Source organism: Dryas octopetala, chromosome 7 (genome assembly GCF_963921425.1).
Source record: "Dryas octopetala chromosome 7, drDryOcto1.1, whole genome shotgun sequence".
Lineage (NCBI taxonomy): Eukaryota > Viridiplantae > Streptophyta > Magnoliopsida > Rosales > Rosaceae > Dryas > Dryas octopetala.
Genome location: NC_141372.1, coordinates 756780 through 893911, shown reverse-complemented (window position 1 = coordinate 893911; position 137132 = coordinate 756780). Strand labels below are relative to the sequence as shown.

The following is a 137132-nucleotide window of genomic DNA, read 5'->3' as shown; positions in this document are numbered from 1 at the left end:
GGTGCTTAAAAGTACATTCCATTTGCACCATGTACTTATGATTGGCATTTTGCTTCTTCACGAATGGTATGGGCAGGTCATATAATAATAAGAAATACCAAGACAGATATATTTACAGGTGGAATCATAATCACAATCGTATTCGTATTCGTATCGTCATCATAATCAGGTATGGCCCTTTGGGGATTCCATCAAAAACACCCCATACTAGTTTTAGGCTATCTTAAACATTCATAAAAATGAAAGAGAGTTTTTCAGTAAATTATTAGAATAACAAGTAGTAGTGAATAAATGAGGTATGAGATGAGAGAGACAAGTAAAAAGGGGTAGGAGAAGATGGGGTTTTCAGGTTGGTGAATGATTCTCACTCCCATGTGCGCCGTTGTTTTCTAAATAAGAAAAATACAGAAAGGGTCGTGACAAATTCTCCCACATAATCCGGCATTGGAACATGCTCTCCCTATTATCATACTCTATTTTCTTTCTTTTCCATGAGCTTTGGCTGCTTGTTAGCCTCCTTTATACTTGTACTTTTACACCATGTGTAAGCAACAAGCACCTAGATAATTAAGTAAACTCAGAATCTATGTTTTTCTCGACCTTTTATTTTATTATGTGATCCACAACTGGCACTTCCTGCCCCTTTTGTCTTCTTCCATGTTTTTATTTATCCAAAGGTAGTGGATTTGAACTTTGGACATTTCTAGTATTTGGGAGAAAAATATTACTAGATCAATAATTTGTTGGTGCATACTTTACATTCAATGGCAAAAATTACATTGGGGGTGGGGTGGGGGTACTCTACCTAATATGCAAATCCATAGTAGGCATTGAGGCACTCTACCTAGATAGATTAAGAACCTAAAATCAATATTAATTTCATATTTAAAGTTATCTTGTAGGTTGATTGGATCATAATTTATAGATAATAACTAACGCTGGTAAACCTCTAACAACCAAATCTTATTGCAAAACCATGCTAATCATTTTCAATCATTCGTTGTAATTAAAAAATAAGTACATAATAAAAGGCTGAGAATTGATTAGCGCTTTGAGTAATTATGCCCAACATCTCACTCACCAGGCCACCACTATTTGTCCGTCACTACACACTACATCCTATAATGGGAATGAGCCCCTAATCTCGTCAACGGATCGCTTAGTGTGTACTCAATTCAATATGTAAGTCTATGACCATCCTTCGAGAGAGGGAATATATATGTTAAGGTGGTTAGAAAAATCAAGGTTCTAAGACAGCTAGCAATCCATAATTTCTAGTGTAATCTCTTAGAATATTGGTCTATTAGATTGTTATGTTTAGAAAAGTTTTGGACCTCTTTTAAATATATATAATGTAACTGATATTATTGTATCTGTATGACTGTATCACACAGTCTAACACTCTAACATATTAAGTTATTGGACTCTCAATGTATTAAACTATCAAACATGTTAACATCAATGTATCTGTATAATATCAGCTATATATGAAATTACATGATAATAATTTGATGCATGAGAGGTTGGCAGGCATGCTTGGCCTGGGTGTCATGGCCTCTCTCTCTCTCTGTGAGTGTGAGTAGGGATTTCTTGGGAATGACCATCATCATAATTTGATAAATGGCTGCTGCCGTACGTCTTACAAATTACAGTCTAGCAGATAAGGTATATGGGCTGGCCAATATTGCCTATTTGGCTATTTGATTGACAAATACATCGGCATGTGGCAATTGGCATGGCATGTGAGAGAGAGAGAGAGAGAGAGAGAGAGAGAGAGAGAGAGAGAGAGAGAGAGAGAGAGAGAGATAGATGGGATTGAGGATTGTAATCTGATACATTTCTTCTCTTTCAGGTATATGAGAAGAAAGAATCTATGGGAAATAGTTAGTTGGTTGTAGTGTACCAAATTAATGATAATTGGGAGGATTAGGAATGAGGATAGAGTGAAATTCAGAAGTTAGATTCTTATTTTTGTGCTGTGTGTTCACCGTCCAAAATCCAAAATCCAAATGATGGTGTGGTTTGAAAAGCTGGCACAAGAACCCTTTTGTTTTCGTTTGGAGTGTTTGGACTATGGTGCGTGCGATTCCATGATTATATATTTGTAGCTTTTTGTTACGTAAAGACTGAGTAGGTTGTGTGTTGTACTATCAATCAGTAATCACTAATCAGTAATCAGTATGTTCCATAACTATTGCACGTACGTGCTGCTGAGTTAGTGCAATTCTATCTGTCTATCTGTACTGTCTTCTCCTTTCGGTTGCACGGAATTGACCAACTCACTCATCCTCTGCGTCAGATTTGCAAAAAAACTTTCACACTTGTATCCGCACTATACTCTTTAGTCTATATATACATACATGATTACATGTGCAAATTTTTTACTATTTTATTTTATATTTTCCCCTACTTTTAATGCCAAAGTTCCAACTCCCAACCCTCTCTATCTTTGTCCCTCCAACAGTCCAACCATTATGTATACATGGACTATATGCCACAGTCAAATGGGTCGACCCATAATGGGATGTCCTTTTTTTTAACGGGTTGAATCGAAAAATGTTATATGAAATACAGTGATAATTTCATTTCAAATTATTAAACAATTTTAATTCTAAAGAATAGTGAAGGCCACTGAGAAATGTTAAATGCCAGCGAGACTTATATATTGATTGCCGCATACTACGCCGTGCAGGCATCCATCATGTTATGTTGAGGAGAAAAAGTGTGAAATTTAATGTTATTCGAACACAAACACAAACACACGCGTCAATAAAAACAAAACTTTGAATATAACATGAAGGTTTGAGATGAAGACCTAAAGTACTTGTTTGTATCATATTAATACACACAGCTTAGACGGCGGTGTACAACTGTACATTCGGTGTACCCCTCAAGTCTCAACCCTCCAGATGCCACATTGTTTTCAATATTAGCTAAGTTAGCAACTGTTTTTCTTTTTTTCTTTTTTATATATCCATTCCACTTGCATGTTTGCAACGTTTCTGCGCGTGAACATATATATAACTATATATTGGTCAATCAAATTTCGAACCAATTTGGTGATGTTGACTTATTTCCCTTATATTTTTTTCCTGTTTTCTTTTTTATAAATATAGGGTGAGCTGGTTATGAATTTCATACCTGGAATTTCTATATTTAGACTGAAGAGAGAGCCATACAAAGGGCAGGGGGCTCTTTCTCTTCTTTTTATCCCCCTCAATTTTTGGGTGGTCCTGAATATTTATAAAAATATAGAGAGTGTGAACACAGAACGTACTCATTTAGCAATGTCTCTGACTGGTATTGCTGAATTAGTTAGAGCTTCTGCGTTGGGGTTGAGAAGGAGTTGTTAAATTGAATATTAATTATTCCATTTTAGTTATTATATATAGAATTAAGGTATTTGCAAACTAGCTAGGAAACGCTGTTTTGACAATGACATATGGATGCAACATATAAGGACACCCTTATTAAAAACTTGTTTTTTTAAGTTTAAAGATCACTTCAATTTGCAATAAACGAATCACTTAATTAAGCTGTTAGAATTAATGTTGATTGGTATCTAATTAATCACAAATTAAGTCAGTAGATTTACCAAATGTAGTCTAAAGTTGTAAGAACTAAGAAAGGCACGATAGGTTTTCATGACAACATTATTTATTGAATAACTTCAACATTTGTATACAGTACATATACAAAAGTGTTCACCGAAGAAACATGATTTAAAGGACAAGTGAGAAACAATAAATCTAATTTTTAAATTTAAAACGATAATTGAAATCAATAAATATTAAAATAAATTCAACACTTGAATATATTTTTTCCACGAGCATTCTGAGTACATAACTTTATTTGGACCCAAAAAAACATTTTTAACTTTGTCATATCCCAATCTAATAAATTAAGAAGTAAAACATGATGGCGCATAGTGCAGTGCTCTGACATTGGACGGTAAAGCATGTCTCTAACAAATGAAGCTAATTAATCGGTGACAAAAGAAATCATATATATTTAGTATTAATCCACTATCTGATTGCATGCACGAGTATTCTAAAGATGATCACTCTGAACAATGCAAGAAGTTACTTGTAGCTCGTTTCCAGTACGAGGCACACTTTGTTGCGACCCTCCCTGATCATGTTTGTATTAAAATTATTAATCTTAATTAATTTCCTTAATTAAAGGAAGGACAATAACAACAAATTAAGCAAAACAATCTAACATCTGCAACGTGGCGGCCTCTGGAGAACTGTACTGCGCTGTAGTGTTGTACCCAAACAGAAACAAAACCAAAAAAAAAAATTTACTATGTAAACCGAAAGTGGGTATAACCGTATAATATAAAATCTAAGGCATATGTCCTCGGATTAAAGAGTGTTAGTTAAGAATTAAGGTGTTACTTGTTAGTACGTACTACGTACGTCACCAAACTAGCTTTGGCATTTGGCATGTGCCAGCTACGGAATCATACTAGTTTAATTACGCAGCAACAACCTTGTCGCCCTTCACCCAACTCGATTAATTGCCATGCCAGAAGCTTAATTAGTGCTGTGGATTCTATGTAAACCATAAAGGACATTCCCCAAACAAATATTAATAATTACTACAAAAGTTGTAGGTTTTCTGTTAAACAAGCTTAGTTTATAATCTAAACATTGTGCCTACGTCCTCATTCCACCATCCAAAGCTAAAAGCGACTTACGCATATGCTTTGTTGTTTTGTCTAAGTGCTTTTTAACATTTAATTTCTTCACCCCTCTTAACTTATAATCAGAACTTGAATAAGTTTTTATAAGGAACACATTGTAGGGTCACTTTGTGTTGTAATTCAAAGATCCGAACATGTTTATTGGATATAGTGTTCATCTATTAATATGATGATAATTAGTAAAAATGAAAAATACGTAGTTCATATCATTACATTACAATACATAGTGACACCACAATGTATACCCCTCAAATAAACTCATTTAAATAATAGCTTTGTCCTCCAGTTGCAAACAAAATACAAAAACCAATCTCATATTTTGTATTAGAAGTAATTTTTTGATGTGACTGTAATATGTCCATGTATTAATTAACCTATGTGATAATGTGTATATTATAAATACTAAACACTGAAATTTGGCCAAAAAAAAAAAAAAAAATACTAAACACTGAAAGTATAACTTGTTATCCGAGTCCACTCTTAATAAAGTATATCCAATTTGTTATCTGCCTATACTATAATACATAAATTAATAACGACAAACAAACGGTGTTCACATCAACCAAATTTGTTCCTCAATTAAAATAAGAGCACTACTGTCCATTGGATGTATTCTATTATTATATATTATCAACGATGTGGATGGGACTCGTGTCATGGTTCACATAAAGTGGTGTACGTGTGTGAGTGTAAGGATTTACAATTTCACTTTTGATTTAAAAATTACAAGTAAAGAAAAGCCCGTACGAGAAGGAGAGGGTTGGCCCTGGCCCTAGTCCCGTGGGTCCGTGCAGCCCGTGACAGAGTTCAGTACAACTAAGCCAGCTTCCGAACCTAGACGCCTTTTGATAAAGTCACCCACTTCTCTCTTTCTTTCTCTGCCACCACATAAAATATAACCCACCTCCCTATTGGCCCATTTGACAGGCACTGGGTCCCACCCAATACTATACCCCCCTGACCCCTCTCCTATTTGCGGATTGGACCCCATCCCAAGCACAGTGGCGGTGCCATGTCAGCTCCTGACACTGACGTGGGATAACGGTATTCATAGAGAACCGTGCACTCGGTATTACCGTATTAGTGAGACCCGACCCCCCTTGATACTCGAGATTTTTACCCGGTTCCAGTCCAGTAGATAAACGACCCGGCCCCATCAGTTTTATATATCAAAATGAATTAAATAAAAATAATAATGTTTGAAAATACCCATGCCTGCTGCGTTTAATTTCCATGTTACCCTTCCTGTAGTTTAAATCCTACATATATTCCCCAAATCTTTCTGAAATGTTGTCTTAATACAAACAAAGAGAAGGGGAAATTAAAAAGAGGAAGAAAACAAAGTAAGGGAAATTATGAAATGTGGGTGCAAATATTATTTATGGTGAAGAAGATATTATACCTCTATGTTTCCCCGGATTTGATTGAAGATGTGTTTGTGTTTGTGAATTAAAAACATTGAACAATGAAACAATGAATTATGAATTATGAATGAATGCCATGCATGATCCTTAAATCCTAACAAGTGAGTAAGGAGGGGGTACGAGTACCTAAGTAGTCTAACCAAACCATGCAAATCAATGTGACGTTTGGGGGGGGTGCACCCTACCTCCCATAACATGCACGTGGACCCATGCATCTCATTGGCTTACATTGATCCCTTATTTTTCTTAGTGCTTATTTATTTAATCACTTTAATTAGGCCCTTTTATAAATGTTTTTAGGGGTGAGCTGAGGTAATGTAAATGATTGATCTTGATGGTCACTTAAGCGCCAGATGTCGCGATTGGGTGCTTGTATTAGGGAAAAAAAAACTAGAATCTGATTGGGTAGGGATGCTCAACTATGGGGAAAGGATGGATCGATTAGGAAGAGACATTTTGGCTGTTTGTTTTGGGGGTTTATAAAGAAAGGGAAAGATGGGGCATCCTTGCACATGGGGTATGGTCAGATTTGGAGAATACAAAATCGTTGCCTTTAGGAGAAGAAGGGTTAAAATAATTTTAAATTCATTTTCAAGCAGCCAAAAAGCAATCTTCCATTGCTCATAAGTTCAACTACTTGTAGCTAGAGAAAACTTTTTTTCTCACAAGGCTACAAGTATGCATGTGGTGGGTTCTCAGTTTCATTACTTCAAGTATTCAACTCGTGTGCAAAAAGCATACTGTTAAACACTTTCTATTTTCATTTTCTTCACTGACCTCGGCGGCTCTCCTATTAACTAATTAACAAAGATATCCTTCTGTTATTTAATTTTAATTGTTCATTTATTTGTAAAATACTACTTTATTGAACCACTTCTAAGGTTCTTAATTCACTTGGACATTCATTTTCAAGATGCATCCATGGTTCAAGATGTCTATGTAAGAAATTAATGGACTTACGCATTGTTCTTAATACCTTACCATTGCTTAATTGACAAGCAACAGAATTATTAATCAATACCAAGACTGTAAGCACAATCCAGCAAGGATTCCTAATCCTAATAGGATAAAGAAGACTCGGTTGACTACAGGCCTTTATGCATAAGCAAAGTTATATTCAGAATAGGATTTATATATGAGTTACATTAAGATAGAATTGCTAGAATCCCTTAATGGAAGGGACTAGGATTTCTCTGATTTCTCTATATAAGTAATAGTCCCCAGTCACACAGTTATCAAGTCATATTTCTAAGTTCCATTGTGAGAGAGGCTTTCAGTTTCCTGGCTGTGCTGACTGGAAGATTATTGCTGCACAACATCGTATTCAGACCCCCTGCATCATGTCGACATCTGGTTAGCTATTTCATATATGATGTGTTTGCTTATTGATATAACAATGATACAATGCTTGAATCTGTTCATTACTGGTGTATGCTTACAGATGTTGGAAATACTAACATGTGGTATCAGAGCAATCATACACCAATTCAAGTTTACAGTATAATCATTGTTTTCAGTTTTAGTTTAATCAAACATAACTGTATTATTAATTTTTCTTTATGTATTTAAGTTTTGCCTGCTACATTTATTTCTTGTGCTGTAGTTGGTTTCGATTCTGGATGAATTTTTCCATTGCTCAAATTTTATATTGTTACTCAATTTCATATGTTATTTTGTGTGCATATACTAACACCTGATTTTTCCTGGTTCTGAGTATAAAATCAATTGTATGTACACTGTATTATATTACAATAGCAATTATATCCGCTGCAGAATTGTCAAAGTTCTAACAATTCTATTTAAGCATGTGATCTGGTGCTTACTCATTATTCTCATAATATCAGGAAACACAAATACTCCTATATTATGAGCACTATGATTAACACGAAAGCATCACCAGATTACTAAACAGTAGTTCTGCAATTTTAGGTGTTCTAATTTTTTTTTGGATACTTAAGATTGCAAAACTAACATGCTTCAGTCTTCTTATGGGATCAAATTTCTTTTGGTTTTGTTTCTGTTAAACAAATTGCAGACACAAAGTCAAAATAAATGATCTTATAAAAGGGTGGAAGCATGATTCATGATACGAATTCTTGGCTGCATGCTCAACACAAATATGATCATGTAGCCAAAGAACACTTGCAGTACAGGGCATATATTTTCACACGAAATATATTATGATCAATTTATAGTAATTTTTGATTTATGCAGCATCCATGAGTTTCTCCAACATTGAGCCACTGAATGGACATAATTACAAAAAGTGGAAGCAAGACATAGAGATTGTCCTGGGGCTCAATGATTTGGACATGGCACTTAGGGAGAAACAACCAGCTGCACTTACAGCAACTAGCACTGCAGAAGAAAAACTTGAGTTTAAGAAATGGGAGAAAGCAAACAGGATGGCACTACTAATTATCAAAAGGAACATGGCTGATATTGTCAAGGGAGGAATTGATGAGAACGACAGTGCAAAGGCTTATTTTGATTCCATTGGGGAGAAGTACAAGGAATCAGAAAAGGCTGAGACAAGTAACCTGATGGCTGCATTAACAGGAAAGACCTTTGATGGCACTGGCAGTGTAAGGGAATATATTATGTCATTGATTGACATTGCAGCAAAGCTAAAAGCTTTGAAAATCCCTATTGCTGATGAATTTATTGTGCATCAAGTGTTAATGACCTTACCAGATCAGTATGAACACTTGATCTCCATTTATAGTGCACAGAAGGAAAAGTGGACTTTGAATGAACTCATTGGCATGTGTGTTCAAGAGGAAGAAAGGAGCAAGAAAGGAAAGGCAGTGGCAGATGTGAACTTTGTGCAGAGGACCAACAATGGTAAGAAATTTTTCAAAACCAACAAAAGGGACTTCACGAAACCTAAAGGTGCACCAGACAATGCAAGCAACTCAAAATCCACTCCTGATGGCCTCAAGACAGTGAAAACCTCTAAGTCTAAATGTTTTCACTGTCATAAGGCTGGCCATTTTAAGAAAAATTGTGAGAAGTGGAAAGCATGGATGATTAAGAAAGGTAATCCACATTGTTTTTACTTGGAAATTAATCTTGTTGATTCTCCTATTAATTCTTGGTGGTTAGATACAGGCTCACCCATTCATATTGCAAATTCTTTGCAGGGTATCACAAGAAGGAGGACACCAAGGAAGGATGAAGTCAACATCCGAGTAGGCAATGGAATGCAAGTAGCTGTCAAGGCTATAGGAGTTGCCAGCATTAGATTAGGATCTGGTCTTGACTTAGAATTAGATGAAGTTTTTGTTATACCTTCATTAAGAAGGAATTTGGTTTCGGTTGTTAAGTTGGTTAGGAAAAATTATGAATTTATCATTAATAAAGCTGGTTTGCAATTTTCTCTTAATTCTTCCATTGTTGGTACTGCTGCACTTGTTAATGATCACTGGAAATTAGTTTGTGCTGAACACAATGAAGTAAATGATATTAATATTTCATCTGCTGTTAAGAGAACAAGAAGCAATGAAAATTCATCAGTGTTATGGCACAAACGACTTGCTCATATATCCAAGGAAAGGATGCAGATTTTGATTAAAGAAAAACACATTCCAAACCTTGATTTTTCTGATTTTGGAGACTGTATTGAGTGCATCAAAGGAAAAACAACAAACTCCAGAAAAATAGGTGCTAACAGAAGCCATGAATTACTTGAAATAATCCACACTGACATTTGTGGACCATTTTCTTGTAAAACAATATGCAAGAACTCCTATTTTATCTTGTTTATTGATGATTTCTCAAGGTATTGCACTTTGTACCTTATCTCCGAAAAGTCACAGGCACTTGATTTCTTCAAGATTTTTAAATTAGAAGCAGAAAAACAACTTGGCAAGCAAATAAAAATTGTAAGGTCAGATCGAGGAGGAGAATTCTATGGCAAGTACAGTGAAACAGGGCAAAGTATGGGACCTTTTGCTAAGTATTTACAGGAAAATGGTATTCAGGCACAATATACAACACCAGGCACTCCACAGCAAAATGGAGTTGCTGAAAGGAGGAATAGAACCCTCATGGAGATGGTAAGATGTATGATGTGCACTACTAAACTTCCAAAATTCCTATGGGGAGAGGCCTTAAAGACTGCTAATTATGTGACCAACAGAACCCCAAGTAAGGTACTAGACAAAACCCCTTTTGAGCTTTGGACAGGAAGAAAACCAGGCTTGCTACATCTACACGTATGGGGATGCAAAGCAGAAGCAAGATTGTACAATCCAGATCAGAAAAAGCTAGATGCCAGGACAACAAGTGGTTTCTTCATTGGTTACCCCGAAAAATCTAAGGGATACAGATTCTTTTGCCCATCCAATTCTACTAGAATAGTAGAGACAAACATTGCAAAGTTTATAGAAGAAGCAACCTCGACAAATGAATCTGCAGTGAGAGATTTTGAACTAGAAGAGGTTAAAAGTGATCAACAACCACTGAATGCTTGCTTACCACTTTCAGATCAAAATTTTTTGGTACCTACAATTCAGACCACCTTGGAACCACAAGCTGCAGTGACGACTGAAGCAGCCCAGACTGAACCACAAACACAAGTGAATACACAACAAAATGACAATGACATTGAGCAACATACTGAGGACATTCCTAGAAGGCAATCTACCAGGCAAAGGAAATCAGCCTTGTCAGAGGATTATGTGCTTTATTTACAAGAAATCGATTTTGATGTAGGAGAAGAAACTGATCCTAGAAACTTCACACAAGCAATAAGCAGTACAAACTCACTGAAGTGGCAGGAAGCAATGAAAGCTGAGTTAGACTCGATGCAGGTAAATCAAGTATGGGAATTAACTGAAGTACCAAAAGGATTTAAACCAATTGGCTGCAAATGGATTTTTAAAACAAAGAAAAATCCTGATGGTAGCATAGAGAGGCATAAAGCAAGGTTGGTAGCAAAGGGGTTCACTCAAAAGGAAGGGATAGATTACACTGAGACATTTTCTCCAGTCTCAAGTAAGGATGCTTTTAGAGTCATTATGGCTTTAGTGGCACATTTTGACATGGAGCTGCACCAGATGGATGTTAAAACTGCGTTTCTGAATGGGGAATTGGAAGAAGAAATATACATGACTCAACCTGAAGGTTTTATAAAGGATGGACAGAATCATCTTGCTTGCAAATTAAGGAAGTCAATTTATGGACTCAAACAAGCATCAAGACAGTGGTATGTCAAGTTTGACTCAGTAATCACAACTTTTGGTTTTCAGGAAAATTCTGCAGATGAATGTATATATCTCAAATTTAGTGGGAGTGATTTCATCTTCCTAATTCTCTATGTAGACGATATTCTACTAGCCAGCAGCAATAAGAAACTCTTACATGAAACCAAGGACTTCTTATCAAATAATTTTGAAATGAAGGACCTTGGTGAGGCATCTTATGTTCTTGGGATAGAGATCAAGAGAGATAGAAAGAATTTTCTGTTGGGATTGTCACAACAAGCTTATATTAAACGAGTTCTTAAAAGATTTGACATGGTGAATTGTAAGTCAGGAGATTCACCAATGTCGAAAGGGGACAAATTTAGCAAGAAACAATGTCCCACAAATGAACAAGAAATTTTGTTCATGAAAGATAAACCTTATGCATCATTGGTTGGGTCCATAATGTATGCTCAGCTTTGTACCAGACCCGACTTGGCTTTTGCAGTAGGTATGTTGGGAAGGTATCAGATAAACCCAGGACAAGCTCACTGGGTTGCAGGGAAAAAGGTGCTCAGATATTTGAAAAGGACAATGGATCACATGCTGGTGTTCAGAAGGGTAAAAGACTTAGAGTTAATTGGATATTCTGATTCAGATTTTGCAGGATGTGTGGACAGTTTAAAGTCCACAACTGGATATGTATTCATGCTTGGAGGAGCAGCTGTCTCGTGGAAAAGTGTAAAACAAACATTAACCACAACATCCACTATGCAGGCTGAGTATGTAGCAGTGTATGAAGCAGCAACACATGCCATTTGGTTGAAGAGTTTTATGCAGGAAACAAAAATTATCCAGTCAGCATCTAATCCTATAAGGATTTTCTGTGATAATAGTGGGGCAGTCAATTTCTCTAAGAACAGTAAAAGGACATCCAAGTCTAAGCACATTGGAACAAAGTTTTTGATGGTAAGAGAGAATGTCAGAGCAGGAGAGTTGCAGATCGAGTATGTAAACACTAAAGAGCAGCTGGCAGATCCATTTACTAAAGCCTTAGCAGTAGGAATCTTCAAACAACATGTGATCAACATGGGAGTATTGGAGGATTTAAAGGCAGCAATTCAGTGGGAGTTTTAGTTATAGTGGGAGCATCCAAAAGTTGTATAATTTCCAAGTTTAAATCAGCGTGATAGTTGATTTCCTGCAGTATCAGTAGTAAATGCAGAACAATAAATGCCATTGGTTCAATTTTGAACATTTAAGTCAATTATGTTGTGTTAAGGTTGAACTGGTATAATCATGATTTCAGTTTTTGCTAGTTCAATTTTAATGCTTACATATAATTTTCATTTTCTGTTAAAAGTTCTAACAGTATTCATGTTTGTTGGTGTAATTTTCTATAGACTACAGACAATAACATTGTTATTCAGGTTATACCATATATAATAAAAGCATAATGTTTTTCACATATGCATATAGTTATCTTGCTTTTGAGTTTCAGAGATATTGTATTAAGGATAACAATATCATATAGGAGGACCAAGTTTACAAGTTAAGATACGACTAAGGCACTGGTATCTTGTAAACTAAATATTATACTTTGCTGATGACTTTGTCAAGTACAGTTGCGAATGTCAGTGATTATAAGGAGTTTGAGCATTTTTTCATAGCTCTGTTACACCTTGTAGTCTGATGTTTGACGATGTACTTAGACATAGTTGAATTGAGTCTAGTTTTGTAAATATTCTGAGCGCTATTGCAGATTGCTTGAAGTGATGAGTAAGCATATTGGTTAAGAACAATGCTTGTCCAAGTGGGAGAATGTAAGAAATTAATGGACTTACGCATTGTTCTTAATACCTTACCATTGCTTAATTGACAAGCAACAGAATTATTAATCAATACCAAGACTGTAAGCACAATCCAGCAAGGATTCCTAATCCTAATAGGATAAAGAAGACTCGGTTGACTACAGGCCTTTATGCATAAGCAAAGTTATATTCAGAATAGGATTTATATATGAGTTACATTAAGATAGAATTGCTAGAATCCCTTAATGGAAGGGACTAGGATTTCTCTGATTTCTCTATATAAGTAATAGTCCCCAGTCACACAGTTATCAAGTCATATTTCTAAGTTCCATTGTGAGAGAGGCTTTCAGTTTCCTGGCTGTGCTGACTGGAAGATTATTGCTGCACAACATCGTATTCAGACCCCCTGCATCATGTCGACATCTGGTTAGCTATTTCATATATGATGTGTTTGCTTATTGATATAACAATGATACAATGCTTGAATCTGTTCATTACTGGTGTATGCTTACAGATGTTGGAAATACTAACAGTCTATGCGACTTGTAGTCTGCTGCATTGACCTATACTTTGATTCTTTTTCAAAACTAGCCTCGAAAAACAAAAAAAAGAAAGAAAAAATATCACTTTGTGAATAAAAGCAATCTAATTGACCTCCAATTTAGGAAGTCGGAGTCACCTCCCAATTCCCATAGAATAAAAAAACTTGACCTTTAAATTTTCTAAGATTCAAGTCCAGTACTTATAAGTTGATTTGCTGGATATATTGACCTCTACTTTGCTTATCCATTTTTAATTAAAAACAAGAACAAAATATTACCAAACATGCCAAAGGTACCGAATAAATCTCTATCACATGCAAATTGGAAATTTGGCACGATATCAAAGAATTTTTGTGTTTCGATTTGTTGGTTCTCAATTCATCTGCATGGGATACAGCAAGTCTCACTAACAGTCTAACACATATATACATTATTAGAGAAAGAAATGTAATTACCATATTATTATACACGCATGGATATACATGATTCAAGAAACAAATTTAATTATCATATATTTATTCGGGTATAATAACACATAATTAGAGAACAAATTTAATTACAATGTGAATGTTGGATATGATACTAATTTAAGTTCACAGTCTTCGTTGAAAGATCACATTATATCATGGAAATCTTGTTAAGAATATAATCAGAATTCCACGTCAACTTTTGAACATTGCTATGGTACACCATCTGTGTCTATCACCCAACAACGACGTAAATATACTTACAATCAGCAAATCAGTGCCCTTCAAAAATGGTGCAAAAATAGCAGACAGTAGCACGTAATTATCTCGAAAAGCAAGGGCATATACCAACCCTCATCTCTATAAAAGTCCCCTCCCTCCCAAGAGCTCGAACCCCCAAAATATTCACTAAAATTTGAGTCTTAACAAAAAACAAAGAAGAAGCCCGAAAACCCAAAACCCAAACAGAGCGAAGCGTGCATTTTCCGTCACTTTCCCAGGAAAATGTCAGCCGGACTCGGAAAATGCAGCAAGATCCGCCACATTGTAAGGCTTCGCCAAATGCTGCGGCGCTGGCGCAACAAGGCCCGCATGTCGACCAACCGCATACCGTCCGATGTTCCAGCGGGACACGTGGCCGTCTGCGTCGGCACCAGCTGCACCAGATTTGTGGTGCGCGCGTCGTACCTGAACCACCCCGTCTTCAAGAAGCTGCTTGTGCAAGCGGAAGAGGAGTACGGCTTCACCAACAGCTCAGGCCCACTGGCGATCCCGTGCGACGAGTCTCTCTTTGAAGAGGTGCTCCGGTTTATCTCCCGCTCCGAGTCGGGTGGGTCGGCCCGGTTCGTCAGTCTGGACGACTTCCAGAGATACTGCCACGTGGGCATCAGAAGTAACCTCGATTTCTGGGCCGATTCTCGACCGCTGCTTCGTGGGTTCTCCGAGAAAACCATTTGGTAATCGAAAAGATAACCAGCTGATCGATCATCGATTTGGTTGGTGTTTTTTTGGTTTCTGAAAATAAACAAGATTATACAAAAGCGCTTCGGTTCTGACCCGGGTGTGACTCAGTCCGAGTTATCTCGCACGAGGGAAGCCCTCATAGGAAATTGAACAGAGTAGATACAGAGTGATCGAGTGCAAGTCCAAAATTGGATCGGCTGAGTTAACCCAGTTGGACTCGGTCAGGGGTGTGTTCTAAATTAATGGGGGTTTGTACTTTTCCCTTCTTTTTATTTTTTTTCCCTTTGAAAATTATGTGATTATTGGGCAATGGGTAGTGAGTTACTGAGGCGAGTGACCACTGAGTATGAATATATGAAACTCCGAAGAATGCTATGGAGATGGCAAATGGTGGGGGAGTGATCCACCGAGTCGTCCCGGGTTCGAATCGGAGTGGAGGCAATGTTCGAGACATTTGTTTTGAAGCTGAAGCTGAAATTGAGCAGCTGAGGGAAAAATATCGATGAACAAAAAAATTAGTGGGTCTCTTTTTTTTCATTTTCCTGTAAATTCTGTGATTTATTGATTAATTAATGAAAAATTGTAGAGGAATTCCAGCAGGATTGTTCATAATTATGGTTATAATACCGTCTTTGACAACTAATAGGTACAATATTTTTAGTAGTACAGTAGTACCTTGTGATGCTTTAGTTTTATAATATGATTTCAATCATGGTGGCCGTTGTGGGAGTTATAATGGCACCAAACCACGTGAAGGCAGAGCCAGAGTCTCCCCATTTTCTTTGTTTCTCCTGTTCGATTTTGTCTTTTTAACCCTACAAAAAATTGACTTTGATCTATATTTCTGCGGGTAAAATTTTTATGTCACTGTCGTATCACATTCCAGCACCAATGATATGATCAACGGTGAGGATGATCTGACATTCTGACGGATTATTCAATTTATGTCACCAAAAAACTTGATGCACAAAAGCTGATGCAAGTCATCAATGGTCAATAAATGTGGGCAGCCCTCACTTGAAAATTGAACGGCCATGATTAAGAATTGAACATGATTGAAAGAGCATGTCATGTCTAAGATCAAGTTTTTTTTTTTTTTTTTTTCGGTAGCTAAATAGGATCAAATCTAAATTTAAATGGAATTGTATGCTTGGATTGAAATGGTAGAATCACCGTAAACTACTACTTTACATGCAATCATAATTATGATTCATGTTTGCTTATTATAGTAAGCATTATCATCATCATCATTATCATAAATAAATGACACACATGATGATAAGATACAATCCATTCATGATGATGATAATTCTGACCATCAATCAACTATTTTGTGGTGGACGAAAATAAACTCGTCATAATCCTGAACATAGTTTTGTAGTAATGTACGTTCCAAGACATTCATAATTCAGCTGGTAGGAAAGGCAACAACTTTTTGATGGGCCAAGGCAGAGTGAGAGGGGAAGTCATAAATGATCAATCAATCATAGAATATTATCCTTATTATGAACCTGTGACATAATTAAGTTATGTACCTTCCGTTCCTTCCTTTACTGTACAAGCTCTTATACTCAAAAATTAATGGGCCCATCATTCTTATTATCTTCAGGCTATTTGGCTGTTTAGAATTATAAACATATAATACCTAATTATATTGCAATTGTTGGGGTGAAGGGCTGTAAAACTATCGCTGCACCCTATTTGATCCCTCTCCCTAATTTTAAAAAAAACCCCAACTCCATTATAAACCAATGGCCAAGATTCCAAGAACCCAACATTCATGAGTGGCTTGGATGGTTTTCTAGTTATTTTCTTTTGGGTCAAAGCTCTAATAATTATCTTTTAGTTCTTACAAGTCCCAAACTTGGTCAGAGTGCTCTCCAGTTTGGAAGAGGATATTCCAATTTCCAATTATACATGGAGTCAATGGTGGACATGCATGTTTGAGAATAGACTAATTATTTGAGGGATTATGGAAGCTGCATAATGTGCTATGCATATGAGCAACATCACATAAATTCTGAGTGCGTCCACGTTGAATTTACACATGTACAGTACCGTGCCACCGAGTACAATCTATGTTGGAAAATGACATGATCGATACTACAAAAAGAATTGAAACACTTTGAACACAACCCACGTGAAACTTGATCTTCAATAGTTCAATATATTGTTGATGGGAAAATGCTTGGGAAAATGGGTGTCCAAATCAATAACCAGTACATGCTTTTTATGCAATATGCATGCCTCTATGAGTCTCTCAATTGGGCCTCAAGCCAAGCTTTTTCAGTCCAAGTATATCTAAACGTACCACAGAAAGGGATGGTTCAGGAGGAATCATATATACTGAACTCAAAGCAATAGAGAAAGTGGTAGTTGCCAACATCGCTTTCTCCACAACCTTTTGAGTCTTAAAAACAAAAATACAAAACAAAATCTCATCATGTAAATGTTGAGGCTTGATTTTTCATTGGTGGATGAATCAAAGTCCAGGATTCCGAGTATAGGGAAAGAGGGTCCAAATCTAATCAGTACTGGGATTGTGATGAGATTAGGCAGGGTGGCCTCGCTTTCTTTCAATTCTAAAATATTTGGACGGTTTGATGATAAGGCTCAGGGACCAATCTCTGACTCTTTGGAGTATTCCACTCGTATAAAAAGAGGTTCCACTATTTTTGGGGTTTGTGCTGGGGATCACTGAAAGGTATTTTTATTGCCTAAGCCTAGGGACATGCTCATATATGTAAATGACCACCTGGACCGACCAGAAATTATTGTTTTTTTTTTTTTTTTTTTTTCTATTTTTCCAATTTTGTCTTTGTAAATGGGCTACTCGTATAGTTAATCCAAGATTTTACATTGGGCTTGCGTTTACCTATTAAATAACAGCTCGGCTCAGTATTATAAAGGCCCAGTATCTTGGAGGTCAACAGCTGGACCCAAAACGAATTTGCATGTTGTTATAACACCATGTTTCACTTTACAATGTTGGGCTTCAAACTAGGCTACATATTTCCAGTTGGAGTGACTGGGCTATGTCCTCAACATACAGGCCTTCTTTTGTGGGCCGGATAGGACAGACCAAATCAATTAAAAGGGACCACTGTCCCTTGGCATGTATTTGGTGTACTTAAATTAGGGTTGGGTCGGTTTTGGTAATTGAACCGCCACCCCACGACCGACAACCAAACCGCACCCCACGAAATGGCAAACTTGGCAACTGCAGCTGCTACCAACAAGGTCGGTTACCAACGGCTTCAGATGCGGTATTTTCAGGTCGGTGTGATCGGTTTTGGTGGCTGAGACTTCACCCTCTCTCTCTCTGAAACTCCAACTTCAACCAATCACTTAGCTACTGCAACTCCAACTCCAACGGCCACTGTAACTCCAACCAGTCACCCTCTCTCTCTCTCTGCAAGGCGCTGGTCCGACCACTCAGCCCAGGAGTTTCGCTTGGGAGACACCAACACGCGTAGCTCCCAAGTGCCATCGTCGCACACTAGCACCCACTCCCGGAGCTTCTTCGCTGCCAATCCAGAGTTCCCCGTCCACCTTCTGGATGCTCACGAGGAGAAGATCATAAGAAGAAGAAGAAGAAAAGAAGAAACGAATAAGAAGAAGAAGAAGAGGAGGAGAAGAAGAAGTGTCGGTCGGTTCGGTTACATCGACGGGTTCAGTATCCTCAGACCGTTGCCGCCACCTTTGGTTCAGTAGGCATACCGATACCGTCGAAATGGTCCATTGTCGGAGCAGTCCATTGTTGAAGTGGTTGCTGCAATTTTCAGTTGTAAAACGGTTTTAGCGGTGGGCCGACCGAGCCCAGCTTAAATGAATTAAGGACTAGACTCGCGCATAGGATAGAAATCCAGAATAGTTGAGAATTGCTGACCCAAAGCTGATAAGTGGGTGTCTCGACTCTCGACGGGACAAGAGCAGACTGCTTTCCAATTGCTGGTCAAATCTCTTTGTTTGATATGTTTAGCTGATTTTGATTGGAGGCAAATAAATGACAAAAGGAAAACTACTTTTATATGTTGCTTTTTACATGGACCATCAAGAGATAGGCTCATCATGATCGTTCAAATTGGACCACATTTTTTTATTTTAATTTCTGAGTGGTTGTAGTTAATACATTATTTTGGATTATAAATATATAAATATTTGAAAAAATTTAAATTTTAATATTGCATAGTATAAAAATTAAAATATATTTTAAATAAAATAATAAAATTTTACTTATAGTCCATTCCAATTCAATCTTGTGTTGCACCAAACATGAAACAAGACTATTTTATAGTCATGTCTTATCATGACCTATCTTGTCCATATTTTATAATACACAATCTTATCATATGCAGTCGTGTCACAAGTTTCAAAGAAGGCCACATACTCTTCTTTTGTGCCTCCAACTTGTAATTTGGGCCTTGAATTGCACTTCCAATCTTTCTTTTTTTTCTTTTTGCAACCGAAACGAGCCTTTTCTTGTATTATTTATTTATTTTTGTTGAATTTGGAAGGCTTGGAATGGAGACATAAACAATGAGGCATGATAGGGAACCAAGGGAAGACAGATTGAGGAGAGTATTAATCCCATTGCTGGTTGTTGGAGGCCTAAAATATCTTAAAGTTGATCGATCCCCAAGTAGTACATACCACGGCAACCAAACAATGTAGTTCTCTGCTTAATGGGAACTTTGCATTGAATTTATGGGTATTACATATGATATTCACATTAGCTGTCAGGCTAGCTAGCTTTAGTACAAACTTAATCATATTATAGATCGGCCAAAATGTCTAATTAGCTGAAGAAATTAAATTAATTAGAACCCAATACTCACTGCTCTTGAGTCTTGGACTCTTGGCCTCTCCCATATACGGTTGTAAAGCTGTACGTGCATGTGAGACACTTGCAAATATTGGGGTGCATGTGAACCACAAACGTGCATTAATTACAGTATCCAAGATATATATCGCAAGCTGGTCAGGGGCTGAGGCCCTCACAGAGACGTTGCAGTGCAGGTCATGATGGATCCATAAACAAAACAACAAGAGAGAAGGTGACAATTTATGAGGCAGAGCCAGGCATGCCTCTTTAGGACAATATTGTGAATCTGACGACCTTCCTTCTTTACATCTAATGGACCACTTTGTTTCTCATGGCTTTACTGGTTACTGGTTAAGCATTTAATTACTTTTTTTTTTGTCAGACCAAAAAATGACTATGCATGTTGCTGTAATTAATTAGGAGAAACATTTTAAATATTAGAGGATGGCTTAAATTTTGGATACCAATTACCAAATTGATGTAAGAATGTTTTATTTCATGGTGTTGTGTGTGAGAGACACATGCATATGTTGACAGTTATACGGGCCACATGGCATGTGTGACAACTGTTGAAGTAAAAGCTATTGAAAGGATGAATAGGTGAGGTGGAACATGAATGTCAGTTTAACTTTTGTATGCGTAACAGGAAATTTAACGAACCAACTGTAAGAATTCCTCATGGGTGACGTGGCGTTTGTCTTGTCCAAAATCCACACTAGCCAAAAGAAGAAAGTTACAACTTCATTCTCAGTACTCCGTCGACAACCATATTTCCCCATAAACTAAAGCATGAAACTGATGTTATAATTTACTTAATTATTGTTTTCCGCATTTTCATGATCATGTTGACATGTTGTTCTCTTTTTTGGTTTGTCGTTTCTTACTTGTAGCATTGTATATATGGACTTCGTAGAGGTAAGATTAGCTAGTTTATGATGGATTACCGAAAGTAAAAATAGTTAAACTGGTGATGATTTGTCATTATGACAAAGATCTATTATTGAAAATAACAAAATTCACTTGGCACTTTTTCACCAAAAGCAGCTTATTAATTACAATTGCAATAATTAATTGTAATTACAATAAAGACTCCAGCAGGAAAATCCAAACTCACCCATGAAATCAATTATATTGCCTTTCAAAGATTCAATGAATGGTTGAATTATGTACCCAAAAAATGAATTGAACAACACAAGTTCATTCTTTCCTTGTCATAAACATTATGAATTATGATTTGCATTGCTTCATGCGTTTGGATCAATTAACTGAAAAGAAAGATGAAGGAGAGAGAGAGAGAGAGTCACTTGTGAATTGCATGACATATGCACTATAGAATGACAAGATGTACTGTGGGAGTTATGAAGCGGCCTGAGGAACAGGATAGGAGCAAGCAATGTCATGATGGGCCCAAAGTTTATCTTCCGTAACCCAACCCAGGGCCCAGCTTTCATCAAGTTCGTTTCTTGTCAAATCGAAGCCCTAGATCACCCTCACGTAGAAATCCCAACAAATAATATTAATTATATTATGCTCTCTTTTTTATCAAACAAAAAATAAATAAATATTGAAAAAAATAAAACACCAAGAGCAACAGAAACAACCTACACCCTACCCACCTTCTCCTACCTTTAATCTGCTAAATAAAAGGTTGTGATCGAGCTAATATATTATACACTTTGAAATAGACTGTACACTTAATTAGGCTTCGGAAATGCTCTATATTCTTTAATCCCATTGTTTCGAACTTAGAATGTATGATCAGGTCCTACAATAGTGTTATTTATCTATTTTTTTCTAAAGGCAAATTAATCGAATGAGACTGCTCTTGGCATTACTCTTCTATTCACGCTACCTAGATGCAAATCAAGGCAGAAAAACAACAAAGCAATGTCATGATACCCCATTAATCTTTTTTTCTTTAAAAAAAAAATGATATGATGATGATGATGATCACTATGGGGGAAAGCAAAAAAGAAAAGTGGTGCAGATGGATGACTTGGAGAAGTAGTAGTAGCAAAGGCAAATCGAATCCAAGGAAAGAAAAACTCAATTACTTTGGCATAGAAATTAAAAAGTATGGGTATTGGCAATTGGCAATTGGGGGGGGTGGACTAAAGCTGTCTTGTGTAAGGATGTGTGGGTCCTAATTATGAAACGCTCCATATATAATTTGGTTCTACTTCTATATGCACCCAATTCCCAATTGGTTAGTCCCCATTACAAAATTCTTTCGTATCAACAAAGCAAAGGTTGCAAATTCCCATTCCCCATTTCCCACAAAAGATGAAATCTATCTACATGTAAATTATTGATCACCACCCATGTTAGCAATCATCACCTCAAACACCTTACATCCACTATGACCTATAGGGCCTATACTATACCCCAGAAAAAAGAAGAGAGATAGAAAAGTAGCCCTTTCTATTTTGAAGGCCATAAATGCCACAACATAGACTACGTAGTCAATATGTAGAGTCAGGGCCTGTCCTAATTTTTGGAAGGCCTAGGGGCAAAAATTTAAATTAGACCCTTAATTTTAGTTGTAGAAAAAAACAAAAGAATTTTTATAAAACAATTGATAATTTACAATTTGGAATGAATGCATTATAATACTTTTATTAACAAAAAGTCTTCTTCTAACATTTCTAGAAACAAAATTATCAATAATAGTTTCAAATTAGTTATGACAAATTGAGAAAAGAAAAATAGCAAAAACATCACACTTTTTCCATTAGCCACATCACACTAGCTTCAATAAAATCCAACTATCCAATTTAGTTAACACAACAATTTTTTAATTCATTGTCATCTAATTCAGTTAACTTCTTTAAATTAAACAAGAACTCAAAAATACCTTCATATATTTTCAATTATTCAAATTTATTATTTAATGAAGCAAGAGCATTATCGCGCGTAAAGACTATATCGCTGTAAAGCTTCCTCTTTCTTTGAGTAAAGAGAATGATGAAGGGCCAGGCGTAAGTTTAAAGTTTCTAGACTTTTGTTTTTTGAAATCTGAATCACATTAATTGAATGAATTGATCATTAATATTGAGTCTCCGTGTAGTTTTTTCTACAAACATTTAATTTGGCCATTTGGGCCTCTGTAGATAAATAGGCTTATAGCTTTGCTTTTCTTTTTTTTTTTTACAGCAAAAATTTGTTTTTAAATATATATATATATTAACATATATATAATATATAAAAAATTTATGGACCCCCTTGAAGATGGGCCCTAGGTGGTCGCACTCGGTTCCCCCCACCCCCCCCTCCCTTTCAGGGCCGGCACTGTGTAGAGTGCCTAAAAGTACACACAATTTTAATAAGGTGCTTATATAGGTGCTTATATAGTTATATATGAATGAATTATTAGAAACGTTGTGTATAATGAATGGTTAATTACGTGTGGTCGATCGCAGTGCATGTGCGTTGCAACTTAAAGAATAGTAATGACGATGTTCCCCATATTGCCATGTCTGCCTGCGTCAGTAGTCAGTACTCGTCTTTTTACAATTAATATATGCAGGCATGCAGCATTGCTTCTTAGTTCTTATATATACATTCATGCGTGTGTTTGTGCCATGTAAAGAATAAATATCACCATTTCTCATGACTTCGAACCATCAAGTAGCATTCTAGCAATGAGCAATTTAGTGGGCACCTTTTTTTTTTTTTTTCCCTCTTTTTCCGTTCGTGCCCTGGAAAATTGGGATGCAAAGCTCTTTTAAAATGACCCAATTTGGAAAACACTTCCGACTGTTTCAGAAAAAAACAAAAAGGATAAAAAATTACTAATTTTTACAAATATCAAATTAAGTATTAATTAATGTGGCAGGTCATATGACAATATGATCTTTGGTGAATTGGTCATGCAAAATCGCCAGCGCACCAGTTGCCAATCTAAAGCGAGTATTTTATTTAGAGGGATGCCATCGTTGTAGCTGGCAATGGAATTTCACAATTCAATACTCAATCAGTCAATCCTACGTTGGCCGGCACTTGACATAGAGGAAGTAATAGTGTATCTCTTTTTCTACTTTATCCTACTCTTGCCTTCACGAGAAATGTTTTTATAATATGCCAATGGCCCAATACCCATTTACCAAAACAAGCATTGCTAATACATACTTAATATTTAATCGAGTTGTTAAACTGTCACCCAAACCATTACTCACATAAACTATTCACTTGCGTAAACAGACTAAACTTTTCTATTTAGGTGAGAGGATGATTTCGAGGATTAGTTTATCTAGCTAGTCAAGACAATTGCCCAACACCACTCTCATTATCTACTTTTATAAATATTATACACCCTAAGTTGATTAAGCACAAGAGTTAAGTCATTTTTTGGTGCTAGAAGTAAGAACTGCATGTGTCTTTTTTGTTTTCAATACCATTAACTGAGCTCATCTTCAGTACAATGGCCCAACTATAGTGATAAAGGAACTCGTCGATATTCAAATATACAAAAGAATTATATGTCCTTTAATTAGAGTGAATTATATTTGAAATTAACACCCATGTAATTCAATTGTCAATGACTTAGGGACAAACCAAAGGGCATGCAAGAAATGTGGGTCAGATTGTTGACAAATGCATGCAGGAGGTATGACGAGACTTGGGGTTGTTCCAGTTCAAGCAAAACCGTGGTTGTTGGATTGAATTCATGAAGTCTTGGTATATATAATGACAAGTCTCTGACTAATGACCATCAATCAAACTAGCTATTTTGTTGATTTTTTTTTTTTTAAGCTATTTTGTTGATTAGTTGTGAATATTTATAAATTGATTTAAACACGGTTGTTAACTTGTTGGTTTCAAATTTTCAATACACTGACTAATTAAGGCTAGTAATGCATGCGTGTTATCTAATCTAATCTTCAAAATCTAGTACTTCATTAATTGTTCGTATATGTATGTATGATGTATGAACTATCACTTACAAGGAATAAAACTATCACTTACAAGGAATGAAAGATATCTAACGTCAAAGATTCAAAGTCGAATCCTTAACCAATTTTGTTAATTATTAACTTCAGTTTGGTAATATATATACAACTTTGAATAAATATCGATTCTCAATGCTTGATGATTGAACATCTTATTTCATAAACCCATAACATGAAAACTATGACTGGCCAGTTTATGAATCACATTCACAGCTTGTCAGGTTCAGTTGAATTGATTAAACGGACTTTCAAGACAAAAATTTTTTGTTCTGAGCTTAACTTTCAACATTTTACCTATAACTTCATGATGACAAGTGTATATATGAAAGGTACGTGGGTAGCAAAGAACGCCAAAAACATAAGTGTATATATGAAAGATACTTTCTCACTTATATACTCAATTCATAGGGATTTTTTTAATTCAACACTCTAACGCTTTCATTAATCATGATGCTCTATTTTTTTCCTTTTTTTTTTTAAGTCAGAATCCATTTTGTTTATTCTTATTAGGTGTTCATCATGGTAATTTTTTAATTAAAAATAGCATGCATGTATCTTCGTATCATTGAAAAAGTTTTACGAAAGGCCACCAATTTCTTTAATTGTTCATACTTCATACTTAGTAAAACCTCTATGACTCAGCATTTTCCTATTGGTTCATATAGTTGATCGGACAAAAAATAAATAAATAAATAAATAAAGTGAAGTACATGAAAGGCATTTTAAGAATTGTGGTGTCCAAAAGAGGATAATCGATCCCCATTTTTATTGTTGGTTTTGTGACTTTTGTCGTTTTAATAATTTGTGATGTTGGGTTGTTTTGTTTTGTATTGTAGGGGATTGGGAGGAGCGGGGTTAAATTTTTGTATTATAGTTTGTCGTCACTGGCAGCTATATATATAATAATAAATTAATATGGGGCTGCCGACGCTGTCAATTTCATTTTTCGGTAATTGAGGGCTAAGCACTCGGATTACATGAATCGTAGTCGCTATCTTTCGACACGTGTGATCATGAGCTATCAGATGTGGGAGGAAGAAGAGTTGGGAGCCTGTGGTCCCCACCTGATAAAGGCCTAAAGCCTAGCGTATTGACAACTGAAAGACTGAAAACTGAAACGTGCGGTGCGTAGGGACCACGTGTCTTTTTCCACCTCATTCTTATTGGATGCGGGCCATGTGGCTCTACTCTCCTCTCCTCTGCTCCACCATACACTTATAGAGGAGAGCCTCTGCCTCTTTTACGGTCCTTATCTCCTACGCGCTTTAGTGTGCGTGTGCACCCACTCGCATTATTTTGTGTCTCATATACCACTTTGTATCTCTACCAATCTTTCTCTATAAGGTATGATAATACCTTATAGTTTATGCTTTCTATCTTCTCACGTGTATTTTTGGTAACCGAGGTTATTTTGGATCAACTTTTGAGCACAAAACTAATCTTTTGGACCGATCAAAAACAGGCAATTTACGTCGGACTTAGGGGATTCACAAGAGATTTTACCTCCCTTACTGCTTGGCTTTAAGGATCAAACTGAAAACTCAAACTTGGATGCCTAGATTTACAGTTACATCTCCGAACCAACTCATTCAACACCTTAGGATCGTTTATTTTCTCAATTACTCTTTAAATGTTGTTTTTATAAAAATTAATTAAACTGAAAATTATTTAGTTATCTAACTTGTATTATATAAATAGACAATAAATCTAAATTTTATCAAAATCTCTCTATTTATTTGATAATAGTGAGATAACTAAACGATTTATAATTTGATTAATTTTGTATATGAATGATCTTTAAAATATAATTAAAAAAATAAACGACTTCAATTATGAGACTACACTATGAAATAAACATAAAAAAAAAAGCACAAAAGTTTAGACAAATATTATTTTTCTTTCTCTATTAAGTGATTGAGAATAATTTGAGACACATTATGCTTTGGGGTCCAAATGAACTACTAGCCATCAACCCATGATTATTATTAATATGCAATCTCAGATGTAGAGTATGATTGTGCCATTGGCCCGTTTATTGTTTTTTTCTTGCTTAGGAATCATTTTTAGTCTTTTTTTTTTCTTTGCTTATGGATCATTTTGAGTTATAATTCAGATTTATACAAATAATTTGCCAAAGATACTAAGCTTTTTAGCAAGATATCCACATGAACTTTGACTCGATTTGCATGTTACCACCTAAATTAAAAACTGAAGCAAGTTGCCTTCTGAATTAAATTTTGTTTGCAAGTTACCACCTTCATCCAAATCCTCAAGGGTTTTTAGGTCTTTGAACTTGGGTGGGGAAGCTTTTGCCACCTCAGCATGCTGAGTGGCAAGGCCCAACCAGTTACAAGTGGCCACATGTACAATTATTTTTCTTTTTCTATTTTTCTATTTTTACAAACTTTGAAAATTAATTAAAAATAGCTTCAGACTCAGAAAAATACACAAAAAATTCTTACAAACTCATCTTGACTAATACTAATTTACTATAGAGTCAAATTATCAATTTACTCTTTGAGAGTTTCTAGAAAATTTGGGAAGTCCAAATTTATTTTTTAAAAAATTAAAATACTCTAAACTCTTTAAAAATTCATAAGATAATTTTCCGAATTCCAAAAAATACAAGGTCTGCACCATTGGTATTCTAAAAACTAACACTACCTTTCTCGTGAACACTTGCTACCCAAAAGACCTCTCGGTCTTAGAGGAAAATAAATTCTAGAAAAATTCTAGAATTTTCGTAAAATCTCGAAAGAATTCTCTAAAACAGGTTTTTGGTAATTTCCAAAATATTTTTTAGAATTCTTCTGAGACTTTACGAAAATTCTATAATTTTTATAGAATTTATTTTATGGCAGGAAATTTATTTTAATTTATTTTAAAAGAAATTTGGACTTCCCAAATTTTTTGGAAACTCTCAAAAGGTAAATTGGTAATTTGACTCTATAGTAAATTAGTATTAGTCAAGACGAGTCCGTAAGAATTTTCTTTGTATTTTTCTGAGTCCGAAGCTTTTTAAAATTAATTTATAAAGTTTATAAAAATAGGAAAATAAAAATTAAAAAATGGTGGTACATGTGGCCACTTGTAACTGGTTGGGCCTTGCCACTTAGCATGCTGTGGTGGCAAAAGCTTCCCCACCCAAGTTCAAAAACCAAAAAACCCCAGATGATTTGGATGGAAATGGTAACTTGTAAACAAAATTTAATTCAGGAGGCAGCTTGTTTCAATTTTTAATTTAGGTGGTAACGTGCAAATCGAGTCAAAATTCAGATAAGTATCTTGCTAAAAAGCCAATATACTATTCATTATGTTCATACAACATACCATACTATCATCAAGACACGTAGGAATAGGAACATAACTACATAAGGCACTATTAAATATACAAATCAAATGACCCAAGTCAGTATACAAATGAAGTTCACAACCCACCATGTAGGGCAAACAATAAATTACTCAAATAAACAATTAAACTTTATACTAATAAATTACTCAAATACATATGATGTTTTTAAATTAAAATTGTACCAAAAATTAAGGAAAATTTACATTTTAATAAGTTTCTCCCGGAATATAATTATACAACATGTATATTTTTTTGGAATATTAATATAGCTTAGTCTACTATCAAGTTATCGATCCCCATCCTTATATTCCTAAACCCACAAAACTTTAAATTTAAAAAGTTAAAAAATAAAACGCATCTTCGTTTTATTTGACCACATGAATAGTAATGACAATATCATATGATTGGTCAGGAACAAATATTGTCCTTGATACATAATTTGTTTGAAGAAGTTGTTCAAGTTAATTTTGTTGTTTGTTAGTTAATATATTCAATATCATGGTCAAGACTATATCCCTGTTCATTGTATTACGCATATCGCATTGTTATTTGTGAGTGCGCGAGTCACAAGTTCACAACTAATCGGGAAGAGTTGGAAATTTATAAAATCTATAAAAAAAAAAAATCTCCGATTATTTAAAAGAAAAACGTTTGCCAATTTATTTTTCTATGCTTTCTCAATTTGTGACTCATCCCATTAATTAGAGACAATTAGAAAAAAATAAATATATAAATTGGACTTATAATTGGATTGTGCAATGACTTCCTAATAAAATATCTAGTATGAAATTGTGTTAGGTATAATTGTAACACCGCGAGGTATATTGACGCAGTGTTGTCAATCAACTCAAATTATAATATGCATATCACTTTTAAAGATATTGTTTACGGTTAAGTATTTTAGATGTTATAAATATATACATGTTATAAATTGAATTGAGTAAAATACCACACACTAACATGTCACATAGCCTTATAATCATACAGAAAAATTAGTAAAGAGTAAATTTTATTCAAATAAAATTTATTTAAAAGCTAAAATTAAACTTAAAATTTTGTAAAAAAATTGTGATTGGGAGACTTGGAGTTGCAAAAACAATTTGTTGAATGTTCAACTTCAGCATGCTTACTAATTATTAGTAATTTTACTATTCATGGGTCATTTTCTTAATTTTTGAAACGACAAGGAACGCGAATTAAAACCATGAAAAACAGGAAAAGTAACAAGGCGCGTCCGACAGCCGCTGTTTCATTTTTTCTTTTGTTTCTAAAAACAGTTGTTGTTTATGGTTTGAATTGAACTGTCTGACAACCCATATCAACAAAAATAGGTTTTGACTTTTTACGGACCAAGGTGCTGGTAGGCTTTTATGGTACGAACTAAATACACCACATCTCATCAAACAGTGTTTGTAAACCATTCATGCTTTTATAGCTTATTCGCCAGTACCATGCAGTTTTTGTATACTGACATGCCCAAATCAAATCCTTCAAATAAAAGTAATAAATAAATAAATCAAGTGCATTTTTGTCAATTTGTTGACTAAACTTATATTAAATCGTTGTTGTGCATTGTCATGATTTACGATTGCAACGGTCGTCGCCACCAAAAAAAAAAAAAAAGACCAAAACAAACCTTCTTCGTTCAATGGTTATTATTACTAATAAGTTGCATTAAATAATTAGAAATCCATATTCATTGCTTAGCTTCCTATTAAATGGTGTTCTTGTTTGTCTGTGTCTATAAAGTTTTTATTTAATGAATTTAATGAAATTTCCCTATATGTCTCACTCTCTTAATTTAATGCAAACTGTAACCAAAGCTGTGACTAGCTAGTAATTTTTGTATCTTCTTTCCAATCTCCCATCACCTGGTCAAATTTTTACCCAAAGAGATTTAACCATTTTTTGGAGTTTTTAGAAGTGTAATATTCAAGTAGTGCTCGAATTTTTCTTAAGAATTATTCAATAGAATTTGAGCGCTACTCAACAACGAATTCAAATACTATTTAATGAGAGTTTGAGTAATACACGAACGTTTTTAAAATATAAATTTAAAAGTATTCAATGAAGACAAAAGAATAACTAGTTCTCAAAATTTCTAAATTCATCTGCAATTTAAGTGAGAAAAGAGAAATCAGATTTCCCTTTATTATGATGAGTGGGAAATTGTGGTGTATGAGTTAGTAAAGCAAGTGAGTGGTATATGCTTATTTGGTTGGTGAAGGAAACGCAGTGGTCTAAATAAGTCTAAACATTTGTAGTAAAAAGAGACCCATGGCCTGCAGAAAACGACAGAGATCTATGTTTTCCCCTCGGATGCTCGCAATCTAACGTCAAAGTTCACCTGCCCAAAACATAACAACACTCCAAAACTTACTTTTGTTTTTCGTTTATTTTTTTTAGTTATATGTTGCTTTGGTTCAAAGCATTGTACGTACTCAATTTTTAGGAGGTCCAGTATTGAATGATTGTGCTATGAACCATGAAGTATACATCTAAATCATCAATACGGGAAATTAACAGCTTGTCTTTATGTTTAGCATCTACATCTAATCATTATGAGAAATAGTAAGATTTGAGCTATTACCCATCTTTATATTGCAGATTATTTGTTAAAAAAACATTACCTATTATTACATCACTAGAACAAATTTAGTGTCACATTATTCCGAACCAAATTTAAGATTCCTAACAATATTCATTGTACGTTTAAATTTCAAAGCAATTTATGTTTAGGATTGTTGTAGAGAACCCAAAAGCTGCTGTGGATGACAATTCTCAGGCCCCGTTTGGGATTGCGGTGGAAGACCCAAAAGCTGCTGTGGATGACAATTCTCAATCACCGACAGCAGTTTTGGTGTTTAGTAAAAAAATTAAAAATTGCTTTTTCCCACAATTCTCAACTCCCCACAACAAAAACAGAAAGCAGGTTTCTAGGTGCTTTTGAAAGCTGCAGTAAATCACAGCAACAATGAATATTTTATTTTACCCATAATATTCTCATTAATTTCTATATTTTAAATTTAAAAATATGTCCATTGTTAGTTATATTTATATTGTGATACTTAATTATGATATTTTATTTGCACGATTAAAATTATAATATACCTAAAAAAATAATAGACATACTTATTTAATAATGTTGTTCTTAGAAAAATTAATGCTAATAAAAATTTGTAGCCAAAAATTTAAAAAACAAGTAAAACACATGTTATTTTTACCAAACAAATAAGTGAAAGACACTTTTAGCATCATGTCTATTTTAGTAATTATTCACAGTCACATTACTTTTACATTAATATTTACCAAACACTTTGATACTGTTTTTTGCACTCACAACACTTTTGAAAATATACTTTACCAAACACTCAGCTGCTTTACTTTACAGCTGACTTTACTTCACAGCTATTTTACCTCACTGCTATTTTTTCACACAGCAAATTTGAAATTTTAATTTTAATCAGCGGTAGATCCCTTTAAGATTTTGTTTCCTTAATTAGGGGCAAACCGTTGATATACCGCAATAAATCTCGGTAAAATTTAGATCCACAACAAAATATTCGTAAAGCATGGCCTAAAACATTACTATTTTGATGCTTAAATATGGGATAGAAAGCAAAATCCTCAATTAAAAGGTGGGGCCAATAGACGGCCCTGATGTGCCAATTTATGAAAATACGACGGTGCTTTGGCGGTCCACGTAGTACTACTGCTACTACTAGTCTACTAGTACGTAGCTGCAGCACATTGACCACACTGGAGTGATGAGCTGGAGTGAGTAGTCTAGTGACGGTGGTCCCAACCCCGTAATGCAAACACAACACACTCCATCACTCCACCACCACTTTCTAAATATCGGTTACAGCTCACCTCTTGCTTCCCGCACAAGCGTCGAGTGGAGGAGGAGGACTCCGCCGCCATTCTCCTTTTTATCCAGGGGCACTTGCGTCAAACCGCTAACCAACTTGCCTCCTTTAATAAATATCGCAGATTCGAATTAACCTCAGAAGAACGAAAAAATGCTTAATTAATTTGTTTTGGTTGTTTTCTAACTTTTCTCTTTCGTTTTCCTATTTTTTTAAAAAATAAAAAATAAAAAATAAAAAATAAACTGGAGGGCGTGGTTTTTGGAGCTTTTTCCAACGTCTTGCCTTTTAAGTGACACCTAAGTCCGAATATTTCACTCTCTTCTCTCACGGTTCACACTTCACACCCACCTCCACCACCACCATTTTCTCATTCTTCTTCTTCTCTCTCGCTCTCTCTCCTTCCACAACCTCCACCTCCGTCACTCTCTCTTTCTCTTTCTATCTCTAAAACCGAAACTTTCCGAATAAGTAAATCGTAATTTCGGATCTCCATTTCGGACTGTCGGACAACTCGGTGGTCTCCTTCTCGGAGTCTCATACCCTCTATATCGGTATATCCGACTGTTTCTGAACCTGCATTTGTTCCGGTAAGCCGATTTCTCAGGCATTTGGTCTTCCATGGACTTCCTTCTATCTCTGTTCATCAGCGGCATCTACCAGAAGATTCTGAACAAACAGAAAAAAAAAAATAACAAAAAATAACAAAAACAAGAAATACGCTTTCCTTTTTTTTATTTCTTCTTCAAATTCGTTTGGTTTCTGTTTTCTGAAAACAAGCTCTAGTTTTATTCGAGTTTTTTACTTTATCAAACTGGACTTGTATTTTTATCTCTCTCTGTCGGTGAGGCTTCTGCGGATTTCCTGTTCATCTTTTTTTGTTTTTTGTTTTTGTGTTGAATATGTTGGTGTTTTAATTCTCAAATTTGGCCATTTATGCGAGAAAAGAAAATAGTGCAGGTTTCCATTTTGTTTCAGATTTTGAGCTTTCTCAGTGTCAGTCTTTCACTGTTGCTCAGCATATTAATTTTGGGTTAAATTACAAAGAGCGCTTGTCTTACACATTGAACAGTCAAACATATAATTTCTTTGATTAAATTGGATCGAATATGGGTTATCTTCAAATCTATAGGATCTCCACTCTTCAGCTAATAATAGCTGTGTGTTGAGATCTCAGCGTATTCTATTCTGCATTAGTTGACATATTTTTTTTATAATTTGTATCTGAATTTCTGTCTTTACAATGCTCTTTGGGTCCCTAAAAGTGTAGGGAAAGAAATGGGGTATCACATTTTCTTATCATCATTTAACTTAGTTGACATGAGTTATTTTGTTTTTCAAAGAGATAATCATGAATATCATTGAAATGTAGATTCATGTTATTGCAATTTCAGTGTTAAAATTTCGTTGTAATTTCCTTTCCTAATCAGTCATTTGTATTAATTAACTGACAATTGTTATTGTAAATCATAATTTGTTCAGACCTTACAGTCTAATATGGACCGACGGAGTTGGCCGTGGAAGAAAAAATCATCTGACAAAGCTGCAACTGAGAAAGCCTTAGCTACAGCAGGGTCTGTTGCAACCCAGGGAGAGAAAGTATGTTCATTGACATAGTAGAATAATTGTATCCTGATCTCTTAGTCCTCTTCACACTCTATTAATCAGTAATCTGTGGTGTCTCATATAGCCTTTTCCAGTTATTCTTGATTTCCTCAACGATTATCATTATATTCATCAGCCTTTCAAACATTTTGCGTGTTAACTACATTGACCCTGCAAGTGGGCACTTCTCATGAGTTTTTGTTACGCAGTTTTTAATAAATTTGCATCATTTTCTGCCTTAATTTGATGGAATTATCTACCTCTGTAGTATACTTGTTAGTTAAATGTTGTGGGAGGAAACCGACATTGGTCACTTGATAGAGTCATTTCTGTCACTTGTAAGAGTCCTTTCTGATGCATGGATGCATACCCAGAAAGAGACACAGACATGCTGGGCTCTGTGTTTGTTATTACCTTTTTCTTTGATAAATACTGTCGTCGCCAGCTTATCTTCTTAGTTGCTTTGGTATTTTCATGCAATATATTTAGTAATCTCCTTTCTGGTTTGGTTCTTATGCAATCAGGATAACTACAAAAAACCAAATTATGTTCAAATATCTGTGGAGCAATATTCACATCTGACCGGTTTGGAGGATCAAGTGAAGACATATGAGGAGCAAGTTCAGACATATGAGGATCAAGTTCAGACATATGAGGACCAAGTTCAGACATTGGAGGATCAAATTAAGGATTTGAATGAAAAGCTCTCTACAGCCAATTCAGAGATGACTAACAAGGAAACCCTGGTTAAACAACATGCTAAAGTTGCAGAAGAAGCTGTCTCAGGTATGATATTGATATAATCTGACTACATGATAGAATAAGGTTCTTAATCAAATGCTGATCACGGATTTCTTGACTAGACAAAACCTTATAAGTTTAAGACACCCTTTTGCTGCAGGTTGGGAAAAGGCTGAAGCAGAAGCTCTTGCATTGAAAAATCATCTAGAATCTGTGACGCTTTTGAAGCTCACTGCCGAAGATCGAGCATCACATTTGGACGGTGCTCTTAAAGAGTGCATGCGGCAGATACGAAATCTGAAGGAAGAACACGAACATAAATTGCAAGAAGTTGTTTTCACCAAAACCAAGCAATGTGACAAAATCAAGCTTGAGCTTGAAGCAAAGATAGCTAATTTAGACCAAGAACTCCTGAGGTCTGCTGCTGAAAATGCTGCTATTTCCAGGTCCTTACAAGAGCGTTCAAACATGTTAATCAAGATAAATGAAGAGAAGACACAAGCTGAGGCAGAAATTGAGCGTTTTAAAAGCAACCTTGAGTCCTGCGAAAGGGAAATAAATTCTCTGAAATATGAACTCCATCTAGCTTCCAAGGAGCTAGAAATTCGCAATGAGGAAAAGAACATGAGTGTGAGGTCTGCAGAAGCAGCAAACAAGCAGCAAATGGAGGGAGTTAAAAAAATAGCTAAGCTAGAAGCAGAGTGCCAAAGATTACGTGGTCTTGTGCGGAAGAAGTTACCTGGTCCTGCTGCACTTGCTCAAATGAAGCTAGAGGTTGAGAGTTTAGGCCGAGATTATGGAGAAACTCGACTAAGGAGGTCTCCTGTTAAGCCTTCTAGTCCACACATGTCCCCAGTGACTGAGTTTTCTCTTGACAATATACAGAAATTCCAGAAGGAGAATGAATTCCTCACAGAAAGGTTATTAGCAATGGAAGAAGAAACAAAGATGCTGAAAGAAGCATTGGCAAAGCGTAACAGCGAATTGCAGGCTTCAAGGAGTATGTGTGCTCAGACAATCAGCAAGCTTCAAATATTAGAAGCACAACTTCAAAACAGCAATCAACAGAAAGGTTCCCCAAAATCTGTTGTTCAGATCACAACTGAAGGTTCTTCGAGTCAGAATGCAAGCAATCCACCAAGCTTCACCTCCATGTCCGAAGATGGAAATGATGATGATAGAAGCTGCGCAGAGTCTTGGGCTACAACATTGATCTCTGATCTCTCTCACATCAAGAAGGAAAAGAACAATGAAAAGTCAAACAAAGCGAAAAATCAAAACCATTTGAATCTTATGGATGACTTTTTGGAGATGGAGAAGTTGGCTTGTTTGTCAAATGACTCAAATGGAGCCATTTCCGTTTCAGATGGTCCAAAAAATAAGACATCTGAAATAGAGAACCATGATGCTTCTGGAGAAGTCACTGCCGCCAAAGGTATACAATCTGAGCAGCAGCATGATTTAAGTCCATTGGAACTATCAGGTTTGAGTCCTGGATCCGATGAAAACCAGCTGCCCTTGGTGAAGCTCCGATCAAAAATCTCTATTCTATTGGAGTTGTTATCTAAGGACACTGATTTTGGGAAGGTTATTGAGGATATCAAACATGTGGTCCAGGAAGCACAAGATACTCTGCATCCGCACACTGTGAACTGTGTTTCTGAGGATGTTCACAGCCCTGATGCCATATGTGACAGGCAGGCAAATCCTGAGGATTCTGGCTTAACTACAGAGAAGGAAATCACTTTGTCCCAGCTAGCCAGAGAGACCATTAATATAATCAGTGAAGATCTGGCATCTGCCATTTCTTTGATCCATGAGTTTGTGCTGTTCTTGGGCAAAGAAATGATGGGAGTGCATGACACGTTTCCTGATGGAAATGGATTAAGCCAAAAGATCGAAGAATTTTCTGGCACATTTAATAAAGTTATTCATGGAAACTTAAGTTTGGTCGATTTTGTTCTGGGTCTTTCTCAAGTTTTAGGAAACACCAGTGAACTCAAATTTAATGTTCTTGGCTTCAAGGGTATTGAAGCAGGATCTAATAGTCCTGATTGTATTGACAAGGTTGCATTACCAGAGAATAAGGTAGTTGAGAAGGATTCATCGGAAAGATACCAAAATGTTAGTGTCCACATTTCTAATCATTCTAACCCTGAAGTTCCTGATGATGGAAATCTAGTCTCCGGCTATGAATCAAATGCCACGCCATGCAAAATCTCATCGGAGGAGTTTGAACAAATGAAATCAGAGAAAGATAACCTTGCAATGGATTTAGCAAGATGCACTGAGAATCTGGAGATGATGAAATCTCAGTTACAGGAAACTGATCAGCTTCTTGCAGAAGCTAAATCACAGTTAGCTTCTGCTCAAAATTCAAATAGCTTAGCAGAGACGCAGCTGAAATGTATGGCAGAATCATACAGGTCACTGGAATCTCGGACCCAGGAGTTAGAAACTGAACTGAAGCTTCTGCGAGTCAGAACCGAAACTCTGGAAAGTGAGCTTCATGAAGAAAAGAGGAATCACCAAGATTCTTTGGCCAGATGCACGGAACTTGAAGAGCTGTTGAAAAGGTTAGTGGCAATCTTTGTTCCATTGGGTGGCATCTGCCATATGTCTCTCATAACTGATGCATCAGCCCAATATGCTTAATTGCATTATCTCTTACATATTAAAAGTAGCTATTTATATGTAGCTTTTGAAAATAAGTTAGTTTTAGTCCTTGGACTTGCATGACATTGTTGGTTGAAACTGAATTAAAAACAATTATAACTATTTAAGTATTCCATGTATTTTGTCTAGGTTTTGTGATTGTCTCTAACTTCTGTCTCTTAATTTTTGTTAGGAATGAGCAATTAGCAGCTGACACTGAATTCAAGACAAAACAGGTGAGGCTACATTCACTGTTGTGTTTCCAAATTGAAGTTGGAAAGACTGGAATCTCATATTGTCGATAACAAAAAAAAAAATCTGATATTTTCAATCGTATCAAAAGCACTTTTGATCTGCCACCCAAGAATTTGTTTCGCAAGTTTTCTTTTCTGTAATTTAGCCAATGTCCATGGTTACTTGTTTGTGTATTTTCAAATTGATATATCCTGACCTACCAAAACAAGTAGATGCTAATAGTTTGAACATTCTTTTCTTGTGTCATCACAGGACAGGGAGTTGGCAGATGCGGCAGAGAAGCTTGCTGAGTGCCAAGAAACCATTTTTCTTCTTGGCAAGCAGTTGAAATCATTGCATCCTCAACCAGAGCACATGGGATCTCCATTCAGTGAGAGGAATCAAAAAGGTGAAGGGTTCACCGAGGATGAACCCACAACCAGTGCCATGAATTTGCAAGACTCGGATCAAGCTGAGGTGGATGGTGCTGCTTCTGCCAATGTAAACAGAGCGGGTGGCGATTCACCCGTCTCTCTGTATAACTCCCAATGTAGCCCATCCGATACAGAAGCAAACACCCTCTTGAAATCACCAAGCAATTCCAAATATCCAAAACACAGGCCTACCAAGTCAAGCTCCTCATCTTCCTCTTCTGCTCCAACCCCAGAGAAACATCAACGTGGGTTCAGCAGATTCTTTTCGTCGAAAGGAAAGAATGGTTATTAGGCTTGCAGCTCGAGAGCCTGAATAATACACTTTCTGGGTGGAAAGAGCGTTGAAAGCAATAATTAGAAGCACCAAAGATGGAGACCTCCATTCGTGTTATTAAAATCATTCCGAGGTTTGAATCGTTTGTGAAGGTCGGGTGATTTTGTAACTAATGGCTGTATATGATATCCATAATATCTGTTCATTTGTTTTTCTCTTTTTCTACTCCTGGCATTTGGTTAATTGAAACATGACATAGTTTTATGAACTGTTTCAAAATATTTTGAATATAATGTATGTCACAGTTTTTATACGGTTTGGTTCTTCTAGGCAGAAGACGACCTGCTTGGTCGGATTTGACAACTCTTTTAGCTTGGCAAGACCAATGAATTCTTGTCCAGTCAATTGGCGCTAATTTATGAGGCCAGACCAAAAGGTAAAAACATGTATGATGGTCTTTGTACCCAGTCTACTGGGTTAGAATTTCAATTGGATATGGGTTCTTCATTAAACACACTGGGCTTCTGGGGCTTTTAAAAGAATTGTGAGACGGGCTCCAGGACCTCCAATTCTCACAAAATATGATCCACGAGTTGAGTATGTAACAAAATTTTTGGGTTGACAAAATGAAAATAAAATTTTATGTAAATACAAAAAAACCTCTATAAATGAATATTCGATAAATTAATAACTTTGGTTAAATAATAAAATTTTTCGGTACCAACTCGGGCTAGTGTACTAAAATAATAATCTCGCTAAATGCATAAGATAATAATTTTTCTTAAAATTATTTGGGCCCAACGAATATATAAATTAATAATTAATGAAATACATAAACGAAATAACACATAACAATTCATAATATATATTAAAAAACTTTTTACTTAACAATTTCTATTTTCTCAATTCAGCTCTTTATCAAAATATATTTCTAAAGTCGTTTGCCTTTTCTTTATACCTAAACCGAATTGAACCTCATCCTTAATTTTTTGCAATGCATACACCACATTTGGTATATTTTTTCATTTTGAAAACATTTGATCTTCTAATTCTTAACTTATCTCGAAAATGTATATATATGTACTTATCCTGAATACACTTGGTCTTCTAGTTCGTAATTCATGTATGTATGTACTTATCTTGAAATCACTTAAACTTCTAATTTTTAACGTTCATTTAAAAGTTTGAAGTCATATATGTATGTTTATTTATTTTTTTATAAGATACATGTATCTTTGTCAAAAAAATAATAATTCATGAACAAAAAAAACATAAAACTCTTTTTAAATTAATAAATATTCATTTATCAATAAATTAATAAATTATTAATTTATCGATATATAAATAATCCCTTTAAAATAATAATTTTTCTTAGTCCCCAATAGTATTAATTTATAGAAATTTTACTGTAACCCACCTTTTTTTTTCCTTTCTTAAGAACCTTCTACTTGTTAATACTGCAGGTTTTGTATCTTATTCTCAATCAAGTTTTACAATATAATATCCCGATCTGATATTTTCATGATGCTCGATCCTTTCCTTTTCGTATTAGGCTCTTAATTATTCTGTGGATTGAACAATTTGTTAGGCCTAAGCTAGGAAAAGAAATGTGGTAGCCCACGGTTTGCCAAGAACGCCTACATAATGCACAACGAATATTGAGTTGAAAATTATCCAACATGCCTGCCCTACAATCATGCCCACCTTCCAACATAAATGGTTCTCCTTTGTTAATTTGTTCAACACCCAACTCTCAACTCTGACTCTTCCAGACCCAAAACAATCATATTAAGTAGATTCATCGACCATACAAGTATATATTATCGTCAAGGGTACATGAGATTGATCATATCAAAGAAACCACTTCATCATTCATCACACAGAGTGGTAGCTAGCTAGAGATGAATAATATCATCCATGCACGACTAAATATCATATTGACTTGTTCATTTTCTGCTTTTTCATGTTGGGATTTTTAAATGTCAACTCAAGATTCATTTTCTGCTTTTTCATATTGACTTGTTCATGTTTGAAAAAAAAAATATGACGAAAGAAAAAGGAAAAAGATTCATTATCATCCATACAGATCTAGAATTAAAATCAATGCATCGCATTGACTTGTTCATTTTCTGCTTTTTAATGTTGGGTTTTTTAAATTAATGTCAACTCGAGATTACAAGATTGAGTTTGAAAAACGAAAAAGGTTTCATTTCACTGCAGGTAGAGACTAGGAGCACCATACCATCCCCTTTTTCCTTTTTGAGGTGAATAACAGTATAATACTAATTAAATTTCGAATAAATTTTGAGGGTTTAAAAATATGAAAAGTTTGAAAGAATTTCAATTTCGTTAAAAAATTTAAACCAAAACAATTGAAACTTTTAATAAAATTTCGACAATTCCGATTCAGTAATATTTTGAAACCTCAAAAGGATAGATTTTTTAAGGAAATTTTTGAAATTTAATTCCATGATAACAACACCTTAAGGAAAAGGAGGGTTGCTAAATCTTTTCTCTTTAATAGTTTCATGCGAAATTAATTAAAAATTGAGTTTTAATAATCCCACAAAAAGAGGAAGTCCTCTACTCCTCTCCCAAACAAGGATTTGGAGAGAAATATAATAAATTTTTTCCTAGCTATAATTATGCCATATATGCCTGCTGGCTGCTGCTGATTATCCATATAATAATGTGACTTAAGAGCTACTTGATTTGATACGCACAGCAGATATTGAGGAATATTGAAGGCTCCGATCTTGATGATAATCTGGCTATCCCCTTCTATTATTAGCATGCACTTTTGCATTATTCTTCAAATTTTGCATTTTATTATAATTTAATAATTATTTCTTTTAGTGGATCAGCTTAGTATAAATGTATAATATTAGACAACAGTATATATATATATGGTTGGTTCTTAATGCAGATAAGGACTGGTCCACAACTCCACATTGATTTGGGCACAGTGAACCTAGTAATACTACTAAGAAACGTCCTGAACTTACATATTAACTGATAATTAAGTATTTTACTATTTATATTTAATTCCAAACTCCTTCCCTGATCATGCCTACTATTGCACATGTGAACTTTGTCTCTTTTTCAACAGAGTGGTCCCTTGTTCCAACTTCCAACTTCGATACTTTGGCTTTATTACAAAAATTAATTATTAAACCCCTAATTCACGCTTTATTGTATCGTAATCAGCTGGTTACCCATTAAAATTTAGGAAAATAGCTTGCATTATTTATAAGTTCAAGATGTTTAGAATTACATATATAATCGTAAAAAGCATCTAATGCATGGAACTAAGAATATATGAATGAGGAATATATTATTAATAGAGGAGGGAAGATTTTAGATTCATGGGTTGTTTTTCTATCGAGTAATCAAGGTATTAAATTTTGAAATTTTTGGCAAAATTTTGCCGAAAATTTTGTTTTTTTAGGGATCTAAAATCGAAACACATGTTTGATAATTTTTCGTGAAGATTTCGCCGAAAGTTCGGCGAAATTTACCAAAATTTATCGAAATTTTTCTATTTTCTATTTTCTCCAACTTCAGAAATTCACAAAAAATAACTCAAGATTCCAAATAATTTATTAAAAAATTTTACAGACTCGTATTGATGAGTAGTAATTTCCTATAACCTCAAAATAGGCAAATTACTTTTAAAAAAATTATGAAAAATCATACTCTTATAATTTAATTCTAAAAATAATAATAATCGCCAAATTCTTGAATTTTCAATTTCTAAAATTAATTTCCACACAACTAAGCTCTAAAACCACAATCAAAGGTCTAAGTTATTTAAAATAAACTTAAAGAAATTTCTAATTCCTTTAAACAAACCTTAAAACAAGTTTGAAAAATTTAAGTAACAAAATTACCATAAGCCAAAATTTGAGTTGCTATACTCAGTAAAGACAAAGCTTGGCTGGGTGAGAGGCACGGGAAAAAAGCAAGGAAAGATAAAAAAAAAGACTGAAGAGAGAGGCAAGGGAAAAAAAAGTAAAGAAAGAAAAAAAATTATAAAAAAAAAAGAGAAAAAATGAGGGGGGGTTTGGGGCCTTTGGGCAATTGGAAAGAAAAAAAAAAAGGTTTGAGATTTCGTTTAGTTATTTTAAACCTTAAACTCTAATACATTTCTATATAAAAAAATAATTAAAAGTATCCTAAAGAGCTTAAAACCTAATATCCTAAAGAATATAGAGTATATAAGGTTTAATGTATAAATTATAGAATATAAAGAGTATTAGGGTATATAGAGTATATAGAGTATTAGGGTTTAGATTTTAGTGTATAATTAAATTATACAGTATAAGGAATATACTAATTTTATTTAACAGTATTTACTCCAGCGCGTATGATATTCACCTTATATCACATAAAACCTACTATATAATTTGATTTTTTCAATATTTTTTATCAATTTAGTAGATAATATATTAAATAAACATGCATATAGTAAAATTTCATTAAAAATTTCTGTATTTTGATCGCAATTTTCATCGTTTCCGTCTAATTTTTGTCGAAATTTAAAAATCTTCAAAATTTTCATCAAAATTTTCTCGAAATCCGAAATTTAATTCCTTGTGAGTAATTAGAGTATATTCTCATCCTTAATTTCTGCTTAGAAAAAATATTCAAAAAAAATAAAGGGATTTGGTACATGAACATGCAGCTACACTGTTATGTCAAGATATATGAATTGAATTAATGGGTCCCGGTGAAATACAACTTTCCAAGTGAGTGATAGCTTCTAAACTAATAAAAAGACTTAATATTTAATTAATTTGGGTGTGATTGAAGACATGAGAAAGTTAGCTTGCCTGATTCAGTGAACAAGTCATTTGTTAATTATGTTATGTATATTCTTGATCTTATATTCTTGTTCATGCGTTCCTAATAACTAGCTAGTTACTTCTCAAAAGACTCCACTCAACTAGGCAAGTAGCCATGTTCTTCACTGTTTAGCGTTGAAACTTCTGCTCGTTCGATTAGAACACCCTGCAGGTCAAAAATTTCCACCACATCTTGGAGCCTGGGCCTGCGTTATACATCATCAACAATTAAGTTAAATCAAATCAAGTCTTTCCTTCTGGGCCTTTTTTTCTTGGGGTTGCTTGCATTTTTGGTAACTAAGACTCTACTAACAATGGTGCGAGCCATCCAAGTCAATGAAAATGATGTTCTTAGTTTCTTACCCCAAAGAAAATAGGTTTTAAGATGAAAATATATATAGTAGAGCTGTAGAGAATGGGAGGTCAATGCTGGATAGTCTTGTCATCGTCTTTCTTTGATCGATTTTATGTGTAGGTGGGATCTTATCAACAGTATATCCCATCCTTTCTTTGATCCAACAATCTTATAATATATTCTAGCTTCTTAAAAAAAATAAAAAAATAAAAAAAGGCATCAAGGAAACTTCACATTATTTTAAATTTTACAAGAACATGGAAAACTTTTTAGTTTTTAGTTGGTTCCAAGGGCACCAAAAGTCCATACATCGACGATTGTGTCCAGATGCTGAGATGCTCTCGCATGTACGGTATTTGAGTACAATGAACCCTGTTGAAATTACCATCCTCTCCTTCAATCGCTCTTGTGATTTGTGAATTGCAATGTAAGATGGTGATGAAAATAATATCATAGCTATCTTTTAATTACTGGTCCAAGCAATGAAGCAATCGCCAACACCAAGAGACTATAAAATCAAAAATTGAATTTAGAATTGCAAGTGGGTCTGAAATCTGAATCATCCAATTGGTGGGTCAGCAATTAAAGGTGTGATAATACCGCAATTCTAACAGAATTCAAGGTGTGATATGATAATACAACTTTTTGACCAAATAGAGCAGAATCTTCTTTGCGAAGAAAAAAGAAAATAAAAAAACATACAACAGAATATACTAGATTTTCTTGGTGAGGCATGAGGAGATACATGTCACTATGTCAGTAAGTAGTATGCTCTTGGGTAAGGGTAGTGTTGTAAAATCAAGATCTATTTGACTCTGAATTGCCCATAGAGTTTTATTTGTTTTTTAATTTGTAATTCAATATCTAAAAGTGGCTTTACAGTTTACACTAGGCACGGGTGGATGTATTTGTTGCAACAGTACTGCAAGGATTCGTGTGTGGATTTTGACTTAGTTTCTCACAGGAGTTCCTTTCCATTCAAGGAAATTTATCATCCATGTTACTTGTATAGTTGTATCACATTGTGCAATACTTGAACTCCACAATTCTATCTTCTTCAACTACAAAATCGATGTTATTTTATCATAACTTATTTGATCAGAGGACTAAAAAGTATTTCCCTTTTGCTATAACCTGTGTTTGGTACGAAGCTTGGCCAGGTGCTTGTCAAGTAAACTATATATTTCTCAACACAAACATCCCATGTAGCTGTTGTCCGTTAAGAATCTCTGTTGTTTTTTTAACAGTTTTAACTGCTAAACTGTTCCTGGCCAAAAAAAAAAACTGCTAAAGTGTTGAGTTAACATGAGACACACCAGTATAAAAAAAATAGGTATACACGCACGCACATCAGACAAAACCCAGAAAACAAGAGCAAGTGAGTTCAAGACAAGAGAGAGAGAGAGATAAAGCAATAAGAAAATGGGTGACAAACTGACAACCCCAAATATATAAATATTAATTATATTAGTTCACTTCTCCCACAGGGTACAAATTGGTGCAACCCCACACCACCGTGAGGAAAATTTCCAAACTTTATAAGATTTACAAATCCAAACCCATGATCCCAATATTAATATTCATGGGATTTTCCTCAATTTTTTCGGGTCAGAGATTCGGAGTCATTGTAATTTTGTAAGAGATCAACAACCCTCAAAAAAGGAAAAGAAAAAAAAAATTGGGAGAAGATTAAAAATAGAGAAGCAGTAAAGCAGCTTCATCTTGATGAGGTAGCCATTTTCTCCCCCAAAAAAGCAAACCGTGACTTGAACATGTGAGACACTTTCTGATCGATCGACCAGCTATCTGAGCATGGATGTTAATGACTGAAAAACAACTTCTTCACAAGGAATTGTGAGACCCATGTCGTGGTCGAAGCCAAATTCCTCTTCTGCTTGATGAAGAAGGCTTTGGAACTCAGGGCGAGTCAAGAATGAGATGGGGACAATGTATCTGCTTCTGTTTTCGCCAACATAGACCACAAAATGGCCCTTTGGGACGTCCAAAGGGAGGCCTTGTTCATCATAGTGTTGCTGCTGCTTCTTTCCCAAGCTCGAGCACCTCTTCAGAATCTGCTTCAGCACTGCTGTTTGTGGAAGCCTGTTTGATTTTCTGATGCCCATTTCTTCAGAGCTTTGTGGGGAGGAGGGTAAGCAGTTTTGTTGAGACTGGAAAGTGAAGGAGTTTGAGTTTGAGGTTGAGGTGGTTAAGGTTGAGGACCTGAGGTGGTGTGAATTGTGAAAGGGCTGAGGGGTGTGTGGGGGTATTTATGGTGAGACACTTAGAGCTAAGTAGAGAGAGAAAGAAATTGGAGAACTAGGTAGAGAGAGAAACAGAGTCATGTGGGGTTGTGGGGACATAGGACAAAGAGAGGGTGTGTTTTGGGGTCTGCGTGAGCTCAAGGACATACAGGGAGCCAACCCATTGGGTTTACATACCCTTGTTGCCCCTCCAAAGGACAACTTGGTCCCTCTCTCTCATATAGTCACATTTCATCAATTCTCAACTCTTTAATAAAATTTTGTCTCCATTGTATTTGTTAATTTGTACATTCGCTTTTAGAAACATCCCACCAATTTCCTACTATGTTAAGATTAATCATAAATTTAAAATTATTTTATTATTACTAGTCTTCCATTTCAAATTTTACCTAAAGGATAGAAAGGAAATAATGAAATTACCCGGAAATTTTGGTACCCCTCCTAGCTATGATCTAATGCAGTGCAGCTTTTTTTCACTTTTCAAGGGTCTTTGTTTTACTCATCAACTGCTGTGTTTATATACTATAAATTTATAGTTTCAAATGGGAGCAGATTTTTCTCTGTCTCCTCTTTTTGGGATGTTTGGCACATTCTTCCATTTTATTGTTTCAGCTTTTGAATCTCCCGCAGGCCATCCTAGTAACTTTTCCTGCATACATTGCACTCCCTCGAACCAATAGTCTAATTGATAACTTCATCCTCATCAAATATAGTTTAATTATCCCAGCTGGTTAATGCTATTGTCCTTCCCTAACTCTAACGTTACTATCCCCAAGATCAAGAACCTTGTTTAATTTCACCATTCACATTCTTTTTTATTTTTCTTTTGCCCATTTCCATATTAATCAGTAAATTCATACAACTGCATGTACTGAAGAGTACGACCACTTTGTTGGTGTGAGTGTGACCAGTTGGCCTTGGTCATCTTAAATGCTGGTTTTGTGTTTCTTCTTTATGTAAAATCATTGACAGATGAGGTGCAGTTTTTCACATGCATACACAGATCGATCACTGTTGCTGCTTACAGGATTTTATTAGAGGGCTAAGCCGGAGACCCACCCATGACATTACCCCATCAATCAATGAATCAACAATGAATCTCATTCATATATTTTTAGGCCCTTTTCAGTTGAAAGGTTTATTCTTCAACTTTTTAGCTAGGCAACTAGGCATTGCATTCCCCTTCCCAATCTTTTCTTGTTTCGATTTAGCATTAAGCACATACCCCACGCCTACCCACTTTTTAATATGCTTTTAATATTGAGTTAAGTTGGCTATATGTGCCATATGTTGTACTTTGTACCTAGTTCGATAGGATAATGCATAATTAGTATGTAAAAGCTTTATTTCCCAAAAAATAATTAAACAGCGAGATTCCAGCTATATTACTCAGTTTTAAGTTTTAACACTCAAAACTCAACCAGGAAACAATACTTTTTCCAATTAGGCAAACAAAGAAGTACATAACCAAAACGCATGCGTGGAATGATATATCGTTGTTGGAGAGAAGATTGACAGAGTACCTACCACCAATTAATTATTGGGTTAGCTTCTTAAGTGAATCTATTAATTAGCTACATGCGCAATTATATTAAAGCTAAACTAATATTATTATAAGTAAAACTCGATCTGCAAGACTGCAATACCATACATTGTTATTTAGTAGTTGGTTAATGTGGTTCTAGTCAACGTAATTAACTGGAAATGGTGATATCTTTTTCTTTAAGATCTCCTAGCTATTTCCTCTATCTACACACATTAATTACTATACAATAAATTTATAATGAATTAGCTACCTATCTAGCTTAGCTTCAAAAATATAAATTGACAATTAAAGAATATATCGGGCATGTCTTGTGGTCCTCCTGCTAGTACTAGCAGCAGTACATCCAATTATCATCAATAGGAGCATAGTCATAATCAGAGAAATAAATTGAAAATTAAATGAGAGGTACACCGCTCTGCTCTTATTATAGCTAGCCTGGCTAGATGTATACATTATAGTTTGATGTACGTGGATCCAAATTCCAATCGATGCCATTGCCCCCCAGGCCATGTTCTGAGGCTAGAAAAGGCTGTGTTTCTCAACTAAATCAAATAGTACACTAACCATTTCGATGCTTACATACGGCTATGTCCGGCATGTCCTCTTCTTTATCTTCACTTTAATTTCTCGCTTTCCCATTCATCATTGATATCATTGATGTCATTGATAATCATACAACTAATACATAGACAATTAGACATGCACATGCATATGAGTAAAGCTGTTAACCATAATAATTGCATTTCCTTTGAGTCCTTGAGTCCTTGTGTTCAGATTCGTAGAACAAACCTCTTTGAGTTGACCTATAACTTGACTCTTGATCACTTGATTCTTGATCACTTGATTGGACATTTGGACTAATGGACTAATGGACTCGAACCCATTAATTGCAAGCCGTGTTCGTACTTGCATGCCAAAATTAGGACCAAGTTTGACGTTCCTAAACCCAAATTGAAGAAGACCAGCCTAATTTTATTTGGAATTAGTTTCAAGTTAATTGTCAACTCAATCCAAGTTGGCATATAAGATTATGAATGTACATCACATGGTGTGAACCCCCCAATTTTCAAAGTTTAGGTAAACCGTGAACGTAAGAAACTTAGCTAAAAATATTAAGTTGATATATTATGAAATTGAAGGCTAGCTAGCTATAAAAATGAAATTGATTAAGTGAGTCAAGTCTTTTTGACTGGGCCATAGGTTACAGTAGTACTCTTTAAAAGAAGCTACCCCATGTTCTACGATTTAGATTGGCTTGTAAATGGAGGATAAAAACAGAGAAACTAAGGATATGGACCCGGCATTGCGTATCTCACAGTCACTGACTGTCCTAGGCTGCTAGCTAGCTACCACCTAATCAATTACCAAGCCCTCTCTCTCTCTTCTTTTTTTTCTAGGGTGAAAATGACCCAACTGAATGGCACATGCCTTTGCCCCCAACACCTCCTGTGTAAAGAGTAAAGACAAGCTATGACTAGTACATCAACCACTTTCAGTCTTTGAGTGCAAAGCCCAACTACCTAGCAAACTCACCCAAACATAACCCATACACATATAGATCAAGTTCGCCTAAATATGACTATATGAGCTAGCTTTTTGCTACATAAATCATAGTGGGTTCTAGGCTTCTAGCTTGAGCTTTTTGCTTAGGGTGGCCATCCTTAACTGCATTGCAAGTTTGCAACTATAATTGAAGCCCACCATCACCATATATGTATATGGTTTTGATGATGCAGATTGAATAGAAAACGATCGATCATGGAACTCGAATCAGACATAAAATAAACATGTTTCAGACTTAGACTAAGAAAAGTTTGACTCCTACGTACTACACGAAACTCAAAACTGGGTTCGAGGACCAAAACGTTAATTACCAAATGGCATAAAGCTATATGTTTATTTTTCCATGGTACAACGATTGGTACCGAAACTTGGTGGGGATATTTATATATGGCTCTAGCTACACCGACGTCTATGTACCATAATGTTAATAAATTCAAACCCATTAAGCACACATACATGCAAACACGAATGTGAAAATGTTTTAGATCGAATTCAAAAAAGGATTGAAAATGAGGATTATTGTATGGAATGGCCCCATTACAGCTCACCTTGAAAGCCGGAGAACCAAAGGACTTCGAGGGTTGTACCTCAACCATATGTATGTGCACATGTACTGTATTACAGATGGGGGAAACCTGTTCAATTTTTATGTCAAGTTCAAGACTTGAGTTCGTCTAATACACAACTGACCCACAATTGGGACAATATTCTTTTTAGGGGGTCCGAGCCAGGTTGGATTATTTGTTGCATTGTCACCATAACCCCAACTACAAGGTTTGGAGGCGTAAATGGACCAATCAAACTATACACATCTAATTAAGAATCTTCCAAGTCAGATGCTTCAACCACCTTTTCAATCAATAAAAGAAGAAAGAAAGATTCAAGTTTTCAACCCTTTAACTGTGGAATAATAGTCCTTTAACTATTACGGGTACACCAATAATGTATCAAAGTAATATGTACATTAAACTTTTATATGAATTTTATGCATGGATTCTATATATAAATTGCGTAAGGATCGTTATTAGCTGTGATTGGATAGCATGCACACAAACTGTTGGAATAATTCAAGTAAACTTGCATCGCCAAACAACAAGTTCGATGGCTGGAAGCCTCTGTTCCGTTGGACCACACTGAGCTTAAGATAATAACAACATAACACTTCGTGGTGGAATACAAGCCCAGCCCAATCTCGGCACAACTTGGGCCGATTGGCGGCCCAGAGAGTAGTACCGCATTAGCTAGATTTACGGTTTGATTCGGAAATTTCACATCCTATAAATTTGGCATTGCCAAAAAGATGGGATTAAAGCAAAAAAATAGTGCATGAATGTCAATGCATTTCAGAAAATAATGTTTTTTACCCATCAATATATATTTTGGCACCATGTAACGCATTTTTGCCCTTGTTATAACCTCATAAAAAAAATGGATGACAAAAAGAAAATTCAATATTTTACAAGCATTAGCAAAGACAATGTGGTTACCGGTTTGAAAATGAAGATACCCTTTTGTGGTGGGTCGGTTATCTGGATAGACTAAGCTGACTAGCTAGTGGCTACGCTCTTGTCCTGCTAAGACTGGAATTAACTTACCTGAATACTCTGGTATTAATTTATTGTTATGGATATCTAAGTAGATAAAACAGCTTGCTGCTGTGATGCCTCTTCTGTTTGCAAGCTCTCATAATAGTTGACCAGAACCTTCCATCCCCCAGGACACATAAAACCATCAGGAGGGTTCTCTCCGCTCCTTGCATAAGCTCGCATCTGAAACCAGCAAAGTTCACCATATTATACAGACCATATTCAAGAGATATGATTCTGCTAATTGATAAAACTAAAATCTAATTCAACAGTCATCAACACAGTGCTGTAATGATTTATGCAGCAACATTTGAGAATTTCATCATGGGTTGCCATTCAGCACCCTTTGCACTGAACATTAAGGCCTTATGCACCAAAAAGGCTATGCGGTGCAGCTTTGCCATTCCGCACCATTTTCTTTTGTTTATAGCATCTTAAATATATCTATTCTCATCACAATTTTTTTTTTTTGTTTCTCCTTATTTACATAACTGATACAACTGAGGTGTGAAACAATACTAACAGAAATGCATAGCCAATTCGGTGGTACTCTCAAAACTATAGCATTTTCCATGAAGAGAGATACACTACTGACAACAAAGAAATGAAATTCTGTTCCTACCTTGGTTCCAGAGATGAAGAGGAAATCTTTAGCTCGTGAAGGTTCAAAAAATGCCATCTTCTTTCCCACAGTGTCATAAGCAGCCACCTGCCATTTACAATTAAAGAAGAGGATTAATTGGCTCACACAATGAAGCAAAATATCATTTCTCATATCAAGTGTTGAATCCAGCAACCATTACTAAGTTTTTGATAAAGCTACAGTCTCAAGGGCCAAGTTTAATAAACATGTACTCTTGCAGGAGATATAACTAAGTAGGAATTCTTCAAATCTGAATTAGTAGGACTCTGATGACTGATATAACTAACACATGCATAAAATTGCAGATAATAAATATCTATCAAACAAAATAAGCACATCAACGAGCACTCCAGCAATCAAGGCTAAAGCAGTGTATGATTTCACCTACCCTGAATGGCAAGATATTGAGCTTCTCGAGGCCAGGAGCCATGCTTAGCACCTTTTTCCCATGATCAGGGTCATATAAATCCCTCTTCTCTGTTGGATGTCCCATACCGGCAGGATCACGGCCCACAATGTAGAAATTTGCACCTGCATTTATCCTTGCTTTGGCATGCCATTGTACCTCAGTTGGACCTGCATAGTGCATAGGTGATGGGAATATGCCCACAATAGTAGTTTCAGGGTCAAGAACTCCATCTTCTAGGACCTGAGCAGAAACAAAACATTTATTAAAAACTACCCATTTTGGACATCTAAAATAGCAATGATTCCAATGCATCTACCTACTTAATGTGGAAGTGCAAAAGATGGCTCATCACCCAAATGAAAATGAAACTATTACAAATGGGACCAGAATGTTGGCAGGATATAGGAAACAGAATGTTATCACTACGGATGGAGGTCAAATCATTTTGTTATTATAGCTTGGTCACTCTAGATAAAACTTGTAAACTATTGACTGATATATAGGAACTGCATGGCAGTGACCTTGCTGTGTTGCTCCATCCGAACATCCAAGGGCACATCATCAGGCTTTGTGAAACCTCCTAAAGGATGAAGCAACAGAATTGGATTCTTATAGCCCATATCCAAGAGTCTCCTGCGTGTATCATTCATCAACAAAGCATGGCCATTATGTACAGGATTTCTCAACTGAAAAGCAAAAACTGCATCAGCCTGACGCCTATCAAATTCTTTCCGGAGTTGTTGAGGAGAGAGTCTGTATTGATCAAGCCCATCATTATATTTGATAGGCTCTAATACTTCCAAATCTCCGCCTACAAGCCAATTTCCGGCTGGAGTGATAACCTCCTCAACATATGGCAATCCCGGAGCAGTTGACCCCCAAGTTCTAGCAATCCTTTCTTCTTTGTTATGCTTGTATATCTCAATGCTGCAACAGAAATAAAATATTAACAATAGCTAAGATATCACACTTACTAGACTGATAAGGGTATGCATTTATAATTCCAGCTTATCATATTATGAAGTGTAACATGATCAATCTTGGAAATCATAACCAGGAATGTGAAAACTAGACAAGTATAAAAATAAGTCAAACACAACGTGGACCATATCACACAGACTACATATGATTTGTGACACAGAGTCTCAATAAGTCAATAATCCAGAAGCTTGTGTAGTTCTGTTGCATAAAAATAATAATATTCAGTGAATTTCCACTAAAAGATATTGGATGTCGTATCAGATATCATTACAATAAAAAAAATTAAGACAATCGGCTTTTTAAAATCAGAAACAAGTCCCTATCTTTCACCTGGAATTTGACCTTTATTTACTTTATTACTTGTATGACAATACATAAACAAATAAATGATAAGAAGTTAAGAACATCAATTTGGGTGATTATAAAATAATATTATATATACAATTAAAATATAAACAGAAACCTAGACGGTATAAATTCCCATGTGCAGCAATTTACGACGATCCAGAAGATGAACTAGATTTCATAACTGCGATTGTAAAATAAAAAATACCGAATTAAACACTAAACAGCGATTAAAATACATTATCGTGGTTTGACAAGGACTGACCTGCTTAATATACCAACCAAATCTCCATTAGGTCCAAGCAGCCCCACATTCGGTGATGACCCAATTCTCTCTTTAGTCTCGTCGTCAATGGCCAACACAATGGGAAGCGACATATTGACCAGAGACCCATCCTTGATTCTCAAGCTATTGAAGTGCAAGCTCTGCAAGTACTGGTCCTCCCTCATGAACCCTTTCAATGGGCTAGCCCACCCCTCGCTGATGACGTGGACCCACTCGAGATCAATCTTGGTCAGCCTCACCTGGGGAAGAGACTCGGCCTCTAAGGCCTTGGAGGCGCGCTTGCTCTCCGGCACCACAAGATCAACCAGAGCCCCGCCGTCCGGTTCAATTAAAGAGCTCTTGATCGTGGATTGAACCGGCTGAGCTGAACCGTGATGCATTGTGGAATTGTAGGCAGTAGAGATGAATGGGTCGGAATGGTAAATGGGTTTGGTTCGAATCTTTGAGAAGTTGGTTTTCTTAATCGGGTTGAGGTTGAGATTGAGGAGGTGGTGGTGGGATGCAACAAGGTGTAGTTTAATGGTCAGAGACATGTTGTTTGTTGGGATTTGGGAGAATGGTGTTGGTGGAGTTGTACACTTGTACAATAGAGATCCGCTTAATCTGGGAAATTGTAATATGGCCTCTAAATTTGGCCAACATTTTGGTGGGGAAGAATAGCTGGGATTATACATACAAAATTGGACCGAAAGAGACCACACGTTAACGCTAGCCTTTCAGCTTGTGATGCGAGTTCGCCACTGCCTCTACTTGGTCCCGAGTACGTTGGGGACCAGACCCTCCCTTTTCTGTCAATTGTGTGGGTTTAATATGGGCCTCTGCTTCAAAGCAACGGGAATGTGATGGTAAAGTAAAGCTCACTCCTCCACCCAATTAATTTTTTTAAAAAATGCACAGTTTATTGTTTCAATACTAATGGCACTCAGTGGTGCCTTTTATTTTTTTCTTCTTTTTTTGTATTTTTATTATGGTGCGGTTGGTGCGAATAGTGGGCATCACTGTCTGTCATTTATTATAAGGTTTTGACTTGGGTTACATTGGTCAAAGTTCTATTATTGTACTTTTATTTTTTTGTTTTTTCCCTCCTTCCACTTAACAACTTAATGAAAGAGAAAGTGAGAATGCAAACGTATTGAACCCACATTTTTGAGTACATACATTCCTTTCCTTTTCTAATGAGTTTGTATCTTCGCTTCTTTTTTCCTCACTCTCACTATGCTGAATGACATCAACTGAAAATGTGTTGGATGATACATATGGAGTTGAATGGTGCGTAGTGACTGATGTGATGATAGTGAGCCATGCAAAACGAGGATGAACAATAAGAAGTAAAATTAAGAGATGAATGGCTTTTTTGGAAATTCTTTTGTATGAAGCTTTTTTACTCCATGACGCTTCTTAAGTGTTTTATAATCCAAAAACATTTTTAAACATTTTAAAAACATTTTCAAATAGGCCTAAACTCAAGGTGATATAATATCATTGTGACGCTTTTTTGAGAAATCTTTATTGATAAGTCAATAGCAATAAATATAAAAAGTTGAATAAGTTAGGATATTAGGCTCTATTTTTTTAGGAGGGGATTCAAACTTGATACATTTTCTAATATTAGAAAGAGAATACCACTTTACTAATAACTAGTTAGTTGGGCAATATGTTCCCATACTGGAGATAATCCTATAAGGTTTGAAATCATTTGAAAGAGAGAAATTATTGTTGTGAGAACTTTCAACTTTGTAGGACAAACCTAACTCACCAATGATATTGTATTACTTAAGGGATTTAGGGTGTGTTCCCAAAATACCAACTATTGAGGTGGCTCTCTTAAAACAACCAATATGACTCGATTAATAATTCTAAAGTTTGTATCACCACTAATAAGTTTTTTTTGTCTTATACTGCCACTAAGTAGTTATTAGTCTATTGTTATTTGTTTCTACTTGAAGAATCTTATATTCATATCCCCTCTCCAAATTCATAAAAAATAAAAATAAAAATAAAAATTTGTGACTTTGTGTTACTAACACCAAGGGAATATCTCCTCCTTATTTACCATTGGCTGGGTGGGCTTAGTCCTTTAGGGACGCCTTTAGGGACGTCATAAGGGAGCTGATATCTCGTGTGATGGGCCTTCTTCGTAGAACTTGGGCTTTGTTGATGAGGACATTGGACTTTTCCCCTTACCCTTATGTAAGCTTTCGTCTAGGAAAGCAGGGTTAGGCCCAAGACTCTTCATGACCCCAAAAAAAAAAAAATTTATAAAAAAAAAAAGAACTGCTATTTGCACTTTTTTTTTTTGGCTTATTTCACACTATTTTTTTTTTTCTTATACACACTCCATACACTCACCTCATATTCAAAATCTCTCAACACACACCCACACACCTCCCCAAGCTTCTTCTATCTCTCACCCCATCTTTCTCTTTCCCCACTCTCTCTCCTTTCCTATGTCCCTTGATTTGTCAACACACACCTACACACCGTGACACCCTCAACCTTCTCCCTCTCTCTCTCTCCTCTTTTATGCATGAAGCGCAACACCACCACGTAGCACCACTTTCTCCTCTTCTTTGAATGGCCTATAGCCACCACCACCACCACCACCACTTTCTTCTTCCCCTACCCGAGCCAAAACAACCAAAAAATATTGGGCGCATGTGGTTCGGTAGACCAATGTTGAACTCGTCAGTTTTGTTCGGCAAGTACCTGTCGGTTTCATTAGTTTTTCTTGGGCGAGATGAGAGAGGAAAAAGAGAGATAGAGAGAGATAGGAAAGAAGAAGGTGGTGGTGGTGGTAGCTGTTTTGGTGGTGCATGCGGAGAGAAGGAAGAAGGTAGGGTGGCTCAGGTAGGAGAAGAAGAAGAAGAAGAAAAAAAAAGGGGGAAGAGATGGAACAAGAGAAAAAAGAGAGGGAAAGAGAGAGAGAGAGAGAAAAAGAGGAGAGGGCTGTGTGGTTTTTTTTTTCTAAGATTTATTTATTTATTTTAGTAGGGGTACAAAAAAAAAAAGTGCTTAAATAGCAGTTCTTAATAATAAAAAAAACCACCATAGGTAGCTGTTAGATTGGATATAGTTTTAGAATGATGCTATATGTATCACATTTTTATACTATATTTTTATACCATCTTACGTGTCATTATTTTACTAGACAAAATATATATTTTTTTTGTTTTGAATTTTTATTTTTATTTTTTAGTGCATTGACATTATCAGCCGTCTAAGGTAGGAGTTACGTAGGACCAACACAACACCAATACACCTAACCGACCTAGAAGGCTAGAACCTATTAAGGCCACAGGCGAAGACATAAAACCCCCCATCTTTTTACCAAAATATCTTGAAGCACCGTATTCTTTTGTCCAATTGGTAGGGGCATAACTGTCCCATCACTTAGTTTCGTACCCTAATTCACACTCCCGAAGCAATTTGATATCAATAGACTCGGCGCGCGATTCTCTTCCTTCTTTCGCCATATTCACATTCTCTCTCTCCGAGAGTTTCACTCAGCGTTAGGGTTAGGGTTGGGGTTCCGATTTTATTTCATTTTCTCGCCCTTTCTCTGTTTCAATTTGCGAGAGAGATCCGGTAAGCTGCGAGCTTCGAGCTACGAGTGGTTGATAATGGGAGTTCCGGCGTTCTATAGATGGTTAGCGGAGAAGTATCCACTCGTAGTGGTCGATGTGGTTGAAGAAGAACCAGTTGAAATTGACGGTATTTCGATTCCAGTTGACACCAGTAAGCCAAACCCTAATGGTCTCGAATACGACAATCTCTACCTCGACATGAATGGGATTATTCACCCTTGTTTTCACCCCGAAGATAGGGTACGCTTCGATTGATTGCCTGTTCATTTTTATTTCTCTACAATTTCCCCTCTTTTATTTCAAAGAAAAAGGCCTCAATTTTGCTTGTAGCTGTAGATTGTATACTCATATCTATAACATTCTTTAATGTAGTTTCTGTTAGAGTTATGCCTAACCATGACATTTTACTTATGCAGCCTTCTCCAACAACTTTTGATGAGGTATTTCAATGCATGTTTGATTACATAGATAGACTTTTTGTGATGGTGCGACCTCGAAAGCTATTATACATGGCCATCGGTGAGTTTTGGGGTTGGAACTGAAATTTTCTTTTTACAGCCAAGTACAATTAAATGTGATATCTTATGAACTTTGTGTAATACTAACTATTGGAACTAATTGTTGGAAATAATCGATAGATGGCGTTGCACCCAGGGCTAAAATGAATCAACAGCGGTCTCGGCGGTTTAGAGCTGCTAAAGATGCAGCAGAAGCGGTACGTCCTTTTCTGGATGCTAGGTGGGTCCTCCATGTGTTTGCACGTGAAGGGCTTTGTATTTGCTTGTCAAGTATAATAACTCTGAACTTCTCATTATTCTATGAAATGAACTTTATTCGTCACAAGCAAATAGTAGAATAAATCTGTTTATTTAATTTACTTTTACAAGCAACTGAACAAACAAAAGCAGTTTGCTTCCCTTGGCACTACCAAATTTTACTCTAGCTAATACAGCATTTGAGACCATCCGTTTGTGCCTTTGTGGTGTATATTTATAGGAGTTAAAAAATTGTGTATAATGTTAATTATAGCAAATACTCTTTTACTATTATGGTCATGATTATTACTTTATCATCATATCTAGTGTTATTATTATTATTATCATCATCATAATTTTTGTTTATGTACATTGTTCTCTGTCTTAGTGATGGTTGTTTGAGTTATTTAAGTGATGCAGCTTGTGTGAATGATAAAATGAATCTTGATGATCAAACAACCTGTTTCTTCTTTGATTGTTACTCTATGGTGCCTGTATGAGGTTATTGCTTAAGTGGTCCATGGAAGTTTCAATTGCGTGGCAGATATTGATTTTCTGGTTTCTCTTTTATAGGCAGCTGAAGAAGAAAGGCTGCGTGAGGAGTTTGAAATGGAGGGGAGAAAGCTTCCAGCCAAAAAGGAGTCGCAAGTTTTTGATTCCAATGTCATCACTCCTGGAACTCCATTTATGGCTGTTTTATCTGTTGCATTGCAGTACTATATTCATCTTAGATTAAACAACGACCCTGGGTGGAAAAATGTTAAGGTATTTACTCTGTCATGTTCTTTTGTCTTCCTATAATTGTATCAAAGGTTTTTTGCAATTAGGATTATGGATGTACTCCTTGATCAACATATTAATGCCGATGAATGTTCTAGTGTCACCAAATCTTTTTAATTTTTGAAGGTTATCCTTTCTGATGCAAATGTTCCGGGTGAAGGGGAACACAAAATTATGTCTTACATTCGCCTTCAAAGAAATCTTCCTGGTTATGATCCAAATACACGCCATTGCCTGTATGGTCTGGTATATTTCTTCCTTTGTTTATATATGCATTTACTTATACCCCTTATTCTTTTATGCTTTGCTTTATAAATCACACTGGTTATTCTGGTCCAAATTTCTGTACTCTATTAATGGGTGTTCTATGACAGGATGCTGATTTAATTATGTTGGCTTTGGCTACCCATGAAGTTCATTTTTCAATTCTTCGAGAGGTTTGTAATTATGATTTTGCAATTTTCTTTTTAAGAATAAAATCAACTTTGAAGAACTATGTGGATATCATGCCCCTTCCCTCATCCACTTATTTACAATATCTACAATGTGTTTCATGGTTTCCTTCTTGATTCCAACTAATAGTTGTGGCATTTGGAAATTGGCAATGCAACATTTCAGGTCGTTTTCACCCCTGGACAGCAAGACAAATGCTTCCTGTGTGGTCAGATTGGTCATTTAGCAGCAAATTGTGAAGGAAAGGCGAAACGGAAGGCTGGAGAGTTTGATGAGAAAGGTGATGCTGAGATTGTGGCCAAGAAGCCGTACCAGGTTAGACTTTTCCAATTAATTTTTTGGAGAATTACTGATAAACCCTAAAATAATTGCTTAAATCTCATTTGTCATGATATAGAAAGAGGGGAGGGGATATCTTTGTTTATTAGTCTCAGTTATACCTTGGATATTGGGGGTGATTGTGGTATTTGGATTGAAAAATTTCATTTGACAGCCCTTGTAAATTGTAGATTTCTTTGTATATATCTTGTAGCATATATATTTGCATATATATTTGCATATTATGAAATAATACATGAAATTTTCTATATTTAAGTTCACATTGCTTTGCATTTCTTTTGGCAGTTTCTCAACATTTGGACTCTTAGAGAATATTTGGAATATGAGTTTCAAATTCCTAATACCCCATTCGAGGTTGATTTTGAGTGCATTGTGGATGATTTCATATTCATTTGTTTTTTCGTTGGCAATGATTTCTTACCACACATGCCCACGCTGGAGATTCGTGAGGTATGTCATTTTTGATCATATTGCCAGAAATGATATAAATTTTTTTTATCTTGCAATGCACAAAAGAAATTTGTCCATATAGCTACATAGTAGGTGGCAATTAGATAGGATACCTCTTGTGGTTTCTTCTTGCTGATGAATTGAACAATTATACTTAGAAAGGCAAATACCTTCCTGTGCTAAGACTCATTGTTTATTTTTCAGGGCGCAATCAACTTGCTTTTTGCTGTATACAAAAAGGAATTTAAGGCAATGGGTGGATATTTGACTAATGGAAGCAAGGTATTTAAGTAACTGCGTTGTAGGGTAGTCAATAAATTGCATTTGGACCATTTGGTTTAGATATTTCTTCTAGAATGTTTTTACTTGTTTTTTTTTTTTTTCTCAGCCGAATTTGAGGCGGGTAGAGCATTTCATTCAGGCAGTGGGATCTTATGAAGATAACATATTCCAGAAAAGAGCCCGGTTGCACCAGGTTTGTTCTGTTTTTGGATAGACATTATAAAATTGTATGTCCTCTTCATTTACAAGTCATAGAGATGGTTTATTTCTTCATTAATAAATCAACGCTCGAATTTCTTAGTCTCGGTAAATGGGTAAATTAGAATATATTTTTATTGTGTTGCAATACATAGAGGATTTGTGCTATGTTGTGGGACATGTTCTTTCACATAGAGGTCCCCTTCCAAGTCTCTGGATGTTTATTTGTCATCTTTCTTCTGTGATTGGCCTTAAGGGTAGATTAACAAATATAACATTGGTGATGAGACTGCTTTCTGTGCATGCTATAATTTTCTGAGGTCACCACAGTTTTCCTAAATAATATTAGATTCAATGTGAAGCCCTGACTTTTGTTTTACAATACCCTCCCCCCCTCTCCAGCGGCAGGCAGAAAGAATAAAGCGTGAAAAGGGGCAAGCGAGAAGAAGAGGAGATGATGTTGGGCCACAAGTGCAACCAGATTCTTTGGTTGCAGTTTCCCGATTTCATGGTTCTCGTCTTGCTTCAGGTCCTTCGCATTCACCCTATCAACAATCTGGATCTGGTAATAGTTCTGAGAGCTCTATGCCTGTTAGAAGAGGAGACCAGCTCGGACAAGCCACAACTAGTTTGTCAAAGCTTGATATGAAGAGCAAAGAATCTTACAAATCTAATGGTCAAGGAAACGCTCGAAAAGTTGCACGTTTGTCTTCAGAGGCATCAACTGTCGGTGCTGCTATTGTTGAAGCAGAGAACAGTCTTGAAGAAGTAAGTTTTTAGCTTAATTTGAGGCACTTTAATGTAAATCATGTATAGTGTGTTGTTCATATCTACTCTTCTACTGTCTGATTTATGATGCTGGCAAGGATGTGAATGTGAAACTTTATTTTACTATCTTTTAATAATTGTTTCACAAATATTATTTAATGAATTACGTTGGGTGTAGTTTCTTAACTATGTGTTCATTAAGCTGTCATCTTTGTCTCTTGCTTGTCAGGTACATGAAAACAAAGAAGAATTGAAAGCAAAGCTCAAAGAGGTTCTTCGTGAGAGGTCTGATGCTTTTAACTCTGACAATCCCGAAGAAGACAAGGTCTGATTACTTGTGTATTGCTGACTTTTATTATGTGTAGGTGATATCTTGTATTTGGTATTCCTATAAATGTTGATGCTATGAAAGAGTTTTTAGATATTATGAAGCATTTTTATGGTGCTCTTCTATCTTGCAACCACATTAAGTTATGTAGATGCAAGTATCACTTGTGGATAAGGTTTTTTATGCATATCGCAAGTGATGCTTTTATTTCAAATGTTCAAAAGTAAATGATGAAAGGGACACCCATGGAATGTTCAGTCTCAATGTTTATGTCTTGTCTTAGGTAAATTTGAATAATAAAATTTTAAAACAGTTGTTCATTTTTTGCCTTTTGGTCTTGCTGCATGGCCTTGCTTATCTATATAATATATGCTCACTGAAAGCAAATGATATTGTTTTATGATAGTAATAATTCCAACCTTATTACGGCAATTTCAAAAACTATTCATTTGCATCATACCGGTTAAGTTGATGATAGGATATGTATGGCTTGTACTATAGCTGTTTGTCCACCTTGTATCCCTTTGTCTATTTATTACTTCATGATGTTATATTTCATTTTCTTTTGAATCCTAAAAGGTTGGAGTTTTGTCAAAATATAGAATGTATTGATATTTGCTTATTTACTGGTTGTTTTTATATCTTATATTATTAGGTTAAATTGGGAGTACCTGGATGGAAAGATAGATACTATGAAGAAAAGTTTTCTGCCAAAACTCCTGAAGAACGTGAAGCAATTCGAAAAGATGTTGTATGTAAATGAGTTCTAGTACTGTCATTGTCAAATGTTAATTGTATAACCATTTTTAGTTTGTCTTATATTTTGTGCTTATTGGGTAGGTTTTGCGATACACAGAAGGTCTGTGTTGGGTAATGCACTATTATTATGAAGGGGTTTGTTCATGGCAGTGGTGGGTATTTTGCTTCACCCTCTTCTATCGTTTTGCATGTATTTATAATAGCTCAAGTTTCCAATTTCCACTATAATGTTAATTTTTTTTAGGATTGGGATTTATTACTTAATGATATTGAGGATGTAATTGATCTCACGATGTTGTAATTGATCTCCACCTCATTGGGGCTATGAAGTATCCTTTACTATTGTAGCATTTTGTTGTGACTGTAATGGTGAATTGGGTGAGGTTGTTAGTGCTGTATAAGGATTGGTATAGGGACAAGCAGGGTTGCATTATGTACAATTATTAAAAAAAGACGAAATTTAAGCATATTGAGATAATGGATACATAAAAGGGATTTTGCTCTATCAATTAAAGCAGTGGTCAGAAACGAAGTTCTATTGTATGATAAGCCAATGGATTGAGTTTGATAATTTCTATCTTAAGAGTTAAGTCACTTTAAATGTAAGCTATTGTGGCTTTGTATAACGTACAGGAATGCATTAGGACCTAGGTGTGGTTAGAATCATCATATTACTTAGAGTTGGATTCTGAGGAGAAGTTATCTAGTTTTGCATTGGATGATTGATTTAGATAAAAGGAAATTCATTCTCTTCCCCATGCATCATCAATGCCGTTTGTCCAATATGTTTACCGTGCTGCTGAATATCTTTTTCGTATTTTTCTCTAGGTTCTACCCCTATCATTATGCACCCTTTGCTTCTGATCTCAAGGACCTCAGTCAGCTAAATATAAGTTTTGATTTGGGCACTCCTTTTAAACCATTCAATCAGCTGTTGGGGGTTTTTCCTGCTGCAAGGTATGCTGTTGATATTTCTTCTATGTTGGAAATTTTTCAACTAGCAAGGTACTAATGATTATACATGTGCAGTTCCCATGCCCTTCCTGAGCAATATAGGAAGTTGATGACTGATCCCAACTCACCTATTATTGATTTTTACCCTACTGGTATACTTTCTGGCTAAGATTGGTGTTCTAGATCTTAATTCTCTTTTACTTGCTTAGTAAGATGCTATTCTGAACCTTTGTTTTGTATCAGACTTTGAAGTGGATATGAATGGGAAACGTTATGCATGGCAGGTGTGTTCTCTTTGAATCCATATTGTACATGTATTTTTTTTTCCTGGTCATTTTTTTGGGATGACTCTCTAGTGGAGTTCTTGACATCTTTTTGCTGTTCTTAAGGGTATTGCAAAACTGCCTTTTATTGATGAAGTCCGTCTTCTTGCTGAGGTTGAGAAACTCGAACATACATTGACGGTATGGAATCTTTTTTGAGTTTGCACTACCGGCATACTTCTCTAATTTCGTATTTTTATTCTCAGAATGGTTTTTATTTTAATTCCACCTTCATTTCCGGGGTGCAGGAAGAGGAGACCCGGAGAAACAGTGAGATGTTTGAGATGCTTTTTGTTACATCATCTCATCCTCTCTCTGTATGTATATATTCCCTTGATAATCGCTGCAAACAGTTGACAGACAAAGAGCGGGTTGAAGTTAAGGAACAAATTGATCCCAAGTACAGGTTTGTGCAGTAAAGTTATATTTACTATTTTCCAGTGAAGCAGTCGTTATATGGTATGTTCCATCCAAAAATGTTACTATAGTTTGCTATTTAGGAACTAGAGCTCTTAAAGTTTGACATGGGTAGTAAATGCTACTGCTATTTACTTTGCATCTTGGTGCAGCTATGTTCAACACCTGAGCTCTACTCCTAGCAGCTATCTAGTATTGACTGCTTGGTCCTCTTGATTGGGCAAAGATCATGATATTAGATAATATGGCCACTGTTACAAATAGGTGGTTTGGCAGATGCAAATTGATTTACTGATTTTACTGTTGAGAACAGGATCATGCTCTATTTAGGAACACTTGGTTTAAATATTAATATTTCTGAAATTTTCCTGATAAATCTAGTGGTCTAGCCAAAAGTTTGTTATATTTATAAGGAGATCATTTTCTCTGGCAGATGTTTTGTACCATCTGCTACATGAACAGAAAGTTTAATTTCCGTTCTTTTTTTTTTTTTTTTTTTTTCTTATTAACTATATATTTAAGAACTGTTTGGACTATTTTCTGATTTTATTTAGGGATAAATGCAGTGAAGGGATGAACGGTTATTTATCTCCTTGTGCTGGAGAGCCTTGTCCTCCTGTCTTCCGATCTCCTGTTGAAATCATGGAGGATATTATGGACAACCAAGTCATGTATGTTTTTTAACTGAAATCTTCTGTTATTATATATATTGTATGTATGCGCGTGTAATGTATAATGAGATAACTAGGTAAGATGGCTAAGCTACAGTAGACCCTGCTATTTTATATACTGAAGTGATCTTGCATCGCTGATCTGTAATTTCCCTCCCTTGATGTTCAGATGTGCGATATATAGACTACCGGATGAACATAAGCATATAACCCGACCACCTGCAGGTGTTATATTCCCTAAGAAGGTAATGTTGCGCCGAGTGATCTTTACAAGAGTTATGTTATATAATATTTGTAATCACTCTTCAGCATTTAGTAAGTCTCTGAAGTAAAGTGATTAGCAAAGAAAAGAACTGGAAAAAGAACCGTGTCCTCTTTTTCATGGGTATTCTAGTTGTTGTCTTCCTTATCTTTTTGTAAATGTAAAACCTACTATAAATGGTTACTTACCTTAGCGCATTATTTTGGCAAAGTCTATGTAGCTCCCACTAGTTTGATGGTTCTCATCATACCATATCAATTCACATCAAGTTGTTATTTGCAGACTGTGACAGTGGGAGACCTGAAGCCTGCACCTGCTTTATGGCATGAAGATTCTGGGCGGAGGCCATATGAAAATGCCAGGAGGCCATATGAAAATGCCAGGAAGCCATATGAAAATGCCAGGTAGACCCTGCTCTATTTTCCCTTTTTATTTAGATGCATGCACATTTCCCGTGGGAATTCTTTTTCTTCATTCATATATTGCTGTGCTCTTTTGCTTTTTTGTTTTTGTTTTATTTGGCGTGGTCCTGTTTCATTTAATTTGTGTCTTATACAATTATGGATTATGCTTTTGTTTTCAGGCAGAACCCTCCTGGAACCATTTCTGGAAGACAGCTTGGGGAAGCAGCACATCGACTTGTTGTTAATAGTTTACAGGGTAAGGTAGATGGCAATGGGTATGCCAATCAGGTGCATGGCCTTCGGCCATCCTACACTGGGCCTCAATATAATCCCCCACACTCTTCCTACACAAGTAATGGAAGCTATGATCAGGAACACCATAGAATGCCATCACCTAGAACAGTTCACCGTCCTCAAGCTCAACAGAGACCTTCAAATTATACTGCCATCCCGAGTCTTGCTGATCGTGGGTATAATGAACGGCATTCTTCATCAGCTCCTCACCATCCTCAGAATAGGTCTCATTCTCAACATTATCCAATGAATTCTGGGCACGTATACTACCAATCAGGAAATCATCAGAATGGTGGACCTATTTACATTCAGGGACCGATTCTACAAACTCCCCCAGGGGTCCATCCTGTTCTTTATCAAGGTGGTTATAATAGCTATCAGAATTACCAACCATCTGGAGCGCCTAGTTATCAAGGTTTTGATGGCTGGGTACCACAGGCTACCCAGAACATGGGCAGAGGATATGGTCGTCCTCAACAATCGGGAAACCAATACTCTGGATTGGACCGAAGAGGGAATAGGAGACCACCTCCTCCCCAGTCTGGGTATGGCCGTAAGTAGAATGAGCTTCTGCTTGCAATCAAATTGTTGTACTATACTTAGGTCCTGGTAGCATAAATTATTTTTAGCTTTGATTTGTCATTTAAGTTATTTTTTGTTTTGATTTGTATTTTCGTTATTTCTTTTTTTGCTACACCATATACACACTGCGGCATAGTACTTATTGATAGGTCAAGAGCGGATATTGTAAGTGGAGCCCTCAACTTGTGTAATAAGAGGAGAGGCACATTCCATTAACGACAGTTTATTCTTGTCCATTGTATTTGTTTATTGGAATTTTGTTTTAATAAGACTAAGATGCAATTTTTCTTCAGTGTTTATTCTTGTTTATCACTGTAGTGGATATTTTGGAATTTTGTTGGAAGAACTTTGATATAATTTTTCTTCAGTGGTACACAGGATTGGAACTTGGTAGTAGACAATTTTGACCCAAGTTTGTAAATAAGCGGTCTGATCTTTTAACAGTTCTTCCCAAAAATTGTTGGGCCTGTGGTAACTTCAAGCCCGCCATTTAAATATTGCCCATTATTTCCGGTGGGAAACAATTTGGGCACATAAACTTGGATGGCCATGGCACACTACTGTCTCTTTCCATATGAGCTGTAACAATCATAGCCTTGCAGATGCAATGTTCTGGGGCTAATGGAATGGTCCATGGCCCATCTAACCCAAAAAAGGTCGAAGGCCCTAAGTCTACAGCTCACTAAGAAAGAATCTTCCCCATTGAATTTCTATTACCAATCCTAGTTGGGTTCGAACTCAATTTCGTTTGTTCAGATCTTAATTAAAAAACTTACATTTTTGATGCTCTGTTATAACGCGATTATTCCCACATGCAATTAGAGATCAAATGGAATCAAATATACAGTAACTAACATACATTTGTACCTATTCTTCTTCACAACTAAATCTATGACAAATTTGGTTGTTTGGTCATATATCTGCAACTAGATTGTTTGCGTACAGCCATTGTTATTACCCACACACTGATTCAAAGCTAGCTATAATATTAAGTTGTGTAAGTAGCCATTTCAAAACCAAAAGGCTACTAACCAAAAAGTCGTGCACGTTTCAAGTCGTATGCGTCCTGCAAGATCAATATGTGAGATGAATGAGAACCAACCAAGCGCACGAGTGCAGCGCAGTCACAGCTTGTAATGGTCGGGTGGTGGGAAATTTGGGGTCCCATTCTCTCTCTCTGCCTTTCTCTTTTTAAATAAATCAATATAGTAGAACAACCAAAATGTGGGTTTCAATAATTGAAGGGATTAATGCTTGCTGACTCTTGTTTGCCTCATTCCAATTAATTCAAATGTTGATCCATGCATTAATTGAGTTGCGTTCATACCATTTCATATACAAGAGTATCACGTTTGTTCTCTCTCAAAATTTCAAATAATCTATCCACAAGAGCTATATATGATCATTATTGCTCAATAATATTTAACAATCTATTATTTATCTGGTATACAAGCTAGAAGAGCTAGCTGTGAATGAATTGCCATATTAGTTAGTCAGTAGCTGGTCTTTCAAAAAGTGATCAAACGATTCAAACCTGACTTTCACTATGACACTGTGCTACACATTATGCATGGAAACCATAAACAGAGCCAGAAGAGTTCGGGTTAGACTAGGTAATCTGCAATACATATATTCTGTGAATCACATTTGCAATATTAATTTTGTGAGCCAAGCCAATTAAAAGAAAGAGTTACAATTCTGAATTAGGAGATGATTCTATTCCTGCATGATCAGCATAATTACCTAATCATATATAGAAGATTGGGCTGATGGGGCCATTGCACTAATTATTCATTTGCCATTAATTCACGTGAACATTGTTTACAAGCATTAAATTAATCAACAAAAAGAGTTTCGAAACACCCCAAGAATTTTTATGAAGGATACATAAATATTGGGGGTGGGTGTGTGAAGGAATTTGAGGAGCAAACTCCTGGAAATTGATCATATGGGTCATCATGAAGTCATCTATGACGATTAATTATATAATTGTATTATGGGATAAACTATCTAATTAATAATCTATTATATATGCATTTATGCTGGTGGCTAAAAAGTTCTTCATCACCATGTTCCGGCCCACCAGCTCACTTCCTAGCTAATTTCCTATGTACCTTTTCAGATTACAGAATGACAACTTGACAAGGCCATGTATGATGTATCACATTCACAGATTTGAAATTAAACAGTTTAGTTACCTGTCATATATATACTATTTAGCTTTGGATTTTCATTGCCATGCCACGTGGCATCGTTTACTGAGTCATACAATTCGGCGATGGACAACTCATATATGATGTATATCCTTCAGTACCTTTAGAGAGATCTGACTTACCAACTAAAAGAGGGTAGCTAGCCATGAAACAGATTAGACCCCAAAAGGTCATACAAATCCAAAAAAGCTTTGTCATTGCCTCCCATAACCTCATACAAATATATTCCAAATGCATGAATCAATTGAATAACCCCTTTCTTTATACAAGGGAGAGAAGGTAGGTTGTTTCTTCTTACACCTTCCAAGATCAAACCCCCCTTAATTTGGAGATGTGTTCTTTTCTAATCCACATTATCAAATTTAAAAAACATATCGATCTCTTTCCGACCATCAACAATAGTATTATAACTCTAATTATCTATTTGTTAGTCAAAAGACCAATGGCCAAAACCCCCCTTTTATGGAAAGGACAGAGAAATATAAAATTCAAACTTGACTTGTATGGTCAACATATTTCTAATTTTTCAATTTAAGATAATGAAGTGTGCATAGACAAGTATATATATATATAGATATATACATAGATGTTTATTGGGTCTCTCAGCCTAATAGTTTTTAAGTTTTTATGATTAATATTCAATATATAATATATATAAATTGTTAGATAGGTGGAGACCCAATATGAACGAGTTAGTGCTGATCAAGAATTATGGCTATATATGTTCAAATTTTGTGCTTGAGAAGGCTATGTGCCATCTTTTTCAAAAGAAAGCTAGTAAATGAAGGGAATGAATAAAGTTAAAGGGTTTGATTGGAGAAACAGGGACCCTCTTAGAATTAAATTAGAATGGAATTTAGTTGTACTTTAGACCTGCAACAAAACACGAGGCTACGACCCACAATCCCACATTACATGAGCTCGTGGGAACCCTCTTGATTGGATTAGAACTTTGAATATATATATTTGTGTGGAAAATTCGTAGTTGTACGTCTTTTTCCTTCCTTTTTTTTTTCATTATTAATTAAATGAAACATATTTTTATGTCTAGAAAGCAAAGGGTTTTAATGGATCACATATATATGCTCACGAGAGATCGCCAATACCATACGGCATACGCACCCTTTTGGGTGGAATTCATTGGCAAAACTTGACTCCACTTTAATTTATCATGATCTACATGGCATATATAATCCTCTTAGAAATCTGAAATGAATATAATAATATCTTATGCTAGGAGTTGTTTGTTCTTTGACCAACATTAGACAGTAGCTACATTCATTTTAGACCCTCACAACTCATAAGTTACATAGTAGAGACAAATTTATCAATTATGGGTGTATATACCTTATATATCTATCTCTCTCATCATATGTTAAGTCACATAATAAAAAAAATATAGACAACAAACACATACATGCAGATGCAGTACATATAAATTTTATTAATAAAACATCATTGTAATTAATTTTACTCATTTTTATTTAGAGTACACACAAAAAACTGAATTTAATGATTAGGCACTCTTAAAGCTAAAGGGGATCGATCAAATTCAATAAAGAGGAAGGGAACATGGGAGCCATTCACGACCCAAAATTGTAGGAAACCACAAGACTTGAACACCAAGCATGCAACATGCCATGGAAATTAAATCATTGATCGATTATTGATGATGCCAACATCTGAATGAGAAAGTCACTAAAAACTTGAAAAATTAGAAAAACAATAAAGAAAAAGAAAAGTTAATTAGTTTGGAACATTCTAAAAGAAGTTAGAAACCAAAAGGGTACGGCCCTCAATGTAGCTTTTGAAACTTTGACTTAGATGGAAATTAACATGGGAAGTGAATATTCACGATCGAAATATTGCATTCAGTGGAAAACAAGTTCCATGGTTCATGGTATTCGTTTGAATTTATTCTATGGGAAAATGGCAGAGAGTTTGGGTAAAGACGTCGGTTACTTGATCATCATTCTAAACCTTTTTCGTCTGCTTTCAACCATAGCTTTATATAACAACGTATTTTCTTTTCTTTGGTCATGACTACAACAATGTTACTGTCTGAATTTCCAACTATAACTACTTGAAGCTTGAAGCTTTCAGCCTACTAGGGATATATTTAATTATATACGTGCCTCTGTGAGACTTACATATGTTTTTAAAAAACAAATTAAAGCATTTCCAACTATAACTACTTGAAGCTTGAAGCCTACAAGGGATATATTTAATTATGTGTCTGTGTGAGACTTACATATGTTTTTAAAAAACAAAAATAATATAAAAAATTTTAATGTACAGAAGTAGTGTCACGTGGTTGAACAATAATACATAGATAAGACACATATAAGAGATAGTAGAAGGTTGAACATAATTGTACTTATCAAGTTAAATATTATCTATTTTTAATACTGTAATATAATTAAAATGCTATCACTATTCATTACCATTGAAGGGTAGGAAATAGCTTGGAAAGTTGGAAGGTACTATAGTTTTAAATTTAATAGGCCTTGATGTTAATAAGTAGCAATATATGTATAGATCTATGATTTAATTAATTAATATATTGGAATAGTTGATAGCTAGCTAGCTAGCTAGGCTTACGTATATTCTACCACCCTAGCTTACCCTATTTAATTTGCAAGTAGAAGAATATGAGAGAACAACATTGCACGATAAACCATCTGGCAACTAATAACTATACCATGCATGTTGTATTTTAAATTAATTACATGATTAACAAATGGATATATCATAATAAGTAATCAGTCACTTCCATTGTACTTTTAGAATCTTCCAAGCATATTGCATGTCCTCGTGACTGTATTCTTTAACATTATTCATAGAGTTGCTGTATCGTTGATGTGTCCTGGGAAACAGAGTTGCTGTATATATCGTTGATGTGTCCCATATTGTCTTTTATTATCAGCTAAATCAAAATAATTTATATACACTATTTTTTGAAGATGGCATAAGAGTTCATAAATTAAAATGGGAACCATGCAAAATGATCAGATTCGTCCAGGAAATAATTAGATAAGGTTAAGGTTAGCTAAGTGATGCATATGGAGAGCTGGAGAGCATATATATCAGGCAAAGGCAACTAGGCAAGGAAAGGTCTATATATATATACATCATTATTAGGCCTACCTTCCATCACAAAATGATCAAGCAGAAATTGCAAATTGTGTTACCCCTATGGTTTTTGGCCTTAATTTATAGTTGAAAATCAATATGGTGGCCATTGATAACCACGTGAATTGATATTGATATAATAATTTATACATCAATTATATTACAGTCAATAAATTGAAAGAATGACGTCAATGATAGTTTGGTCTAGAAATAACATTTAATTTCTTTTTATAAGAGGTGGTGTGGTTAAATTTCATGTCAACAAAAAATTCTTGAAAAAAAAGACTTTTTGTAAAAAATTTAATTTTCTGATTCTTTTTAATTATGTATTTCCCTTTTTTTCCTTTCAAAGTTTCAATAGCTAAATAAATTAGCAATGAAAGCAAATCTGGAAAAAAATCCCATACCGTCATTTTGTTCCAAAAATGAAGGAGCAAGCAATAACTCAGCGTCAATTTCAACGTGAAATCCGTTGGCAAAATAATATCACGAGACGAGAAATTGAGAGATGGTGATGTGTGAAGCCCCATTCATTTTTTCTTTTCTATATAAAAAATGGACCAATAGGACCTATTTCATTCCCTCAACTTTTGGCAATGGCTTTCTTAGCGATGGCCGACTGCTGAACACAACAAACACATTCACGTTAAGCAGCGACTCTCTCTCTCTCTCTCTCAACAATCCCGATTCAAGCAAAGCAAAGCCCATATTATTTTCATCCCTTTCCTCTCTAATGGAGAATCAGCCACAACAACAGGCCACTCCAATGAAATCAAGATTCAAGCGTATCTGTGTTTACTGTGGTAGCAGTCCTGGCAAGAACCCAAGCTACAAGCTTGCTGCTATTCAACTTGGCAAACAACTGGTATGGCATCGTCCCTTCTTTCTCTTAATTTGTGATTCTTATGTAGGGCTTTTTTTAGTCCCCTTTCATTTGAATAAAGGCCTAAACTTTATGCGTCATTCTTGAAGTTCTTCCAAGATTTTGAGCTACCCAGTTGCTTGTTACTTTGAGAATTCACATTTTCAGTGACACCCAAAAGCATTTTCATTTTTCACTTCACTATGATGTTGTTGCTATGTTTTTGAGGGATTAATGAAATTTGAAGGCATTTTTGTGTTTGAATTCTCTATCATTCTAATCCAAATTCAAGGTAGTACCTTTTGGATCAGGGAAAATTAGAAAATGGGAGAGGGGTCAGAGACCTGTGTATTGTGTTTCTCTTTAATTTTATTCTGCTGGAAACTTGGAACAATCGATGATAATTAATTGAGAAAAATGGTGAATGATTGAATAGACCAGCATAATTATAGTGTTTATGTTGGCGTGAATGTTGGGTTTATGTAATTATATATACATGTTTGAATGAAGCACGTCAGTTATTAATATAAAAAGTTGCAGGTTGAAAGAAACATCGACTTAGTTTATGGAGGAGGGAGCATTGGGTTGATGGGTCTGGTCTCCCAAGCTGTCTATGATGGTGGTCGACACGTGTTGGGGTAACTTTTACCACTTGCTCTCTCTTTCTCTATTTCTCTGTGGCTCTCAAGCTCTCAGCTTCGTATAAGATTTTTTATTAATCTCTTTTTGTTTCCTTGTGCAGAATAATTCCCAAGACTCTTATGCCAAGAGAGGTATTTCAATTTCTTACTTCTGTAACTCATAAATCATGGCATGTTCCTCTAACTGGTTGAGTAGAGATCAATTTGAAGCAAAGAAGAGAAAAATCATTCGGGATAAGTTTATAATTCAAATAAAATCCTCAAACTTACAGAAAAATATGCTTGTCTTTTTTTTTATTAGTGATATGGAACAAGAAGTGTTGCTTATATATATATGTATAATATACAATCTCAGATCACAGGAGAGCCTGTGGGAGAAGTAAAAGCTGTATCAGGCATGCACCAACGCAAAGCAGAAATGGCTCGCCAAGCTGACGCATTCATTGCCTTGCCAGGTATATTATATATCACAGTAATTAGCACTTGCTGCACTTCCCAAGAGAAACAATATCTTTATCTATTATCTATATATATGCATATATAACAGTCAACCATATGTAATAATATCAAATGTTGATGTTGTTTGCAGGGGGCTATGGTACCTTAGAAGAACTCTTGGAAATTATCACTTGGGCTCAGTTGGGAATCCATGATAAGCCGGTAGAATATTTACAAGAAATTGAACTTTGTTTATGGAACATGGATATATATGTTGAATTTACTGAGAAATTTTTTGATGCAGGTGGGGTTGTTGAACGTAGATGGCTACTATGATTCACTCCTGTCATTCATAGACAAGGCTGTGGATGAAAATTTCATAGAGCCTGCAGCCCGTCACATTATTGTGTCTGCCCAAACTGCCCAGGAACTTATGTGCAAGCTAGAGGTACATTAATTTTATCATCCCCTAGGGCCCTACTCATCACCATATATGTTATCTCTTTACACCTGACGTGGCTCACCAGCCAACATCACATCACTATAACTATTGTTTTTGGTTAATGCAAAATGATGAGATCTCAGCCCTCCATTAATCTCTTGTGATGTGTTTGACCAGGAATATGCTCCCAAGCATTCTGGACTAAATTGGGAGATGGAGCAACAACTGGGGTACACTGCAAAGTCAGACATTGCTCGTTGACATGTCCATCAACTTCAATTATATATACATTTCCAATTGCCATGAGTATGCCGTGGAGGGTTTATGACCGTAGATTACAACAGATTTCTCTAAAATATACAGGACCATTCAGCCATGTAGATGTGAACTGCATTAGAAAAAAGTGCCAGCAACACAGTTCTTTTAATTAGCTGTGGATCATGCTTTGAATTTCTTTTATCTTTTTCCTGTGGAGTTTTGGTTTAATTTTGTCAATTAGAATCTGACCTGGATCACAATGGATTTGATTATTACTTCCCTCATGTCGGTGATTCATGATTTTTGTATTTTTTTTGTATTTAATTCATATAACCTCAAGAATTGATGGTTTGTTGCATGTTGCTTTCACGAAAAAGAAAGACTGATAGTGACGGAGAAAAATACATAAAGATGAACAAGGAAAAGGGAACCTCACATTACAAAGAAATTCATTTGTCTACTGAGTGAAGAAGAACATGTCGATTTTTGTGGACTAATTAGTATTAGGGAGATTTATAATTCAGTTTATTTTATGAGTCTTTCTTAGACTAAGATCGATAGTAATTTAAAATTTTTAATTAAATTTTTTTTTTTTTTTTTTTGACGGATTTATGTTAGGTTTTAACTAGTCAAAAATTTCAGAGTTAAAACCTAACATGCAGCTTCTACAAAACTCATTCTACACCTTAGGAGGGAAAATACTCTTTAAATAAGAGAAAATACCCTTCAAATCGGGGAAAAACTTTATTATGAATTAAAATGATTTTTTTATAAATTATTATAAATTAAAAGAATTTTCTTATAAATTTTAAAATATTTTCTGTTTCTATCTAAAAATTATTTTTTTAAAGAATTTAAGCCTAATTATTATTATAGTAATATTATCTGTAGAGTATTAAAAGTCTTAATTCAAATTTAATTGGTTCTCCATATAAAAAAAATGAAAAAAATAAGCATTGATCCTTTTCATTTTGATCTTTATCTTTGTTTGCGTGGTTTGGGAGATTATTTTGGGTGGTGGCTTGGTTGGTGATTAGGCTACGTTGATTCATTGTATAAGATAGTGGAAAGGACACCTGTCCTCGACCGTACCATTCACAAGCTGCCTAGTGTACAAAGGGAATGAGCAAATTTATGGTGGAAACCAAGTGGACCTCTCTTTTGATGGTGTTATTGGGCCATGGCATCGTTGCTGATGAGAGCCTAGGGACAATGTACTTGTTAGAGCCCACGTGGGTATTGCATTTTGCCAAAGGCTAAGCATTTGATTGACACCCAGAAGTGGGGAACCTCTTTTTAGTTTCCCTGGTTGTTGGTGTTTGCTTGACCCTTTGTGTGGTTAATTCCAAATATAGATAAACATCAACTTGCTAGTGTCATGTGACTCTGTAAAAACATGCATGTCATTATGCTATTCCTTGTCTTCTGCGATAATGTACGACTGCCCTAGTCACTCTCAACTTAACCTTTTCTTTAGGCAAAAACTAGGAATCCAAATTAAGTGTATCACTTAAGCTTAGCTTAGAGATTTTAAGATTCATGCCTCTTAATATAAAGAAGACCTATGCAGTCATTTTGAACCATACCCATATAATTTTAATATAAAAGTTTATGGAATTCACATAACATAATCGATATGGGAAAAAAGTAATTTTGGTCCCTATATATTATCCAGAAAACATATTTGGTCTATGTGATTTCAAAATTTCGTATTTGATCGTGTGTTTTATATTGTTTGTAATATGAGGACATTTTGTATCCAATATGAAATTTTTCTCAAATTAAAACTAATAACTTGTTGAAATTAGTTTTAAAAAACCCATAAGATAGTCTTTCAATCCCCCAACAAAATTTATTTTGAAAACAAATGAATAATTTATCCCTAAATTGAATTGAAAATTTGAGTTTGTTAAAATTGTTTCAAGATTGCAAATAACATTAAACACAGGGACCAACGTGAAGTTTTGAAACTCACAAAAACCAAATCAGTTTTTGGGATAAAGCACAACAACAAAAAAAAGTTTTTTTCCCAAACGATACTGATCTCATTATGAATTTATGAGAACTATGTACCATGTAATTTGTATCCTCTATTCCTCTTCCAGCATGAGTATCGCAATTTTCTTCACCTCCATTAATTAATTCACTCAAAATCAAAACTTATTGTTGCATGGATGAAGAGAATTCCACCTATATATACATAGAATCAAGTTTATGGTTCAGAAATAAATTCTTAATTCTACAAGGAATTAGAGTTTGCGATAGGTGACCAACAAAGTGCAGCCAGAGTGGCAAGTGAATGTTACATCTGAACTTCACACAAAACACGCAACCCAAAAGGCTCAGATCTTGAGCGAAGAACCCAAAATCACAAATCAGACTCCCCTTTGTAAAGCAAACTCTACTACAGCTCTACATTTTGTAAAGAATCAGGTCATGCATACAACAATATATAATACAAACACGTGTACTTAGGACTCTAGGTGAAGGATTTAACTGCTGAAGAGGTGGTGACTAAACTTGATAGAAGGCCAACTATGACGGCACTGTTATATGTGCTTGGCTCGCCTTGCATGGAGTTGTTCCGGGAATCCACATATGTTTCGTTCAGAAATGGACCACCCACAAGTGCTCCAACAGCTACATTAGGATTGCGCTCAGTTGAGTCAAGGTACTCAAAGCCTTCACTGCAGTTAGGACTCTTATCAGCTGGGATAGAAGCTCCTCTATGGTGAACGTATTGTGGATATTTATCCCCATACCCAACAAGATAGCTCATTTTCATTGGATTGTCGCCCAAGACATAATCAGCCTATAAAATTAGGGAGGAATAGCAATTTCTGAAGGGTTATTGGCTGTTCGTGTCTAAAACATCTATTACATCTATGCAACATCGACTTAAGATAAATCAGAGAGCATACCTGATTTAAAGCAAATCTCCGAATATCTGATGGCTTAAACGAATCTCCATCACAGGTTAATTTTGCTGTCCGAGATGTAAGCATGTAGTCACTGTAAAGAGCAGCCAGGAAAGCGGAAGCAACAGGATGCTGCAGAGCGTTCCATTCACTGACCCATATAAGACCATCTGCATTGTGGCGGCGGATGGTAAACAAAGGAGAACAAGAAATGCCAGAAATAGAACTCAATAATTCAACTCAACCTGATCCAGAGAGAGCATATGCAAACCATCCTAGGAGATTTGGGTATGGTGCATATAGGCTAATAAGACTGAAAGGAAAACTATGTTTTCAACTCTGGACATGCACTTGATAGCTTGGAAATGTTTATAATCGTAATGCTAACACATCTTTGTTGTTTAGAGCATCATGCTACTCAACTAGTCTAAGCAAAATATCAGTATCTTTTGCATAATATAATAGGCAGCAATTGTGTTTATCTCTCCCTATTCACTTTATAGCTGCAAGTCAGGTATTATATAAAACGTAGTGGAATTTGTCTAGAAGGGAGGCTACTGAATTGGCAAGTTATAAGGACTTTAATAGTTATCAATAACATCTTAGATTAAATGATGTATTAGAATTTAGAGTTGACATAGTTCTGGGAAGACATCAAATGGGAATTTTGACTTTCTTTAGTACTGATAACTAATCTTGAGGCAGGAAAAACTCGCATGCTTTAAAAACCAACAAAGGAGAGATATGCATGGTTATCCATGTAATATGACAGTTAAGAAGAATAATACTCTTTGTTCTGCTGGTTGTGGCTGTTGGAGATTTTGGCAGGAGACCACATATAACAGCCTCAGCTGTTTTCCTGTACTTTTGAAGGCCAGAATTGTCTGACATGTCTTTCCCACCAAAGAAGGTCAACCTGGATAGCAAAACCTGCATGAAAATTGTAGAATTATTCACACAACCGAGAGAAGAATTTTACTTATGGTAGATTGGCAACGTATCTTGCAAATGTAAGTCCTACAAATATTGTTATTATAATAATCTAGAAGAACAACACATTGTCAAATCATACGTTTAGCTTGCTAGAGGAGGCAAAGCCAAGTCAGTACACAGTATTTCATTAGAATGGCAGGTTTCTCAGGAAATTTGCAGTTTACTTTGGCATAAACAACAGTTTAAACACAGCATAAGGTCTCTTTACCATGATCCTCGGTCATAAGAGAACAATACAAAAGAAAAAAGAAATGATAGTTCTCAACATATTGCTTGCAACTTCACGAATGTCAAGATCTCTTTACTGTCTCTATCAATAATAACTTTTAGCTGCTCTAGTATGCAACTGAAGAACCTGAGTCCTCCCTATCATGGTTGGCCTAGAAAGAAGTACATACCTGGGTTCCTGCAAGCTTGTTATCCCAACTGAACCACGTTGGCTTATCCCATTGAGCGAAATCTTCTCCATTCTCCCCTGTCACATATTCAAGGTATGATTTATCCCCTGTTGCATGATAAAGCCAGCCAGCTGCCCATAAAAGCTCATCTCCATATCCTGTTGAATTGTAAAAGGTCTGGACCTCGGGGATGCTTTCACTGTACGAGCCTCTGTGTTTGTCGGCAAACGTGAATAATTGTTTGGCATGCTTAAGAAGTGTGCCTGAATATGTGGAATCACTTTTCTTAAACACCAGAGATGCAGAAGCCATAGCAGCTGCCGTTTCAGCTGCAACCTCTGTTCCAGGAGAAGATGTGTTGACCTGTGTGAGTGGCCTCTTCTCAGTCATGTCTTCAGGCCTAGTCCAACAGCTATGGTCCTTTTTAGGGTCACCCACCTGCCCCATAAATCAAATTTGGTAAACAAAACACATTTCAAAAAAATTTCTTGTAATGAAAATGGTTCCACATTCAGAATCATTCCACAATTGTAGGTTGAAAAGGAACATTTCGAAATTGAATTCCATCATAAACACTAAAATATTCTTGACAAAGCATCAGGCAGAAAGATGAGCATTGATAAGGTATATGAACCTGAATGTAGAGCACATTCTCTGAAGGATGAGCATTGATGAGGTAGTCAGTGATCCACTTGAGGGAGTCTTGAGCAGGTTCTAACTGATTCACCACATCCATCTGATCACCGTATTCAAGAATGGCCCAAGACAACACCGTGGCAGTGAACGCCATGGGAAGACCAAACTTCATGTGATCCCCAGCATCATACATTCCTTTCGACAAATCCAACTTCGCTTCGCTTCCATCTTTCAGACCCGAATCCCCTCTCCACGATATCTGATTGTTTTCCAACTTACCAGCTACCCCAACAATTTAATTACAGAAAACAATTTAGCAATTGGGTAATTAATCCAACTAATAATGTGAATCAAACAAAACAGTTACTAATTATAATACATTGCAAATTCAAAAGGTGAGAGAGAAAAGAGAGCGGAGAGTGAGTACATTTTTGAACGTCGAAGAATTGCACAGCGAGTTTGAGAGCGTCGGAGTATTTCTGGGCAATGGAGCCAGGAGGCCCTGGAACCGGAGCCGCATCGTCGTCGTGGGAGCTTTTGGTTTTTTGTCTGATTAGGAGTACAATGCCGGTAACCACCAAAGCCAAGACGACCAAAGCCACGAGCCATCCGCACCAACCCTTCGACCCAGATTTAGCTGTCATTTTTGAGCTCAAACCAACCAACCAAGTAGAAGAGATCTATCTACCACATTGTGACAATGATCATCTGGGTTTTGGAGAACAATTTTAATTAGTGGATCAAAATGTGGTTCATATTGGAACAGGCTCTTCTAATTGGGAATTTGGGAAAAGATTGGCGCTCGTCGGATCGGAACTCAGATTTTTGTTTTCTTTCTTTTTTTTTTTTAGGTCTAAATTTTCTTTCTTTCTTTATTGTTTTGTTTGGTGGACAAATGGATAGGACATTGCACCGACAATGCTACAAGGTTAATTTTTGCCGTCTTTTTCTGTTTTTTTCGTTTTCGTTTTTTGTTTTTTTCGTGTGGCTGGGGTGCTCTGCTGTTCAATGACGGAAATGCCCCTCGTTACTAGCTAGCTGGCGAGAAAGTCTTGTATGAGGCATGGCTCACATGAGGTGGATCCCACCTCATGAGAGATGCCGCACTGAACAGGCATGTCCTATACAAGATTTAGTTGCTAGGTGGCTGGAAAATTGAGTTGGGGTTGACACTTGGCAGTTTGTGGCTAGCTAGATGCTTAGATCTGTGGTAGACGAAGTCAAAAGTGACCAAGACTCGTGTCCGCCGTTGATTTCATGAAGGACTGGATGATTTTGACCGTTAAACTCGCCACCGACAGAAGGGTGAAACAAATTGACTGTGGATTTTAAACCCCAGTTTGTTGGGTTTTTGTGAGGCTTTTAAGCTTTTTCGTTTTTCGGTTAATGGGTTGTTGTCAGAGATCGGATGGGTTGATGGACCAGTCCTTTCATTTTGTATGGACAAATATTTCTAGAATTAATTAAAATGATGCTTGAGAGATTCAATAAAATTAATTGGACCACATTCATGAATTACATTGTTTATCACAACACAGGCTAGGGGTGAAACTCTGTATTTGTATGGTTGGACCTCCTCACTCACTTGTATGAGTTATTCTTATACTATATTGTGCAGCACTTCAATAATACAAAAGAAATTCACTTATATAGCTGAGTTATGCTTTTATTAGTGGCATGATATAAAAGGATGTACAAGAATGTGATCGAAATGGTTAGCTTAATTTTAACATAATTAAGTTTCCCAATCATGAAACAGATTGGATGTTTAGATCTTTAAGTTTTCCAACAATAATGCAGCTTGAAGTTGGTAATATGATTTATATAACCATTAATTCATGAACCATATATCCATCGATCACTCATGAAAAATAAAGTCCAAGCCAACAAACACACGATGCTCCCATTGAAAACAAATGCATTGGAAAACACTCAACTCCTCAATTTCAACTTGATTTTCTAAACAAGGCCATGAAAAGGGCACAAAAAACAAAAAGAAGTGTACAACTAATAGAGGGCCAAAATTACCAGAGCAAAGATCTGATAAAACACAAAAAAATGGCTGAGCCAAATATTATATGCACCTGTGCAGGCTGCAGCTAGACAAATCCAACAGGAAAGGAGATCACTTTGAGATACAGCAGAGCAACAAAGCAGTACTAGCTTCTCCATATATATTAAGAAAATAAATAATAAAAAGAAACAATTAAGTCGGCAGCAAATAAAAGTGCACTGGTCATCGAACATATATCAAATATAATATTAATCCAACTATATGCATGTATGCTGTGATAGTCTTGGAATTGGTGTTGGCCACCATGGGAGTGCAAATGGAAACAAGTGATGATCAAAATTATTTCCTTTAGCTATCTTTGACCATTTTCTTTTATGAATATTGCACTTGACTATATCTCCACCGATATTTAGATACAAGATATCCTCGTCATTCGGGCCAAAAGCTAACAGCTCAATTACCACCATTTTATCTTGGTCCGGAAGCATATTCGAGTCCAGTGGATAAATCCTGCTGTGTTTCAAATGAAATTTGCCAGTTCCATTGAGGACCGTACGATCATGATCTTGTTCTTCTTTCAAATCCCAAACATGCAGAGTAAATGGTCCGCTTAAGCGGTTGAAGGAGCACACACGCAGACACTCTCCGCAGAAACCAATGTACCGAATTAGGCCATCAACAAAACCACATTTATAATAATCAGTGATATCATCACCATTACTAGTACTACTAGTACTTATGCTGTCCATGTTGTAGATCACGAACGGATCCAACCCAATAAGACGGCCACTTGGATCACCCTGCCAATACAACATTCCATTGTAAGCAACGCAAATGTGAGAATTGGTGCAATTAAGACTTAGCGGGATGATAGAATTGAGTTTCTCCATTCACCAGTCTCAAAAGAGAAGACCAGGAATCATATTTCTCATCAAAATTATAAGGTGAAACAATTCTCACAACCTTACACCTATACCCAGCATTAACGTGGACCATATGTCCATTCAGATCATCGATTTCTTTATAGTTGTAATAGGGAATATCGCAGATGATTCCCACTGCTACTTTGCAATTCCATTGAGGGGTGGTAGGGGTGGGAGGAAGAGCAACCCATTGGCAGGTATATGGATTGCAGATGTAATAATCACGTTGATATAACTTACTTGCACAACACAAAACTAAGTCATTATACGTCCCAACCACAACCGGCTCTTCCTTCAAACTGTATACAGTCATCAGTCTTTTGAACACCGGAGACCACATTCCAGTAAGGATTTCCTCCCCTTTGGGGTTTATCAGAGTGCTTGTTCTTGGCGTTCGCTTATCAATTTGGAAACGCAGACAGCGGCCAATGAAATAAGGATCAGAGATGAGAGTGGAGATGAGTGTGCACCAACGCTTTGACACACACCTACATTGAACAACCAATTTATTGGAAGGAAGTCGACAGAGGATTTAAGCCAATACAACATCAGGGAGATCATCAATATTGATAATATTCATCAATTTTGTTGATGATGATTTCTTTGATCTTTTTAAGTCATGAATATGATCACAGGCCGCAAGGGACGACTGGAATCTACTCCATCCTTTGGTAGCAGTATCACCTCTCACGGCGGCAGAAACTTGGACGGAATTAACTGATATCTAGCCTAGGTTCTTACTCCAACATTGAAAAGAAATAGGAAGGACATATATATAGTAGATTAATTTCTAGAAATACGATAGTAATCAACTAAGAATCCCAATACAACTAAAAGAATGTAAATCATGAAACAATTAGGAAACTACTTGAAATACGAAACTACTTACTAGGCTAGAATCAGAAATTAATGGGATGTTTTTCGTACCTGGAATCCGAATAAGAACCCAGATAGAAAAGGGAGCAACTTTGGCCAAATTCTCATACAGAAACAAAGTTAGCAGAAATTCCCAATTTTCAACAAATTTAGCAGAAAGTAGGAAGCACTCAATCCGATCCAAGCAACCTAAGAAGAGTGGATTTACCGAAACCCAGATAGAAACGGGAGCGACATTAGCCAAATTCAAACACAGAAAGTCCCAAATTTTCAACAAATAAGCAGAAAAAGGAAGCATTCAATCGGTCCCAACTCGTGCATAAATACACAAAGACTGTCACAGTGTCACCAAATTAAACACAGCAAATTACTCGCAATTTCGTTTTGTTCCCACAAATACTAGATGAAGACGAAGACTGCAGGAAGAATGGATTTGGCTCCAACTATCACATTCGAAGCGGCCTCAATCTTCTCTTCACTTCTTTGTTTGAACAAAAATTAGATCTTGGTCTTCTTCTCGGGATTTTCTTGAATTTCTTCCATCAAAACTAAATTGCGAGTAATTTCTTGTGTTTAATTTGGTGAGACTGTGACAGTCTTTGTGTTTTGACAGTCCTTATAAAAACGCCCTATTCTGCATTTAAAAAGCGGGGTTTAGTCGGTATTTTTTAATATTTTTAACCGTCCAAATAATGGATGGCTAAGATTAAGACACGTCAGCTAGCATAATTATTATTATATTTAAAGCTTACAGTCACTTATCAAACAGATCGACCATTTGACCCAATCTGTCAACAAAGTTTTGACAAAAAAAATAAAAATCTGTCAACAAGGTTAGCAGTAAAGTCCCAATTTTTCAACAAATTTAGAAGAAAATTGGAACCATTCAGTCCGATCCCAACTCATAGATAACAAAAAGAGACTGGAAAACAGAGTGAGAAACCCACCAAGAGGAAGACGACGACGGCGGGAAGAATGGATTTGGCGACTACGATCTGTGTTGGGGCTGTATGATCAAGGTGCAGAGAATATGGTTTTGTTTTGCTTTTGGTGAAGAAGGGTCTTTACTCTTTAGAACAAGGACAATCAGCTTGAGTCAAGGTTGAGCACGAAAGGAAAATGAAATAAGAAATGCGGAGAATCTAGCAGAAATTCAAGTAAGTTGCTTTTTACTGGATTTAAGTTTATATTATGATGTTTAATATTCTATTATGCATGTTAGGATTTAGAAAAGTACATACTTTCATTATCTAAATTATTAAGCATGCCATATGTCTTGTATGTTTGATTTAATTGGTGGTGATGCATATTCTCTTCTGTCCTGAAGCTGAATCTGTATTTGAATTTGACATTAGAGAGCGGTGTTTACCAAATGAAATGACATTAGAGAGGGATCAGGATCAATCGAGGGCCAAATGGACAACATCTTCAACTAAAATATTTGCAGACTTGCTGGTTCAGCAGGTAAGAAAAGGAAATAGGAATAGCGATGGTTTTTCAAAGTTAGCATGGAAGAGTATACGAGATGAATTCAATAGGCAGACTGGTCTCAAATTTGATAAGCAACAATTGAAGAACCACCTTGATGTTCTCAGGAAGAGATACAATTCTGTGAAGGTAATTCTCCACCACACTGGCTTTACTTGGGAAGCTGCTCAGTATATGGTCCTAGCTGACGATAATGTATGGCAAAAGTACATTGACGTTGGTTTATTTCCTTAATAATTTTCTAGGATGATGTGTGGCAAAAGTATGTATATGGTCCTAGTTGGTACTTCCTTAATTCTACAAGGCTTTCTAATTGGCATCATATATGCAGGCACATCCTGAGGCTGACACCATCAGGAAAAAGGGTTGTGATATATATGAACAGCTATGCATTATCTTCTCATCAGATTCTGACACCATTGGAAAACATGCCTTTTCCATTTCAGGAGCAGCCATGGATCAGGTACCTGTGTTTGTTTTCATGGGTTTTAGATGTCATCCATCATTTCCTTCACCCTGCCTCAGTAGAAGTAATACTTCCCATATTTTAGACTGATGCACAGCAATCCAGGGCCAAGTGGACTTTGTCTCTTGAGAAGATATTTGCAGATTTGATGCTTGAGCAGGTTCTGCAAGGGAATAGGTTGAACAATTCTTTTAGTAACAAAGCGTGGAAGTTTATACACCATGAATTTAATAGGCAAACAAGGTTAAATTATGATAAGCAGCAATTAAAGAATCATCATGGTGTTTTGAGAAGGTCGTACCATAGTGTAAAGTCACTTCTTGATCAGAAAGGCTTTAGTTGGGACAAGTCTCGATGCATGGTAATTGCTGAGAATGATGTGTGGGCAAATTATATCGAGGTTAGATTCTACAGTTGCATGAATTGTTTCTTCCATTTCCATAGTATGTTTCTCATAAAGTTGCGTTAACAGAAGCATCCTGAAATTGAGGCAGTAAGAGTTAAAGGATGTCCACTTTATGAACTGTTGGACAGAATATTTTCAGAGCCAGGCAATGCTGGAAATAATGCCTTCCCTGAACCACAGACAGCTGCTTCCCAGGTACTTTTTCTGTTCATTTGTTGATTATGGGTGTGATGCATTTATTCACTAGATCTTTAAATTATACAAAGTTTGTTTCTTGGAATATATTCTAGATGGGTAGTCTGCCTAGTGAAGATCAACCAAGAGCAAAGTGGTCTGTGTCACTGGATAAGATACTTGTAGACTTGTTGATTGAGCAAACTCTACAGAATAAGATATCTAACAAGAAAGCATGGAAACATATACGAGAGGAATTCAATTACAGAACTGGTTTGAAGTTTGATGGTGAACAGTTGAGGAATCACCAAAATGTTCTTAGAAGGTTGTATAATAGTATAAAGTCCCTTCTTGATCAAAGCGGTTTTAGTTGGGATGATTCTCGGCTTATGGTAGTGGCTGATGATGAATCGTGGGAGAAGTACATCATGGTACATCTTCTTCATATCTCAAGTTTGTACTAAATTATCATTGCAGTGTTAATAAGCTTATGGTATTCTAATTGCAGGCACATCCTGAGGCAGAAACAACGAGGGACAAGGAGTGCCCTATTTTCAAACAGTTGTGCCTATTATTTTCAGGGTCAGGAGCTGAAGGGAGATACATTCAATCAAGTCATGATGCGAAGTTGGATGAACAAATAATCAAAGTGGATGCTCCTGAGATTGCTAGTGTTTCTGCTGAACCTGCAGTGGACAAGGCATCATCACGACTATCTGAGGAGGTGAATATGTCTAGTGGAAGAAATAAGCGCCGGATCAAGATGCAACCACTTAGTTCAAGTCATGAGAGGAGAGTCTGTAGGGAAACTAGTCACACTGGGGTCCATGCGGTTTCTCAACGTGACGAGGTTCCCTCAACAAACAAGAGAGCAGCACCTGCGCCAACACACAATGGTGACCGATTCTCAATATCCAGTTGCATTGAAGTATTGAACGAGATGGCAGGGGTTGATGAAGAGCTTTATCTGGCTGCTTTGGATTTGTTCCAGGACCCTGACCGGAGGGAAACATTTGTGTGCATCAAAAGCGATATCAAATTGCCATGGCTCAAGGCCAAGTGTAAATTTCTTTTGTAGAATGTGTAAACCCCTACTGGACTCCATTTTAGTTCTCTTTCAATCATAATCAATCATATATGTACGTTGGATTATGGTCAATCTTGATACTGAGGATTTGGGTTTGCAATTCAAATACACCTATTTCAATGTCAATGTGAAAAAGCTAGCAAGTTTAGGTTTATCGTCAAGAGTCTCAAGCTGAAGCTGCCTTTGACATCAGAGGGGTGTTTATCAAATCAAATGGTTTGAGTGTGAGTCGGATCAGGATCAGGATCAATCAAGGGCCAAATGAACAACTAACATCTTCTACTAAAATATCTGCAGATAGGCTTTCTAATGTTAGCAAGTATCCGAGATTAATTCAATAGGCAGAGTGGTGTCAAGTTTGATAAGCAACAATTGAAAACCCACCTCCATGTTCTCAAAAAAAGGTACAATTCTGTGAAGGCAATTCTCCACCACACTGCCTTTACTTGGGATGTTGCCCAGTATATGAAGAAAGACAAATAAAATAAAAATAAATAAATAAAAGTGTACAACTTGCTAGCAGAGGACCAAAACCAGAGCAATGAATATTACAAAACACTAGAAAATGGCACCCGTCCGAATCAAAGCCAAATGTATATGCAGCTGCAGCTAGACAAACTCAAGAGGAAAGGAGATCACTTTGGGCGTGCTGCATAGATCCAAGCTCTAATCGAAACTAACCAGACAAGGGAAATGCCAACCGCGACAAACAATTAACAAAGCCAAAACAGAATACCAAGTACTGCACCAGCAAAACTAAAACCTAACACTATGCGAGTCCAATCCAACTTATTAAAAGTTTCACTTGTTCAAGCCTCTCAAGGTATATATTGAAGATTTCTGCTTTATATGATAAACAGTGCATAGATATAAAATACAGAATGATCTAAATTCATAGTGCTCTTGATCCTTATAAGATAAGAATAAACAGTTTACCAAAATAAATAATCGAAGCAAAGTACAAACAACGAAGTCAGCGCACTGCTGTCAAATATTTATAATCCAACTCTAATCAATAAAAGTTTAGTACTGTATATCTTCCTACATAGTAGCTAGCAGCTAGTTCCTCCACCACGGGCTAGCTGATCATGGGCGGGGATGCATGCGGTGGTAGTCTTGGAACTGGTGTCGGCCACCAAGGGAGCAGAAGTGGGAGGAAGTCATCTTGAACATCAACCTTACTCTTTCCTGCAGCTAACTTTGACCACTTTCTTGTACGAAAGTTGCACCTGACAATATCTTCATCGATATTTAGATACATGATATCCCCATTATTCGGGTCAAAAGCTATTAGCTCAACCGCCGCTGTATCATCATCCGGAAGCATATTTTCGTCCAGTGAATAGACCGTCATGTCTTTCAAACAAAATTTTCCAGTTCCATGGGGGACCATATGATCACCATGATCTTGTTCTTCTTTCAACTCCCAAACACAAAGACCAAACGGTCTCATGCGTCTGTTGTTGAAGTCGCTCATCCGCAGCCACCCTCCGTGCATACCATGGAACTGAATTACAACAGAGGCTGCATCAACAGTTAGCGCTAGGTCATCAACTAGACGACATCTATAATAATCAATGATATCATCATCACCATTACTACAACTAGTATTAGTACTAGTAATGTCGTTGATCACAAACGGATCCAACCCAACAAGACGGCCAGCCAAATCACCCCGCCAATACAACATTCCATTGTAAGCATATATAATTTTTTCAGTAATATATCTAGCACCTAGTGGGGATGATACAACTGACTCCCTCCATTCACCAGTCTCAGAAGAAAACAACTCCAGTTGTAATTTGAAGGAACGATATTTCTTGTAGTATTTTTGAGGAGGAATAATTCTCACAACCATGCACCTATACTCAGCATTAACCTGGACGATATTAAATGATCCTTTTCGATCATCGTCTTCCTTGTAGTTATAATAGGGAATATCGCAGATGAATCCCACTGATACTGTTTCTTCCCATTCAGTAGGGGTGGGAGGAAGAGCAACCCATTGCCTGGTGTACGGATTGCAGATGTAGTAATGACGTTGATGGTACTGGCTTGCACAGCACAAAACTAAGTCATTATACGTTCCTGCCACAAATGGCTCTTCTTTCAAACCATGGAAAGTCATGAGTTCTTTGAACACCGGAGATGACATTGTAGTAAGGATGTCCTCGCCTTTGTGGTTTATCAGAGTGCCTACTATTGGCGTTTGCTTATCAATTTGGAGACGCAGAAAGCGGCCAATGAAATAAGGATCGGAGGTGAGAGTGGAGATGAGAGTGCACCAACGCTTTGACACACAACTACATTGAAAAACCAATTTACTGGAAGGAAGTCGACAGAGGATTTCAGCCAATACAACATCAGAGAGATCATCAATATTGATAATATTCATCAATTTTGTTGATGATGATTTTTTTGATCTTTTTAAGTCATGAAAATGATCACAGGCCGGTGCTCCAAGGGACGACGGGGATCTACTCCTTCGTTTGGTAGCAGTATCACCTCTCATGGCGGCAGAAACTTGGACAGCAGAGAACTATCTGATAACGAGAAATATATTTGGGCCTATCGTTCGTACCCCAAACAAAGATACATACATACATATATATATATATATATATATACATATACGAGAAATAGAAAAGCAATCAACTAAGAATCCCTATACAACTAGGAGAACGTAAATCATGAAACTATATATCACACTTAATAGGAAATTGATTAATGCTTACTAGGCTAGAATCAGAGATTTCGCCCATAAATCTAATGGTTTAGAGAAAGCCTCGTCAGCTAGCCTAAGTACGTGTTGGAAATTGATTAAAAATAAAAGGAGGTTTGGTGCCGCAGTTTTTTGGAAGGAGAAGAACCATATATGTGTCGAAAAATTGGGATTTTCTTCTACGATTGTCGAAAAATTGGGACTTTCTGGTAAGTTCTTTGATAAATTGGGGCTTTCTGCTATGTTTGTTGAAAGATTGAAAATTTCTGCGTGGGAATTTGGCCAATGTTATTATTTCAGTATGATCGTTTGATGGTTTACTCTCTTTAGTTGTATTCGGATACTTAGTTGACTTCTTTCCTATTTCCAGATATTAATACAGGGATTCTACTATTTATTTGTATCTACTGCTGTTTAGTTACTTGTCTCCAAGTTTCTGCCGTCATGAGAAGGAGTAGATCCCAGTTTTTCATTGAAGCACCTTCATCTGGTCATGTTCATCCCTTAAAACAATCAAAAAGATCATCGTCACCAAGAAGACGATCATTGAATAATAATATTGATGATCTCCCCGACCATCTATTGGCTGAAATCCTTTGTCGACTTCCTTGCAATAAAATGGTTTTTCAATGTAGGTGTGTGTCCAAGAGTTGGTGCACTCTTATTTCCAATCCAAATTTTATTTGCCGCTTTCTGCGTCTCCAAATCAATAAACAAGCGCCAATGAAAGGCAATTTGATAAATATCAACGGTTACGAAATCCATACTGGAATGTTGCCAGTGCTCAAAAGGCTCATGACCGTCCACGGTTTGAAAGAAGATCCACTTGTGGTAGGGGCGTATAATGACTTTGTTTTGTGTTGTGCAAGCAAGTACCATCAACGTGATTACTACATCTGCAATCCATACACCTCGCAATGGGTTGCTCTTCCTCCGGCCCCTTCTCAATGTGAATGGACAGTACCAGCGGGACTCATCTGTGATACTCCCTATTATAACTATAAGCAAGACGATGCTCGGAAAGGATCATTTATCGTCCAGGTTAATCCTGAGTATAGGTGCAAGGTTGTGAGACTTCTTCCTCGTGATCATTTTCCATATGATGCTGAAGAATATGATTCCTACAATTTAAAAGTGGAGATCTTCTCTTTTGAGACTGGTGAATGGAGAGAGTCAGTTGTATCATCTCCAATTCCATTTTCTTCGATCGATGCCAAGAGTAATTTTGTTTACAATGGAATGTTATATTGGTCTAATGGTGTGATAGACAGTTTTATTGGGTTGGATCCGTTCATGATCAACAACATTAAGAGTTCTGGTACTACTTGTAGTAACGGTTATGATGTTATTGATTATTATAAATGTCGTCTCATTACATTTAATGACCCAGCTAAAGCTGAAGACAACACTGTGATCAGTTTAGTTAAGTGCCTTGGTGTGTACGGTGGGTGTTTGCGGATGTGTGATCTCAGTTTCTTAACCAATACTGTATTTGTTTACGACTTGAAAGAAGAAGAAGAAGAAAAAGAAGAAGATGGTCATGATCGGATTGTCATCGATGAAGCTGGGAAGTTTTGTTTGAAGCACAGGGCGGCTTATTCGCTGGATCGAAATATGTTTCCTCCTGGTCGTTATCATGCTGAACCGATAGCTTTTGACCTCACTAATGCGGATATCTTGTATCTATGTGTCGACGATGATGTTGTCATGTACAACATTCGTACAGGAGAGTGGTCAAAGATAGATGTGAAAAAGAACAAAGTTGAAATTGATGGTTACGTCTACTCATTTGTTCTCCCATGCTGGCCGACACCGGTTCCTAGACTACCACAGCATGCCCGACCATGATCAGCTAGCCCATGATGGAGGAAATAGCAGCTAGCTACTATAGAGAAGAATTCAAGTACTAAACTTCTATTGATTAGAGTTGGATTATATAAATATTTGATTTGTGTTCAGCAATGTACTTGATTTATTTCGACTTGATGTTTGTTTTTATTATTTATTTTGGTAAACTGTTTCTTCTTATATATGAGCACTATGAATTTAAATCATTCTGTTTTATATATGCACTGTTGATTATTAGAGGAGACATTTTCTATATATGCCTTGAGAGGCTTGAGCCAAGTCTAACTGTTATAAAGCTGGATTGGACTTGCAGCAGTTTTGGATTTCATTTTGCTGGTGCAGTTGGTATTCTATTTTGGCTTTGCTAATTAGTTGTTTCAGATTGCTGGGTGTAGCTGGCACTTGGCGTAATTCCTTGCTGTGGTTAATTTCCTTTAGGGTTCGGAGCTATGCAGCATGCTCGAAGTGATCCTTTCCTTTTGGATTTGTCTAGCTGCAGGTACCTTTGGCTTCTGAGCCTTTTTTTATTTTTTATGTTTGTGTGTGTGTGTGTGTTTAATCAGATCACTATTTCTCTGGTTTTGGCCCTCTGTGAGTTCTAGACTTCTAGTTGTTTTGTTTTTGTTTCCTTCTTCATGCCCCTGTTTTGAAAATCAAGTTGAAGTTGGGGAGATATGGTTGTACTTACGTGTTTAATTCCAATGCAGTTGCTTTCAATGAGAGATATGGTTCATGGAATTGTTAAACGATTCACATTACCGACTTCAAGCTACACTGTTGGAGATGAAGTCTCTTGTCAAAAGTCGTTTGGAATTGTTAAACGATTCACTTCTGTAAAAAGTCATTTGTTTTGTGGCAAGGACTATGTTCAAGGTTATGACAGGAAATTCTGTCCAATTTCCAAATGATTTTAGCTGCATTAAGAAAAACAAAAAGAAAGTCAAATGATGATAATAAATTTTAATCTAATGCGATTGACAAACTTAAAAGATCTGGTCATTGAATAATTCTTATGGTTGGGGAACCCCTAATTATGTTGAATTAGGTATAAAGATTTGTGTGTGTTGGGCTCTTTGTTCTTGGTAAATGCTCAGACTCTTCTTGGTGAATGCTTAATCCTGAGTCTGGATGTAGATTGCTAGTCCAATTCTCTGAGTTATTGTTACGTATTGTCATACCACATTCTCTTAACTCTTAAATTGAGGAGCCTGACTTGGTAGGCCTGTGTTTCGGATATTTGGAATTGCCTGCTGATTTGAAGAGGATGTTTACATCTGTATTGGATGGGCTACATGGGGTATATACACAGAGACGGGTGACTCGCCACCCGCTCTGTTTACATTGGCAGAAGCAGCGTCCACCTCAGCTTGGTCGAGTCTTGCAAATTCATAGCACTGGTTGTGGTGAACCCCTCACCTTTTTGACTCCTCTCACTGAATGGAGATCCCATGTACTCTGGTTGAGGATGTAATTCTTTCAACTGCTTGCCAAGAAGAAATATGGTTTCCTGGCACTCAGGGCAAGCTCCTCTGCTGCATCTGCCAACTCAATGAAGCTACATATAAATAGCTACTTTTAATATGTAAGAGATAGTGCAATTAAGAATATTGGACTGATGCATCAGTTTTGAGAGACATACGGCAGATGCCACCCAATGGAACAAAGATTGCCACTAACCTTTTCAAGTACTGCTCTTCAAATAAGTCTGGCCAAAGAATATTGGTGATTCCTCTTTTCTTCATGAAGCTCACTTTCCAGAGTTTCGATTCTGACTCTCAGAAGCTTCATTTCAGTTTCTAACTCCTGGTCCCGACATTCCAGTGACCTGTATGATTCTGCCATACATTTCTGCTCCATATCTGCTAAGCTATTTTAATTTTGAGCAGAAGCTAACGGTGATTTAGCTTCTGCAAGAACCTGATCAGTTTCCTGTAACTGAGACTTCATCATCTCCAGATTTTCAGTGCATCTTGTTAAATCCATTGCAAGGTTATCTTTCTCTGATTTCATTTGTACAAACTCCTCCAATGAGATTTTGCATGGAGTGGCATTATAACAATGGCGGTCCATACTCTACATTACAGCCCAACTAATCATACTTGGCAATTATAGTTGACACTGATAGAGAATCGTATATTAGTAGTATGCATTGACCCAAGAGGGGGTTTTGGATAATATTCATGACCCAGAACCCCCAACTTTATGGTTTGAACTTAATTTGATCGCATGCATCACATTTGATTCACATTCACACACAAAACATTATACCTAACTCAACATAATTAAGAGTCCCCCAACCATAAGGCAGATTCAATGACCAGATCTTTTAAGTTTGTCAATCATATTAGATTACAAATTATCATCATCGTTGACTTTCTTTTTGTTTTTCTTAATGCAGCTAAAATCATTTGGAATTTGGACAGAAGTTCCTGTCATAACCTTGAACAGACTCCCTACCACAAAACAAATGACATTACTAGAAAGACTTCATCTCCAACAATGTAGCTTGAAGTTAGTAATGGGAATCGTTTAACAATTCCATGAACCATATCTATCAATAAATTATCAAAAAATAAAATCCAAGCCAACAAAGACCATATAATGCTCTCATTGAAAGAACCTGCATTGGAATTAAACAACTCCCCAACTTCAAATTGATTTTCAAAACAGGGGCATGAAGAAGGAAACAAAAACAAAAAGTATACAACTAGAAGTCTAGAACTAACAGAGGGCCAATACCAGAGCAATACTGATCTGATTAAACACACACACACCCAAAAAAAAGGCTCAGAAGCCAAATGTACCTGTATCATTCTAGCATCAAACATATAGATAATGTATATTCTAAAATATCATACTCAGCAAAACTAAAACTAAAATCAGAACGCCATGTACCAGCAAAACTAAAACCCTACTGCACCAGCAAAACTAAAACCCAAATAAATTCTAGCAGCAGACATATAGATAGCTTATATTCTAAAATATCATACTAAAGTATCTAAAATTGAAATTACTGTCAAGTAAATGTGTTACCTACTCACACGATTTAGAAGAAAGTACTTTCACCAGGTTTGCATCCATGCTTGCAAGCTGACGAGAGATCCCAATCAGAAGACGTTCATGGTCTTTCTTCATCCCCTCCATTGTGGCATTCATCTTTCCCATGACTGTCAAAAATGACAAAGATGAATGCCACAATGGAGGGGATGAAGAAAGACCATGAACGTCTTCTGCTTGTGATCTCTCGTCAGCTTGCAAGCATGGATGCAAAAGTACTTTCTTCTAAGTCGTCTGAGTAGGTCCGAAGAGATGCTCATCGCCGCCGAAGGTCTGGGAATGGGAATGAACGTAATAACGGTAACCCCAGATCGGGAGGTCTATGGGGTCGCGCCGGCCACCCATGGTGGTCCGGTGAGGGAGGGAGGAAGAGAAAGAGATGGAGAGAAGAGAGAGGGAGGGAGGCAGAGAAAGAAATCGAGGGCTGGGTTGAAGTGAAAGAGATGGAGCCCATGGTGGTCCGGTGGCTGGGTTGGGTGGGGGTGGGGTCGCGCCGGCCACCCATGTGGTCCGGTGAGGGAGGGAGGAAGAAAAAGAGATAGTTTTTTTTTTTTTTCCTTTAATGCAGGGGTAAAATAGAAAAAAATTATAGGATGATCAACTATTTTAGGGTGGTCGGAGTACCCACCAAAGTGTTATTGGGGATCAAACCAACATCAGTGGGCCGGAATCTTGATACCCAGAACGGCCTGATCCCCATTTCTAAACCCAAATTTGGTGTAGCGGCGTTTTTCCCACATATCTTTTCTGAAACCCACTTCGTCTCTCAGGGAGAGGAAGAACCACTGCTTGGTAGGATGGATTTGTTTTTCTCCCTCTCTTGAATCTTCAATTTTATGAATTTAATGTATAATTAAAGTAAGGAATAATGATATTAAACACCACTGCTTTACTATATCTAACTCCATATGAGGCTGATCGATTGGTAGATACATCATACATTAAATTATTTTATAATAAAACAGCTATAGCTTATAAAGGTGAACCAGCAACTTAGGAAGTGAATGATGTTGTGTCAATTACATGTGCCAATAAGTACACTAAATTGTGCAATATTTGTTAACACTTTAAATGTAATTTTTTAAAGAAAAAGTGATTGTCAATCACTTTTAAATGATATGTTGGTCATGATAAATTTATTTTTCTAACATATGATAACTAAATATAAATTTGTATTTAATGAGCTAGCATAAAAACTACTAATGTAAGTACTTTAAAAAAACATTATCAATAAAAAGAAAAACTTAAGTTAATATGAAATTATTTATTATATATATATCTATCTATTTAAGGTATTGGAAGAAATTAAATAAAATTGAGAGCCAATTGAGGACAATTGAGGATAATGTGAATTCTGGTTTCACAACACCCTCCCTTCCTTTGTCGATAACTTCCTTGATTTCCATAAGAAAAAGAAAATATTGGGTTTCCTTTTCCTTTGAGATTTGATATGGACCATGACATTTGAATTGTCCATGACATGTACTCCATCGCTATGAGCTTTAAACCACGAATTTCCTCCAATATTGTTAATGTGAATTATGGTGTCAATGAGACTATCGTGGCATTGAATACTGAGGAAATTCTTGAGTTTTCGGAGAATATTGACGCTACGATTTCTGATATGCAAATATTGGAGGAAGGAGATAAAGGTCGATGCGCAATCCATGGAGAAAGCTAATCAGAAAAAAGACTTTGTGAAAGAGCTTCTTGAGATGGTTGACAATGTGATCAGGTGGGGAATACCAGAGATTACATCGAGTTGGTATATCATTATATGCTACTAATTTTTCGAACCTTGTTCCTACAACTTTGATGGGTTTTATCATTTTTTTTTATTAATTAGTGGTCTGATTAGAGCATGTACAATAGGAAATAACTAAAACCTATGTTAAATGCTATATTTTTAGTTTTTTGTTATAACTTTTGTAGTTTTTGCTCTAATAGTACAAAAACTATAATCTTGTGTTCAACTAATGAGGGCAAGTCATGTATATAGAATATTGACTCCAATAATTTCATGAAGTTTAATTATCTCTGTTAGGGGACTCACATCTCCAACAACCTCTTTTTTCTCTTTATTTTCAACTAATCAACTCACACCAAACAACACCAATTTTCTCTTTCCTTACATGCTTTTTCTGATGTAGGGCCACAAATCTCTTAGCATCCATAATAGCATTTACTAGTAGAAAATATAGCTTTAGCATAACCAATACTAAATATAGTCATGTCATTGTAGTGTATTTTTTTATAAATTCCACTATATATAACTTTTAGCATAACTTATAGTCATGCCATTGTTCATGCTCTTAGACTCGCCCAGGTACTTATTAAAGTACTCAGCAATATGTACACGTGTAACCAATTGGAGGGTTCTCTACTCTTATTTGTGAGTACCGTTTTAGTCAATAATTTACGTAACTTGCTTTTTAATGAATTTTAAAATATATTATAATATTTAATATTCTATCATGATTGTAGGTGAGGGGGGTTGGGATTTAGTGTGGCTGGATTTGGGGCATATTGTCCTTTATGGTTGTTTGGATTTGAATTAAAATTTTAATTTAATGAAAGGAAAAGAAGAGTGCGTAATAAGAGAAAAAGTTGTGTACATATAGCAGTCATTTAATAAAAATATAACTTTAAATTATATTTAAATGTAAATTAACTTTTAAGCACATAATATTAATTTTTACTAAAAAAAAAAAATCAATTCACTTAAACTTATTCTTTTTTTTTTTGGTAAGGACTTAAACTTATTCTTAATGCAATTGTTGAGTAAGTAAATTAGAATGGCAGTAAAATTACGACAAAATTTGATTCTCCTTTACCAACTACAAAAAGAAAAAAAAAAAAAATCCTAAACATTTCTCTTAATAACCGACGCAATCTTGGTAAGGAGAAGCGCGAACGGAACCAATCATGTCCTGCCATGTTTCTCAATCTCATTCCAATTTGATCGTTGACCAAAAGCATAAACCCCTCCCAGTCCCACAATGTTTTTTAACAAAAAAGAAATTAAAATTTCTTGTTAAATTCCTGTAGAGTTTTAGACTGGGAAGCAGAGGCTACTCTGTCCGGCAATTTCTCGGCAAAATATCGCACGCAGGTAAACCTCTTTTCTTCCATTTTTGCCTCTTATCGTCATTGTTTATTATATAATCTTCCTATACACCGATTCCGCGTTCTCATTTTATCTCGAATACGGGATTATATCACTGAACTCTCCAATCTGTTAGGTTTATATATATGTGTGTGATGTATAATCAGATTGTCTGGGAAGAACCTTTTTTGTTCGTTATTTTTTATACTAGTAATTTGGATATTTTGGTCTTGGGGTTCGTAATTGCTGCTTTTAGGGTTTTAATTTTTGGGCATTTTGATTGAAACTAGAGAAGTTTACAACATTAAAAGTGAAGAGAAAGAACAGGTTTAAATTTTCTGGTTTTATCCTAAATCGCAGTGAGTGGCAAGTGGTTAAAAGGTTTGCCTTTTTTCTTATGGCTCATTTGTTTTCTCTAGAAATAATGTGGCAGAAGATGAACCCTCCCCCATTTTTCCTCAGAGACAAAAAGGGTTTGTGTATAATCATGCTGTGAATGTTTGATTGCATTTCCGGTGTCTGCCCACTTGGGCATGATTTTAATGTCTACTTCAATTTAAAAAATACTTGTCTAATTAGTTTTCTGCTTTATTGCAACTCTTTGTTTATTCTTTAGTAACCTTCAAGGTATGTAAAATCACTCATTTTGATGCTGATTGTGAAATCTCTGTTTTACGGTGATTAATTAGGTTTAGGGTTTAGTATTATCATCTAAAGTTGACTGTTACTGATTTCAGATGCAATTTCTGCAGATGGACAATGAAGTCAGTCATCAACCTAAGCAGGAACGTTCAAGGACTAGGTGGACAGCATCCCTTGATAAGACATTCGCAGACTTGGTTGTTAAGCAGATTCAATTGGGAAGCAGACCAAACAATGTTTTCGACAAGAAAACATGGAATATTATTCGTGATGAATTCAATAAGCAAACAGATCTCAACTTCAACAACAATCAATTGAGGAAGCACCTGGATGTTTTAAGGACGCGCTTCTACAATCTCAAGTCAGCTTATGATCAAAGTAATGACTTCAATCTTGATGATTCTTGTTGTATCCAATTCGATCACTTGTGGGAAGACCTAGGGGTATACTTCATTTTATCAGGAGGTTTCTTTTATTTTCTTTCTTTCTGTCTTTTTTGTTGTATCAAGTTTTGATTCGTTTTGTAGCTTGAGTTCTTGATATATTCTTCTTATAGGTACAGTCTAAGCCTGAGACAATCAAAGTGAAGGACTGTCCCATATATGATCAGCTGTGCACAATATTCACAGACTCAGCAGCGGATGGGAAGTATGCCCAATCTAGTCACTATGAAGGGTTGGACAAGTCTGCCGGAATAGATAATGCAGGTTTGAGTTCCTGTCCTGACAGTGAAACTCCTCGTTTTGATTATCCGCCCTTATCAAAACCTCTGCAAGGAAATGCATTATCCGCAGAAAAGGTGATCAAGGTTACTGCAGAGAGAAAAAGGAAACGTCCATCTGAGCCACAATCATCTGGAGGCCAAAGCAGAAGGGATCAAGAAGTATGTGATTCCATGGCAGAAGCCTTGTTAGAGATGATTGCTGCCTCAAAGTTGAGGACAGTCAGAACAATGGTCAGTGATGACAGATTTACCATAACTAATTGTATTAGAGCACTGGATGAGATAGAAGGCATTGATCAACAACTATACTTTGCCGCATTGGACCTTTTCGAGGATCCCAATTTAAGGGAGACATTCATCTCTTTAAAAGGTGATCAGATACGGTTGACTTGGTTGCAAGGGAAGTGCAGTAAAACTACCTATGGTTAAGGGATGACCTTTTTGAATATTTTGCGAGTACAGAAGTAGCTTAATTCTCAATGCCACAGTTTTGTTTTGGTTAACTAGCTTGTCCATAGTATGGCCTGCTTTGTTTATAACCTTTGCACCTCATCTTCACTGACATGGTTAGGTTTTTACTATAATACGGTTTCAGTTTTGTTGGAAGTGTGTTCAACCCCATATATATCAGAAAATTGCAAGCCGCAGAATTGGTTATGTGGATGTTCTAACAATGTAATGGTATTTGTCTTCAGTAAGACTTTGGGACCGCAAATTTTGGGGGGACTATAACTATTTGACTGCGGTGGCCTTTAAGTGAAAATCCCATACCTTTCACATCTGATGGGTCTCATTCTTATTTCTTAACAAGTAGTGAAATAATTTGAGGACTAATATCACAGGCAAATATCTTTGGCTCGAAGCCTCAAAGTACAAGCAAAGTCTACCAATAATTAAAAAAGGAAATTAATACGCTCAGATGACCTCTCACTCAAAATGAGAAAAACAAAAGTTAAAAAAGCCAAAAAGAGAAAAGAGGAGTAAAATTGAATATAGAACATTACAGCAACTTGCCCAACTTTCATTCACAAACTTAACCGATTGTACAGCATGACTAGTGAGAAGGTAACGGAGAATTACAGTAATTTAGAAACCACATCAACTGTGGAGATGATGCAAGAACTGGGTATAAAGCATTGTGTTGTCGGTGCTGCCTCTGTCATTGAGAAACAGGGTACCATTGCCTTCCCCATCCAAAAGAGCCTCTGAACTCTCTTCCACGCCAATTAAGTATAACCTTCTCCTGTCTCAGATACAAATAGGGAAGCAGTTGACTCTAGAAAAGGAAGATCAGGCATAAGTCTGTAGTTCTTGAATAACCTTTTTACAACCAGGAAAAGGCACAATAATGGATTAAACATAAATCCAAACACTAACCTGCACATAATGCAAGTACAGCTACTCCTTTAAAAGATATAATCATACGGTGCTATGACCGTTCTGTTCCAAATTCTCTGAGTCTGTAAAAATCCAGCATTTCTTCTTCCACTGGATGGGTTTTGCCTACTATGACAAGGCAATGGAGAGGTTCTCCAAAATCAACCGACTGCAGTTGCCTCATTGTACCAGCAACTATCTTCTGATCCTCACTTCCCAGCCGAGCAAACCCAACACAATCTGTGTCTTCATTGTATGCTACAAGGTAATTTGAGAATAAAAAATATAGTAACTGGAAGTTGTCTTAAGCTTATAAGCCAGACAGAAGACAGCATCTATGTTTGAAAGTGAAGTCCTAAAGATCCCAAAAAACTTGGGATTCTTACCAGATTCTCCTCGCTTGTGCTCAACCTCCAAAAGCTGCTCAATTGCAGTGTTTACTGACATATATCTAGGAGGTTCATACTGCTTCCTTCCTCTGAAAGATTCAAGGGAGGCAGAAAAACAATAATTAGTCTATGCAAGCAATAACAGAAGCACAGAATTTTAAATCATCCTTCCTTACTGTTAATCATTTGAATACATACCTGCACAAAGATTCCAGAGATGGTTCCTTCACACGTATATCTTCAGTGAAAAATAACTTGTGATGAGAGTTTGTAGTAAGATAAGCATCATCGAGGTCACACTTGAAATCAGAAAGTACTTAGAGCCTCACCTAACAAGCAGAGAGTGTGAAGTCCAAGCCCACGATTACTTTGAATCTTCTCATAAAAGCTATCAGGTCTCCATGTTTCAGTAAAGAATGGTAATGAAACTGTCTCTCCATAGTGGTAGAGTTGTAAGCCGCAGATTCCAACTGCATTCATCACTGAAGCATTATGCACCACTTTGACATCAATCCCCAACTTCTTAGCTCGGACAACAAGATCAGTGTGAGTTGTAGCTCTGTGTTCCAAAACAAATTTTGGAAGAAAAATGCAGGAATTAGCATACAATTACACATATACATGGAGCAACCAATTGAAAACTAGGATTCTATTTTGCTTTTGGATCTATTATTTGGACTTATATATATAACATATTCCCAAAAACTCTACTGATCAAAATAAGTTGCCATTATTTCAATCATAACTCATACATTCTACTTCAAACTGCACTAAAAGAAAAAGTTCTTGTGAGCTAAACTTAATTATTTCCCATCTCAAGAAATTGTTTGGAAACAAAGATATAAAATGCATCATGATATTCCTAAGAAAGCCCAAATGAAAAGCTAAGACAGGGCAATGCTTCACTTCAAAATAGGACATACCCAAAAGGATCCCCAACTACAAGGAAAGCCACATCAGAAGCAGCAGCCGCACTTAGAATTTCATCGGCCTTTTCCTCCACCGTTTCTCTATCTGCAAGTGTGACCGGTTTTCCATACAAGTTTTCCTGCCCAATTGCAAACAAAAATGGCATATCTGAAGCATTCATATTTCAGAAGATAATCACAGAAAACTAAATTAACAAGACAAAAGAAAAAACATGGCAATCTCCCATAGTAATGAAAAAAAAAATTTTATGCTTCCAAAGAATAACTGGATATTAGAAACAAAATCTTTAATTCATTATTCACTCAAGTCCTCAATGCAATCAATCGATTTACTAAGAGTAACCCATATAACTTATTATTTGAGTCTCAGAGAATTTTGCATCCTTTCCTAGAGAGTAATATAAGAACTTCAGTGGAAGTATATCAATTGCAAATAGCTGCATGTTATATGGTATACCACAATTCCTAACAGAGCGTCATGCTTGTACTGCTACAACATTGGTTTTTGTTATGGCTATCCATGAATCACAACTCGTAGTAGCAAATTAGACCAATAAAAAGTATTTCTCTTTTGTTATGTTCTACTGTCATTCAACCTTTGGCATGTATTACAAGTATGTCTTGTCAAGAATGCTACAGTACAACACTCGACCCAGTACTCTACTAGAATACTAGTACAACAGAAGGGACATGATAAACAACAGTCCATCTTTCTCGTTTGTTCTGTTTATGTTCATAAGTTATGTATCCATATCAAAATTGGTATTCCAAATGATCATATTAAAACCCTTCTCCTGATGAAAAGGTTTACCAGAAGGGACATGATAAACAACTGTCCAGACAAGCCACTTAAACATATGAAGACCATGTAGCATGTTTTCTATGTTGGTCTATGGACATGAAAAAAGAATTAGAAATTGAACAAGTTTTGCAGATAAATAGAGAAAAGAGAGGGTGTGGATGTGGATGTGATACCAACGTGGAAAGGCCGTCGGAGGAGATACCAAAAGAGAGGAGAGAAGTGTAGGCTTCTATGAAAATCTTGTCACATTTCTTCACTGCTTCTAAGCCCCTCAAAGTGATGTCTTTCTCGTTCCCCAATCCCAGTCCTACTATGTATAACATCTCTTTGTCTTTGTCTCTCTTCCTAAACTCTGTCTCTGCTAAAACCCTAGTTGTAACCCAGGTGCCACAAACTCACTTCGAACTCTCTCACACGGTCAAACGCAGAGGCCGAGGAGCCATGGGGGTTTCAACTTTTAACTCCAAGTTTGGGCCTTGCCCACAAAATTTATCAATAGCTGATGTGTTGGTTGAAGCCCAGCCCAGTTCTTCCTACAATTGTTGACTTAAATCTTTGACCACAAAAATATTAATTTCTAAACCCACCCCAAATAAAATATAATTTTTCACCTTGGTCTTTTTATTTTGGCCTTTCAGTCTTTATTATTTGCACAACGAGCTTTATCATTTCATAAACCCTTATTCATATAAATCATATTCATTCTCTCTAAAATCTGGTCTTTGATGTTTGATCATTTAAATGTAGGTTTTTGGTCATCTTTGTAGTACGAAGACCCCTATAGATTCATTGATTGAGGCTTTTCATCCACAAAAGGGAATGGGACCAAAGTGACAATTGGATCCTCTTCAATTAGGTTGTAATTTTGTAACTGCACACTTGCTCAAAATCTCTTAAAACCCAATTTCTTCTTTGTCTCAAACATCATCCCACTTATCACCAATTGGCAATTGCACCCATCACTAAACACACAGAGACTTGCATGACAAGAAATTGTGAGCATGCATACGTATTCACTCAACAACAACCAAAACATCCATACATTTTTGCTGGTAGTGGTGGATGGTTTCATCCCTTTAAGCCAATATTTCCAACTCATTACATTGTGATTACACAATACAGGCAACGAGTGTTATATAATGCTTCTCTCTGCCATTCCTGTAAATTCGTTGACTGATATAAATAAACTACAACACAACAAAACCAATCATTCTTCTATCTTTCATGAAAAACAATAAACACAATAGAAGAAGAGCAAAACAAGTTGGACTGCTAATTCATATGTAGATTGGCTCAAGGAAAGAATGTAGAAAAGTGTGTACAAAAAGAACCAAAAAAGTGACAAATTCTTCTCATCGATTCCTCTTTGTTAAGTAGCCTTTGACTCGAAGAGAATCCAACATCCCAGCTACTAATTCTTCTTGGCAGACTTCAGTCATCATCTTTGAATTCTCTGTTCAAAACAAAATGCACACATCATGTCAATACCTCCCTCCCACTCCCTCTTCCCTTCCTCTTTAATCAGTTAGTCTAGTAGATAATTCGTAATAAACTGAATGCACATAGTTGTCATAGTGTAAGAATCCTATAAATAAAATTAACCTCTACAATTATATTTTTCCATATGATCCCAATACATTTTCAGTTGCTCTGCAAGAAAAATATACAATCATGCATATATAATCTCATACCTGCGATCAAGGTATCGAGGTTGAATCCCAGAACCTTGGCATGTGGTGCATGTAAATGAACCAACACCTTCACAGTTAATGCATTTAGACACTTCTTTCTCATCCCCACCAAGTTCTACTGTGACTTTGCCTGTTCCCGTGCAGAATCTGCATCTTTCTGGGACAGAGTCATCCATTTTCAGCATATTAAGAAAAAATTGAACAGCATAAATGGTCCAAAATGATCAATTTCAATAAGCCATCATACAAAGATAACCATACAGATGCTTCTACTATCATGTTTCATGTCATTTTGAATATAAATTTGTAGTTGCATAGCTGCCTTCTTTTGAAAACCATACAAGATAACTAGATTATGAGTTATCATAGAAGATGCCCCTTCAGTCCTTCACTGTGAGCATATTTCAAGCCAGAATTTAGGATCAAAGAGTACCATGTAGCAAGAGAAAATGTGGAACTGAAGATTATAATATAATTTGAAACTCTAAAGCCATAAGTTGTTTACAGATTCATGACTTATTTGATCACCTATCTGAACACCCAGATTCACAAGAATTCCAAGCCTGGCACATATAAGAGATGCTTTTAATCAAATTCAACAAGTTTCCCCTTCCGAATTCTGCGTAACATTAAAGGGAATAAAAACAAAAAAACAAAGCTACAAGGCAAAATAGTTTATTACTAAAAAAAACAAAACAATATTAGCCACAACCTGTGGTAGCATTGCTTATTAATTAATTACTTACGTGCGCCAGTTCCATTGCAAGGGAAGCATGGCTGAGTGTTGTCTCGCTTTGCCTGCAAATGACATTATCGACCCTCAACCTTAGAAGCTGCTATTAACAGACATGACCATTTTACTTGTTACAACTACAAACGTACTGTACAAAATTAAACAGATTATAGATAGAGGGGAATTTGAAATAACTCACAGCATTGTCAATTTGGGATTCATAGAACACCGGAACGCCTATCCCAACTGCAACACTGACCAACCCAACTGAGATTGCCACTACCTGAAAATGCCAAATACTTGAGCAAGATTAAGTTGAATATTAGAAAATTAAGAGTGATAGGAAGAAATTACGAACCGTGTTTTGATCAAGATCCAGAGCTCTAATGCATGGATAAGACTTTGGTGAGCGTTGATTTCTTGCAAGTTTGTGGGAGAGACAGAGGGAAGGCTTGAGCGGGCAACACAGGAAGGGAGAGTGAAGGCGGGGAAGTGAGGGTGCTAGTGACATTTCCTGGTCAATTTTCTGCTATGCAAACTACAAATTAAGACTTGGACTGCAACCACAATTGTAGCATTTTACTGACCAAGACACACAAGCAGGCAACTCAACGCAATGCTAGAAACGAAGAACCAATCAATTAGCGCTTGTGGATTTGGATATGTGGGGTTGCCACAGTTGCCCCCAATATCATCCACCAGACACTTGAGAGCTTGTCTATCACAAACTCAATGTTCCTCTAAGCCTACGTGGCTTCGTCTCTATGAATTTTGGATTGTGTGGAACTTGGATAAGTTAAATGGAGCCCAATACTATTCAACTTATTCTAAATCTTGGGCATAAAAGTTGGAAACTTATAGTGGGCTTTTGAGCAGCAAATGTAAGTTTGAATGGGCTCACAAACCCATTGCCCAACTCCTCCTCCTAAAGTAAGCCATCTAAATTTCTACATCAAAATATGATTTGATTCCTCCTGAAGTATTCCAGTTGGACTTATTATCAAAATGAGTAATTGATTTGGTTGTATCCCATAGATGCCATGCCACCATTAGCCACCAATAAATGGTCAACCAAAATGCGCGCATATATATATGCTGGTTTCTACTTTTTATATGCACGTAGATAATGGTAATAACACGTGATGTTGAAGTTTCAAATAACCAATTCTCTTTCCAAAAGTAAAAAGTAAACAATAATACTATACGAATATTAATCGACACTCAAAGGCTAGCTAGCTAGGAACTTTTCGGAAAGTATATATATGGTGGATGATCATTTCATTGCCATCTACAGTATTCTGCAAGAGATTTGCTATCGTAATAGTAATACTACTTGTAGTAAATTAATTAATGGATCGAATAATTGCTCATATACCATCGTATGAGTCATTATAACCAATGCATTACGGATCCAAACACCACAATTAATTAATTAATGGGAAATTTCATTTATTACTTCAGTCCAAGACCAAGAATATTGCAGAATCTATAAATGTTAGCTGAGACTAGACTCTTGAGAGTTGAGAGGAGAGACCAATATTAATCTCTACAATCCAAAAACTAATATTAACTTGTGTAAAATGCAAATGAAAGTGTGCATATGTAAATTAAAACTTGGGATCCTTAACGAGGTAAAAATCGGGTAAGAGAGTGATAGTGAGTGAGTGAAATAGGGTACGTAATAAAATGAAAGGGGTTTGAAAATGACAGGCCACCAAACTGATATGATTAGGAGCACATGAGAGGAAGACCATGGTGTTGGAGACTTGGAGTAGGGGACGCTTGTCCCATGATCCATGACATGCACTACTTTGAAATGTACGTGATGAGAAACGTAGAATCCAAGGCTTCAATTAATTGGAACCTCCATCGATGCTCACTTCATGGCATACCATATTGGCATGAATGTGGGTCATGGACTTATATATATTCCCTTTTCTGTACCATCCTATATATGCCATGCTCGGGTCCCTTCCCTTGTGGCTTGCTTGCAGATGCAGCTACCTTAGCTACCTTACTCGATCATCATTATTACTAGCTTTTCTCATTTTTCCTTCCTCTCTCTCTCTCTTTTTTCTTTTGGGTTCTCTTTTATTTGGTTGTTTTGGCTTCCTTGTTGTTGACAAAAACACACAGCAAAGGCCCATGTCCTGTGAAACAGGTCTTATTACTTTAACATGTAGGAACTTGATCCAATATATATAATAGGAGCTAGTATGCTTCTCAATTATATATGCACCATTCAGCATATACATAATACTATAATTCTACATTCATCTGTTAGCTAGAATTGTAAGTAAGAATATGTAAGTTAGTTACCTTTTAACTGCATTGAACAGACAAGTATAGTATTTTTTTTACCAATGAGCACAAGTCATGCAGCTAGTTAAAAAAAATGGGGTTTAATTAATTATCAATCTTGGAGTTAAAACCTAGGATCCACGTACTAGAAAGTAGAAATTCAAGCTGGATTGTTGGAATAAATATATTTGTTGAAGTCAATAGAAAGTGAAATTTGATTGCATGCAGGCCTAATGAATAATAATGTTTCGGTGGGGATATATTGTCATTATACGTACTGTTTGTTAATTGTTTATGTAATCATATTTGTCTCCAAAATGTTGACTTAGCTATCAGCAAGAGAATTTCTCAAATACACTCCAAAGTCTACTTGGGAGGGAGAATCTCATTTATCTTACTCTTTTCACCTTTTTAACTTTAATTATCGGTCGGAATGTCGGATTGCATCTTCGTTCTTGGAGTAGGAACAGCCAAATGGAGCATGACCTTTCTCTCATCATTCATATCATATAGGCCCAACATCTCCATCAGTGAGCCCACCTTGGACCACTTTCTGGCCTCTAGCTACCTAATCAAGCCCACTTTATATGGCCCAAAGTCCCACCAGTTGCTTAATTAATTAACTAATCCATATGTAACAAAATGATTCCCTTTGTATGTTTTACAGTGCGCTGGTTAGCTGTTTTTGTTTTTAACCACTTTAATATTACCCTATTTCATAGTTGAAAAGCAAGAGATTTGAGATGGAAAATGGGACTCCGGCCAAAATTAAAGGAAAGAAGCCAAATAAATAAAAGATTAGAGCTGGACAGGTGTCCAACATTATTTTCGAAAACCTCAGGGGAGCTTACCGTTATTACGGTAGACCCCACCCCACATTATATAAATCTAATTTGACCTTTTGTTTGCTGTTTAATCCTTATCCACATTATCCATTACTATCAGAAACTTTATACTGAATAAGGAATCATCAACACCCACTTTATGGCTTGTTTGGAAATGCTTATGTAAGAAGTTAATAGCGTTTTTACTAAAAGTGTTTTTGTTAAAAATTCATAAATTTGTTTTTTGAAAATTCAAATGCTTCTTGTTAATATACTTGAAAGTGCTTTTTGTTAATATACTTCAAATGTTTCTTAGTAGGGACTTCACTCAAAAACGCTTCTAAATGTTTTTAAAACTCAAAACCATTTTTTATTCTTTTGCCAAACATAAACAAAAACGTTTTGACCATTTAAAAATGTTTTTAAGCCTTTTAAAAACATTACCAAATTATTCATGCAAAACCTTCAAACCCCATTGTGAAATTGCTTTGTCACGGATCATGTCAGTTTACAAAATTGCCCCTGCAGATTACGGAAAGTAATGTCCTATAACACGGTGGTGAAAGGGTAAAGCCGTAAAGGGCGTAAAGGCTTAAAAGTGTCAAGATTTGTAGGGAAAGGAAAACGTGGGCCGTGGGATTGAACTTTAACGGTGATTAAGGCGTGATGCGCATGACGTGGTCTTCACCTTATCATACATAATACATATACACACACGCAGCTCACTCTCCACGATACGGAACCCAAAAGCAAGCTTAGAGAGAGAAAGAGAGCGTGTTTATTAAAACTCACCGAATCAAATCAAATCCGACGCCAAACGAGCAAAAAAAAGAAATGGAAATTTAAACGGCACAAACACTGCTCTCTCTCTCTCTCTCTCTGAGTCTTCGGAGTCTCTATCGCCGCCGACATCGTAACGGTACCTCGTGGCGTTTCGGCGGCGCTGTTTTCTTACGACGTCGATCTCCGAACTATTCGGCGATTCGTGTTCTCTGAAATCCGTCAATAGCTCTCATTATTCGGTTTTTTCGTTTTTAATCAAAACAAATTTCAAAATAGTCATCAAGAGGTACTCATCGATTTCTCACTCTCTATACTACTACTTTTTAATTTTTTAAAAATATTATTTATTGTATTAAGAATGAGATATGGGTAGCATGCCAACTCTTTCCTGCATAAGATTATTGCCTTCTTGATACTGCTTGTAGAAATTAAAATGATGAGTTTTATTTTTTCATTTTCATTTTTTTTGGGAATGAATGAGGATAATGCCTATCTTGGCCCTAATTTCGAGATTTAATCTCCGTCCGTTGTGGTCATTCACTTTACTGTTTGTTTTTGAATTTTGACAAATCTGGTATTGCACTTGCGTGGTACATTGACCTATGTTTGGCTGCTTATAATTTATAAAGGGAGGTAAAGTAAGGAATTAAATTTTATTTTCAAGGGTTTGTTGAAGCTACGTAGTTGCAGTAAGCTCACTTAATGGGGATGTTGTTTATCGTATCGAGAGTAACAAATAATGAAATATATTCAGTTCAAACACTTGTAAAAGCTCTCTTCTAGTTCCGAGAAATTCTAGGAAACCAAAAGAAAATGCTGTACTGGGTCCATTTTTTATGGGAATTTAATTATAATTTCATCAATCTTATGTACTGTGATTTTAATCTGCTCTTACTTTTTAGTAATTGCTTCATAGATTTATTCAAACCAATATTTCTTCATCTCCGCTGCTAAAGTTCATTAAGTATGTTATAAAATTTGCAGTGTATTGTGAGCTATTCTGTGTTTCTCTGGTTTCACACTTTGTTATTGTTATTTTTTCCAGATTTGTCTGTATACAAGATGCTAGGATCCTTTCTTACCAGAGGACTTGTGTATGTCATCAACTGACCCCCACTATCTGGTTGCTTTTGAAGGGACATATTATGATTACTGTCATTTTTTTTTTCCCTGGTTTTTATACATTGGCAGGATGGTTTTTGGCTATGCTTATCCAGCTTATGAGTGCTACAAAACTGTCGAAAAGAACAAGCCAGAGATCGAACAACTTCGCTTTTGGTGCCAATATTGGTATATAAATATATAAAATCATCTTTCATGTCTGAAACAGTCTTCTACTGTTCCTAATAGTTCTTAGTGGCAATCAACTTTTCCCCTTGAGTTGCAGGATTTTGGTGGCTTTTTTGACAGTATGTGAGAGAATTGGTGATGCTTTTATTTCATGGTAGGGAATTTGTGTTTGAATTTTGAGATATTTTAAATATGCTTTCTTGTGCCACTTCTTTGTCTCATTCTGGTTTTTCTTATTTCTTGAAGGGTTCCAATGTATAGTGAAGCTAAGTTGCTCTTCATCATATATCTGTGGTTTCCTAAAACAAAGGTATAGGATTACTTACGGGTTTCTGGACTGAGATTGTCAGTTTGTTTAATTGTTTGTTTGGCATATTATTATCATTATTCCTTTCCTGTTCTCACAACTGTCTGTGTCTCAGGGAACAACATATGTGTACGATTCCTTCTTTAGACCATATGTTGCAAAGCATGAGAATGAAATTGATAGGAACTTGTTGGAACTAAGAACTAGGGCCGGTGATTTTGCAATTCTGTATTGGCAAAGAGCCGCAAGCTATGGTCAGACAAGAATATTTGATATTTTGCAGTATGTTGCTGCACAATCAACACCAAGGCCTCAACCTGTTCAGGTATGATCACATGAGTCATACTTAATATTTTTTATTTTTATCAATATCTCCCATCACCATTCGATGGAACATGACTGTTCTGGTCATCCAAACAATTGGAGCAAGGTATACATAAATTACTGTCTTTTTATCTTCCAGGCTCTTGATTTTTCGTACACCTTGAATCATTATATGTTGGTGGTGAAGGACATTTATTTAGTTGTGTGTTTACCCAAATGTTATACAGTACCCTTTCAAGTAGTTATTTTATGAACTAGTCTTTTTAACTTTCAAGTGTCTTTATCATGTATATAGTCCTTACTGCATTATACATTATGGAACTACTCATTTAAAAAATAATAATAAATTTTTTGCCTCTGCTGAAAATGTTGTTACTCTTGAAATTGCAGCCACAACAAGGTGTTAGGCCTCGCCAACCCCCTGCTGCTCGCCCGCCCCCTCCAGCTCCAAATCACCAACCAGCTCCTACAACGCAATTGCAACCCGAAGAACCGCCATCTCCCACTTCGAGTACATCTTCAAGTAAGGAGCAAAAGGAGATAGCTGAAGTGTTGGCTACTTCCCCAAAGCCTAAAGCTGCCCCCCAAGCAGCAGGCTCAAATACTCAAAAAGAAACTGCTGCATCTAGCCAAACAACCCCAACTGAAGAGGTGGAACCAATGCAGATTGAAGCAGTGCCATCCTCTTCAACGACTGAGAATACAAACCCTCCCCTGAAAGAGACAGTAATGGATGAGTCCATTCGGCAAACACGTGGAAGGTTGAGGAAAACTCGTTCTGCAGCAGCAGAAAGCCGATGAAGCAATTGTTTTTTCAAAAACTTTAGCTTGCGAAGCTAGCTCATAAACAGTAGGTGGACAAATGATGGATATTGAATTGTTCTGAAGACACTGGTGTAAATTTGAGTCCTTTAGTTTCTATTTCATTTGTTGTTTTATTTTTTGAACGTTGTTCAGCAGATAAAAGGGTTCTGATTTAGCGAGGGTTGAATAGTTGATTGAGCAATTCTCAGAAATAACTTGACGTGGTTGCATCTGAATCTAATGTTGGAACGGGAGTTGATTCAGTAGAAAGCTAATCAGGTGTTGATGTAAGTACTTTGGGTTGTTAAGACTTAAAGAGTCTGTAAGGGCTAAATTACTGACAATTGTGTAATCCAAAAATTGGTGGCTGTATTCAATTAAATATGAGACATTTTATATCTTTAAGTCGTTGAGCGTTGGTAGGGGGGGTTTACCTTAAACTGGATCCAGAAAATAAATATAAGAAGGGACTAGGGAGGCAAAGGATAATAAGAGGAAAGACTTAATATGCACATCACTGCAACAAAGCCTATGTGCCAATTTTATACTGGTCCACCAAGTCATACCCATATATATAGTCTTTATTGCGAGTTTGTTGTCAATTTAATTCCAATTGCATAAGAGTATTCAATTCCCTCGTGAATAAGTAAGTTCGGTGAAATTATGACGACTCTTGAAGCTTGTAGTACAAAATTATTGGTCTGCTTTGTGTTTAAATAAACGAATTTGTAATGAAAGCATAGTCAACTCTTGCTTGGCTAGTGGTGGTATGTCGTAGTACATTACCAATTTTTAATGAAACAAAGGGTGGTAGTTGGATTACTGATAAAATGATATGAGCCCACATAGATCTCAACTCAATTATGAAGAGCACTACCATCACCTACTTCTAATTTCTAAATGGCAGAAACTCCTCTAAGCGACAAAGGGAAACTTCGTGCCAATCCACTAATGCAATTAAGTCGAAGAAGAAGACAAACTTTGTCTGTCACCATTCGTGTTTGGTGTTTCAACTTTGGAAGCATTTTTAAACAGAATGGCTAGCATACGAGCATTCGAGCAATGATATATTTGAAACAAGGAAGTGACCAAACAAGTGCAGAATCTGAAAATTACCACTTGTGCCCTTCACTGTTCACTGTTCTACCTTATTCCCAGCAACCATAATTTCTATAATTAGTATAATCTTATCGGCCATCCTGACCTCTCATGGAGATATCTTCTTGAAGAGCCATAAAACAAAAACTGGCATCCTCGCTGTACATTGTCTAAACTTTCCAGGAGTAACTATGATAAATCTAACTACAGAATGTGTATATAGTGTCCTATTGTCTTCTGGAACAATCCACTATCTGATTCCTATTTACATTACGATCAATGTCCATTGGCCAAATGCCAATGCTGCACCACTCTTCACAGAATTATCATGAAGCAGGTGATTTGCTTTGGGTCCAGTCTTCATTCCCTGTAAGTTCAAAAGAAAAGCCTTTAGATAATTACAAACAGTTTTCTTGGTTATCAAAAGGGTTGGTATGCAAACAAATCGGCCTAGCCTATATCCTAATACAAATCCAATTTCGGTTCACATCATATTATTGGATTAAAATCAACATCCATATTCAATTAATTGTATAACATTCAAAACAAAATCTGATCCATTGGGAGACCCATATGAGATAACTCAACTTTTAATTCATATTTACCTACTGTTTGTTGACAGGCCTACAACTGAATTAAAATCTGATCCATTCAGAGGCCTAGAAATATGCCTTTCCACATTCCCAATTGCAAACCAAATGTAGAAATCCTAAGAAGGAGAATAGAGTTAGATGAAATGGAGAGAGGTATTACTTACCCCAAAGATCTGTAATGGGGACTCCAGGATCCGATTTAAACCAATAATCATCCTTGGGCTACAAACAGAAGTTGATCATACACCAATCAGTTAGTTAGGTCAACAATGATCAATGACAGAAAACTAAATATATAGATAAGTAAAAAGCACTTTGAAAGCTACATGGGAGATCAAGAATACTAACATCTAAGTGTGAAGGAATAATCTTCTGAATCCCAGAAGATGCCTCTGATTCTGGTAAGCTGACGATTCCAGAAGTCATCTTTTCATTACCGTGTTGACCTTGGTATATGCTACAACTATTGAGCATAAAGGTGTTACCAAAGTAACAAAACACAATTCATGCACAGGATTTGGAAAATAAAATTCTCTTTGACAAATGTTCATAACCATCCAGATAGCAACAAACTAGGAGGGAGAGAGAGAGAGAGAGAGAGCGCTGAGCCTATGCATGTAAAGAGCAAAAATTACCTCAAGAGGTACAAATCTATCGGCCCTATAATGCTTCTGACGGTCATTCTATACTGCTTTTCGGAAAAACCAAGATCCTGATCAAGTAAGAAACTAGTTACATACTCATCAAAAAAAAAACTAGTTAGATACTGATGATATTAGCAAATTCTAAACCACATCCATCCACGGTACCCACCTCATCAGGATCAGCAGGATCGAGAATTTCAATACAACTAGCTTGAGGAGCTTTTATTGCAATAAGTGTTTGATTCTGTGGCAATAATGGAAATACGAAAACAGCGAGATCCATGAATAATTAGGTAAAGCACAAAGTTTGATGAAAGTTTTAATGATCCACACCAAAAAAAAGACCTGGAAGCAATGAAGGTTCAAGATATCTTCCTCTGTCAAAAATAGGTACCTAAAATTTGAGGTTAGCAAAGTATGAAGTAAACAAAGAAAACTACAGCAAGAAACATAAGGCATTTCAGAATATACTTTTTAAGATTTTCATCTTCCTTCAGGGCCCTTAGTAGCTCTAGCTTTTCCCTGAAAAGATAACATCTTAACAGCTCAATACACAAGAGTAATAAAACACCTCAAATTGTCTCTCTAAATTCTAAATGACTAACCATATAGCATTATCAAGCCTGCACTCTTCAGCATATAAACTTTCGACATCATCCTGAAAGAAACCAAATGTTCTGCATGGTTAGAGAGAGTAAAAATTACTTCAAGTTTGCAACATGATTATTGCAAAAGAGTGGGAAGCTTGAATTTTGCTCGAACCAGGAATTAAATTACAATATGACACCACTCACAACCAGTTTCAAGCCATCCAAACCTCAGTTAAGGTTTGAAATTGCTTATTTATCCGTCCCAACAATTAGTGCATCTACGAGTAGAATTTTTTTTAGAAACAGCCAGATAAGATGATACTTCTGCAGTTCTCTCGTGTCAAATATCTTGCTTTTCCAGTTCCCTGTTCTGTTTGTGAATACATCCTAACCGCAAACAGAACATTCAGCACTAAAAACAACAAATGGATCACGTACTCACTACCCTTTATAACTCAATCACTCTTTCCAACACAGAAACTCAGTTCACACTGTAGTTGGATGCATTGATAACTTGAAAACCAACAAATTACCATCACTATTGAAAGGAACATTATAAGTGTCGGTAATATTTCAATATTTTCTTTCCAAGTTAGCATACATGACATATGCATATCATGCAATGAGTAATTATGAAAGAGATCCAAGTGATTAATATTTTGTATGCACCTTTAATCTAGAAACTTGATCATCATGTTCCTGTGGGGCCAACCCATCATATCCCCTGTTCATTAAGGTGCAGTGTTAATATCAAATCATAGATCACAAGAAAGTATCAAAAGAATAGAAGAGAAGATTGATATGATTACTTCCAGCGTATGCGATTCTTTGAAGTTTTCTCTATCAAATTTATTCCTTCAAGCACGTTTGTAATATCATATATCCTCCTCTTTTGAACCTGTAACAACCGATATGGTATAAATTAACAAGGAACATTCAAGAAGTTATTGTTCGGACATAACAGCAAGTGCAATTAAAGTCTCACTAGGGACTCTCATATCAAAGACATTTGATATACCTCCAACACCTCTGCGGTTTTGTTCAAATCAAGGGTTCCATCCTTGGCCTCTTGAATTAAACTGACAAATTTCTTGGTTAACAAGCCTGCAAAAAACATATTACACCCCTTATTAACCTAGATCAGCACATCAACGCAGAAGTGAATATACAACAACACCTACAAAATGAATGCCTGTGGAAAAATAATTGCTTTGATGTGTGTGCATAGTAAGATAGATAGAGGGAGAAAGATAACTCAAAATCAAATAAAACATTTTTTTTTTAAATTTCGACTTACCTAAAGAGCTGTCATAACGGCAGACATTAGCTGGATTCAGCCCATTATGAGACCCTGTATTTAATATTTGAGTCCCAGGTTTGGTAAGCTTAGGAACCTTTGATTTAGCATTATGCTTTCTACTAGTGCAGGACTGTAAGGGATCATGAAGTACTTTGCTCTGACCAGCAGCAGCTGCCTGCCCACTAATCTGAGCCTCACAGTTATCTTCTTCTTTTACTTGCCTCAACTGCAGTAATTATTGTTTATAAAAAATGTGAGAGACGAGCAAAAAGAATACATGTCAAGCATGCCAAAACTGTAGTGTAATTGATTTCTAGAAAGTACAACCTTCCTGGATATCAAAGAAAGGGAAAAATAATCATGTGACTACCATGAAAAGTCTGCAGATTAACCAGACGTACAAACTGAACGATAAAATGCACAAAAAATCGCATTCAGACAAGCCAGCTAGTGTAATCAACTATGTTGATGCCAAATGAAAAATAAAACAGACCTGCCATCAATATTGTCAGTCTTGCATAATATAAGCTACAGCAATACTGTTGAGTTTTTCCTCTTATGAAAGGGAATCAATATTGTAGTCCCTCGTGAACTACGACTGACATTTTCCTCCCTATTCATCTTTTAGATTAGTTGTGAAATTATACGGATCATATCATTGACATCATTTATTACCTAGAGACAATTATTGCTACTACAAAACAGAAAGAAGAAGAAAAATTTATCATAATAAGAGAAAAAGATTCCCCGAAATTAAGACGCGGAATGTGCAATTGATGTGGGCAGGCAGCATCAACGATTTCCTTTTTATTGAACACCAATTGTTAATAATAAGAGAACTTACAGCTAACGAGAAAGACTTCCATGTGACGGGTGTATACATCCGTTCTCTCTCATCACGTGATTTAGCATGTGATGAGAGAGATAGACACATAGAGTGTATACACCCGTGATAGGTAAGTTTTTTCCTACTGCTAAAATATCATGAATTGAACATTATAAAGAAGCAGTTAATGCCATATATATATATGTATAAATTATTCAATTATATGGAAACATCAAGCCGCCTTGCAATAAAATTCACCAACTAAACATCAAACAGCAGAGAAACTGAACAAATCATTAAGAGTTAAGACGCAGAAAGGCCTCTAAACTTTTAAATTATTATGATGAATTGATGATGATGATCAAACTTCAAAGATGAAACCTAAGACGCAAATAATCCCAAAAACTGAAACTGAAACTGAAAAAATGCTTGTTTTTTGAGTATAAAGATGGTGATAAGCAGAAACTCACCGCCAGCTTTGCAAAAGCGGCGGAATGGGAGGCGGCCTGAGAATCGAGAGGGTTAGAGTGGTTGGAAGGACGAGGAGCAATGAAGGTGGGAAAGGATTGGTGAAGAAGGCGTTGATTCGATTTGGAAGGCAAAGACGACGACGAGAACTGGTTGTGATGGTTGTGAGTCTGAGAATGAGAATGCAGCAGCTGGAACTCGAATTGAGACGGCCGGAGAAGGCGACTCGGATCCTCCATCTCCATCAGAACCAACCACAAAGACTTGGAGGGAAAGGTCAAAGGTGAGAGATTCAGATTATAGAGAGAGAGCGGGTTTATCACTGATTCAATTCTGCGAGCGTTTCGGTTTTATGGGAATTGCGAAAGAAAGAAAGAAAGAAGGAATCCAAACTCAAATCCAAGTGGGAGAGTAAAAGAGGCGTTGAGTGACGCAACAGCGGGAAATGTATTGTGTTTGCGTTGGGTGGGTGAGTTCGAATCCTCTGTATCTGTCTAAAGACTCTAAACGGTGCGCAACTTGTGTGTGGCCCAAACCCTTCTGCTTCATCTTGGGCTCATGTTGGCTAAGGCCCAAATTCAACAATTTTTTCAAATCTAATCTTGGCCGTACTTTTAATTATCTATGACTGAGATTATAAGAACCGAATCATGCTTGTGTTATCTAGAGGTTTTCCCCAAATAAAAATAAATAAATTTATCTAGAGTCACATTTTTTACCATTGTATTATGGACTTGAATAAAATATATTTATGATTTTTCTGAAGACATTTACCAAAATTTCAACAAGCGACTTTTCAAAACTTATATGCATTTGCTTCTTTAACGTCTTCAACGGGAACTCTGAAAAAAAAAAAAAAGGAACTGTGTTATTTGTTATTGTATTAAGAGTGCGTATACGGATATACCATATTCCTAGAAGAAACTATAAAATTTTAAATTCTCAATAAGCACACAGAACCACCATTATTCGTATTAGGCCCAAAAAATTGACCTTAGAAATACATATGAGCCAGATACCAGATTGCAAACCCTGCAAGAAAAAATTTGCAGTGGTTGCAGGTTTACAGAATAATTAAAAAAGAAAACTAGTGTACATTTGGGAGGCAGTGGCTTTGCCCATGAACATTTATGTCACAAGTCATAATTCCCAATCTACCAGATTTTATTCTTTTAGAGGTAGAGTCAGTTGTTACATATCTTGGTCCCGCTGAGAATGTACCCTCCAAATGCATTCATCTGCATGCATGGATGGGTTCTTGATGGAAGTACCTGCATAAATTTATTTAAAAAGAAAAGGAACATCAGTTTCTTATAATTGATTCAACACATACATGTAGAGAAGTTCTAAGCACTGAGCTCATTTCAACCCCACCTATGTATAATTCAACTTAGAATAAAGTAACACAAAAATTTTCAGCTATCAGATTCATTTAGCCTATATAACTTCCAAATAATGGAGATCTGATCCATTACATCTGTAACTGAGAGCAAAGGATATGAAGATATATAGAGATCTTTGAAACTTCCAAACCATATAAGATATGTAAGAAGAAACAAAACCTGATATTCACGTAACCAAGGTTCTGAAATTTGCATGCCAATTGCCATTTTTCCTAGTTGTAGATTGTGCATGCATGTTGCAAGAGGCTGCATTTAAACAGAATAATAGTTTTAGTTATATTCTACCAAGCATACACAGAATTATTAATTTGTTATGAACAAACATTTGAAGCTAACCACCTGAAGATACTGGTGATAGATAGCAAAAGGAGCAGAATTTGATAGAAGTGGCAGTATCTCTTTAACTAAGATCCAAGTATCCAGCTCTGGTGCTGCTACTATTAAACTGCACAAAGAATGTGGAATAACTATCAGCCAGATGCTTCTTTCACCTAGTAAACTAAACATGGAACGGTAGTTACCAAGAGAAACCATTCTCTTTCCACGAGCTGATGATTTCCTGTGGTGCTTTTTCTCCAAGTTTTGCAGATTTGCTTATTTTGATTACTGGATTGCTGGACTCGGGAATAACATCTGATATCATATTTTCAGATGTAACAGAAACTTCTTCCATGCAGACTGGTGAAGAAATTTGGTCCTACACAAATCAGCATCCAACACAATTAAGGAACTGCAAGCAAAAGTTGTGCAGACAAAAAAAGAAGTGTTGCTTACATTTGACTGATTTTCCATGTTACAAGAGTCCCCAGGCTGACTTACTAGTTTTTCCATTCCATTTTGGACAGAGAAGAGTTCAGTGAGAGAAGATCTCACAATCCTGGACCAAAAACACATAGATAAAGATACATACAGAAGTGCTCAAGTACAAAAAGATAATGCAAACCAAAGAAAATTAACTGTAGAACAAACAAAATCCACCCTGGTTTTCTAGACAAAACAAAGAAAACATAATAATATAAGGGAGATTTGTTGTGTATCAGATTCATTTCTTTTAATACATACTATTACTAGATATTAAGTCTACTTTCAGTTTTTTTACAAAAAAGAATATATTTTCAGTTTAATAGAAATTGTCATTTCAAAATTTATTAAGAGAGTAAATACTATCCCAACTAGCCATGACTAACTATTGCTTTGTAAATTTCAGCATAATGCTTGCTTTCCATAAAGAGTAGTAAAAGTTTATCCAACAGTATTTCCTATAAGATAGGCAGATGTACCTCTTGCAAATTTCATTTCCGAAGTTAAATATCCTTGCTATATCCATAGGATAAGGTGTATCACCAAGATGTGCATTGCAGACATATCCCATACCTGTCAAACATACAAAACCATTCAACATTCAAAATTTCATAAGCAAATTGCTTGCATTCACCCTAAGTATTAAAAAACAGTTTTCTAGCAGGGAAAACATAAAACTCCAAACTTTATCAAAAGGAACAGGATAATACTGTTACTAATGGAAAGAGAAATTCCAGATATTGCCTGTACAGAATTAACAAATTCAAAAAGGCCACTTAGGTAAGAAAGCATATAGCAGACCTCCTAAACGCTCCGCCACAGCACCAGTAAGAAGGCCCCCAACCATATCCACAACGAGGACATCAGAATTTGCAGAAACATTTGCCATGGAGAGCAGAAGAGATAGTGTATCCATTCGCAAGAATCTAAATCACAGGCAAACATTTAATACGTAAATTATGAGCAAATAATATAAAGAAGTAAAGAATCTGAACAGTGGCTATGTCATTACCCAATTCTAGCTGGATATTTCTTTAAGTACGCCTCACATATACTGAGAGAAACAACAACAAAGATAAATCAATGAACATAATTTCAGATGCTGTCATTATAGATGCACCAGGACACCACCCAAAACACTGCTTACTGGAGATAGTATGACTCTTCATGCATACAATTAAACCAATTCAGAAAGTTCCCAATGTTTTAGCTTCAACTGGCTGTGGCGATTTTATTTTGTGTAACCTATATAGTTCGGTTAAGTATACATTCGGGAATTCTACTTCATCTTCTATAGACTGCCCAAGCATAAGCTTTAAGTCCAAAACAACTTTTGTTGGATAATAAATAACTATAAAAGTAATCATCCTATATTTGTCCATACACAGGGTGAGGACTCCTGTCTTGAACTAAACAATTTGCCATATTTCAATAGTAGTGACCTCAAATTGTAACTAAGAAATATTTCAGAAATTTTTCTCAAAGTATAAATTCAAGATAAAGCTCATGATTCAAAAATAGGAGCTAACCTTCTAGTAAAAGGGCGCCTGAGAAGTACAATGGGAGCATATTTCTTTTGCTTCTTAAGCCTATATTTCTCCTGCAGGCAGACGGGAAATTAGCTTACCTCCAATAAATAGAATTTGTCACTCGCATGCTCTAAATTACCTGCGAGAACACTGTCTTTTTCTCAAATGTCGCACTGTTGGCAATGAGAGCTTCAACTATTTCATCACCAGTTGCACCCTGTCTGCACCAAAAAAATTTTTAGCCTAGGTGAGCATTTCTCAAGAGAAAAATAGTATGCCAATACAGTTAGATAGCTCTAGGAACGGAACAACACAAGTATTTTAACACAAATTATGCGACAAATGTTGTTGAAGTTTTAAAAGAGCTCCTCGAAAAACAGCTTCCATGCGAACATTTTCATAATGAGATAAAAAGTGCATTTATCAATGGACAAGTAAGACCCCTAACTCGTGAGAAATTATTATGTACACCGTCACGTGGTGTAAAGAGTAGATGTTATTAATATTATACCCTACACGTTGAATTGATTATAGCACGTGACGGGATCGGATACACCCAAAAAAATTTCCTAATTCCTAAGGAGGCAAAAAAATATAAACTAAAATCTCTTCATAGTTTGTTCTCACCGACGCATCTCATTGATCTCTTCACCAGTTAGGCTTTGCGCTTTATTGTTGTCAACTAATGCTCGATTATCTCTTAACTCATCTTTTGATTGGCAATCACCTTTCTCTTGAATATAATTACCTGGAAAATGAAATTTAAGATAAACTGAATAATGCAAAATAGCAAGCAAAACACAAACAAAGAATGCATTGCCATAAAATTCAAAGTAAACTAAGAAAAATGATAGCAGCGAAAAATCAAAATCAAACCTTCTGTGGACGGAGTATATCGAGACAAATACGGCCCTTCACTTCCGTTTTCGACACGAAAAAAAGAACCAAAGGGGCAGCCAACCAAGGGCTGCAGAGAGCAATTCTTATTCCCAATTTTCAATTTCCTGCAAATTCATTAAGCATTTGGCTGTGCATGAATTTTCTAGAATGAAAAAAAAAAAAAAAAGACTGAAAGCAAAATTTGAGAGCGAAAGACTTACGCTCCGGGCGAGAGACGAGCGAAGACCAAGCGGTCGCCATCGTTGATATCAAGCAAGACACTGCAACCTTCCCAGGTCACTCTACTGTTCTCAAGTAAATCGCTTTCAGGCTTATTCTCAGACATCTCCAATCTGTTATTTTTCACTGAATAAACACTCCTGTTATAGTCGTCTTGTGAACAAAATACAGAGCCAATTTATTTGACGAACAAATTAGAATGAACAGACATCAATTTGAGTAACCATTCACCAAAAAAAAAAATTGAGTGAGTATACTGAACGACAATTTTAAACCCAGGTCATAAATAAATTTATAAAAATAAAAGCATAAAACCCCAACTAACTAGGGTTTAGTTGAGACTGGATCATGTTCATATTGTTTTAGGGTCCATTCGTTTTTATGAGGGCCGCGAGAGATAGAGGTCAGCCCAATAATCCGCAACGACAAGAACTCCACTCCATTGGAAATATTACTGGGCCAAAGTCCAGCACACGAAACCTTGGGCCGAAGTCTAGCCCAAACATAGACTCAAATGCTTGTTTTTTTTTTTTTTTTCGGGTACTAAAAATAGTTGTCACGTGGACATAAATTGTCCGACTTAATGTAAAAATTTCACAAAAATGTGACAATTATACAATGTGAAAATATGAATGAATGAAATTGAAATTTGACTCAAATCATAGGAGTCCAACAGTGTGATTGAAATTATTGAACCTATTTATTTTAGTAGTGTGCACTAGCTAGGCTATCTGCCCAACAAAGAAAACTATATATCTTAAAAGATCGAATAAGAAAGAAGGACAAGACAATCAGCCAACTAGAAGTAATTAAAGAAATATATGAGTATGAGGCACATGGCCTTAAAGACAGCCATATCGAAGTAGTTGACATGTACCATATATAGGTCAGGAATATATAGCTAAGAACTAAAGGGTACAACCAAAAAAAGTGAGGCACATGCCTGGACCCGTGGAGATTATTAATATTCATATTATGTATATCTATCTTGTACATGCATGTAAACATATATATTGATAATATTAATTATTTAATATCATAATTTAGGTTTGAGCGAATAATTATACATAATAGCTAGCTAGGAAGCTCCCGCTATGCATACTTAAATGTCATTAATTTAATTATTTAATAATTCCTTATGGGAGGGAATTAATTTGTTTAAACGTTTGTTGGGTTATATACTTATATTAGTCTATTAGAGTAGTCCATGAAGTTCATGATGAGATGTAAGAGTGGGTTTTTGGTCCCCCGAGTTGGGGGACCGACACTGGAACACCGCTTTTCCTACTTATCTTAAGGCAGTGGTTGGCCAAATCCAATCTCACTTCTAAGTTTCTAACCACTCTCCCTCAAAATGATACCCATTTTAATTTGTTTTAATCAATTTTTTAATCAATTATTTGGCATTACATACACGCGTGGGAAGCTACAGCAGCTGCTTAACTGACTAACTGAGCATGCATGCACTACAAGAAAAATATATTTGGGCGACCACACTTTGGGCGACGAACATATATTCGTCGCCCAAAGCAATTTAGGGCGACGAACAAGAAAATTTGTCGCTCAATGTCATAAAGGTTTGGGCGACGAACATGTTCGTCGCCCAAAGTAGGTTTGGGCGACGAATCACATGTTCCTCGCCCAAAGTCACTTTGGGCGACGAAATATGTTCGTCGCTTAAACATTAACAACAAACAATTAATTGAGAAATACATTGGGCGAGGAATATAGATGTTCGTCGCCCAAAGTGCCTTTGGGCGAGGAAAACGAAAATTTGTCGCCCAAACTCACTTTGGGTGACAAAATATTTCGTCGCCCAAACTCATTTTGGGCGACGAATATAGATATTCCTCGCCCAAAGACTCTTGGGTGACGAAATTATGTTCGTCGCCCAAACTATGTTTGGGCGAAGAACCTAGTCGTCGCCCAAAGGGTCATCCTGTTTTGTAATAATGGTTTGGGCGACGAACCTAACATTTCGTCGCCCAAAGTAACTTTGGGCGACGCATTGTGAGGTTCCTCGCCCAAGAGAACTTTGGGCGACGAAATTGGTAGTTCCTCGCCCAAAGTAAGAATACTTTTTTGTTTACAATTTTATATATGTAATAGCATACTATACGATTGTATTTCCAAAGATCATAACCATTCATTTTTTAATTCCCCACTTAAGGATCATCCATGCAAAAAATTAGCTCAATCGGAGATGTAGAAGTTAGGTAATGTTGGTTGAACTTATGAACGATTGTAAATTTTCTAATACGAATCGAAGTATAAGATGAATTCCGATTTAGCCGATTTTTTGCAGGGAAGATCGTCCAGTATAAACGAATAGAATGAACGGTTCCGATCGTTGAAATCACATTGTAGTCTTCACAAATTGTTGAATCACCAAAATTTCTACCCAAAAGTTAATATAATTATACTCTTCAAGTGTATTTGTATGTAGAAGATCACTTTTGTATTGTGTTTTTAACGATCCGAACCGATCATTCCTTAGTGCCTCACTTAAGGATCATCTATGCAAAAAATTAGCTCAATCGGAGATGTAGAAGTTAGGTAACGGTGGTTGAACTTATGAACGATTGTAAATTTTGTAATACGAATCGAAGTATGAGATGAATTCGATTTAGCCGATTTTTTGCAGGGATGATCTTCCAGTATAAACGAATAGAATGAACGGTTTCGATCGTTGAAATCACATTATAGTCTTCACAAATTGTTGAATCACCAAAATTTCTACCCAAAAGTTAATATAATTATACTCTTCAAGTGTATTTGTATGTAGAAGATCACTTTTGTATTGTGTTTTTAACGATCCGAACCGATCATTCCTTAGTGCCTCACTCAAAGATCATCCATGCAAAAAATTAACTCAATTGGAGATGTAGAAGTTAGGTTTATCATTTAGGATGTATGAACGATCTTGATTCTTATAATAATAATCGAACGGATAGATGAACTCCGATTGAGCCGATTTTTTCCAGGGTTGATCTTTAAGTATGAACATATATGAAGAATGGCTCTGATTGTGATAATCACGTTGTGGTCTTCACAATTATTGAAGCTACAAGGTTTTAACGAAAGAGTTGATATAGTTTTATTCTTCAAATGCAAAAACCACTGATTTATATGTAGAACCTTATATGTCGATTGTGTTTTTAACGATCTGAACCGTTCATTTATTAGTTTGTCACTCAAAGATCATTCCTCTAAAATATTAGGTCAATTGGAGATCTAAAAGTTTGGTATTGGAGCTCGAGCGTATGAACGATCATGGTTCATAAAAAAATTCAACTTTGGGCGACGAAATGTAGCTTTACGCGACGAACAGTGCGTCGCCCAAAGTCTGAAATTATGGCGGGATAAAACGGTGCCCTAAAGTCAACAACTTTGGGCGACGAACATGAATTCGTCACCCAAAGTTACTTTAGGCGACGAATTAAAAAGTTCGTCGCCCAAGGTGACTTTGAGTGACGAATTTATGTTCGTCGCTTTAAGTATCTTTGGGCGACGAACATGAATTCGTCACCCAAAGTCACTTTGGGCGACGAACGTTTTAATTCGTCGCCTAAGGTAACTTTGGGTGACGAATTCATGTTCGTCGCCCAAAGTCTTTAAGTTAATACCCATTTCTGGGTTCACTTCAGTCACTCAGTGCCTCACCCTCGCCCTCGCAGCGCCGCACCCTCTTCCTTCCCTCAGCTGTCACTCCCTCCTCCTCCTCCTCCTCCTCCTCCCTCCTCCTCCTCCCTCCGCCTCCTCCTCCTTCTCCTCCCTCCTTCCCCGAAACCCCAAAACCCCCCCCCCCATCGGCAACCCACCCCCCTCGAGAACCCATTCCCCCCATCGGAGACCCACCCCCCTCCCCTGAAAATCCACCCTCGCCGAAACCCACCCCCCCGAAAACCCACCCCCGCCGAAACCCACCCCCCCCCCCCCCGAATACCCACCCCCGCCGAAACCCACCCCCCACCCGAAACCCACCCTCCCCCGAAAACCCACCCCCACCGAAACCCATCCCCCTCCCCAGCCGAAACCAGCTCACCCAAAAACCCCCCCTCCAAGCCGAAACAGAAACAGGTATTTTTTTTTTTTTTTGAATTTATGGTATTTTCTGGGTATTTTTTGTATTTTTTGTTTTTATGGTATTTTCTGTTTTTTTGTGGTATTTTCTGTTTTTTATGGTATTTTCTGTTTTTTATGTTTTCTAATATTGTGGATTTTGTACTTGTTGTGGATTTTGTATAAATTGGTTGTGAAATTTCTGATTTTAGTGGTAATTAGTTAATGTTGTGGGTTTTTTTAATTTAGTGGTTTGGTTGTAAAATCTGAATTTAGATTGATGTTGGGCTCATATTTGACAATGATTTCTTTTTTTGGTGAAGGAAGGATAGTGTTGCATTTGTTGTGAAGGATAATTGCATTTTTGGTGAGGTATGTGTTTAATTTATCTTTTAGTTAAGTTTTTGTATGATTTAGTATTTAATGTTTCATATATAATTGTATTAAATTTTTGAGTGAATTAGTTTGTATGTTAAAATTAATTACAAAATTGATTAATTAATTTGTATGTTTTTATATGCTAAAATTTAATAGTTTGTTTGTATGCTTATATGTATATTGTTAGATTAATTATAGTTTAGTTTGTATGTTACATTTAGTTTAGTTGTAATTGCAAAATTTTCGATGACGTAGTCCAGCACTCCTCGAGTACTGGGTGAGGTCATGTGGCACGAAGCGCTTGTGCGAAGTTATCAATCGATAACTTTGTACATTTAACTAGTCGTGCGAAGTTATCAGTGGATAACTTTGTACACTAAATTTAAATTCACCTTAGACCCGTTCGAGAATCTATTGGACGCGCGCATAGGCGCTGGGCGTGACTGCGCTCCAATATGATTCTTGAATTGTCCAAATTACCCATGGACAGTTTGGGAGTGCACAATTATGTGTTGTGGTTAGCGGTTCATGTGATGTGGATTAGTTAGTTTGTTAGTTTTTAAATATAAAATTTAGTTTAATTACAAAATGTAGATTAATTAGTTTGAGAAATATAATTTAGTTATAAGGTGAAAGGCGATGGAGTCAGCTCCCAATGATGTAGTTCAGCCATCCTCGAGTACTGGGAGCCCCTCTATGCCACGGAGGGCCCGTCGATCTCACCGCTCTAGTCAGGTCACCGCTTCCGCTTCCGCTTCCGCTTCATCTACTGCCACGTCATCCACTGCGACGAGGGGACCATGTAGTGGGTTGAAGTCCTCTCGGATCGTGCGCAGTACTGGGGCGCGGATTCCAGTCATGTGTGTGCAAAACGGCCGACGACCGTTAGATCCTAACGTTGACAGTTTGTTCTCGCATGATGTGGGGGCTATTATTCGTGCCGAGTGCGCCATGGTTGCAACCACTTGGAAAAAATTGCCGGCAGAGATTCAACACAAAGTGATCCGCTCCATCTCAGTGAGTATATAGCTCAATAATTAATTCAAAATGATAAATTTGATCATTCATAACAATCTAATATTTTTGTCAGGTTAACTTTGACATTCAGATGGATGATCCCCTCACTGTCACGTACATGACAGATTTACTCATCAAGTCCTACAGGCAGTGGAAGCACGAACTACACGTGTATTTCAAGGGATTTTCGTCGGCAGTTGAGGCATTGGCGAACCCCCCTATGGAGTTGGTAGAGCGGTCTGACCAGTGGTGTTTTTTGTGCGATCATTTCATGAGTCCGTCGTTTTTGGTACGTTTTATCATCTTAAGACTTTAAAAAATCGATTATTGTTTTGTTATTCTATTATTGTATACATACACTAACATATTTATAATTTGCTTAATATTTAACAGAAGAAGTCGGTCGCCAACGCCAGAAACCGGAAAGGGAAGCCGTTTAACCATCATAGTGGTCCGACGCCCATCTCATATCGAGTGGAGTCGCGACGTCGGGTACGTCATTATTTAATTTAATACATATATATTCTTTAATATTGGTTGAGTCTTTGACAAAATTATTTTCTTTTTCAGCGTGGGTCGCAATTCCCGGAGATAGATACTTTCGGAGATATCTATGTTCATCCTGGTTGTGATGCGGCCAAGGCAAAACATGTTAGTTTTTTATATTTTAATTTTTTTCACAATTTTTTATATTTATTTTTCTAATTGGTTACTTGTATATATAACATTTTGAAGGATGAGATGGTGGCCAACTCGAGAATATATTTGGAGAGCTTGGCCGAGCAGCACCCTCCGGGTACTCCGTTGGAGTCAATTCCAGTACCCGATCCTGATGTCGGACTTCGTATTATGATAGACTCACTGGGTGTTAGGCCCGGTAAGGAAATACGCGGCATGGGATATGGGCGGATTCGTGATGTTCGATCCTCGTCTTCGTCTTCATCTTCGTCTCAGCCATCTGCAGTCGTCGCAGGGTTGTCCGCTCAAGTGAAGAAGTTGCAGGAGGACTTACGAGCTGAGAGAGCGGAGAAGGAGGCGTTGTATGCTGCATTGACCAAGGCGATACCTGGGTTTGTCCCGCCACCATCTTCTCATCAACCTCCGTCAGATATGAATGATGATGATGCTACTAGTTTAGAATAGATTGACTATATATATTAGGGTTAATTACTATTTTGTATGGATATTTTGATATATAAATTTATGAATTTTGTTTTATATAGTTTTTGAATAAAGAATTTTTTTTAAATATTAAATTTAAATATATAATTTAAATATAAAAAAAAATGTTTGGGCGACGGAATTTTTCGTCGCCCAAAGGGTGTTTGGGCGACGAATAAATCTATTCCTCGCCCAAAGCATGTTTGGGCGACGGACAAATTTCGTCGCCCAAAGAGGGTTTGGGCGACGAACAACCTTATTCGTCGCTCAAAGCATGTTTGGGCGACGAAATTTGTCCGTCGCCTAAACATTCTTTGGGCGACGAATAAGGGTATTCGTCGCCCAAACCCTCTTTGAGCGACGAAATTTGTCCGTCGCCTAAACATTCTTTGAGCGACGAATTTTATGTGTTGGGAGACAAAAAAATTTCGTCGCCCCACGTGTCTTTGGGCGACGAAATTTATGGATTCGTCGCCCAAACTCTTGGGCGAAGCATCTTGGGCGTCCAATTGCTCGACGAACCAATTTCGTCGCCCAAACGTTTGGGCGACGAAAATCTACTTTGGGCGACGAATTCTGTTCCTCTCCCAAACCCTTTTTTCTTGTAGTGATGGTACGTTGTCGATGTCTTGATCTTATGCACCATTTGGGAATTTTGGGCCAAATTAATAATTCAATTCGATCCCTTGGGAAAAAAAAGGAATATTCATATATGCATGTTAATTATAGTTAAAGTGTGGGGCTTATTTAATTATATTAAGAAAGATTAATCAATAATTATCGATCAAACCCACTTAACTTTTTTGGGCAGTGAATCACTAAATGATGGTATATTTCAATCTACATTAAGATGACAGATGACAGTTGTAAATTAATTTGTAATTAATGGTTGATATATGACAATTTACATCCTTGTGTACTATTCATTGAATGCATTGCTATCATGCATGTATATCTGTGTATAATTTTCAGAGGAATCTAATTAAAGTAGCATACAAGACGAGCTGCATGCGACACATTCAAATATTGTATTGTCTACGTAATGTAGTGGATGTGTCGATCAGTGGGTTATTCGATTGGCCAAGTTGTGAAGGGGCAGGCCGGGTTTGAAGTTCGATCTCTATCAGTCTATATATCGCACTTTGCATGGCTGGTACCAAGCTATGCTGCTGAATAATTTAGATATATGTTGGCCTGTTGGGGTAGTCTGGTAAATTGGGAGATAAGAGAGGGATAGATTGGTAATTTCACTCACTCAGAGTGGATATATATGCATCATGCTATAGTGGTAGCTAGTGGGGAGACATTGGAAGATGAAAAAGAATTGGACTTACTAGTACTAGTAGCAGGGTTCCTATTCTTTCTCCATGTTTTGTATGATGTTCCTTGGCTCATGCACTTTTTCTTTTTCTTCCCTTTTGATTCTGGACCCCATTGGATATCATTTTGTATACATACTAACAGAAATATCCGCAGTTTTAGGGAAAATATTTCCACTAAAGCCCTAAATATCAGTCTAAAAATTCTTAGTGTTAGTACCGTATATGGATATATAGTAGTTCAATTGCAAGGCTGGCCCAAACAAGCAAAACATTCAACTCTGTGCAAGAATTAAGAATAAACTAAAGCCCAGTAAAGCACAAGAGCATGCCTCCAACAAGACAGCATACAAGCACATCTCATCTGCTTAACCACGACAAGCCGTCTAACCACATCACTATATTTCATGATGAATAACAGTTATTCTATCTATATATCATTATATCCTCCCCATAGCATCGTCTTGTGGGCCACTGCACTCAATCAGCTCTTCTCCGTGATTGAATTGAGCCGGTCAATGAAAAGGTCAACGCTCTTATGGTGCAAATTAGCTTCAACTTCTTTGTACTACATAAGACAAACACAGTAGTTAATCAATCCAAAAGTAAAATTAAAACATATAAATCAAAAAGAATTAGTAAATAAACAAATAAAAGGAATGAAAGACCCACCACTCTACACGACCTCCCGCTTTGCCTTCCTCATTTCTTATTACTTATTACCCATCTCGGATCCCTCTCCACTACACAAAACTATATCAAACTACTTCAAAAGTATATATCCTGATCTCTCTCTCTCTCTCTCTCTCTCTCTCTCATGGAAAATTGAAAAGAGAGCTGGCTAGCTAAAAGAGAGCTTGTTCTGCAATATTTCTATATATCTCTCTCTGTTTTAATTTCTCGGTGATCTTCTCTTTATGGCTCTGCTCGCTTTTCTACCAGAGGCCACAGAACCCAAGAAGAAGCCACCACCATCAAAACGCAAGCAAAAGCAGTCGTCGTCGAAAAAGGCGAAAAAGCCACCATCCTCATCATCCTCATCCCCATGGGACCAAATCAAGAACCTCCTCACCTGCAAACAGATCGAAGGGTCGAGAGTACATGACCCTTCAAAGAATAATAATATTAATGCCGCAGCCGGCGGCTACTCCAAGCTGGGCTCTTCTTGCAGCTCCATATGCAGCTTCAGAGATGTTGTTCATGGCAACACTAGGGTTGTTCACAGAGCCGACAACTCGCCCGAGAGTAGCTCGTTGGGTCAGGAAGCCGGGTTACTGGGTCGGAAGGCTGTCACTGGGTCCTCAACTCGGTCCTCCTCTGGGTCAACTAGATCCAACGGTGCTGCTACGTATACGTCGTCGTCTAGAGCAATGCAATTCAGAAAGCTTTCTGGGTGTTATGAATGTCACATGATCGTTGACCCTAGCAGGTATACATCTTTTTTATTATTGTTATTTTTTTCTTGCTAGGTATACATTAATTAGTGGATTTTTTTTCCATATATATAATTAAGTTCCTATAAAAAAAAATTAGCATTAAAATTTCATGGTTCATACATATATATATATATATAGCTACAAATATGGAGAAGTAAATTAATTAGTAAATATCTGCAGGTACCCAATTCCAAGGACTACTGTTTGTGCCTGCTCACAGTGCGGAGAGATCTTCCCCAAGATGGATAGTTTGGAACTTCACCAAGCAACTCGCCATGCTGGTACCATATTTCTATTTTGCCATCTCGATCTTTAATTACATTAATGCAGGAATGATTCATGCTTTCATTTTTCACTTTTTGTAGGAAATTCCATTATTATCAAATTATATATCATTGTAAGTTTAGATGGCTAGCTTATATAAAAAGCTTCACCCGACTAAAAAAATATAAAAATCTTGTAGTTTCAATATTAATATTGGTAGGTAGAATGTATTTATTTTGCATCCAAGAAAAGGCCGAAATTCGAATATTTCCTTTTTGAGCTCTCTTGTATAAAGTAGAAATATGAAACAGCATATCTAAAATTTTTAAAAAATTAAATGAATTAAAAGAAGAGGAATGCTATCCACGGTAAATTCACTGTAAATTGTAGCTGTACTTAATATACTGTAACTCTTAGTATCCCCCAGTCATAAAGTCAGTCAACTGTAAGAGTACAAAATAACAGCTGTCCATGCACGACCAAATAAATGACCCTGATATAATAAGGTGGCCTGTCTTAGTTGGAGAACACTACCCCACTTTCTGACGTTAAATTTCAACCGTCATGTCCCCACCGACATGTAGAAAGTTAATAAATCGTTAATGCGCTTTTTACTTTTATTACGAATTTCATGTGTATATAACTATATAAGTATATTAAAAAAAAACAAAGATAAAACAAATATAATGTTTTACTGGTACAGTATCGGAGCTGGGCGTTGAAGATTCAGGCCGAAACATTGTGGAGATAATCTTCAAATCAAGCTGGCTCAAGAAAGACATTCCCATTTGCAAGATCGAACGGATACTAAAGGTCCACAACACGCAGCGGACGATCCAACGGTTCGAGGACTGCAGGGACGCAGTGAAGAACCGTGCGCTCACCAGCACACGAAAGAACCCCAGGTGCGCGGCAGACGGGAACGAGTTGCTGCGGTTCCACTGCACCAGCATCTCGTGCGCGCTCGGCGCACGTGGCTCGTCCACCTTGTGCGGCTCTGTACCGGGCTGCGGAGTGTGCACGATCATCAGGCACGGCTTCCAAGGCAAAACCGGTGGTGGTGGCGAGGGCAAGGGAGTGCGGACCACTGCCAGCAGCGGTAGGGCCCACGACTCCTTGCACTGTACGGACGGGCGCAGGGCCATGCTGGTGTGCCGCGTCATTGCTGGCAGAGTCAGGCGCATTGCGGACGATGCGCCGCCGGAGGAGGATGGCTTGTCGGCAACGGCAGCTGGCTCATACGATTCTGTAGCCGGATACACCGGAATCTACTCCAATCTCGAGGAACTCCTTGTTTTCAATCCTAGGGCTATCCTTCCATGTTTCGTAGTAATTTACAAGGCTCTAGACTCCTAATTAATTAATATTTTTTGAAAAAAAATTCGAACTGTATGTATGTATTTAATGTGTTTATCTTTTTTGTCATTTGACTTTGTATATGACGAAAAAGATAAACACAATGAGTATGTACCGATTATATGTAATGAAAGTTTTAATCATCTTTTTGTTTTGTTTTTGTTCGTACATCGTTTTCTGTATTATTTTTTTACGCTATTGTGTATATATCCTACTATTTTTCTGGTTTTGTTAATTTAATGGGTTTAGCTCAACTACTCAGCTGCAATTGTGTTTGTTAAACTGTTTTATCAACTGGGTATGCAAGGACCAGAATTTAAAATTAGTACCCACAAGTTGTGCTCTTATTTTAATTAACAGACACATTGAAAACATTGAGCATTCATGTGATAGCTAATAGACTAGTAGACAAATCAACTGCAAGTCTGCAAATTTTAAGTAGGAGGAACAAAAAATAGGCATTGATCTGTCATCTTCAATGGTGTGGACGCCTTTCAGTGTTTCAATTACACACCTAAACTCCTTAATTATTAATTTCCTGGTGGGTCTCCGATCCTAGCTTGTACGTATGAGTCATATTCATGAAAGGTCACACTCATCAAGCACTTGCAAAACAGAAGCTAACCCCCACAACCAAGTTTATATATAGTAAACCTGCAGATCAGAAACGTGTAGTGATTTCCTTATTTGATCTCTTCTTGTAAATAAGAATCAAAACAAGAAAGTTTGGATAAAGGTTCAATTTCAATTGCTTAAACTAGCTAGCTAGTAAGATTCTGAAGCAGTAGTTAATCGATCAGACCCCGGCCAGTAAACCAAGATTAATAGGGGCCACGTGAAATAATCTTGAAATTACTGCAAGATGAGTGCAAAATTTTTTTTAAAAGCTGAATGGAGGGAGGGAGTGGTCATGTTTGACTTTGACCAAACAATTAACATTCACCAAAACCCCAAACATAGCATATAGTTGACACAGATGATAATTTCATGCACATGGGTGAGCATATGCATGCACAATCCGTACTGTAATTCTCATTGCTTCTAGTGTTTGAACTGTAGAAAAAACCTATTAATTTACGGCAATCTAGTGATTGTAAATTTGTAATAGAAAATAAAATAAGATTTATATAGCCGTTCAACTTTGATCGCTTAATCGAATGGGATAAACGATTTTCGATTTGGTTCCATACTGTAATTCTCATTGCTTCTAGTGTTTGAACTGTAGAAAAAACCTATTAATTTACGTCAATCTAGTGATTGTAAATTTGTAATAGAAAATAAAATAAGATATATATAGCCGTTCAACTTTGACCGCTTAATCGAATGGGATAAACGATTTTCGATTTTGTTGATTTTTTGCAGGAATGTTGTATCAATGGAGATGTAAAAAATGGACGGTTCGGAATAATACAAAACGACTCGTGTGAGCCCCACAAGATGATCTCTCGTTTAACACTAAACGAGGAATCCCTTATTGAAAGAGCCTCTATACAGTAGTTATGGTAGATAGTATAAATAATTAGAAGAAAGTAATATCCCCATTGAGATTACTGACAATGTTACACGTAAAACCATGTTAATAACAGTGGCGGTCCATACTAATCTTACTCGGCAATTATAGCTGACACTGATAGAGAATCGTATAGGAAGCTCTGATGATTAATTATTTAGTAGCATGCATTGACAGGTTGATATTTGATAATTATTGTCCGTCTACCAAAAAAAATGAGTCCGCTCTGCCAGTCAACTAATGAGTTAAACATAATCATGGAATTATTGTAGAAAATAGACAAAACTGTGCCCAGCAAATTAATGTTTCAATAATAACCCCATTAATCAGGGTGATTTTCTACTTAATTTATACCCCACAACATATGGATTATGTTACATTGTTACAGGCATGAATTAAAAGGGATGGAAAAGCAAATGCTAGCGCTTAAAAAAAAAAAAAAGAATTCTTGCCTTGTAGCCAGTGGTTAATTAAGATGTTGAATAGATATTTATTCAAATTAAAGTACGCCATTGTACGTATTGGTGAATTATTGCTGCATTTTGAATTTAAACTGCATGCATGGGCATGCCTGCGTGGCAGCCTCCATTGATGAGGCCCCCTTTGGTTGGTGCTTTGAATTGAAGCCATGGGTGTTTGTCATCATTTTGTGTAAGCTCCTTCCCATTCTGTAATTAGATTACTTTTACCGGCCCATTGTTTGGGGCTGATGGACACGTACTGTCAATTGAAGAAGGGTACAGAGACTGGACCGCATAAGTAAGTGTCCTTTTAATTGGGTCAGGCCCAAAGGATTTTCTCATCCCCAAGCCTGTAAAACGTATTATGGGCTTGGTTTTAGTAACATCCTAGAGCCCATACCATAATCTTTTCTCATTTTCCAAAAAAAAAAAAAAAGGAGATTTTTTTTTTGTTAGATTAAAAAAAGAGATTACAAATTTCATGAATCCATCAGGGGGTGAATGAATTATTATGAGTCCCAGAAAAAAAGCTAAAGGTTCTGTTCATGAATAAGTTTTGATGACAGAATATATGATGATTTGGTTACAAGGTATTACATCCAATAAAGAAAACAAAAAAAGAAGAATCAATATCATAAGATTCATAAGCAATTAAGCTGGTCAATAAAGAAATGACTTGTTTCTGACCAAGCTGGGCCCGCTATATGAACAAATATATTTGGTACTCCGTACTCAAATAAAATTCCATTTTTCAATTTGTGTTCTTTAACAATAATTAGCAGCACAATTATGACAAAGGGTTTGGAACTTATTGTGTTAAACATCGGATGACTTCACCTAGTCTGGTTAATAAGAGTTCATGAGACAGGTGTTTACTTCATGATTAATGAAATTTCTATATTTTAATTTTTAAGGATGAAAGTACGAGACACAATTATAATGTCCTACAAAAATCATTAGAACAAAGCCTGGCCCTCCACTTTTGATATTCACATAATAATATAGAGAAAATTAAAATTAAATATCAAATATCAATAGTTTTTTAATAAAACAGCAAGACACAATTTTTTTTTAGTTTAGGTACTAATCTAGAGTAAAATATTTTGGATTATGTCATAAATCAGTTTGTTATACAGTTGTGACTGTCGAACAGTTACAGTTGTAATGGTCGAACAGTCACAGTTGTGACTATTTAAAATTTATAAAAAATCAAAATTTTTAAAGGTTTCATACTTTTGATTTAGATTTGGGAGATGAAGTCCTATAACCCAAAGACTAAATATTAAAGTTTAAGCCTTATAAATATTTAAAAATAAATAAATCAATAAAAAAGTTATGACTATTAGACAGTCACAGTTTGATATAATCATATTTTTTAAAGTTGGTACCTAAAGTGAAATGACATAAATGTTTTAGTAATTGAAATGAAAAAATATTATAATTTGGTACCTAAAGTCAATAGACTTAATAATATATCTATCTAAATCTCTTCACAAGTTTTTTTTTTTTTTACAATAAAAAACTAGCTTTGTTTCTCTCAATTTTCCAGGCCAATTTGTGTTTGCATTCTCAATATTATGTGATGCTATAAACGAGCTAGCCAGAGTAACATAGTACTTCGTAGGGTATGGATCGACCACTTGGTTTTGAACTTGAGCTAACATTTGATTCACATTTTTAATTTGTAGTTGTGTAGAATTGGCTAATACAAAGGTAATCATTAGGTTAGCTTTACTCAGCAGATACCTAAATAAGGCTGCCAGAAAATGAATGGTCAAATTTTGGCATTTCTCTGACCAATGACCATGGGTTGTCAATAATCATAATTAGGCAATTCTCATTAATTTGTGCATTAGCTAGGTTTTGAATAAGCATCAACATACTACCATCAATATTAATCAAGTGGGTCTTTAGTCCAACTGGAAATTAAACTTTCCAAGTGTACAACAATTGCTCAAGGGGGTAAACTGTATCTTTCAAACCAATTAATCACTCTGCAAAGTTAGAAATTGGAAATTTAATTTGTTGAACTGTTTTATTAATATTATAAGTTGAATATAATTAGGGGATCGAAGGGTTTGTTGTTGGGAGGACAAGTGAAGCCCATGCAAATGATTTGAGCACATGACAATATGACATGGACAAATGCCAACATGATCTCTTTAGTCTTTAATTTGCTTCTGAATGAGAGAGAGAGAGAGAGAGAGAGAGAGAGAGAGAGAGAGAGAGAGAGAGAGAGAGAGAGAGAGAGAGAGAGAGAGTTTAATTAATTTCCCTTTTCCAATTCGATCAATGGAATAAAAACATACCTGGAAAATCACACCCCCCGATTTTAAATTTATAAATGAGGTAGAGACGACACCAACCCATGATAGCATTACATTTCCCGGAGGAGAAAAACAGAGAATACAATGCACAAGAAGCATCCTAGCCCATCCGATCACCCAGAGACACCTTTATCATACAAGTAGGGAGTACAAGTAGTACTAGTGAATTAGAAGCTCTTCATCACCAACCTCCTCCTAAGTTGAATTTGTGCGCAATGAAACTCTTCAATCGCTTCAGAAAGATAATAATGAGACTCCTACTTGCAATCCCATCATCTTCTCGATCAGGCTCTTCTTCATCAGCAGCTACACAGGGAATGACTACTCCAAGGCAAAGACATTCCTCATGTGACAGATTTGAGCCCCCAAAGACTTCATGCAGTTCCTATTACTCTTCTCATTCCCATTATAACGAGGCCATTGCTGACTGCATTGAGTTCTTTAACAAGTCATCGTCTTCCCAAGAGGGGGTTTTGGATAATACTCATGACCCAGAATCCAACTTTATGGTTTGAACTTAATTTGATGGCATGCATCACATTTGATTCACACGGTTATGTACTTATGCCTTTACTTTTCTTAATTATTTGTGTCCTGCTTTGTTTAATTTCAAGCCCATAAATTAAACATGTACCCTGGTGCAACTATGCCTTCCCTGTTGGTCACTTGGTCCTGTTCAACTATTTGTTTGCTTTTTTCTCTTACTTTGTGGTTCTACTGTTTGCGATATCTTGTACATTAATTGAGAAACACAACCTTCATATATATCATATATGAGTACGACACATATATTTGTTTTGTTAAATGTCATCTTTGCTTTTGTTTGAGTTATTTATTTAATTATTTTTCTCTATGGCTGGGTGGGTCAAATTCGAAACAAGTTTCATAAAAAGCAAATTGACTGTTAACCAAAAAAAAAAAGCAAATTGACTCGAACAATATTGTTGCTCTGTTGTTTCTGTCTGGTCAATTCTGAGACAGATAGATGCAT

General features: G+C 36.3%; 18 protein-coding genes and 1 pseudogene across 24 annotated transcripts; 10 read left to right on the top strand and 9 right to left on the bottom strand.

Moving 5' to 3' along the window:
• The first annotated feature begins 14559 nt into the window (after positions 1 to 14559).
• On the top strand, positions 14560 to 15528 carry LOC147278120 (SAUR-like auxin-responsive protein family). The gene has a single exon (XM_086251966.1). It carries the CDS (start codon positions 14643 to 14645, stop codon positions 15096 to 15098), a length of 456 nt encoding a protein of 151 aa, XP_086108092.1. The 5' UTR covers positions 14560 to 14642; the 3' UTR covers positions 15099 to 15528.
• A 16881-nt stretch (positions 15529 to 32409) lies between these two features.
• On the top strand, positions 32410 to 38352 carry LOC147278119 (filament-like protein (DUF869)). The gene is made up of 6 exons (XM_086251400.1): positions 32410 to 32686; positions 33579 to 33695; positions 34226 to 34487; positions 34603 to 37018; positions 37291 to 37333; positions 37605 to 38352. The coding sequence occupies exons 2-6, from the start codon at positions 33594 to 33596 to the stop codon at positions 38055 to 38057; spliced, it is 3276 nt and encodes a 1091-aa protein (XP_086107526.1). The 5' UTR covers positions 32410 to 32686; positions 33579 to 33593; the 3' UTR covers positions 38058 to 38352.
• Positions 38353 to 44689: 6337 nt separating this feature from the next.
• LOC147278118 (SAUR-like auxin-responsive protein family) lies at positions 44690 to 45460 on the bottom strand. Its single transcript, XM_086250986.1, has one exon. It carries the CDS (start codon positions 45359 to 45361, stop codon positions 45041 to 45043), a length of 321 nt encoding a protein of 106 aa, XP_086107112.1. The 5' UTR covers positions 45362 to 45460; the 3' UTR covers positions 44690 to 45040.
• A 4468-nt stretch (positions 45461 to 49928) lies between these two features.
• Positions 49929 to 53600, bottom strand: LOC147278117 (Pseudouridine synthase/archaeosine transglycosylase-like family protein). The gene is made up of 5 exons (XM_086252516.1): positions 52838 to 53600; positions 51768 to 52173; positions 51226 to 51486; positions 50817 to 50903; positions 49929 to 50377 (listed from the first exon to the last, which is right to left on the bottom strand). The coding sequence occupies exons 1-5, from the start codon at positions 53530 to 53532 to the stop codon at positions 50240 to 50242; spliced, it is 1587 nt and encodes a 528-aa protein (XP_086108642.1). The 5' UTR covers positions 53533 to 53600; the 3' UTR covers positions 49929 to 50239.
• A 2706-nt stretch (positions 53601 to 56306) lies between these two features.
• Positions 56307 to 65751, top strand: XRN3 (5'-3' exoribonuclease 3). Of its 2 annotated transcripts, none has more exons than XM_086252515.1 (23): positions 56307 to 56682; positions 56859 to 56961; positions 57081 to 57157; positions 57771 to 57962; positions 58104 to 58223; positions 58352 to 58414; positions 58596 to 58745; positions 59055 to 59219; positions 59424 to 59501; positions 59608 to 59694; positions 60102 to 60467; positions 60697 to 60792; positions 61451 to 61546; positions 61636 to 61706; positions 62383 to 62511; positions 62584 to 62660; positions 62752 to 62792; positions 62898 to 62972; positions 63080 to 63237; positions 63815 to 63919; positions 64089 to 64164; positions 64464 to 64585; positions 64765 to 65751. In XM_086252515.1, exons 1-23 carry the CDS (start codon positions 56479 to 56481, stop codon positions 65438 to 65440), a joined length of 3327 nt encoding a protein of 1108 aa, XP_086108641.1. In that variant the 5' UTR covers positions 56307 to 56478; the 3' UTR covers positions 65441 to 65751. The 2 variants fall into 2 exon arrangements, with proteins under 2 accessions (XP_086108641.1, XP_086108640.1); XM_086252514.1 differs by having other exon boundaries at positions 63803 to 63919.
• Positions 65752 to 71374: 5623 nt separating this feature from the next.
• Positions 71375 to 73731, top strand: LOC147278115 (cytokinin riboside 5'-monophosphate phosphoribohydrolase LOG1-like). Its single transcript, XM_086249455.1, has 7 exons — positions 71375 to 71671; positions 72209 to 72306; positions 72411 to 72441; positions 72665 to 72764; positions 72899 to 72969; positions 73052 to 73195; positions 73367 to 73731. The coding sequence occupies exons 1-7, from the start codon at positions 71540 to 71542 to the stop codon at positions 73448 to 73450; spliced, it is 660 nt and encodes a 219-aa protein (XP_086105581.1). The 5' UTR covers positions 71375 to 71539; the 3' UTR covers positions 73451 to 73731.
• Positions 73732 to 75558: 1827 nt separating this feature from the next.
• LOC147278114 (endoglucanase 10-like) lies at positions 75559 to 79269 on the bottom strand. Its single transcript, XM_086250214.1, has 6 exons — positions 78820 to 79269; positions 78391 to 78674; positions 77757 to 78194; positions 77154 to 77295; positions 76369 to 76535; positions 75559 to 76259 (listed from the first exon to the last, which is right to left on the bottom strand). The coding sequence occupies exons 1-6, from the start codon at positions 79034 to 79036 to the stop codon at positions 75927 to 75929; spliced, it is 1581 nt and encodes a 526-aa protein (XP_086106340.1). The 5' UTR covers positions 79037 to 79269; the 3' UTR covers positions 75559 to 75926.
• A 1144-nt stretch (positions 79270 to 80413) lies between these two features.
• On the bottom strand, positions 80414 to 82780 carry LOC147278113 (uncharacterized; annotated as a pseudogene). The gene is made up of 3 exons (XR_015123465.1): positions 82577 to 82780; positions 81370 to 82394; positions 80414 to 81206 (listed from the first exon to the last, which is right to left on the bottom strand). The product of XR_015123465.1 is annotated as an uncharacterized LOC147278113 (transcript).
• A 213-nt stretch (positions 82781 to 82993) lies between these two features.
• LOC147278112 (L10-interacting MYB domain-containing protein-like) lies at positions 82994 to 85898 on the top strand. 3 transcript variants are annotated; one of them, XM_086251094.1, is made up of 7 exons: positions 82994 to 83362; positions 83561 to 83909; positions 84025 to 84156; positions 84245 to 84559; positions 84632 to 84760; positions 84856 to 85170; positions 85248 to 85898. In XM_086251094.1, exons 2-7 carry the CDS (start codon positions 83583 to 83585, stop codon positions 85815 to 85817), a joined length of 1788 nt encoding a protein of 595 aa, XP_086107220.1. In that variant the 5' UTR covers positions 82994 to 83362; positions 83561 to 83582; the 3' UTR covers positions 85818 to 85898. The 3 variants fall into 3 exon arrangements, with proteins under 3 accessions (XP_086107220.1, XP_086107221.1, XP_086107219.1); XM_086251095.1 differs by having other exon boundaries at positions 83533 to 83822; XM_086251093.1 differs by having other exon boundaries at positions 83533 to 83909.
• A 909-nt stretch (positions 85899 to 86807) lies between these two features.
• LOC147278111 (uncharacterized) lies at positions 86808 to 88258 on the bottom strand. Its single transcript, XM_086252278.1, has one exon. The coding sequence runs from the start codon at positions 88219 to 88221 to the stop codon at positions 86905 to 86907; it is 1317 nt and encodes a 438-aa protein (XP_086108404.1). The 5' UTR covers positions 88222 to 88258; the 3' UTR covers positions 86808 to 86904.
• A 478-nt stretch (positions 88259 to 88736) lies between these two features.
• LOC147278110 (uncharacterized) lies at positions 88737 to 90538 on the top strand. Its single transcript, XM_086252270.1, has 2 exons — positions 88737 to 88757; positions 88967 to 90538. Exon 2 carries the CDS (start codon positions 88993 to 88995, stop codon positions 90394 to 90396), a length of 1404 nt encoding a protein of 467 aa, XP_086108396.1. The 5' UTR covers positions 88737 to 88757; positions 88967 to 88992; the 3' UTR covers positions 90397 to 90538.
• Positions 90539 to 96367: 5829 nt separating this feature from the next.
• Positions 96368 to 98531, top strand: LOC147278109 (L10-interacting MYB domain-containing protein-like). Of its 2 annotated transcripts, none has more exons than XM_086250408.1 (3): positions 96368 to 96565; positions 97312 to 97644; positions 97758 to 98531. In XM_086250408.1, the coding sequence occupies exons 2-3, from the start codon at positions 97312 to 97314 to the stop codon at positions 98352 to 98354; spliced, it is 930 nt and encodes a 309-aa protein (XP_086106534.1). In that variant the 5' UTR covers positions 96368 to 96565; the 3' UTR covers positions 98355 to 98531. The 2 variants fall into 2 exon arrangements, with proteins under 2 accessions (XP_086106534.1, XP_086106533.1); XM_086250407.1 differs by having other exon boundaries at positions 97297 to 97644.
• Positions 98532 to 99344: 813 nt separating this feature from the next.
• On the bottom strand, positions 99345 to 101836 carry LOC147278108 (Tetrapyrrole (Corrin/Porphyrin) Methylase). Its single transcript, XM_086250409.1, is given in 7 exon segments — positions 99345 to 99383; positions 99385 to 99560; positions 99689 to 99780; positions 99890 to 99929; positions 100021 to 100250; positions 100615 to 100739; positions 101596 to 101836. Coding segments are annotated over 7 exon segments (852 nt in total). The 5' UTR covers positions 101746 to 101836.
• Positions 101837 to 102434: 598 nt separating this feature from the next.
• On the bottom strand, positions 102435 to 104536 carry LQY1 (DnaJ/Hsp40 cysteine-rich domain superfamily protein). Its single transcript, XM_086251218.1, has 5 exons — positions 104205 to 104536; positions 104046 to 104129; positions 103860 to 103911; positions 103114 to 103270; positions 102435 to 102875 (listed from the first exon to the last, which is right to left on the bottom strand). The coding sequence occupies exons 1-5, from the start codon at positions 104355 to 104357 to the stop codon at positions 102854 to 102856; spliced, it is 468 nt and encodes a 155-aa protein (XP_086107344.1). The 5' UTR covers positions 104358 to 104536; the 3' UTR covers positions 102435 to 102853.
• A 3194-nt stretch (positions 104537 to 107730) lies between these two features.
• On the top strand, positions 107731 to 110658 carry LOC147278106 (putative HVA22-like protein g). Its single transcript, XM_086250047.1, has 7 exons — positions 107731 to 108040; positions 108800 to 108848; positions 108946 to 109044; positions 109142 to 109198; positions 109291 to 109354; positions 109467 to 109676; positions 110066 to 110658. Exons 2-7 carry the CDS (start codon positions 108817 to 108819, stop codon positions 110474 to 110476), a joined length of 873 nt encoding a protein of 290 aa, XP_086106173.1. The 5' UTR covers positions 107731 to 108040; positions 108800 to 108816; the 3' UTR covers positions 110477 to 110658.
• Positions 110659 to 111510: 852 nt separating this feature from the next.
• On the bottom strand, positions 111511 to 116892 carry ATE2F2 (winged-helix DNA-binding transcription factor family protein). Of its 2 annotated transcripts, none has more exons than XM_086250046.1 (13): positions 116773 to 116892; positions 114702 to 114930; positions 114423 to 114508; positions 114214 to 114302; positions 114074 to 114128; positions 113420 to 113472; positions 113286 to 113336; positions 113160 to 113208; positions 112984 to 113058; positions 112806 to 112882; positions 112519 to 112633; positions 112335 to 112392; positions 111511 to 111944 (listed from the first exon to the last, which is right to left on the bottom strand). In XM_086250046.1, the coding sequence occupies exons 1-13, from the start codon at positions 116809 to 116811 to the stop codon at positions 111904 to 111906; spliced, it is 1017 nt and encodes a 338-aa protein (XP_086106172.1). In that variant the 5' UTR covers positions 116812 to 116892; the 3' UTR covers positions 111511 to 111903. The 2 variants fall into 2 exon arrangements, with proteins under 2 accessions (XP_086106172.1, XP_086106171.1); XM_086250045.1 differs by lacking the exon at positions 116773 to 116892 and adding an exon at positions 116001 to 116379.
• Positions 116893 to 116913: 21 nt separating this feature from the next.
• On the bottom strand, positions 116914 to 121092 carry LOC147278104 (eukaryotic initiation factor 3 gamma subunit family protein). The gene is made up of 13 exons (XM_086250044.1): positions 120832 to 121092; positions 120608 to 120735; positions 120359 to 120479; positions 119871 to 119952; positions 119732 to 119802; positions 119215 to 119256; positions 119004 to 119128; positions 118682 to 118775; positions 118176 to 118278; positions 117923 to 118098; positions 117741 to 117846; positions 117561 to 117647; positions 116914 to 117269 (listed from the first exon to the last, which is right to left on the bottom strand). The coding sequence occupies exons 1-13, from the start codon at positions 120954 to 120956 to the stop codon at positions 117183 to 117185; spliced, it is 1347 nt and encodes a 448-aa protein (XP_086106170.1). The 5' UTR covers positions 120957 to 121092; the 3' UTR covers positions 116914 to 117182.
• Positions 121093 to 129497: 8405 nt separating this feature from the next.
• Positions 129498 to 132003, top strand: LOC147278103 (C2H2-like zinc finger protein). The gene is made up of 3 exons (XM_086250906.1): positions 129498 to 130216; positions 130404 to 130504; positions 131191 to 132003. The coding sequence occupies exons 1-3, from the start codon at positions 129705 to 129707 to the stop codon at positions 131841 to 131843; spliced, it is 1266 nt and encodes a 421-aa protein (XP_086107032.1). The 5' UTR covers positions 129498 to 129704; the 3' UTR covers positions 131844 to 132003.
• Positions 132004 to 136158: 4155 nt separating this feature from the next.
• LOC147278102 (uncharacterized) lies at positions 136159 to 136656 on the top strand. Its single transcript, XM_086250107.1, has 2 exons — positions 136159 to 136163; positions 136263 to 136656. Exons 1-2 carry the CDS (start codon positions 136159 to 136161, stop codon positions 136654 to 136656), a joined length of 399 nt encoding a protein of 132 aa, XP_086106233.1.
• The last annotated feature ends 476 nt before the right edge of the window (positions 136657 to 137132 follow it).

Coding starts and splice junctions, on each gene's coding strand:
- LOC147278110 (XM_086252270.1), top strand. CDS start 88,993: ATGAGAAGGAGTAGATCCCAGTTTTTCATTGAAGCACCTTCATCTGGT.
- LOC147278104 (XM_086250044.1), bottom strand. CDS start 120,956: ATGTCTGAGAATAAGCCTGAAAGCGATTTACTTGAGAACAGTAGAGTG. Junction 119,803..119,870: donor AAAAGACAGTGTTCTCGCAG/GTAATTTAGAGC, acceptor GTCTGCCTGCAG/GAGAAATATAGGCTTAAGAA. Junction 117,847..117,922: donor AAAGAGAATGGTTTCTCTTG/GTAACTACCGTT, acceptor TTCTTTGTGCAG/TTTAATAGTAGCAGCACCAG.
- LOC147278119 (XM_086251400.1), top strand. CDS start 33,594: ATGGACCGACGGAGTTGGCCGTGGAAGAAAAAATCATCTGACAAAGCT. Junction 34,488..34,602: donor TGCAGAAGAAGCTGTCTCAG/GTATGATATTGA, acceptor CTTTTGCTGCAG/GTTGGGAAAAGGCTGAAGCA. Junction 37,019..37,290: donor CTTGAAGAGCTGTTGAAAAG/GTTAGTGGCAAT, acceptor AATTTTTGTTAG/GAATGAGCAATTAGCAGCTG.
- XRN3 (XM_086252514.1), top strand. CDS start 56,479: ATGGGAGTTCCGGCGTTCTATAGATGGTTAGCGGAGAAGTATCCACTC. Junction 59,220..59,423: donor CCACGCTGGAGATTCGTGAG/GTATGTCATTTT, acceptor TTTATTTTTCAG/GGCGCAATCAACTTGCTTTT. Junction 64,165..64,463: donor GTGTTATATTCCCTAAGAAG/GTAATGTTGCGC, acceptor TGTTATTTGCAG/ACTGTGACAGTGGGAGACCT.
- ATE2F2 (XM_086250045.1), bottom strand. CDS start 116,243: ATGGAGATGGAGGATCCGAGTCGCCTTCTCCGGCCGTCTCAATTCGAG. Junction 113,337..113,419: donor AGGCTTGATAATGCTATATG/GTTAGTCATTTA, acceptor TTATCTTTTCAG/GGAAAAGCTAGAGCTACTAA. Junction 112,883..112,983: donor ATCCTGCTGATCCTGATGAG/GTGGGTACCGTG, acceptor TTACTTGATCAG/GATCTTGGTTTTTCCGAAAA.
- LOC147278106 (XM_086250047.1), top strand. CDS start 108,817: ATGCTAGGATCCTTTCTTACCAGAGGACTTGT. Junction 109,045..109,141: donor CGCTTTTGGTGCCAATATTG/GTATATAAATAT, acceptor CTTGAGTTGCAG/GATTTTGGTGGCTTTTTTGA. Junction 109,355..109,466: donor TGTGGTTTCCTAAAACAAAG/GTATAGGATTAC, acceptor TCTGTGTCTCAG/GGAACAACATATGTGTACGA.
- LOC147278109 (XM_086250407.1), top strand. CDS start 97,297: ATGCAATTTCTGCAGATGGACAATGAAGTCAGTCATCAACCTAAGCAG. Junction 97,645..97,757: donor ACTTGTGGGAAGACCTAGGG/GTATACTTCATT, acceptor TTCTTCTTATAG/GTACAGTCTAAGCCTGAGAC.
- LOC147278103 (XM_086250906.1), top strand. CDS start 129,705: ATGGCTCTGCTCGCTTTTCTACCAGAGGCCACAGAACCCAAGAAGAAG. Junction 130,217..130,403: donor ATGATCGTTGACCCTAGCAG/GTATACATCTTT, acceptor AAATATCTGCAG/GTACCCAATTCCAAGGACTA. Junction 130,505..131,190: donor CCAAGCAACTCGCCATGCTG/GTACCATATTTC, acceptor TTACTGGTACAG/TATCGGAGCTGGGCGTTGAA.
- LOC147278112 (XM_086251094.1), top strand. CDS start 83,583: ATGACATTAGAGAGGGATCAGGATCAATCGAGGGCCAAATGGACAACA. Junction 83,910..84,024: donor TATGGCAAAAGTACATTGAC/GTTGGTTTATTT, acceptor TCATATATGCAG/GCACATCCTGAGGCTGACAC. Junction 84,761..84,855: donor CACAGACAGCTGCTTCCCAG/GTACTTTTTCTG, acceptor AATATATTCTAG/ATGGGTAGTCTGCCTAGTGA.
- LOC147278114 (XM_086250214.1), bottom strand. CDS start 79,036: ATGACAGCTAAATCTGGGTCGAAGGGTTGGTGCGGATGGCTCGTGGCT. Junction 78,195..78,390: donor AGAATGTGCTCTACATTCAG/GTTCATATACCT, acceptor TTTATGGGGCAG/GTGGGTGACCCTAAAAAGGA. Junction 77,296..77,756: donor ACAAGCTTGCAGGAACCCAG/GTATGTACTTCT, acceptor ATTTTCATGCAG/GTTTTGCTATCCAGGTTGAC.
- LOC147278115 (XM_086249455.1), top strand. CDS start 71,540: ATGGAGAATCAGCCACAACAACAGGCCACTCCAATGAAATCAAGATTC. Junction 71,672..72,208: donor TTCAACTTGGCAAACAACTG/GTATGGCATCGT, acceptor AAAAAGTTGCAG/GTTGAAAGAAACATCGACTT. Junction 72,442..72,664: donor AGACTCTTATGCCAAGAGAG/GTATTTCAATTT, acceptor ATACAATCTCAG/ATCACAGGAGAGCCTGTGGG.
- LQY1 (XM_086251218.1), bottom strand. CDS start 104,357: ATGTCACTAGCACCCTCACTTCCCCGCCTTCACTCTCCCTTCCTGTGT. Junction 103,912..104,045: donor AATCCCAAATTGACAATGCT/GTGAGTTATTTC, acceptor TGTCATTTGCAG/GCAAAGCGAGACAACACTCA. Junction 103,271..103,859: donor TTGCAATGGAACTGGCGCAC/GTAAGTAATTAA, acceptor ACTCTGTCCCAG/AAAGATGCAGATTCTGCACG.
- LOC147278120 (XM_086251966.1), top strand. CDS start 14,643: ATGTCAGCCGGACTCGGAAAATGCAGCAAGATCCGCCACATTGTAAGG.
- LOC147278117 (XM_086252516.1), bottom strand. CDS start 53,532: ATGTATAATCCCAGCTATTCTTCCCCACCAAAATGTTGGCCAAATTTA. Junction 52,174..52,837: donor TTGGTTGGTATATTAAGCAG/GTCAGTCCTTGT, acceptor TTTCTGTTGCAG/CATTGAGATATACAAGCATA. Junction 51,487..51,767: donor GGATGGAGCAACACAGCAAG/GTCACTGCCATG, acceptor GTTTCTGCTCAG/GTCCTAGAAGATGGAGTTCT.
- LOC147278111 (XM_086252278.1), bottom strand. CDS start 88,221: ATGAATATTATCAATATTGATGATCTCTCTGATGTTGTATTGGCTGAA.
- LOC147278118 (XM_086250986.1), bottom strand. CDS start 45,361: ATGGGCATCAGAAAATCAAACAGGCTTCCACAAACAGCAGTGCTGAAG.